Genomic DNA, 143192 nt, shown 5'->3' with positions numbered 1-143192 from the left:
TGTTATAATTGCAATAATGGAACCATGAAGACACAGGAAGACCGAAAGCACCTACTTATATGCCCACGGTAATCTTGAAACCCTCATCTCTTCTTTTGATTTATAGATATATTGTGCCTAGTTATGTTTGTTGGCAGGAGAAATAAAAAGGGTATTTAGTGCTATAACGAGGAAACGCTCTGTTCCTAGCTGCACGTCTTGCCTGAGGAGGGAAGGGGGCACAGGGAAGAAGGGGCCGTACCAGAGCATCTCTAAGCACAGAGATGTTGCACAGAATGTTACCGAACAAAAGATCCTCTTCCCTGACTCCCTCGTCTCTCACTCGCTTTTGCATAGCTGAGTGCCTGGAAGGCATTTCTCATGCTTTTTCTCATGCTTTTTCTCATGCTTTTTTTCTCCCTCTTCTCTCCCCCCCCCACTCCCCAGTAGACTTCCCCCCCCAAGTTGAAGACTTTGCAAACACCAATCGGATACTCTCCATGCACACGAAAACACACACAAACCACCCGGTTCTCCACGATGGCGCTCCATTCTCTGTTCGCCCACAAAAACTTTCCTCCTCCACCACCACTGCCGCCCCCCTCTCCTGCCTGCGCTTTGCCTTTGAGAAAACAGACGGCAGTTTTGCAAAAGAAAAAACCAAACCCCCGAGCAAAAAGAAAGAGAGGTTGGGGGGGTTGAGCCTGAGGACATATGCACCCCAACAACTTCCCAGAGTTACTTTTCCTGGTCGGTTTCATTTTCTTCCTCGCAGCTTCGGCAGCGTCAGAAGAAGAAAAAATACAAAAGAAAGCTGCAGGGACGCCGGACGAGGGGCGGGGCCGAACCAAGCGAGATTTTGGCCTCAGCTTTTGAGGTGCCCTCGATTTGCCTGAGAGCAAAAAGCTGAGGCTGAGCAAGGTTTTGAGCTGGCTCTGGCTGCGTCGCTGATCGCGGGGGTGGGGCCAGTTCCGAGTGCGTCACCCACCCCTCCCAGGGGAAAGCTAGCTGAGCTGGCTGAGAGCCTGAGAGAGCAGCGGGCGGCCGATATAAAGCTAGCCACCGGTCGCACATTGGGCTCATGGATTGCAGCGCAGGCGGGCCACGGGCGCAGCGCCCCCCACCATTTCCCCGCCCCGGAGCCGCGGCAAAAGTGTAAAAGAGCCACATGCGGCTCCGGAGCCACGGGTTGCCGACCCCTGTTCTAGGTGCTTTAAATGTATGGGGTGCACTCAGCCTAAGCCTGGTGGCTTGCTGGAATGGGGAGTTAACCAGGGCTATTGACTGTCTGGCTCCGAAGCGCCCTCTCCGATTGCATGGAGCCTGGACAGCCCCATAGTTTTCCCCGGAGCTGAGGGCGATGAAACAGTCGCTTAGATGGCTAGAGCGCCGGTGGCAGAAAACTCATTCTGAATCAGACTGGACACAGGCTAGAGCTCAACTTCGAGCTTACCAAGTGGCAATGGCAATGGCGAAGAGGACCTTCTTCACCGTTTCTATTGCATCTGCAGAAAACAGCAGCAGGAGACTCTTCCAGGTGGTTTCTAGCAGAACCACCTTCGTCATTGGGACCTGGTAGGGACCCCAAGATCTCCTGCAATGCTTTTGCAAAGTTTTTTTGCAGATAAAGTCACTCAGATTCGGAAGGGGGTAGATTCCACTGTGGGAGCAGGGCCGGGGCGGGAGAGTGCTAGAGCTCTGTCTAGTCATGTTTCATGGGATCCATTTCAATCTGTTACCTCCGAGGATGTGGACAGGCTGCTTGGACGAGTGAAAGCGACCACCTGTCTCCTTGATCCTTGCCCATCCTGGCTAATAAAATCGAGCTGGGAAGTACTGGGCGATGGGCTCCGCGGGGTGGTGAATGCTTCCCTCTGCGAGGGAGTCTTCCCATGCCTGCTGAAAGAGGCGGTCATTAAACCGCTTCTTAGAAAAACATCTTTAGACCCAGCCAATATGGCCAACTATCGCCCAGTCTCAAATCTACCATTCTTGGGCAAGGTGATTGAGTGGGTGGTTGCTGAACAACTCCAGGCACGCCTTGGAGGATGCGGACCATTTGGATCCCTTCCAATCGGGATTCAGGCCTCATCATGGGACTGAAACTGCCTTGGTCGCGCTGGTCAATGATCTCTGGCGGGCTAGGGACAAAGGTGAGAGCTGTTTCCTAGTTCTGCTGGATCTCTCAGCGGCCTTTGACAGCATTGACCATAACATCCTTCTGGACCGACTAGAGGGGTTGGGAGCTGGGGGCACTGTTGTACAGTGGTTCCGCTCCTTCCTCCTGGGCCGTGTTCAGAAAGTGGTGGTGGGGGATGAGTGTTCAGACCCCTGGGCTCTCACTTGTGGGGTGCCTCAGGGTTCCGTCCTCTCCCCCATGCTTTTTAACATCTACATGCAGCCGTTGGGAGAGATCATCAGGGGGTTTGGGCTGGGTGTTTATCAGTATGCAGATGATACCCAGCTCTACCCCTCTTTCAAATCGGAACCAGTGAAGGCGGTGAAGGTCCTGTGTGAGTGCCTGGAGGCGGTTGGAGGATGGATGGCAGCTAACAGATTGAGGTTGAATCCTGACAAGACAGAAGTACTGTTTTGGGGGGACAGGGGCTGGGTGGGTGTGGGGAACTCCCTGGTCCTTAAAGGGGTAACAGAGCCCCTGAAGGACCAGGTGCACAGGCTGGGAGTCATTTTGGACTCACAGCTGTCCACGGAGGCGCAGGTTCATTCTGTGTCCAGGGCGGCTGTCTACCAGCTCCATCTGGTACGCAGGCTGAGACCCTACCTGCCCGCAGACTGTCTCACCAGAGTGGTACATGCTCTAGTTATCTCCCGCTTGGACTACTGCAATGCGTTCTACGTGGGGCTACCTTTGAAGGTGACCCGGAAACTACAATTAATCCAGAATGCGGCAGCTAGACTGGTGACTGGGAGTGGCCGCCGGAACCACATAACACCGGTCCTGGGAGATCTACATTGGCTCCCAGTACGTTTCCGAGCACAATTCAAAGTGTTGGTGCTGACCTTTAAAGCCCTAAACGGCCTCGGTCCTGTATACTGCAAGAAGCAAAGCTACAGGGAACCAGGCAGAGGGCCTTCTCGGTAGTGGCGCCCACCCTGTGGAACGCCCTCCCATCACAGGTCAAGGAATAAACAACTACCTGACATTCAGAAAATACATGAATGCAGCCCTGTTTAGGGAAGTTTTTAATCCGTGATATTTTAAATGTATTTTAAAAAGCCGCCCAGAGTGGCTGGGAAGACCCAGCCAGATGGACGGGGTACAAATAAAAAATTGTTGTTGTTGTTGTTGTTGTTGTTGTTGTTGTTGTTGTTGTTGTTCAGTCGTTCAGTCGTGTCCGATTCTTTTGTGACCCCATGGACCAGAGCACGCCAGGCACGCCTATCCTTCACTGCCTCTCACAGTTTGGCCAAACTAAGCCTAGACTCCACTTTATTTTGGTGGGGTGGGGTGGGGGTGGGGAAGATTCCCTCACTCCAGTTTCCTTCCAATATTAGAATGCATAGTTTTTTCCTTAATTTTAGAACAGTTCCCCCCAGTGATTGCTGCTGTGGATTTTGTGTTTCAGCATTAATCTTGCACTGACTACTCTGTAGACATGGCTGTTTGAACAAGCTGGGCTCTCTCCTTGCAAAGCAAATTGCAAAACATCTGGAAGTGAGCATGGCTAGCGTTGTTCCAGGGCTTAATTGCATTAAATAGGCCAGGGGTCTGCAACCTTTAAGACAAAAAGAGCCACTTAGACCCGTTTCTGAAGGGGAAAAAAAAACTGGGAGCCGCAAAACCATTGCGACATTTAAAACAAATATAACACTGCATTTTATTTTTAAAAATCCGATTTGAATTTTAAAAAATCCAATTTAAATAAAAAAAATCTGATTTTAAAAAAAATAAATCCATTTATTTATTTATTTATTTTAAAAAAAACCATTCGTTTTTATCCACCCTGGGGACCACTACCAGGTCACAGCCTGATCCAAGGTGGGTTGCAACAGCATACAAATATTTGATTTGGTTTTTGTTTTGTTTGGTTTTTTAAATGAGTCCTCAACTGCACACTTGTGTTAAATGTTTGTCCCATGTCTAATTGAAGACTGCTGGCTTTTACAATAATCTTAGTGTCTTTTACCCTTAATATTCCAGACCAGAGACTATGCTCACCTCTTCCAACCTCCTCTCTTGCTAAATAAAGCACAGAATTGCACCAGAGAAGCCTGTGATGTTTGTGCTGACTTGCATACAGGTGGCTGTAGTAGTTCATAGTGTTCAAACCTTTTTAGGGGAGTTCCCTGCCCCCTTAATGACAATGGCGATAGATTTTGCACATGAACACAGATCCAAGTCAGGACTCCTCTCTTCCACGCCAACAGGTGCTTTGTCAAGGCTCCCCTAACACACACTCAGGACAGAGGAAAAATTGCAACCTTTTGGGGCGGTCTGAGGCTGCGAGCGGAACCAGGAGCGAAGGAGGCAGTGGCAGGGAAACAGGCGCCGCTTCCTCGACCATTTTTAAAAAGAGGGCTTCCGCCCTCGCCCGCCACCTGCCACCCCTGGCCCAGCCCGCAGCTGCCTACCTCGTCGTCGCCTCGACGCAGCAGCCAGCAGCAGCTCCATACCACCAGCAGCAGCCTCACCTCCAGAGGGAAACTGCTGCTGTCTGCTGCTGCGCCTGCGCTGGCAGAAACGAGGCACGACACATGAGCAGAGCAGCAGAGCAGCAGCACCCTCAGCCTCCGGTGGGCGGCCGCTGCTGCTGGCCAGCTGGAGAAGTGGACGGGCGTATCTGCCCCGGAGCCGCGGCAAAGGTGTAAAAGAGCCGCATGCGGCTCCGGAGCTGCGGGTTGCTGACCCCTGAAATAGGCTGATATGCCAGAGAAATGTAATCTGCGCCCCCCCCCCCAGCTAAAATACTGTGCAACCTTCTCTTAGATTTACAGGGGTGTCAAACTCAAATTCATCGGGGGCCGCATCAGCAGTTTGGTCACCCTCAAAGAGCCGGTTTTATCTGTAGGACTATGTGTCAACTCTGTGCACTACTTCAATCATTTTAACTCGGGGTGAAAGGAGAGCACGGTGGCACTGGTGTAAATCATGGCCCTTCTGATAGGACTAGCATACACAAACCCATTAATTAGTAAACAAGCACCATGCCTACTGAATAGTCACCATGTGAGAAGACCCAGGCACAAAGCAATCTGTTACATGCAGGAGGGAAGCTGAAGGGCATTTTCATAAGTGATGCTATACAAGCCTTTTAAACCACTTCTGAAACCGAATGAGACACAAGCTTTAAATCGGATGTGTTTGTGGCTTTCCAAGGTGACACAGGTTTCACACTGCAAAAAATGGTCTCGGTTGAGTGTGAACCAGCAGAATTGGGGGTGCAAGGGAGCCCATGTGTGTGTGTGTGTCTTATTGGTTTGCTTTATTATGTATGTTGTGTTTTTTCATGTCGTGAACTATCCTGAGATCCAAGGGCAGCAAACAAATTTAACAAATAACAATAACAACCATAACAACCCCAAACTTTTTCCTCAGGGCAAACCCCGTCGATGCCCAGTAAACTCACTCCCCATGCAACATGCATAGCTGTCAACTTTTCCCTTTTTTAAAGGGAAATTCCCTTATTCCGAATAGGATTCCTCGCAAGAAAAGGGAAAAGTTGACAGCTATGAACATGTGCACCGTGCAGTGGTGTTGGGCGAGGGCAGGGCCGCGGTCTACCTCCCAAGGTTGTTCTGTTGAAGTTGAAGTAGCAGCAGCAAAAGAGCGCCATGGTGGGTGGACGAAAGAAAGAAGAGAGAGGAAAAAAAGAAAGAAGGAAGGAGAGGAGAGGAAAGGAAAGGAAGGAAGGCAGCTTCTTGGATCCATCCGGTCTTCAGCTCCATCTCCCCGGCCCTCACTCACCTCGTCGCCCCACTTGAGCACGTCCTTGTGCCTCTCGCCCACCGCCCGGTAGATGTGCAGGAACTGGAGGATGCCGTGTTTGCGCACGTGCGCCGCGTGGCGCTGTGTCTTCTCCCAGCTCAGCGGGGAGCCCTGCGACAGGAGCCCCATGGCCCCCCGAGGGAGCGGCACAAGGGCGCGCGGGGAAAGGGAGGAGAGCCGGCCGGCAACGCCAAGGAGAAAAGCTACCTCCAGGCAGTGGCAGTGGCGGCAGGAAAGAGGAGCAGGAAGGAGAAGGATCCTCCGCCGGTGGCGAAACAGGAGGAGATCGGCGCTGGCTGCTACTTCTCTCTTCCTCCCCGCCGCGGCGCCTCTTTCTCCGCGAGGCTCCCGGAAGGGGAAGCGCCTGTGCCGGCTGTGGACAGAACAAGAGAGGCCAGCTGCGCGGCTGTGTGTGTGTGTGTAGATGCAGGGAGGGGGTGGTGCTGGTGACCGTCCCGGCAGCAGTGGGGCACGTGATCAGGGGGAAGGGGAAGGAGGTTGCTCTGTGTGCGCGCGCCTGTGCGTGTGTGTGCGTGTGCGTGCAGTGAGCGCGCGCGCCCTCCCTCCCCGGTGCGGGTGGGCGGGCGCCGGGAGGGAGGGAGGTGCGCGCGGGCCACATGACGAGGTCTGGCGGGCCGGATTAGGCCCCCGGGCCTTGTGTTTGACACCCGTGTCTTAGAAAAAGCTCAACAAGTCGAAACGGAGTGAGACCCCCTGTCTTTCTGTGCTGTTTTCAGATATGTGGCCTTATTTGTTTGGTACATTAATAACTATTATTATGTATATGAAAGACCTTAAAATTCTTACAGCTGTTCCTTATGGGGGGCGCAGCTGAGGGGTCTCACAGGGAGGAGACCCCTCCCTGATGGCACGGCCTCGCCCCCTCCCCTCTTTTTCTACCCCCATTTTTCCGGAGGGAGAGAAGGGCGAGGGGGGAGCCTGTGGGGAGGGAGGGGGGAGAGGAAAGGAAACCCCCCCCCGCCCCTCTGTCACAGGCAGCCACGTGTCTCTTCCCACCCCCAGAGGGAGGACCTTGCAAGGCATACATGGGGGGGGCGGGGCGGGGGAGGACACCCCACTTGGCTTCCCTGGATCAGCCCCTCCCCCACTCTCCCGATCCTAAGAAGGAAGTTGGGGGGGGCAGAGCCTTCCTTGCTCCCCATCCTCTCCCCTCCCAACCGCCCTGTTCCTAGATTGGGGGGGAGGGAAAGCACGTCCTTCTCTCCCCACAAACTCAGATCACCCCCAGACATGATGCACCTCCCGCAGCCATCTGGACCCCCTTCTGGGGAGGGGGGAGGAAGGAGGGGGGCAATGTCCCCATGGAGCCCCAAGAGCAGGAAGCCAAAGGCAGCGCCGTCCCGTCCGATTCCCATCCCAACACAGGAAGTGGCAGCTCTGCGGACGTAGCTCTAGGGGCAAGCGCGTCCCAAAAGGAACCGGAAGTGACGCTGCCAAATGTGTCCCCCCCCCTCCCAGCCCTTTCTATTGCACGTAAGGAAAGCGGGATAATCTGGAGCCAGGGAGGCGGAGGACCAGAGAGGGCCAAGAGGTAAAGAGGGGGAGGGGAGGGCAAAGAGACCCCCGCCCCCCAAGAAAGCGCCCTCCCTCCCTCCCTCCCTGGTGCCCATCGAAAGGGGCCCGGATCCAGGTGGGAAGCGGGGCCCCAACACCGGCAGGGTTTGCCTTGCAAGGTCTCCTTGGCAGCAGCAGCAGCAGCAGCAGCACCAAACTCCCCTTTCTCTTTCCTGGGGGGCCGAGAGATGGAAAAGCCCATCGAAGGGGGGGCCTAGTGAGGACCCCCATCCCCAAGCAGGGCTGGGGGTTGAGCTGAGGCCCCCCATTCTCCCGGGTTCCCCCTGGCAGGTATCCCTGGGGTCGTGGGGCGCCTGGGTGGGTCCCTTTTGGCTGGGGAAATGGAGAGAGGGAGGGTTAAAGGAAGGGAGAGGAGCCTCGACTTTGTTGGCTGTCCCAGATTATCTGTATTCACTATGACTCATCTCCCTACTTTGGATTGTCCTGAATACCACCATTTGGTAGCCTAGCCAATAATAATAATAATAAATTTATTATGTATACCCCGCCCATCTGGCTCAGTTTCCCCAGCCACTCTGGGCGGCTTCCAACAAATGATTAAAAATACATTAAAACATCAGTCCTTGAAAACTTCCCTAAACAGAGCGGCCTTCAGATGTCTTCTAAATGTCAGATAGTTGTTTATTTCTTTGACATCTGATGGGAGTTGCATAAAAGTCCTCTTGGGATGCATTTTGGCTTGCGTGCTGATTGAACTGACTGTGATGATATATAATATTGTCATAAGGCTCAAAAAACCCCAATATCACCAAATAAGTCAAAAAATGACTTCACTTTAAAGAACTAGCAGCGCCTGATAGCCAGCGCAGAGCAAATCCAGCAGTCTCAGGACGCACAAATTGCCAGACTATCGACCATAAGAAAGTCTATACTCCTTTTAGCTCCCCCTTCTCCTATGGCAGGGGTCTGCAACCTTTAAGACCAAAAGAGCCACTTGGACCCGTTTCCGAAGGGAAAAAAAAAACTGGGAGCCGCAAAACCATTGCGACATTTAAAACAAATATAACACTGCATTTTATTTTTAAAAATCCAATTTAAATTTTAAAAAATCCGATTTAAATTTAAAAAACCCGATTTAAATAAAAAAATCCGATTTAAATAAAAAAATCCATTAAAAAAAAAACCATTCATTTTTATCCACCCTGGGGACCACTACCAGGTCACAGCCTGATCCAAGGTGGGTTGCAACAGCATACAAATATTTGATTTGTTGTTGTTGTTTTTTTTAAAAAAATGAGTCCTCAACTGCACACTTGTGTTAAATGTTTGTCCCATGTCTTATTGAAGACTGCTGGCTTTTACAATAATCTTAGTGTCTTTTACCCTTAATATTCCAGACCAGAGGTTATGTTCACCTCTTCCAACCTCCTCTCTTGCTAAATAAAGCACAGAATTGAACCAGAGAAGCCTGTGATGTTTGTGCTGACTTGCATACAGGTGCCTGTAGTAGTTCGTAGTGTTCAAACCTTTTTAGGGGAGTTCCCTGCCCCCTTAATGACAATGGCGATAGATTTTGCACATGAACACAGATCCAAGTTAGGACTCCTCTCTTCCACGCCAACAGGTGCTTTGTCAAGGCTCCCCTAACACACACTCAGGACAGAGGAAAAACTGCAAAACGTCCCGGCCTTGCTCCGGGGCGGAGAGAGACGCGCGCCCGTGAGAGCGCGGTCTGAGGCTGCGAGCGGAACCAGGAGCGAAGGAGGCAGCGGCAGGGAAACAGGTGCCGCTTCCTCGACCATTTTTAAAAAGAGGGCTTCCCCCCTCGCCCGCCACCCGCCACCCCTGGCCCAGCCCGCAGCTGCCTACCTCGCCGTCGCCTCGACGTAGCAGCCAGCAGCCTTCCGAGAGGAACCGCGGCCAGCCCTCCCCCGCGGTCCCACGACCCAGCCGAGGAGTCCTGGCCTCCAGTGTCCGTGCAGGGGCGCGTCTGAAGGCCCCCTTCCTGCCCCCATCCCGTCCCGCCTCCCAGCTGCCTCTGGATGCCGCGGGGTCCCACATACCCGCCGACCCCGGAGCTCCCCTGTCCGCCCCAAGGCCGCCTCCCACGCTAGGAAGACTCCCGGAGCTGGGCAGGGTTGGTCCCGCCAGGCAGGCTTGGGGGGCGGCCTCTCCCATGGGTGCCTGCTTCGGAGGCGGAGGCGGGGTCTTCAAAGTTCCCCCTCCCGCTCGCCCAGCTCCATCTCTTCCTGAAGGAGCGTGCGCGCCTCAGGCGCGCTCCCCGCCAGAGCCCTCGGCTGAGCTGCGCCACCTCTACTGCGTCCCCACCGCCTCTGAGCCCCGCTGCCCCGCTGTTCAAGGCCAGGTTATCCTGGGTACGCCCCTGAGCAGCGCCCTCAGCCTCCGGAGGGCGGGCCGCCGGCCAGCTGGAGGGCGGTCGCTGCCAGCTGGAGAAGTGGGCGGGCGTATCCGCCCCGGAGCCGCGGCAGCCGTGTAAAAGAGCCGCATGCGGCTCCGGAGCCGCAGGTTGCTGACCCCCGCTCCTATGGAATACAACTCTGTCAATTGCAAAACAAAGCCTTTATCCAATGAAAATTGGACATCATGCCAGTACCTGACCCCAGAAGAAATGGGTTCCTCAGCACCTCCTCCAACACCCAAATTGATAATGCACCAAGTTGAACTTCCGTTGCCAGTGCCCAGGAACTGCTCAGTCTTTGTGGACAATCTGGGAACCCTAGAAACTACTCATGGGGAAGACTGATGGACGGATCTAGCAGAAATATCGACACAGAGAGCAAGTGGGAAAGTCTGGAAATTTAAGAAGTCAGGTCGCTGCTCTTGGAATATCCAGGCGCAAAGGTCCTGTTAATGAGTGGTCTAAATGCAAGGCTAGGGCCAGATAACTCCAGTTTAGCAATAAAATACAGGCACAAAATTGGGTTTCAAAAGGAGTCCAGCCTAGAAGCTCATCAGCAACCAAGGCTGTCTAAGGACCAACACTCAACTTATGCCGGGGCTTACCTCTTTAAATTTTCACGGCAGCTAAGTTTATACATCTTAAATGGTTGCACTAGTGGTAATATTCCTGGAGAATATAGATATATGTCAGGGCCAAAAATCAGTACAATGGACTATATGTCGGTTGACAGCAAATTACTAGGAAAAACGGAGCAATTATTAGTGTTCCCATATGGACAAGGAGATCATTTCCCTTTACATCTGCAGCTGTCCTTTAAAAACAAAACAATTTTCCTTAAAACAGTTTACCCCGCCGAGATCACCGCTTTAGAGCTTCCTGGTTGTTGGGTTAAATTGGCTATCGCCCTAGACAGCAAATTGAAGGAGACTTTAGCCTCTGAAAAACTATGCACACTTATAAATGGACCCAGGAACAATTCCAACCCACAGGACCCAGTAGTCAAATATGAATGCCTACCCCAGTGTTTAAAACTCTACCTCTTTCACATCTCAGAGTAGAAGGTAAATAAACCGAGAACAGTAAATAAACCTTGGTTTGAACAAACCTGTTTTCAGGCCAAGACAGCCTTGCAAAACTCTTATAAAGCGGCCCTGACATCCGATAATTCTGCTAGGCAGCAAGCCTATTCCTCTGTGTGTGCCCTAAAAAAAGAATAACCCACCAAAAGAACGTCTATAGCAAGAAATGCTGGTCAGAATTAATCACTACAGCAAAAGCAAAAGACCAGACATTATTTGGAGACTGTTACTTCTGGCTCCCATAGGGGTCACATCCCCTTTGTCCTCATCTATTCCGCCTGACCGCTGGGTCTCCTGTTTTCAATCCATGTATGAGGACGTTGAACATCCCACTAAGGACCTTGAAACAGAGCAGCTGGCCAAGTGGCCGGCGGTCTCAGTAATCGAAGTGAAATCACATACAAACCAATTGAAAATGGCCCGGCCCTGATGGTATTCTCCCCGGAATGTTAAAAACTCAGTTGGATTGGTGGGCTTTTTTCCTAGCCACCCTTTTTACCCATATAGACGATACCGGCCGCAGCCCAAGGGACCGGTGAAACAGCTATAGTCGTGCTATTCTTTAAAAAGGGTAACAGAGGGGTTACATCAAAATACAGGCCAATCAGTTTATTAAGTGTGATTAGTAAGTATTATACAAAGCTCTTACTTGAAAAGCTCACCGAGTGGCTAGAAAATGAAGACATCCTGGCAGTAGAACAAGCAGGCTTTAGTTCTGGCAGGTCCATGACAGATCATTGTCTGACATTACAACACCCAATAGAAAAATAAAACTCGGGGGGGGGGAGGCCTCACTTTACGCCGCCTTTGTAGATCTTAAGGCAGCCTTCGACACGGTCCCCAGAACCAGACTTAAGGACAGACTTTGTGCCACCACTATCGACAGAAGGCTATTGTGTTTAATACAGGCAAACCACTCAAATACAGCCCTTAGAGTCAGGTGTAGGCATCTAGGGCATCTAACAGACCCCATTAAAATATATAAGGGAGTTCGGCAAGGGTGCTTTTTGGCCCCTTTACTGTTTACCGTATTTTTCGGTCCATAAGGCGCTCCGGACCACAAGACGCACCTGTTTATTAAAGGGGAAAAACCAGGGGAAAATATTTTCCTGGTTTTCCTCCTCTAAAAGGCAGGGAGGTGGTCGCTGGAGGGGGGGGCCCTTCTCCCTTCACAGCGGCTCATCCCCTCTTGCTTTAAAGGGACACGGGGACAAGGGGAGAATGCTCTGTTTCTTCCCTCTTCCCCATGTTCCTTTAAAGCAAGAGGGGATGAGCCTGCTTTTGGCATCGCCGTGTGGGGCTGTTTTCTCCACCACCCCGCGCCCTGCACCGATCCCCAAAGCCTGCTTTGGGGATCGGCGGGCAGTGCGTGGGGTGGTGGAGGAAATCCTCCATCAACCTCCCTGCCGCCCACCGATCCGAAAAGCAGGCATCGCAACTGCCTCCCCCCAGCTCCCACCGAATGTGGCGGGGGATGGGGGGAGGCAGCAGGAAGCGCAGAGGATGTTGCTGGATCATGCAAGCATATAAGATGGTTTTATTAAGATTTATGTGTTTCTTTTTTTGTATTTTTGTTTTATTGTTTGTATGTTTGTTTGTTTGGTTGATTATATGTTTTTTAGATATGTAATTGGTTAAAACTAATAAAAATTTATGTTAAAATAAATGAATAAATCATTTCCCAGTAATTTTTAATTATTTTATAGTTCCACCAAATATGGTAAAACGTTCCTTCTTTTTCTTTTCTCCCAAAGTTGTTGACCAGAATGGACTTTGGACATGCCTGATCTAGAGGTTGAAGGGGACGAAATGTGGCCCAAGGGGTTGAGGATTATTGTGCAGAGGATGAAGAACTTCATGATGAACTTAGGACATAGATGAATAGTGGGCAGGTTCATGGACATAGAGCAGCTCTCTTTCCTGTGAGAAACCACTTTTTATAAAAAGTAAATCACACAGTTCAACCGTATTCTAAGATAATGCTGCTTCCTTAACGCTGATTAAGGGTTATGAAAGTGTGATGATGCATTGCCATTATTTAACATTATTTCAATTGCCTTTCCTAAAAATTTGGAACATACGAAGGACAGGAGATAATGTACGAGATCAGAGCAGGTGATAATTACTGTGTGTAATACTCCTTTCTTCTCTTCCTAGAAAACAAATAGGATTTCCTTCCCCCTTCGCCCTCCGAAGCAGACAATGGAGAAGGCAGTCAGAATTCTGGTGGGCCATGTTCAATGGGAATATTGAAGAAACCATTTAAATACATGGAGTGTGGAAAGAGTTTCACTGACAGTGGAACACTTAAAATACATCAACGGACTCACTCAGGGGAAAAACCATTTAAATGCATGGAGTGTGGGAAGAGCTTCACTGGGAGTGGAACACTTAGAATACATAAACGGACTCACACAGGGGAAAAACCATTTAAATGCATGGAATGTGGAAAGAGCTTCAGTCAGAGTACACACCTTAGAAACCATCAAAGGACTCACACTGGGGAGAAACCATTTAAATGCATGGAGTGTGGGAAGAGCTTCAGTCACAGTGGAACCCTTAGAAACCATCAACGGACTCACTCAGGGGAAAAACCATTTAAATACATGGAGTGTGGAAAGAGCTTCACTGACAATGGAACACTTAGAATACATCAACGGACTCACTCAGGGGAAAAACCATTTAAATGCATGGAGTGTGGAAAGAGCTTCATTACTAGTGGAAACCTTAGAATTCATCAACGGACTCACACTGGGGAGAAACCATTTAAATGTATGCAATGTGGAAAGAGCTTCAGTCAGAGTGGGCACCTTAGAAACCATCAACGGACTCACACTGGGGAGAAACCATTTAAATGTATGGAATGTGGAAAGAGCTTCAGTCAGAGTGGACAAGTTAGAATTCATCAACGGACTCACACTGGGGAGAAACCATTTAAATGCATGGAATGTGGAAAGAGCTTCACTCATACCGGACAACTTAGAAACCATCAACGGACTCACACTGGGGAGAAACCTTTTAAATGCATGGAGTGTGGGAAGAGCTTCACTGGGAGTGGAACACTTAGAATACATCAACGGACTCACTCAGGGGAAAAACCATTTAAATGCATGGAGTGTGGGAAGAGCTTCACTGGGAGTGGAACACTTAGAATACATAAACGGACTCACACAGGGGAGAAACCATTTAAATGCATGGAGTGTGGGAAGAGCTTCACTGGGAGTGCAATGCTTAGAATACATAAACGGACTCACACAGGGGAGAAACCATTTAAATGCATGGAGTGTGGGAAGAGCTTCACTGGGAGTGGAACGCTTAGAATACATAAACGGACTCACTCAGGGGAAAAACCATTTAAATGCATGGAGTGTGGGAAGAGCTTCACTGGGAGTGGAACACTTAGAATACATAAACGGACTCACACAGGGGAGAAACCATTTAAATGCATGGAGTGTGGGAAGAGCTTCACTGGGAGTGGAACGCTTAGAATACATAAACGGACTCACACAGGGGAGAAACCATTTAAATGCATGGAGTGTGGGAAGAGCTTCACTGGCAGTGGAACACTTAGAATACATAAACGGACTCACACAGGGGAGAAACCATTTAAATGCATGGAGTGTGGGAAGAGCTTCACTGGGAGTGGAACGCTTAGAATACATAAACGGACTCACACAGGGGAGAAACCATTTAAATGCATGGAGTGTGGGAAGAGCTTCACTGGGAGTGGAACGCTTAGAATACATAAACGGACTCACTCAGGGGAAAAACCATTTAAATACATGGAGTGTGGAAAGAGCTTCACTGACAGTGGAACACGTAGAATACATCAACGGACTCACTCAGAGGAAAAACCATTTAAATGCATGGAGTGTGGAAAGAGCTTCATTACTAGTGGAAACCTTAGAATTCATCAACGGACTCACACTGGGGAGAAACCATTTAAATGTATGGAATGTGGAAAGAGCTTCAGTCAGAGTGGACAACTTAGAATTCATCAACGGACTCACACTGGGGAGCAACCATTTAAATGCATGGAATGTGGAAAGAGCTTCAGTCAGAGTGGAACACTAAGAACACATCAACGGATTCACACAGGGGAAAAACCATTTAAATACATGGAGTGTGGAAAGAGCTTCATTACTAGTGGAAACCTTAGAATTCATCAACGGACTCACACAGGGGAGAAACCATTTAAATGTATGGAATGTGGAAAGAGCTTCAGTCGGAGTGGACAATTTAGAATTCATCAACGGACTCACACTGGGGAGAAACCATTTAAATGCATGGAGTGTGGGAAGAGCTTCACTAATACTGGACATCTTAGAATTCATCAACGGATTCACACTGGGGAGAAACCATTTAAATGCATGGAATGTGGAAAGAGCTTCAGTCAGAGTGGAGAACTTAGAATTCATCAACGGACTCACACTGGGGAGAAACCATTTAAATGCATGGAGTGTGGGAAGAGCTTCACTAATACTGGACATCTTAGAATTCATCAAAGGACTCACACTGGGGAGAAACCATTTCAATGCATGGAGTGTGGAAATAGCTTCAGTCGGAGTGGGCACCTTAGAAACCATCAACGGACTCACACTGGGGAGAAACCATTTAAATGTATGGAATGTGGAAAGAGCTTCAGTCGGAGTGGAACCCTTAGGAACCATCAACGGAGTCACATGGGGGGGAAACCATTTGAATGTATCGAGTGTGGAAAGAGCTTCAGTCTGAGTGGACACCTTAGAAACCATCAACGGAGTCACACGGGGGAGAAACCATTTAAATGTATCGAGTGTGGAAAGAGCTTCAGTCGGAGTGACCACCTTAGAAACCATCAACGGACTCACACAGGGGAGAAACCATTTAAATGCATGGAGTGTGGAAAGAGCTTCACTGAGTGTGGAACACTAAGAAAACATCAACGGATTCACACAGGGGAGAAACCATTTCAATGCATGGAGTATGGGAAGAGCTTCACTGGGAGTGGAACACTAAGAACACATCAACGGATTCACACAGGGGAGAAACCATTTCAATGCATGGAGTGTGGGAAGAGCTTCATTACTAGTGGAAACCTTGGAATTCATCAAAGGACTCACACTGGGGAGAAACCATTTAAATGCATGGAATGTGGAAAGAGCTTCAGTCAGAGTGGAACACTAAGAAAACATCAACGGACTCACACCGGTGAGAAACCATTTAAATGCATGGAGTGTGGGAAGAGCTTCAGTCAGAGTGGAAGCCTTAGAAACCATCAACGGACTCACACAAGAGAGAAACCATTTGAATGCATGGAGTGTGGAAGGAGCTTCAGTACAAGTGGGGTTCTTACAAAACATCAACAAACTCATACGGGGAGAGAAACCATATAAGCGCTAGGGAAGTGGACAGAGTTTCATTTATAGTGGAAGTCTTACAAAACATCAAAAGACTCTGAAGGGTAGGAGCTGTAAGAGTGGAAACTCTACAAGCCCTCAATTATCGCGAGGAAGAGAAAAGGGTTAAATAGAAGGAGTGTGGAATCTGTTTTGGTTATTGTGAAACGCTTTTTAGAGTGTAGAACCTGTCTCTCTGAGTTGACACTTTCTTTCACATCGATAACAGGAAATCAATCTTAAATGCATGCAGCGTATGTGAGCCTTTGTTGTTTGTATGTAACATTGTCTAGACATGTATTTAAAGTAATGAATGTAACATTTCACAATAGTAAGCATAATATAATATTTAATGTACTGCTAGATAGGGTGGGGGAATGTGTGTGTATGGAGTGTTGCTGCTGAATGAGGATGGACTGAGAGTGAGCTGGTTTTGGTGTAGTAGTGTGGGGTTAGTGATTTCAGCAAGTGTTTTCAGCTCTCTCACATAGCAGGCAGGAGACAGCTTCTTCATGTAACAACTCTTTATTCAGGCAAACAAGACTCTGGAACTGAGGAGAGGGAAGCTACATTTATAGGGACAGAAGACTGGCTAGAAATGATACATTTTGGAGGGAACAATCTCAAGCAATCACAAAACTGCCTTTTGGTGGGAACCAATAAGACTGAGGATCCAAATGCAGTAACTTGAATGAACCAATAGTAGCTGTTCCTTCTGGAACAGGAAGGCAGTTACCTTCCCCTAATGTGAATACAGACAATAGTAATACAGACATGATAACCCTTGAATCAATACACAACATTTGGTGTTTGGTGGAGGGAGTTGGAAATGTTTGTATGTGGGAATGGAGAGTTGCACAAAGTGAAGCTGAGACTGGGGGTGTTGCTTTGGAAGCAGAGTTGGTTAGATTAATATTATAGGAACAGCAGCACAACTCCCACTGTTATAATTGCAATAATGGAACCATGAAGACACAGGAAGACCGAAAGCACCTACCGGTACTTATATGCCCACTGTAATCTTGAAACCCTCATCTCTTCTTTTGATTTATAGATATAGGAATAGGAATAATGTATTATTGGCCAAGTACATTTTCCAACATACTTGGAATTTGTTTCGGCTACATTGCAATGTAAACATACAGACACTGTTCCTCTCACAATACAAAGAAGGAAAGAAACCCCACCCATAATTTACCTCCCTTCAGCTATACAACTACAAATTTAACAATTTAATTGCACAAGGAAAAAAACTATTCTTGTTCCTGGCCGATTTTGTATATGAAGTCCTGTAGCGACGTCCAGAAGGAAGTAAATCAAGCAGCTGATGACCGGGATGTAAGGGATCTGCTACAATTCTCTCTGCTCTCTTCCTAACTCGGGTAGCATAAATTGTCTCAATTGAAGGCAAGCTTATATCAGTTACCCTTTCTGCAATTCTTACAGCTCGTTGGAGCCTTTTTCTTGTATATTGTGCCTAGTTATGTTTGCTGGCAGGAGAAATAAAAGGGGTATTTAGTGCCGTAACGAGGAAAGGCTCTGTTCCTAGCTGCACGTCTTGCCTGAGGAGGGAAGGGGGCACAGGGAAGAAGGGGCTGTACCAGAGCATCTCTAAGCAATGTCCTGGGATGGGGGCACAGTGACACAAGTGTGTGTAGAATGCTGTCCCTAAAAGGACACAGGGGAGAAACAGTATGGATGAGTATAATGTGGAAGGAGGTTCAGGCAGGTCCCCAACCGAGAGTGCTAAGGGTCAACTTCCTCCAAATCCACCAGCTGCCCCAAGGCAGGAGCCACCCCTGGGCCCTGAGGGTGGAAAGCCTCCCTCCACCTTTGCAACTGGACAGGCTCCTAGGGCAGTGATGGCGAACCTTTTAGAGACCGAGTACCCAAACTGCAACGCAAAACCCACTTACTTATCACAAAGTGCGAATACAGCAGTTTAAATTCTATATCTAATTTTTTCTGTGTGTTTCACTTTTCTTCTTTATGACTGCTGTTGTAATGAATAATCCTTAATAAAAGTTATTGCATTACATTCTTCATTAAATTATCTTTCCATTGATATGATATGTAATGTTATGGTATAACTTGTCACTGTTTTGAAAAAAAAAAAAGGTTCTGACCTCCTTTGCCTGGTCCTCGGACCCTAGTCCTTGAAAAAGAGCACTTTGCAGAATGCTGCTTTTATTACAAAACTAAAACTTCTCCAACCACAACCAACAGCTTTACATATCAAATGCAATCAGCTTTCTACCATCCATCCAACCAACCCAACCACCACAAACACCCAAACAGATCATCCTATATACCATATTTTTTGCTCCATAAGACACACCTGAACATAAGACGCACCTAGTTTTTAGAGGAGGAAAGGGGGAAAGCCCTGTTTTTTTGAGGATCAGCTGAAACTGGTGCAGCTTTTTTTGCAAAGGGAAAAGCCCTGCTTTTTTGAGGATTAGCTGAAAGTGGTGCAGCTTTTTTTGCAAAGAGGAAAAGCCCCGTTTTTATGGGGTCCAACTCACAGTTCTGCAGCTTCTGGTCCTACAGCGTTTTCTACAGTTTCCAGACAGATAATCTAATCAGCCAGTCACATGTCGCTGGGGAAACAAACAGCCTCCCTCTGCATTCAACAATGGAGGCCTGGGGAAGGGGGCAAGGCTGGAAAGGGAGCCTCATCTCTCTCCCGATCACTTGCTGAAGAGCTGTTCAGCGGCTTCCTTTCAACACCCCCTTCTCTCTTCCTAAAAAAGAGAGCATGATCTGCTTTTGGCCCCTAGGCAATTCAGCTCCAGGGACCATGCATTCGCTCCATAAGATGCACAGACGTTTCCCCTTACTTTTTAGGAGGAAAAAAGTGTGTTTTATGGAGTGAAAAAATACACAAGCATATCAGGAAAAGACCCTGATGTTGGGAAAGATGGAGGGCACAAGGAGAAGGGGCAACAGAGGATGAGATGGTTGGACGGTGTTCTTGAAGTGACTGGCATGAGTTTGGCCAAACTACGGGAGGCAGTGAAAGATATGCATGCCTGGCGTGCTCTGGTCCATGGGGTCACGAAGAGTCAGACACGACTGAACAACTGAACAACAACAACGTTTGGGTGAAAGGTGCCGACCGCTGCCAAGAGAGGGGAGGAAGAGGATGGAGAGGAGGGCGACTGAGAAGCGGGGTGACAGGGCAACAAGGGCAAAGGGGGAGGAGGAGGAGGAAGGGTGCCAGGAGTCCTGGCAGAGGGCAAAGGAGAGGCAGCAGCAAAGGCGAGGGCAAAAGAGGTGGAGAGGAGGAGGCTGGAAAAAGGGGAGGAAAAGGCGGGGAAAAGGGAAGTGTAATTCGGTATAACATGGAGGGATCAAGGAGGCCCAAACAAGCCCCCCCCCATTTTTTTAGTTGTTCATAGCTTTAACCTTAAGCTGCCTTGAGTCTCCGCCAGGGAATAGGGTGGGATATTAATAAACATAATATTCCTGTTTTTATTATAATAATTATACTTGAGGGAGGCTGGGTTATTGGTTTGTTTTGGTTCTTATTTTTATTATGCACGTTGCATTTTCATCGTGCATTTTTATGCCGCAAACCACCCTGAGATCCGAGAAAGGAAGGTGCTGTGCAATGTTTAGAGAATCCTAGAATTGTTTAATCATCTAGCCCAGTGTTTTTCAACCTTTTTTGGGCAAAGGCACACTTGTTTCATGAAAAAAATCACGAGGCACACCACCATTAGATAACAATAATAGTAGTAGTAGTAGTAATAATAAAAATGATAATTCTTCTCATGTCTGAATTGAGCATGTGAAGATGGCGCACCTTGCCCCGCCCCCACCAGGCTAATAATAATAAATAACAACTATAGTACTAGTCAGGACTCTCCCCCCAGCCACAGGAACTCAGTTCTGGCACCTCTCAGGTGGGCGCCTTCGCCATTATAAGAGAACGAGGGAAGTCGTCCGTGATGAGTTCCAGGCTCCAGCACCTCTTTTTCTAGAAAAATAGCATTGGTAGCAGCAGATGCCCCAATGCTAGGTAGGCAGCAGAGGTAGGAGGCGGTGTCGTAGCGGCGGCCGCCTCGCCCCGCACGGCCCACGGGGGTCAGCCAGTTGCTCCACTCGCGCAGTGCCCAGATGTTGGGCACGCAGCTCAGGTGTCGGCACAGCTGCAAGAAGCTGCCGGGCTGCCGCTGCAGCCGCCACTCAGCCAGTCCCGAGGACGGCGGGAGGCGCTCGGCTGGCAGCAGGCGGGCCGGGCCCGCGGTGGTAGCGGCGGCGGCGGCGGCATCAGCCACCGGGCTGGGCAGTACCAAGAGGACTCCGGCTTCTTCGAAGGCCTCGCGGATGGCGCAGAGGCGGAAGGCCACGTCTCCCGGCAGCGGCGAGCCCAGCTCCGGGCGCTCGGCGGCGAAGAGCGGCGCCCTCGGGCACTCGCCCCGCACCGAGCCCAGTCCGAAGCCCGGCCCGCCTGCCAGCAGCTGCAGCCAGTCGGACGAGAAGTCGGCCGCGTCCCCCACGCCGCCCGCGAAGACGTGAGCACTGGGCAGGAAGGCCCTCCGCGGGCTCCGCCGCAGGAGGAGCAGCTCATAGTCAAAGGCGCCCGCCGCCGCTGTGGGCCGAGGGGGAGACGCGCCCAGCCCACCTGCCGCTAGCAGCAGCGTCGCCACCTCCCGCCAGTGCCGCAACCGCCAGCCCATGTTTTCCCACGGAACACCAGGCAACATCTCGCGGCACACTAGTGTGCCGCGGAACAGTGGTTGAAAAACACTGACTTAAATGAACAACCTCTTGCCTACAGTAAAGGGCCCCCCTCAGCTCAGATCCCCACTGTATCGATTTGCCTCAACACTCTGGCAACTTTGTGGCACTCTGGGTTTTCACTATTTAACCCTTTTCTGTGTGACTCTAGGACACAAACTATCACCCCCCCTTTCCTCAGTTACAGGTGGGTAGCCATGTTGGTCTGCCATAGTCAAAACAAAACAAAAAAATTCTTTCCAGTAGCACCTTAGAGACCAACTAAGTTTGTTCTTGGTATGAGCTTTCGTGTGCATGCACACTTCTTCAGATGCACTGAAACGGAAGTTTTGCCCTTTCTTGAGTCCACACCTCTGTAAGATTGGATACCCTGCTGGACCAATAATGACGATTCCTCCTTGGCACAAAAAGAACTGAACTTTATTTTCTCGAGAACATAGTTGTTTTAAAGATTCATGCGTTCACAATCTTAGTTGCATTAATACAGAAACTCTTTCACTCTATAGTTTCAAGTTAAAACTAAACCTAACCTAAACCACCACTATCCTGGCCCCACACCCTTCTTCTTCCCTGTCTCCACACACACCCTCCCTCTTCTCAACTGCCAAAATGGCTGTTCCCTCCTTTTAAACCTGGGACCGCCCCGCCCCCAAAGGATGAACTGTCAGTCAAGATGAAGGTGGAGTAAACTCCTTCTGAGCTGGGAGGTAATAACTCCTCCACCCTAGGGCCAATCCGTCACACCTTCCTCTTAGCACGTTTCTCCCTTTTGTCCTGAGGTCAAGTGTCTTCAAAGCCCATGACACCTTTGGTCAAGGCTGTTCTCCAACTGGAGCATTCGCAGGCCAGTGTTTCCCAATTGTAAGCAGTATGGGAAACAGCCTTCCTAGAAAAGCTAACCAACAGACTGAAACGGACAGGGAGAGAAATAGAAGAGGATGCCTTCACTCCAGTATGGCTCCCCTTTATCACATACAAGACGACAACATGAACCCATCAACCGCATACGATTCATTATGGCTAACTTAACCCAATAAACCTCCCCTCTCACACACGCACAAAGAAATCCCACTGCAGCCAAGCAAAGGCAACCAACCACCCCCATGCCCACCCCCAACCTCTCTCACCCCCAAGGAAACATAACAAGTGAATAGAAAGAGAACCTACCCAAGTGACACCGTGTAACGGATCAGTCCTGAATCTGGGTATGGTCAGGTGCCCAGCGCATAAAGAGTTAACACCCACTCTAGGTGACTGGCAGCTCACTCGCAAGAGGCGGGGCTTTTCGACCTTTTAAAAGGGGAGAATGGCAGTTGGGCAGTTGGTCAGGGTTAGAGGGTTAGAGGGTGAGCGGGTTGGAGAGAGCTCGTGAGAGGTTAGGCTTTGGGAAGGGAAGGAAAGGTTTTTATCCTTGCTATGTTGTAACAAAGCTAACGTACATGAAAAGAAGAATTGTAACCGCATTAATCCTGAACATCCATGTTATTTAAGTTACAGGTGGGTAGCCGTGTTGGTCTGCAATAGTCAAAACAAAATCGAAAATTCTTTCTAGTAGCACCTTAGAGACCAACTGAGTTTGTTCCTGGTATGAGCTTTCGTGTGCATGCACACGAAAGCTCATACCAGGAACAAACTCAGTTGGTCTCTAAGGTGCTACTAGAAAGAATTTTCGATTTCATGTTATTTAAGTTACCTCAATAAACTTATTTGTGTTTCAACGTTCGTTGACTCTGGCAGTGCATCAGTGCCTAAAGAGGTGTGACATAAGGGGAGAGAACAAAGTTTTCCTATGAAAGGGGGAACGGGTGGTTTATTCTCCTGTCATACACAGGGCTGGGCAGTGAAGCCAAAGGTGCCACGCAGTTGCCAAAAGGGAAGGCAAGCTGCAGTAGTTTGGGAACCCGGGGCGGGAGATCCCAAGGTGGCAAGAGGTTTTTGAACGTGGAGCACTGAGGTACCCCGAAAACATCTCCCATATTAACACTTTAGGATTCATTTTAGTCGTCGGTGAAACCTAGGGAGAGAAACGGTCTGGGGAAGCGTTTAAAAGTGTGAGGGCCCTTAGAGAAATACAAGGGTTCCATCACACACCGACACAAAAATCCCACACATTCCCTAAGTAAATTCCTCTTCCCCCCCCTTTTCTTCCCAACCCTATATGCGTATAACGCCAATGTCTCACAACAAATGTAACTGATCGGTAGAAAGCACAACCTGAAGAAAGAGACAATGCACGTGCTTTTGTGAATGAGGAAAACCTTTAATAAAAAATATGTTAAAAACAACAAGAAGGAGGAGGTATGTTAGGCTGAGGGTGAGTGTCTGGCTGGCACCCAAGGTCACCCAGTGAGAGCTTTGCGGCTGAGTGAGGATTTGAACTCTGGTCTCCCAAGCCCTAGCCTGACACTCTTACTTCTGCACCACACGGGCTCTCTAAAAGTCAATTTATACTTTCTAATATGGTTTTTATGGGTTAGGGTGACTGTGCGTACAATGGCTGTGTAAACCACTCTGATTTTGTTTTAATAGTGGTACATAAATATTTAAATAAATAAATATTAAAATACTGATCAAATAAAGGCTGCAAAAAAAAACCAAAACCAACCCTAAGATAATTCTTCCCTCGCCTCAAAATGTAAAATAAAAGCAGCAGGTAGCTCAGTTGGTTAGAGCATGGTGCTGATAATGAATGCCAAGGTTGCAGGTTCGATCCCCATCTGATTATTATATTTATATATAAAACATTCCCACAAGTATCTGGTTGGCCGCTGTGGGAGCAGGAAGTTGAACTAGCCAGATCCAGCAGGTTCTTCTTCTCTTATATATATATATATATATATATATATATATATATATATATATATATATATGACAGTTGCATATTCCATTATTGCAGGGGGGTTGGACTAGATGGTCTTTGGGGTCCCTTCCAACTCTTTGATTCTATTATTATTATTATTATTATTATTACTACTACTACTACTACTACTACTATTTTTAAAAAAGAAAGCTCCATGTTTCAAATCGCCTGCCTGGGTAGGCATGCCCCTCAGAAAACTAGAGATATGCTTTTTACTTAATGAATTTGCATTTTTAATAACTAAATATTAATTAAAAAGCACTGATTAAACCAAACCTAAAACAGTAGAGCTCGCTGAACTGACTGGGAAACTAGGTGACCAGAGGGACGATGCAGTGGAAGAAGTTTGGAAGAAATTTAAACTGTATTAAAAAAATCTCTCTAAGGTGCTACTGGAAAGAATTTTCTATTTTGTTTCGACTATGGCAGACCAACACGGCTACCCACCTGCAACTGGAACTATGGAAGGCACCACATTGAGCCGCATGAAATGGAAGTCCATCAACCTCACCAAGAAACTGGCACAGGTACAGACAGACATATTCTTTCTAGTAATAACCCTCCCCACTCCCTCACTATATTTTAGGATCTGGTGACTTCTGTTTCAGTGTATCTGAAGAAGTGTGCATGCACACGAAAGCTCATACCAAGAACAAACTCAGTTGGTCACTAAGGTGCTACTGGAAAGAATTTTCTATTTTGTTTCGACTATGGCAGACCAACACGGCTACCCACCTGTAACTAAAAAAATTATTGTAAGATTAAAGATTAGAAGAAAGCTGAAAGATAAGTTAGGATGCAGATTTAGAAAATAGCTTTAAGATAAAGAATTGTTTGATTAGATAAGGATATTAGACAAGTATAGAGGATATGATTAATTAATAACGATGTTTATAACAATGTAAAGAAATTCATAGAATCATAGAATCATAGAGTTGGAAGAGACCACAAGGGCCATCCAGTCCAACCCCCTGCCAAGCAGGAAACACCATCAAAGCATTCCTGACAGATGGCTGTCAAGCCTCTGCTTAAAGACCTCCAAAGAAGGAGACTCCACCACACTCCTTGGTAGCAAATTCCACTGTCGAACAGCTCTCACTGTCAGGAAGTTCTTCCTAATGTTTAGGTGGAATCTTCTTTCTTGTAGTTTGAATCCATTGCTCCGTGTCCGCTTCTCTGGAGCAGAAAACAACCTTTCCCCCTCCTCTATATAACATCTTTTTATATATTTGAACATGGCTATCATATCACCCCTTAACCTTCTCTTCTCCAGGCTAAACATACCCAGCTCCCTAAGCCGTTCCTCATAAGGCATCGTTTCCAGGCCTTTGACCATTTTGGTTGCCCTCTTCTGGACACGTTCCAGCTTGTTAGTATCCTTCTTGAACTGTGGTGCCCAGAAGTGGACAAAGTATTCCAGGTGAGTCTGACCAGAGCGCAATACAGTGGTACTATTCCTTCCCTTGATCTAGATGCTATACTCCTATTGATGCAGCCCAGAATTGCATTGGCTTTTTTAGCTGCTGCATCACACTGTTGACTCATGTCAAGTTTGTGGTCTACCAAGACTCCTAGATCCTTTTCACATGTACTGCTCTCAAGCCAGGTGTCACCCATCCTGTATTTGTGCCTTTCATTTTTTTTGCCCAAGTGTAGTACTTTACATTTATCCCTGTTAAAATTCATCTTGTTTGCTTTGGCCCAGTTGTCTAATCTGTTAAGGTCATTTTGAAGTGTGATCCTGTCCTCAGGGGTATTAGCCACCCCTCCCAATTGGGTGTCATCTGCAAACTTGATCAGGATGCCCTCAAGCCCATCATCCAAATCATTGATGAAGATGTTGAAGAAGACTGGGCCCAAGACAGAACCCTGTGGCACCCCACTAGTCACTTCTCTCCAGGATGAAGAGGAACGCAGGAAGAGAGGACAGGAGGAAGTCAACCTACAAGGATAAGAAAAAATGATAGATATAATAAGATTTAAGTGTTTTTTGTTTTTGTTTATATTTTTGTTGTAGTTCACGTTGTGTGTGTATTGTTTTTTCTTTTGTTTTATTCGTTTGTTACCGTTGCATTTTGACAAAATCAATAAAAAAAATATTTGGGGGAAAAACCCTAAAACAGTAACCGACCTATTCCCCCCCCCCCCCGCCACCCTAAAAATATAGAATTCAATCGGTCCACATTTCAAGGCGGCAGAGGTAGGACCCTCTCCAAGCGGCCGCCTGAGGCCGCTGCCTCCCTCTGGCTGACAGCAGGGCCCGCCCGCTCGTCTGCCGGCTCCGGGGTCGAGGGGAGGTCTCCGGCCGGGCTCTCCTCCTCCTCCTCCTGCCGGGCGGGCCCAGCGCATCCGCCCGCCCCTCTCTCGCCCCTTCCCGGCCTGCTACTGCTCCTGGCGCTCCGCCTCCTTCTCGCTGCGCCGTTGCTCGGCTTCGGCCATGGCGGGGGAACAGCAGCGGCGGAGGCGGCGGCCCAGCTAAGCCGCCGGGCAAGCGATGCTCTCGCGGCCGGCGCGAAGGAGCCGCCCGGGTCCCTGACGCAGGTAAGGCCGGCTCCGGATCGCTGCGCTGCGCTGCCTGGCCGCTAGAGGGGGCTGGTGGGCAGGGGGGGGGCAGAAACGGGGCGCAAAGCGGGCGGGGGTCGCTAGGGCTGGCGGGGCTCTTTTGAAGCAGGTGGACCCCCCCCAAAAAAGCCTGTCTTGTCTTTAAGGGAAAGTGGGGCGGGGACATTTGGAGAGAGGGGGGGCTCTTGCTGTCGTGCATGCAGAGCTGTGGCAGCTGTACGGGGGTGGGGAGGCTGCTTGCTTGCAGAATAGCGGGGTTCGGGGAGGGGGGCTGCGCTGGGGAGGCATTGGCAAAGCAGGGGTGCGTTCCGGAGATGCCGAGACGCTCTGGGAGCCGGAGAGGGGAGGGGGGGCTTCACCGTGGAGGAAGCTGTTGTTGTGGGTTGGGGATGGTTGCAGGTGGGGGGCGGGCGGGGGGCTTTCCAGAGATGGGCATAGTCTGATGCAGTAGACAGAGAGGGAGGAACGCACTCCGGGTCATTCGCGTTCTCACGTCGTGAGCCGCCCTGCGATCTTCGGAGGAAGGGCGGTATACACGTTCCATAAATATTACTAGACATAAATGGGAGGTGGGGGCGGCTGTGCGTGTGTTTGGGGAGGGGGAAGTCGTTCCGAGGGGGAGGGGCTGGAGGCGGGGCTGGAGGCGGGGAGGGGCGGCCCCTCCGCGATGCAAATGCCGCGCGTGCTCTTCCCCCCCCCACCACCACCGACGACGACCCCCGAGAGCATCTGGGGTTGCTAACAAAAGCCGCTTTTGGGGGGCTTTGCTTGCAGGATTGTAGAAAGCGGCGGCGGCGAGAAGGAGGAAAAAGAGGGTGGCTAGCCATTCCGTGCCGTGCCGTGCCGTGCTGTTCCCTGGGCAGGTGAGTTGCTGTCTGTCTGTCTGTCTGTCTGGTGGGTGGCGTGGCTGGTCTTCCTTTGCAGCCCCCTCGGGCCAGGTCAGTTGGGGTCACCGCCACCATCCCTTGCGAGAAACTCTGGCCGGAGGGAGCCTCTCGCTCTCCCCGGGAATGGGGGGGCTCCTCCGGGGCTGGGAGCCTGTGCCGGCCGGGGCCACTTTCCGTAGCGGCGGACTCTCGCTTTCTCCAGCCTTCTTTCTGCATCCGCCCCCCCCTCCTCCCCCAAGGATGGCTTCCGAGCACCTGCCGCCGGCCGAAGCTGCCTCCCACTTTCCCTTTCACGCGCTCCCTCTCCCCCGCCTGCCTTTCACTCGCCTTGGACAATGGAGGAGGTGGGGGGGGGGGTCCTCGCCGGCTTCATTGTTTCTTGGCGAGCCAAAGGCTGCTCGCCCCTCGGCCTTGAAGGCAGAGAGGAGTCGGGGGAACGGCAGAAAAAGAAGCCGCGGCTGAGAGAGAGAGTAGCTGAGACCGGGAAATCCAGTCCCCTTGCAAAGCCTGCTTTAGTTTTGGGTCTGGTTTTTGCAGAAAAAAAGTTTAGTAGCGCCCGGCGTTTGTTTGCATGCGCAGGCTTAGAGAGGCAGCGCAGGATTCCTGAAAACTGGCGGATCCTGTTGCTGAGGAGGGGGTTTCAGACAGGCAGGAGAATCTGGGATGCTTCTCCCAAAAGCTCTCGCTTTAAGTAAGTTGGGAGGGAGCGTCATCTGTTGTCTGGCAGTTCAGAAAGATGCACGGGGGGACGGACGGACGGGGGGGACTTGAAGTCCTCCCAGGTTTAGAAGTGGTCAGGGAAGGCACTTGCTTCCAAGAGCTGAGGTGAGGAGGGACAGCACCAAAGGTCCCGGCTATTAAGGTCTGCCGCCTTTTGCCTGGTGGTCCCCCCAGAGTTTGAGCTACTGCGATTTATTTTAGTTTTAACTGCCTGGAGCTGGAGCTGCCAAGAGGAGTTGCAGAAATGTGTATTGGTGTGAATTTGTTTTTGTTTTTTTCCTTTCTGGCACCCCGCCTTCCTTCACAAACTAAATTTTTAAAAGGTTGCAACTTGAAGCAGATGTAATTGCAGCTTCCTAATTAGATGGTCAGTGTTTTGCCCATCTCTTCTGTGCTGATAGGCTGCCGAACAAAAGATTTTTCAGAAAGTACACGGTGGCGAGCTCGCCAATTACGTAATTGCTATCCCTGGACAAAAGTGGAGCTTGCGGAACAGGCAGGCTTGCTGTTTAGTATGAACGCCCCCCCCCCCCCGGCTGCTCCCTCTCCCCCCCCCATCAAGCTTGATGCTCACCTTCACAATTCAGGGACAGGGAGCCTTTATGGGGCCTTCAAGCAGGAGATTCGGCGAGTTATTGCCCCATGTTTTTAATTTTCTTTCTCTTTTTGCAAAATAAAAACCGATGGGCACGTTCTCCCCTCCCCCCCGCTTCCTTATTAGCGGGAGGGCTTGTTGTTGAAAGACCCCCTGTTACAATGCATGTGCTGGAGTGCCTTAAATATTCAAGACACTCACTTGTGTTTGGAGGCTGTTACCATAAATTTCTGTCGCCCGCCATGCAACTTTATCCTTGGCTAATCTTCGGAGGAGCCCAGCCTGCTTCACAAATTCCCTTTGCCGACGTGAAAGGGGTTTTAGGCTGGGATCCTAAACCTCGCTTGCCCATTGAATTCAGCAGTGTTTAACTGGAATCTCCCCCTTGGAACTGGGGGAGGAGAGCAGTTGCCGGCTGCAAGACTGACTTCCTCAGTCCCCCTTGAAGAGAGAGGGGCTGGAGTGGGCTGCAGAGCAATGGGCTGTTGTCACGGGTGCCTCTTCCTTTTGTTTCCCGGTCTCCCATCAAGGGGCCTCCTCTGCCCCTCTGTCTGCTCCACACTGCATTCAATTTATGAGACAAGAGGCTCGGCACACGGACCATTAAATTGACACCTCCTGGAAAATGATGGGAGGCAAAGTCAAGATCGCCACCTCTTAGTCTTTATTTGTTTATGGCTCCGGAGCTTATGCTCTAAAGAGCCGCTCGGTGCACAGAAATTTAGCCTCTGGGACTGACCCCTTACCATACAAGTTGCCCCTTGTGAGGTTAAAAGGGAGGAGAGCTTACGGGTACCACTCTGGGCTCCTTAGAGCAGGGCTTCCCAAACTTGAGTCTCCAGCTGTCTTTGGACTACAGCTCCCATCAGTCCTGACCCCTGGTCCTGCTAGCTAGGGATGATGGGATTTGTAGTCCGACAACAGCTGGAGGTCCAAGTTTGGGAAGCGCTGCCTCAGAGGAAAAGTGGGATCTGGTTGTAATAGAACAGGTTTCCAAAAAGAACCAAGGAGCATCTTCAGTGCTGCTAAGTTCAAATCTGAGCACCAATGGAAGGAAGTTTAAATGTCCTGCCTGTGGGACAAACAAGGTCTGCTATGATTCCTACTTTGAAATGTTGTGCTTGGTTGCTATTGTTGATTTTGGGGGGGGGAGGGTGACCCAGAGTTGTGGAGCTTTTCTGGGGGATCGATTAGGAGCACCCTTGAGATCCCGCAATCTACTTGGAACACCCCCACGATCTTCCGGTAGATTGTGATCTACCTGTTGGACATGCCTGGCCTACACTAACTGGCAGCATGTCTCCAAGGTTTTGGACAGAGGATATTCCCCCTCCCCAGCCATTCCTACCTAGAGATGCTGGGAGTTCGTTCTCTCTCCCCCTCCCCCCCAGCTGTTTCCTCCCATGTGAGTAGGAAGGATGTAAGGTTATCAGCTGACCAGAATAATCATAATAAAAAACCTTGGCCTAACTAGCCCCTGTGATTTTAACAGCAGCTTGATCTGTCAAAACTGTTAGCTTTTCACAGCCCAGGAGAGGCAATCAGGATCTGCAGATTTAGCCGCTGCTTGAGGGACAGGTGTGGCAGTTCATAGAAGGGTGGCAGCTTTTGCAAGTCAGGTGAGGGTGGGCGGTGGGAGGTGTTTGGTTTCCTGAACTGAGTCCTATGCCAAAAGAAGCAAGGGGACCTCCTCCTAGGGAGCTGCCTTATTCCAAGTGAGACCATGGCTCCATCTGGCTCAATACTGCCTACACTGACTGGCAGAGGCTCTCCAGGGTATCAGGCAGGGGGTCTTCTTAGACCTTCTTGGAGATGCCAGGTAGATCAAACCTGAGGAGAAGAAGAAGAAGAAGAAGAAGAAGAAGAAGAGGAGGAGGAGGAGGAGTTTGGATTTGATATCCTGCTTTTCACTACCTGAAGGAGTCTCAAAGCGGCTAACAATCTCCTTTCCCTTCCTCCCCCACAACAAACACTCTGTGAGGTGAGTGGGGCTGAGAGACTTCAGAGAAGTGTGACTAGCCCAAGGTCACCCAGCAGCTGCATGTGGAGGGACGGGGATGCGAACCCGGTTCACCGGATTATGAGTTCTACCGCTCTTAACCACTATACCACACTGGCTCTTCTTCAGGCAAAGGACATGCTCTAACCACTGAGCGATGTCCTAGTAGGGCATATGAAATTTATTTATAGGCTGCTGTGCCATAAAATATATGAGCAGTTTACGGCATTAAAACATAAAAACCGTAAAGAAATTTTTAAAATTCAGTTAACAATTGTGGAAAGGTTTGTTCTCCCAATGGCCTGCATAGGCCTAGTGGAATGGAAATGTTTTCAGCAGAAGTTTAGACATTAGCCCACTGTCTAGTGGCAGAGTGCTATGGGCCAACACAGAGCCTATGAACCTCTAAAGCTGCCGTGGGGGCTCTGATCTGCCTCCTCACTTGAAGGCAGTGATGCTTCTGAATACCAGTTGCTGGAAGCCACAGGAAGAGAGGGTTGCTCTTGTGGTTGGATCCTGCTTCCTGGTTTCCTACAGGCATCTGGTTGGCCAGTGTGAGAACAGGATGCTGGACTAGATGGGCCACTGGCCTGATCCTGAAGGCTCTTCTTAGGTTCTTATAGGCAGACCATAAGGGGTCCATATAGCTAAGTGTTACCTACCCTGACTGGCAGCAGCTCTTCAAGGTTTCAGATGGGGACATTCCCAGCCGTACCTGGAGAAGCCAGGGATCGAACCCAGGAGTTTCTAAATGTCAAACAGATGCTCTGCTACTGAGCTGACTGCTGCTGTTAATTCTGTGTGACATTTGCATGTGTATCTTGGAAGGTTGGCAGAGCCTTGTCTGAATGAATGACTTCAGAGTAGACCTATTTGCAAGCCAGCCCTGGAAGTGATTTGGGGTTCCCCCCCCTCCCTGTCACCATCAGCACAAAAGGCTGCAACCTTGAGACCTGCTTCCTGAGAGTTCTGCTTCCCCCGCTCTGATGTGGTGACACCCGACTGCTCAATTAAGAGGTTGTTAATTGCCTGACTACTTGACGATTAATCAATCCCTAACACCTGCAGCCTGGGAAGTAATTGAGAGCGGTGGGAAATATGAGGCTGTCTCCCTCCGTCGTCTTCACTCTGGGCTCCAGTTCCTTTGAAGAGCTGTTCCCTTCCAGAGTCATCATTCAGTCCCAGCATGGCCTGGGCACCCCATAGAAAGAGTCTTCATTAAATAACGTTTAAATTTGTAGTCTGGGGATGTGGGCTTTGGGAAAGCCAAGCCGCTGTGAAGTGCTGGAAGGACGGAACGGATTTATTCCAAGTTCAGCGAAGGTGGGGTGACTTCCTCGTGGGACCGAACCGCCTCTGATCTTCGGGGTGGCTTGCGTGGAAGCATCCCTTTGTGATAATCCCCCTGCATGCGAAGAGCTAGCAAGTCAGGGAAGGACCTGGTGTTCTAGCTTTCCGCATGCAGGGAGATATTTTGGCGTGGGAGGTTCACAAGCTGGAATGTGTGCAGAGGAGGGCAGCCCAGATGATCACAGGCAGTGCCGGATTTACGTATAAGCTAAACAAGCTATAGCTTAGGGCCCCACTCTCTTGCCCCCCCCATATACATATTCTTAATTGTATTTCAGTTCAACAATTACTTTGATAAAATACATATTTTGTGATGTGCAAATGGATTTAAATACCTATTAGCTCTATAAATTACCATATAGCATGTATTCAACACAAAAAAACAGCGACAATTTGTTGTTGGCAAAGGATAGCTGGACATCTAAAGGGCTTAGGGCCTCATCAAACCTAATGTTCTAGATCTAGAGGATGAAAGGGGAAGAGCCATAACTCAGTGGTCCAGCCTTTGCTGGGTATAAAGAAGGTCAGTCCAATATTGCATCTTCATGTAGGGAATATCTCCTGGAGAGCTGCTGCCAGTCAGTGTTGGCAATACTGAGCTTGAGGGACTGCAGTGGTTCAGTGCTGCAAAAGGCAGCTTCCTGTGTTCCTATAAAAGCAGCACCAGGAGCCTGGATAGCTCAGCTGGTTGGAGCGTGGTGCTGATAATGCCAAGGTTATAGGTTTGATCCCTGCGTATTCCTGCATTGCAGGGGGTTGGGCTAGATGACCCTCGGGACCCCTTCCAACACTTCAGTTCTATGGTTCTGTGAACTGGGGCCTGGAAACAAGCAGGTGAAACTGGTTAGGACACTGGTTCCCAAAGTGGATGGTACCTTCCCTGGGGAGGGGGCGGTGGGATTACCTAGAGAGGCGCTAAGAGGCCAGGGGGCAGCTGGGGGCGAGCCCTTCTGAGCACCTTGATCACTTATTTACGACTGACCAGACTAGAAATGCTTTCCTTGCTTTGTGTTTAACATTTTACCGCTCTTATCACTATTTCCTTTGATCATGTAAGTTTGTATTTACGATTGCGAGCCGTCGCAAAATAGCCACTTATGGGTAATAGCTGCTGTTGCTGGATCAAGCTCAACATCAGTTTTGTTGAATTAATTAAACTACATAGTCTCAATTGGATTTTGAATAAATGTGCGGTTAATGGTTTTCCATTTTATTGTGCTTATTGTCTTCCATAGTGGAATGTGCAAACCACTAGTCTGAATCACGCTTTTTATAGGTTAGACTCCCCATATCATCTAGGAAGTGGGGTGCCATTTTCCGTCTGAGTAAAATGCAGGAGATCGGGTGGCTGTCGTGTTCCAGAAGCTAGTCCTCATTAATAATAATAATAATAATAATAATAATAATAATAATAATTTGTTACTTATACCCCGCCCATCTGGCTGGGTCTCCCCAGCCACTCTGGGCAGCTTCCAACAGGAGATTAAAAATACATTAAAACACCAGTCATTAAAAAAAAACTTCCCTAAACATTGAGCTGTTTTTTCCTTGCTTCACCTGAATGTATGCCCACCCAACCACCCCTGAGCTCAGTTCCATGTATGGGATGAACTGGGCTCTTGCCCAGGAAAGTGTCTAATGCCAGTGCTGTTGTGTACCCTTGAAACTCTCTGATAGTCCCTTGAACAAAAGCCAGCATGTAGGCCTGAGCTCTCTGTCCCTCTCCTCCTCCTCCTCCCCTTCCCACCCCCTGCGATAACCATGTTTTGTTTGCAAGCTTCCTCTCTAAAGGATTGATTTGTGATGAGCTAATGCCATTATTCTTAGAAGGCCTCATTAAGCTCACCTGTACGAGGAGCTGGAGATCTTCCTGTTTTGAGTCCGAGGACAAAAGGTGCAAGAGTCCTAGAACTGTAAGAGTTGGAAGGGACCCCGAGAGGGTCATCCAGTCCAACCCCCTGCAACGCATAGGGTCCCTCGTCCAATTTGAAACCAGGCCAGACCCTGCTTAGCTTTGCAAATGTGCTAGCAGTTCTATTGCTGCAAGACGACATGTCCGTTGGAAGCTGCCTTATTCTGAGTCAGATCATTTACAATCTAAAAACTCGCCTAACACGATACCCTAACAGATCGTGTAGGCCTTGGAATATTAATTGTCATTTCCGTTGGACTCTATAGCCTAATAATAAATAATAATAAATTTTTATTTGTACCCCGGCCAGGGCAGCGCTAACATCATAAAATTAACGCAGTATACAAATAACATAACATCATAAAAACAGGCAATCAATTAATTAAAATACATCTTAAAATTAGTTCGGAGCAAATTAAAATCTGGACAGATGGCAGTCCACGGGTAAAATTGAGAGTGGTTAATATTCTCCAGGGCCAAATGTTACCACTAGTCTTATAAAAGGACCTGTGAGTGGGCTAGGAGGTCTCTTCAATGCTTGTTCTTACACAGAAGGAAAAGAATCGGAGCTCATGCCTGCAGGTTCATCACTCCCCCCCCCACCTCCGTGTTTCATGGTTAGCAGGTGGAGTCAGACAAGATCAGGAAGTTTAATTGGCGTATTTCAACTGGCAAACCAAGATTTGCAGCACATTTTGGTGTGTTTCACAACCAGTGTGTTTCATTACACTTCTGACACCTATTACGTCTTTCCCCTCTCAAGTTAAGACTGGAGACAAACTTCATTCTCACCTATCAAAACTATTCTCCCTGCCCCCATTCAGAGTTTATAAGAGAGGGAAGGAGCTTCCTGACCTGTCTTCTTGTGGGGGGGGGGGGTTTGGCCTAGAGTTGGAATCCTAGAATCCTAGAGTTGGAAGAGACTACAAGGGCCATCCAGTCCAACCCCCTGCCAAGCAGGAAACACCATCAAAGCATTCCTGACAGATTGCTGTCAAGCCTCCGCTTAAAGACCTCCAAAGAAGGAGACTCCACCACACTCCTTGGCAGCAAATTCCACTGTCCAACAGCTCTTACTGTCAGGAAGTTCTTCCTAATGTTTAGGTGGAATCTTCTTTCTTGTGGTTTAAATCCATTGCCCCGTGTCCGCTTCTCTGGAGCAGCAGAAAACAACCTTTCACCCTCCTCTATATGACATCCTTTTATATATTTGAACATGGCTATCATATCACCCCTTAACCTTCTCTTCTCCAGGCTAAACATACCCTGCTCCCTAAGCCGTTCCTCATAAGGCATCGTTTCCAGGCCTTGGACCATGAGGCTCTCCTTGGGCCACATGTCTCACCCATCTCTCTTCACGCGTTGGGTGTTTCGCCTGGCTCAGGTGTGTCCTTGAACTCTGCCTCATGATAGAGCTACAAGCTTGGTGGATCAGGGGAATGCTGTGGACATAGTGTATCTTGATTTCACTGGGGCTTTTGACAAAGTCCCCCTTGAAATTATTGCAAGGAAGCTGCTCAAATGTGGGTTGGACGAGGTAACTGTAAGGTGGATTTGTAGCTGGTTGACTGACCAAACCCAAAGAGTACCCATTAATGGTTCCTCGTCATCCTGGAAAAAAGCGACAAGTGGAGTGCCACAGGGTTCTGTCCTGGGCCCATTGTTGTTCAACGTCTTTATAAATGACAGATGAAGGAATTGAGGGGATGCTTGTCCAATTTGCTGATGACACCAAATTGGGAGAGGTAGCCAGTGCTGCAGAAGACAGAATAAGGATTCAAGATGACCTTAACAGATTGGAAAACTGGTCCCTTCCAACTCTCCAGTTCTATGAATATGTTTGCTCCCTTTTCTTAATGAAGCAAAGCGCCGCATCTCGTTCTTCCGTCTCCTAGAAACCTGGTGTTTCCCTAATACCTTTGCACCGGAGCGTGGGAGTGAGCAGCGGTCTTAAAATAGCCACCGGCCTTACGGTCAAGCGAGCAGATCTTGCAAGGCTTTCCTTGCAGAGCCATCTGTTCCAACTTAAAAGAGAGAGAGAGAGAGAGACCAACTTGGGGAGAATTAAAGTCACGACACGGACACCCAGGTTGTGCATGGATGGAGGGGGAGTGGCGCTGCGTTAGCGGGGTCTGGGAGGTCCTGACGAACTTCGCTCCCAGATATCCGTGACTCTCCTTTTGAAGATCCAGCAGCGCAGGCCAGCAGGGGCAAGCCTTGAAAGGGACCGGATCTGTGCAAGAGCACCTGGCGCAGATTTGGCCGAACTCGGCTGCTCCCCGCTCTGCCAGCTGTGGCCGAGGGCTGGTCACGCCTGGCCTATTATTGCATCTCTGGATGGGGAGCAATTGAGCAGACGGCAAAGCAGTCCAGGCATTCCAGCCGCGGTCTCAGCTGCCCGGCCATCTGGAGGGGAGATGAAAAAGCCCACATTGAAACGCAGCCCTTTGTTTTGGTGATTTCGAGCCCCCTCCCTTCCCCCCGGCCCTTTGACGTCTCTTCCTCAACCTCCTCCAAATCTCCTAGGTGCGTTTTTTCAAAAGCTATGTCGAAACGTGGTTTATATTATTGTTGTAATTACTACTACTACTACTACTAATGCAATTCCAGGCTGCGTCAACAGAAGTCTCGTGTCCAGCTCAAGGGAGGCTGCGGACTCCCCTTCCTTGGAGGTTTTTAAGATGCTTGGAAGGCCATCTGTCATTGATGCTTGAGCTGAGATTCCTGCATTGCAGGGGGTTGGACTGAATGACCCACAAGGGTCACTTCCAACTCTACAATTCTATGATTTGATAGTACTTCTCTATGTTGCCTTGGTCCGACCACACCTGCAGTCGTGTGTCCAGTTTTGGGTGTCACAGTTTAGGAAGGATATTGTCAAGTTGTAAGGTGTGCAGAAGGGACAAGGGTGGCGCTGTGGGTTAAACCACAGAGCCTAGGGCTTGCCAATCAGAAGGTCGGCGGTTCGAATCCCCGCGATGGGGTGAGCTCCTGTTGCTCGGTCCCTGCTCCTGCCAACCTAGCAGTTCGAAAGCACATCAAAGTGCAAGTAGATAAATAGGTACCGCTCCGGCGGGAAGGTAAACGGCCTTTCCGTGCGCTGCTCTGGTTTGCCAGAAGCAGCTTAATCATGCTGGCCACGTAACCCGGAAGCTGTACGCCGGCTCCCTCGGCCAGTAAAGTGAGATGAGTGCTGCAACGCCAGAGTCGTTCACGACTGGACCTAACGGTCAGGGGTCCCTTTACCTTTACTTTAAGGTGTGCAGAGGAGGGAGACCAAGATGATCAAGGGTAGGGAAACCAAGCCTTATGAGGAATGGTTGAAGGAGCTTGGGTATGTTTACCCTGGGAAAGAGGAGACTGAGAGGAGATATGATAGCCATCTTCCAATATCTCAAGGGTTGCCCCATGGAAGAGGGTGCAAGTTTGTTTTCTCCTGCTCCAGAGGTTAGGACCCAAACCAACAGATTCAATTGACAAGAAAGGACATTAGGAAGAGCTTTCTGGGGCAAGGGCTGTGCAACAGTGGGACAGACTCTTTAGGAAGGTGGTAGCCTCTCCTTCACTGGAGGTTTTCGAACAAAGGTTGGATGGCCTTCTGTCAGGGTTTCTTTAGCTGCGATTCCTGCATTGTAGGGGGTTGGAGTAGATGACCTTTGGGTCCCCTTCCAACAATACCATTCTATGATTTCTTTCCTGATATCACTGTCTCTCTCCCCCCCCCCCAAAATCATCCTTAAATACAACTAGGGATGTCTTTCTCAAAACTAGCAAAGCTATATCAAACCATAGTTTAGGATTCCAGCTTACAAATTGGTTAGGACATTATACTAAGCTTGAGTGAAGCTTTCTGATCTTGTCCAAATTCACACAGAAGGAAGTGGCTAATAAAGTGAGGAACCTGCATTTAGTCAGAGGTCTACATACTCTGTTAAATCTTTTAAACTGTAAATCACCGGGGGGGGGGGACATTTGGGTGAGAATGACTCGTAAATAACCTTATAAGACAAATTCACCATTCCAGGGTTTGCTGGATAAATTGGTGGGACTTGGGATGAGGCCTTAAGCTGCAGAAGACCATCCTTTGTTGCTCAGGCAAAGCTGGATGACCTGAGTCCTAGTATTTATTCCATTACTTGAAATCCAGAAGTTTCCTGTTAGTGTTAAGGGTCTTGTTGTTGTTGTTTAGTCGTGTCTGACTCTTCGTGACCCCATGGACCAGAGCACGCCAGGCACTCCTGTCTTCCACTGCCTCCCGCAGTTTGGTCAGACTCATGTTGGTAGCTTCGAGAACACTGTCCAACCATCTCGTCCTCTGTCGTCCCCTTCTCCTTGTGCCCTCCATCTTTCCCAACGTCAGGGACTTTTCCAGGGAGACAGTGGGAGCTGTCCGACAGTGGAATTTGCTGCCAAGGAGTGTGGTGGAGTCTCCTTCTTTGGAGGTCTTGAAGCGGAGGCTTGACAGCCATCTGTCAGGAATGCTTTGATGGTGTTTCCTGCTTGGCAGGGGGTTGGACTGGATGGCCCTTGTGGTCTCTTCCAACTCTAGGATTCTATGATTCTATGATTCTCTTCTCATGAGGTGGCCAAAGCACTGGAGCCTCAGCTTCAGGACCTGTCCTTCCAGTGAGCACTCGGGGCTGGTTTCCTTCAGAATGGATGGGTTTGATCTTCTTGCAGTCCATGGGACTCTCAAGAGTCTCTTCCAGCACCAGAATTCAAAAGCATCAATTTTTTGGCAATCAGCCTTCTTTGTGGTCCAGCTCTCACTTCCATACATTACTACTGGGAAAACCATAGCTTTAACTATACGGACCTTTGTCAGCAAGGTGATGTCTCTGCTTTTTAAGATGCTGTCTAGGTTTGTCATTGCTTTCCTCCCAAGAAGCAGGTGTCTTTTAGTTTCATGACTGCTGTCACCATCTGCAGTGATCATGGAACCCAAGAAAGTGAAATCTCTCACTGCCTCCATTTCTTCCCCTTCTATTTGCCAGGAGGTGATGGGACCAGTGGACATGATCTTAGTTTATTTGATGTTGAGCTTCAGACCATATTTTGCGCTCTCCTTTTTCACCCTCATTAAAAGGTTCTTTAATTCCTCCTCACTTTCTGCCATCAAGGTTGTGTCATCAGCATATCTGAGGTTGTTCATATTTCTTCCGGCATCTTACATCATTGCATCTCCAGGGGTGGTTGAGAATGATTCATGTCCGACTTCCTGGAGAGCCGCTGCCAGTCTGTGTAAACTGAGCTAAGTAGACCTTTGGCCTGACTCTGTACAAGGCAGATTCCTGCATCCCTAATGTGAACGATGCAAAAACCGCAAGATAGGTCCCTGCCCCAGAGGCGCTTACAGTCTGAGTTTTGATGCAGCAAGGGAGAGGGGAGGAAGATGGGGGTGAAGGTATATAGGACAACAATAGTTCATAGAATCATAGAACCGTAGAGCTGGAAGGGGCCCCCAAGGGTCATAGAGTCCAGCCCATTGCAGTGCAGGAATTGCCATTTGTTTGCACATCCTTCAGGGTTAGTTTTTGCAAGGAATGTGGCTTGAGGATTGTGCCAAAGGCTTTGTGGGAAATGGGAAGGGGTACTTGAGGAGAGGTTTGAAGAAAAGCAGGGAGGGGGCATCACCTAGGTTACTGGGGGGCAATGGAGACCCCCTGCCTGCAAGCAGCTATAGTGTGGCACCTAGTTCAAAAATACAGTGGGCACTATGTTCCAATGAAGGCTTTTCATGGCTCTAGTCCTGGTTGAGTAACAGACCAGTACCAGACAGGCAGTGGGGATCATATCCCTTTGCACTCCTGCGTTGCTTAGAAAAAATTAACTTTGACAAATGCACCTCCTTTTTTCCCCTTTTTCTTTCCAAAAATGTTGATCCTGAGCCGGTTTTCCTCCCACGCTCCCTCCTCACTGGTGAAAGTCCTTCTATCTCGTTTTACCTGTTTGTGGATAACCAGAGATTATCTGGGATTTAAAAGGGATAAAGCAAAATAGCATGTTTGGAGGAAGAAGCCGGCAGCAGCGTGGGGGCAGGAATACCCATCGTCCCCTCCCTGTGGTATGATTTGTCCATGGTGTTCTTCTGCAAAGTTATTGCATGTGCCCAGTGCAAAGGAGGCTTTCCCTACCTCCCAGGGTTGTTGTGGGGTTCAGATGAAGAGGGGCAATGCCATGCAGGACACCCTGAGCTCCTTGGAGGAGAAGGGTGGGCTATAAATGCAAAATAAAAAAAAATTGAATTGAAATAAAAAAAAATTGGGGAAAATTTACAATAAAATGTTGATAAACCTTCATGACAATATTATGAAAACAGCACCCTAAACTGATAAACTGACATTATGATTTTTTTTGGGGGGGGAGGCAGGGGCGCCAACTTGAATAAAATATGGGTGGCAGGTAAGCCCCACCCTGCATAATCGATCGCAAGACACGGCACACGCAAACCATTTGAATGGCAATGCCCGTCATCTTAGGGGAGCCCCCGGCCCCCTCAAATATTTGATGGGGGGGCTGAAAGGACTGCCAGGATTCGTCCTACACACAAGTAGGACCTTGGCAGAGACACATGCTTGATTGGCATGTTCCCTGCCTTCTGGGCAATCGTTCGGGAGCTTCATAAGCATTCCTCAGCCTGAACATCATAGCGACTGATGCCAAGAAACATCAGCACATGTAAGGATCCGCAGAGTGTGCACAGTTGCGTAACAGACCTCAGCAACTCGGCATGTAGGCCAATCTACTTTATTTACCAGTACATATAAACATACACGGAGCTCTGAAACATAGCTCCCTCTCTCTCTGTCATCAGCGAGCAAAGAGAAAGAACAAAGGACAACAGTCCCACTTCAGGGAACACAGTAAGACAAACATCCTGTCTACATCACATCCCATTCCTGTGGAATCAAAACACACACCCAGTCATGTGATAGACAACAAACCCATGACTGCACACGGGGAATGAATCTCCAACAAGGACTTCAGCCCCTAGGAGTTGGCTCCTACGGTGGAGTGGAATGAGAAAGAGAGAGAATCTGAATCTGAAATGGACCGATGCTCCCCTCTTTACTCCAGAGGTTGCTGGACCTCATCCTCCATCTTCCTGGAGCATTGGTCCTCCTGGCTGGGGCTGCTGGGAGGTGGAATCCAGCATCCTTTGCAGGACCACGGGCATCCCAAGTAGAGATGTGGCCCAGCATCTTCCTTCCATCTGTGGCCACGCAGATGCCCAGAAGCAGAATGCAAAGGTGGCCACACGGAGGGCGCCTCTGCCCTCCTTTCTCTCCTGAGCCTGCTCTGCATCTGATGAGCTCGGGCTTCTCTCTCTCTCTCTCTCTCTCTCTGGGGTGGCAGCAGCCTGGGAGAGCAAGAGTAGCAGCCGCCTTCCTGTGGGTCTGGAGAAAGCCAAGGCAGACAGGCAAGCAAGTCGGTTGCAGGGGCTGCTTCAGCCGCCGCCGCCACTACTCTTCAACCTCCCGGGTGCTTTTCCTCGTCTTCTGAGTGGTACCTTGAAGCCCCCTCCCAGGTGAGATCAGACAGTCTCCCCCTCCTATTAAGAGGGCTATTCATGGCTACCAGCCAGGATGGGTAGAATCTCCCTCTACAGTTGGAGGCAGCGATGCTTTTGAATCCCAGTTGCTGGGAACCGCAGGAGGGGAAGAGAGGTCTTGTGTTCAAATCCTGCTTCTGGGTTTCCCATCTAGTTGGTGAGCATGAGAACTGGATGGTGGACTGGATGGGCTATTGGCCTGATCCGCTGAAGACCTGTTTTTATTTCTGCATGCATTTCAAGGCTTGCTCCCCCCTACCCCCCAATCTTATGGTTAATTTTGGCCAGTTTTTCTCTCTATTGTATCCTTTCCCCCTTGTTGTGCACTGCTTAGAGGCCAAGGGGTTAAGTGGTACATAAACTGTTGCAATCAGTAAAAGGTATAACCTGCATTTTTCCATTCTGGAACCCGAAGCAGCAGTCATGTCCACTCCAGGAGGAGGAGGTCTCCCTTCCAGGCAGATGCAGACCAGCCTTTGGAGCATACCCTGATTATACCAGCGATAAGGCAGCCACCAAGGACTTGCCATCCTGTTGAGATCCGAGGAATGTCTTGATGCAAGTAGCTGCTGGTAGTTAGGAGGGGGCTGTTCCTGCTTTTGTCGGAGCTGGTCAGGTGGAGAAAGTTCCCTGCTGCTACTCTCAAGTTCTTGCAAATGTAGAATGGTTATTAGGTGGCAGGGTGGATTTGATTTAAATCATGATTTAAATCACTAGTCAGTAAGGCTGAGGGTGGATTTTTTTTTATTTAAATTGGATTTTTAAAAATTTAAATCCACCCTGAGCCTTACTGACTAGTGATTTAAATCATGATTCAGTTTGATTTAAATTGATGATTCAGTTTGATTTAAATCAAATCCACCCTGTTAGGTGGTACCTGTTACAGGTAGGTAGCCGTGTTGGTCTGCCGTAGTCAAAACAAAATAAAAATAAAATAAAAATCCTTCCAGTAGCACACGAAAGCTCATACCAAGAACAAACTTTGTTGGTCTCTAAGGTGCTACTGGAAGGTGGTATCTGCGAGAGTGCCATGGGCGTACCCAGGAGGGGCAGGGGGCAGCTGCCCCCCCTAGAAGCAAAAAAATAATAATTAAATGGTTATCGGCAGCCTAAAAGGAAAAAAAAGCTCTTCTCCTGAAAAAAAGCTCACCGGCTGGTCTTTCTCCCCCTCCCAAAATCTCAATAACAATTGAGCTCTTGCCCTCTTGCCAGGCACAGTTGGCCACTCTGTGTGTGTGTGTGTGTGTGTGTGTGTGTGTTGCGTTGGCTGTTTCCTCCTCCCTCATGCCGACAAAGAGCTGGCGTGCCTATCAGAGACCGGATCCTAGCCTGCACCCTGCTTGGTCAAATGGGGATGCAGGCTGAGACTTGGGCAGTGTCAGGGGGCGAATCCGAGGGCTGACCATGGTCTTAGCCTGGGTTCTCATCCTTCCTCGTCTGCCTGCTTTTTGTATCCACGCTACATCATGCTGGCAAGAGAGGAAGAGTTTCTGAATTTGCCAGGATTCATTGTTGCAAGAGAGCTTGGGAAACTGAGTTCCCTTGCATGGTGAGTAGTTCCTTTGCAAGGACTGAGGATCCTGGGAAACTGAGTTTTTCAGCCATTTGGGGCTTTCTGTTTGGGGGGGAAAGTTTTTCTGTTTTTTGAAGCTGTTTTTGTTTTTGAACCTGAACGACCATAGCTTGCCCCCCCCCCCTAGTTTTGATCCTGTGTACGCCCCTGGAGAGTGCCACTTCTTCAGATAGTGGGTAACTTTTGGAAGCAGCCCTGTGAGCATGTTCCTATTAATTGTTCAAAGCACCTGTGCCTCACCCTTTAGCCCCAAAGGACTCCTAGGGTGCGGCTTGCAGAAGTCAGCAGTAAGACAGCCCCTGCCCTCATATTTGCAGTCGAAGAAGACATGACACACAAGGCAAAAGAGGTGGGAGGGAGAAGGAAGAAAAAGCACACTCGGCTACCAGTGACCATTCTCATAGCAAAGATACATAGTTCCATGCGTGCAGATTTGGGCTGTCTAGAATAGCTACCCACCCACCCATCAGAAGAATCTGCACCTCTATCAGATCTGAGTGGGTGGCAATCTCTGCACCAGGGAGACAGGGCTGTTCCTGCCATACATTCCCCCCCCCCCCCGACAACTGACTTAAGAAAATGTGGAAATATATAGGGTAACAGAGCCTGGAACAGCTGGGCCCTTGATATGTTCTTAGATTATCAGCGTCTTTCAGCTTTTGAGAAAACCATGCTTCTGATCCAGTAAGAAGATAGGACCCTGGTGCTGGGGGGAAAGTTACTCTCTGGTAATCCGTCCTGCCACAATTTCTGCAGAACTGAAACGCTCATGGGAATAGCTAAAGTTCTGGTGCAAATGCCAGTTGTGAGGTTTGGCTTCTCTGTCTCGTCTCTTTAAAAAGCGTCTTTCTAAAACTGCCCGGAGCTTGTTTGCTTCTGCAAGTCAGGTTGTTTTTCTCCTTCCTAATACCGTTTGACAAAGCATTACCTCAAGCTCCCAGGGATTTGGTGGGGCTCTGGGGAGCGGTTCCCTCGCACCTCGCCTGGGCCATTTGTCTGCAGTGAAACTAATTTGAGCTGCTCCTTGATGAATGGATGCGGTGTAAGCAAAGGGACTGTTTACGCTGAGGCACGAGAGGCTGGCTTGCATCTGTTCCCCAGTGGCCCCTGCGTGCGTTTGCTGAGCAAGATCACAGGAGCATGTATGCGCTGCTCTAAGAACATGCGAAGAGCTCCGCTGGATGCAGCCTGGGGCTGATCCAGTCTAGCAGCCTCTTCTCTCAACCAGATGCCCAAGGGGAAGCCTGAAAGCGGGACCTGAGCACAAGAGCAACTTTCTCTTCAAACCAGTTTTGGATACTGTGTCAATATATCGCCCCGCTGCAGTCTTCCTTCCAACTCTGCAGTTGTTGTTGTTGTTGTTGTTGTTGTTGTTGTTGTTGTTGAGTCATTCATTCCTGTCCGACTCTTCGTGACCCCATGGACCAGAGCACACCAGGCACGCCTATCCTTCACTGCCTCTTGCAGTTTGGCCAAACTCATGTTAGTAGCTTCGAGAACACTGTCCCACCATCTCATCCTCTGCCGTCCCCTTCTCCTTGTGCCCTCCATCTTTCCCAACATCAGGGTCTTTTCCAGGGAGTCTTCTCTTCTCATGAGGTGGCCAAAGTACTGGAGCCTCAACTTCAGGATCTGTCCTTCTAGTGAGCACTCAGGGCTGATTTCTTTAAGAATGGATAGGTTTGATCTTTTTGCAGTCCATGGGACTCTCAAGAGTCTCCTCCAGCACCATAATTCAAAAGCATCAATTCTTCAGCGATCAGCCTTCTTGATGGTCCAGCTCTCTGGTCCAACTCTGCAGTTATATGATGCATTTGCTGTGTGTCTTGGAACCCTGAGAAGTTTACAGTAATGACCGTTCCCCACATCAAATGGGGTGCACATTTTGCGTGGTCGTGCGCAGCCCCCTTAGATCCCAGAGCAGCACCTGGCAGTTCGGACTGGCACCACCTTCCCTGGCAAGATACCTTTGGTCTGTGCCTACCCCAGTCAGCCGCCAATCCCGCCTGGGGAGGTGTTGCCAGGGGGATTGGCCAGGTAGGAGGAGGGACCACACAGTACACAACAGAGGGTGTAGCTTACCTGAGAAGCAGCAGTCGGTTTACAGTAAAACAAGTTCCTAACTCTCATGATTGCAGACATTTTAAAAAAAGCATTTGGGAATAAAATTAAAAGGCTGTGGTGCTGATGAGATGGAGTTTCTATGCTCTGTAAGACTGGCTTTGCTTTCTAGCCAGTTTGAACACTTCCATCAGCTTTGCATCCTTTGTTGAATATGGGGAGACTGAGCCTGGGATGGAAAGCAAAACCTGGGCCTTTGAGGATCCCATCATCATTATTCCAACAGGTAGTTTAGAGAAATGCTCAAAGGAGGTGAACAGAGGAAGGGGAGGGAGAGTGCACAGAAAGAAAGCTGGAAGCGAGGGAGAGATAAGAGATTTCTTACTGGGCTGTGTGCTATCTGCTGTCCTGGAGCTTACGTTTGATCTGGAAGCTGCTGGGGGGCATTATTTCTTCATAGAGACATTTCAGGTTTTGTTGTCGGCAATTAAGGTTATTATTTTTCTGGAGCTGAACTGCACAGTGGAGGGGTCCCTTTGCCAGAGGAGGCCAGCCTTTCTGCAATTCAGATAAGCCTGGCAATAGATGGAGGCAGAGTCGGTGCCTGGCAATTAAAGCTGGACCTGCTGTTATACAGGTGAAACTCAAAAAATTAGAATATCGTGGAAAAAACCATTTATGTAAGCAATTGTTTTCATTAGCTACTGGAGTTTAATAAGAGATAGACTCATGACATGCAAAGCGAGATATGTCAAGCCTTTGCTTGTGATAATTGTGATGATTATGGCGCACAGCTGATGAAAACCCCAAAGTTGAAATTGTTAATTTGGGGTTCTCATCAGCTGTACACCATAATGGTCACAATTATAACAAATAAAGGCTTGACATCTCTCGCTTTGCATGTCATGAGTCTATCTCACATATTAGTTTCACCTTTTAAGTTGAATTACTGAAAGAAATGAACCTTTCCACAATATTCTAATTTTTCGAGTTTCACCTGTAGAATCCTGGAGTTAGAAGGGCTAAATGTATATCTGCTAAAACTGCCTCTGGAGGCTATGAGATGGTTCAGATATAATGTGGGTCTGGGGTTTGCAAGGACAATTTCTGGGATCGGAAACCACAGTTTGCAAACCTGTTGTTTGGTGGTGTCTCATCCGAGCTAGCAAACTACGATCACTGTCGAGGATGGTTTGCTGGAATTCCTGGGCAAAGTGGGGAGGAGGAAACCCCAGAAACCGCAGTCTGCTTCTGCACCTGGAGCACAAATGATGGCTGGGTGTACAAACTGCAGTTAGGGCAAGCCATGGTTTGGTGTTACGTCTCAACAAAACTATGGTTGCGAGAGAGAGAAGTGCATTGTCTTCAACATCTCTGGAGTCCTTGCAAGAGCAACTAACTATTTGTGGTGTTCTTCTCTCTCTCCCCCACCCCCACCCTTCGACAGTTGAGCGCAGTGGGCTATGGGATGGATGAAGCTGAGCAGGACCAGTCTGAAGCCCGCCTCAAAGAGCTCTTTGACAGCTTTGACGTCACCGGCAATGGCTCCCTGGGGCACGAGGAGCTGACGGAGCTCTGCCACGTCCTGCAGCTGGAAACAGTGGCCCCGGGGGCACTGCAGCAGACGCTTCTGCAGGGCGATCTCCTGAGCCGGGTAAGAGTGACGGATGGTTTAGGTGCTGAGAGAACCTGCTGGGGGAAAGGGAACCGTGGGGAGATCAGAAGAAAAGGGTAGGGGAAGGGTGGAATGGTGGGAGCAGGCCAGAGAGGACCACAGGAAGCTGAGGGAGAAGAATCCACATGGGAGTAGAGACAGACAGTTGGCTGAGCTATGTCTGATGGCCCAGAGGACCAGAAAATCCTAGAATTATAGAGTTAGAAGGGACCTGGGGGTCATCTAGCGCAGGGGTCAGCAAACTTTTTCAGCAGGGGGCCAGTCCACTGTCCCTCAGACCTTGTGGGGGGCCGGACTATATTTTGAAAAAAAATATGAAGGAATTCTTTTGCCCCACAAATAACCCAGAGATGCGTATTAAATAAAAGGACACATTCTACTCATGTAAAAACACGCTGATTCCCAGACCATCCACAGGCCGGATTTAGAAGGCGATTGGGCCGGATCTGGCCCCCAGGCCTTAGTTTGCCTACCCATGATCTAGCGCAACCCCACTGCAATGCAGAAATCTCAACTAGATCATCCATGACAGATGGCCATCCAACCTCTGCTTAAAAACCTCCCAAGGACTTTCTGAGGCAGTCTGAAGGTTGAACAGCTCTTGCAGTCAGAAAGTTCTTCCTGATGTTTAGTCGGAATCTCCTTTCTTGTAACTTGAAGCCATGGGTTCAGGTCGTTCTCTCCAGAGCAGGAGAAAACAAGCTTGCTCCATCTTTCACATGACAGTCCTTCATATATTTCAAGATGGACCAAAGCTTCCGGGTCATGTGGCCAGCATGACTAAGCCGCTTCTGGCGAACCAGAGCAGCACATGGAAACCCCGTTTACCTTCCTGCTGGAGTGGTACCTATTTATCTACTTGCACTTGACGTGCTTTCGAACTGCTAGGTGGGCAGGAGCTGGGACCGAACAACGGGAGCTCACCCTGTTGCGGAGATTTGAACCTCCGACCTTCCGATCGGCAAGCCCTAGGGTCAGTGGTTTAACCCACAGCGCCACCCGTGTCCCTATATATATATTTACTTTTAAATGATTCTCTTTTATATGTTTTTAGCTCTTTGTATTTTATCCGCTGTGGGTTAAACCACAGAGTCTAGGGCTTGCTGATCAGAAGGTCGGCGGTTCGAATCCCTGCCACGGGGTGAGCTCCTGTTGCTCGGTCCCAGCTCCTGCCCACCTAGCAGTTCGAAAGCATGTCAAAGTGCAAGTAGATAAATAGGGACCGCTCCAGCGGGAAGGTAAACGGTGTTTCCGTGCGCTGCTCTGGTTCGCCAGAAGTGGCTTTGTCATGCTGGCCACATCACCCGGAAGCTGTCTGCAGACAAACACCGGCTCCCTTGGCCTATAGAGCGAGATGAGCGCCGCAACCCCAGAGTCGGACACGACTGGACCTGATGGTCAGGGGTCCCTTTACCTTTACCTTTATTTTATCCGCTTACCTTTAATTTGCGTAAGCTGCCTTGAGTCCTGTTCTGGGGAAAAGGTGGGCAATTAATTAATTAATTAATTAATAATCCCTTACACGGACACTTCATCCTTCATAACGATGGCCACTTTTGCTGTCATTAGAAGGAAACCATCTTAAAACCAGTTCAAATCATGGCCCATGGAACTTCCATCGTTATTTGCCCCTCAATATCCCGCGCAAGGTAACTTCTACCTAATACTACAACTGCAAAAAAATGCTCACACAATTGCAAAGCGCTACAACGGGAAGCGTATTATTCCCCCCTCTTGCAATGAATGCAGTACCCCCAACTTCCCTCAGAACCCCCCTTTTCCATCTCTTCCCTTGGAATTCCTTTGAAGGTGGCCTCTGCATCCCGACACTGTGTGAAGCTCTCCAGGAAGGGAGGTGGGAGGGGGGGTGAGCAGAAATGAGCTTTATACTGCTTGAAGTGGAGAAAGCCTTTCTCCCCCCCCCCCCCCGCCACCCAAGGACAGGGAGGGAAGTGTTAGAAGCTGGCTCCCTTTCCCGAGAGAGGAAGATTCCCACATCTTGAAGGACGTGCGAACTTCCATGGTGCGGAGAGGGGTGGGATGGGGGGGGACACACCTGGTGGAAAATAATGAGCGGCTTGAAACGGGACGCTTTATTGTGCTAATAAGAATACTCACTTGCAGAAAACCTTACTGCTCAAATTGGGTACCCGAGTCTTCTCTGCGCAGCATCAAACGGAGCCACCGACCAGAAGTTCAATTAGCCTCTGACTGCGGTGGGGAGAACAAGGCAAACTCGATATGCATAAGTTGTCCCATTCTGGCTGTGGCTCCTTTTGATTTGCATGTACTGCTGTTCTTTGACTTCTCCAATTATGGCTCCTGGGCTTGATGTTTTCCCAGCACCTCCATGTGACTGTAGCTTACCTGCATATACGGGGTGAAAAAAAGTACCTTGATGGGCCTTTCCTTCCATCTCTCTTATGCCCCCTTGCCAGACAGCTCCACGGCTCTATAGGGAAGGACCTTAGTTGGGTTGGGAGAGCAGGTGTTTTGCATGCAGAAGGCCCCTGGTTCAAATATTGAGTTGGCATAGGAGATTTTCTCAGCTAAACATCACGATATTGTTATACTGTAGCATGATGTCTGAAATGAGGATGTAACTATGAAGAGGCAAACGGGTTAATGCCCTGGTAACTGTTACTACTTAGAGGTCTAAAACTTATACATTTTACATAGCTTTAACACATTGTTACAACTACAAAATAAAAAATAAAAAAAATCCTTCCAGTAGCATCTTAGAGACCAACTAAGTTTGTTCACGAAAGCTCATACCAAGAACAAACTTAGTTGGTCTCTAAGGTGCTACTGGAAGGAATTTTTTTATTTTTTATTTTGTTTTGACTATGGCAGACCAACATGGCTACCTACCTGTAATTGTTACAACTGTTATTTTATAGTACAGTGTTACCTCCGGTTCCGAACGGGGTCCATTCCAGAGGCCCGGCCGCATCCCCAAAACTTTGTAACCGGGGGTGCCATTCTGCACACGCGTGTGGCGCGATTGAGTGTTTCTGCGCACGCATGCAGCGCGGTTTTGCGCATGCATGCGTGCCGAAACCTGGAAGCATACACTTCTGTGTTTGCCACGTTCGCAACCCGAAGTTTACGTTTCCAGAAGGATACGTAAGCAGAGGTATGACTGTACAGAGCAACTGGGGCAGCAAGAATCATGAGAAATGATGACCAGCTCCACAGTTTCTCCCATATCGCAATTTTTACATAACACACACACACACACACACACACACACACACACACTGTGATTCACAATATATTGCCCTGGCAAATATGAAATGTTATCACAGTGTGTGGACTTCAAACCGATTTTGGATTTTGGATTGATACATTGCCTGGCTCTAGATCCTCATTATATTTACTCAGAGGTTGGTCTGCTGAATTCAGTGGGGCTTACTCCCAAGTAGGGGCTCAGCTACACTTCTGCTTATTCATCCTCTTTCCCCCTGGGAAACCCACTTTTTTCTGCTGAATTGGAGCAAATGTCAATCGGGTTTTCTGCGTTTTGGTGCTTGCTCCGATTCGGCAGTAAAAAGCAGGTTTCCCCAAGGATAGAGTTGGGACAAAGTGAAAACCTCTTGGCCCCATGCATTCTAGGCACAGGACAGGGAAGCCCTAAGTGGGTTTAGGATCGCAGCCTCTGTTGGGAGTAGATTGGGCACCCTTGAATTTCCATTTTCCTGCTTTACAACCTAAACATTGCCTTCTGCGTTATCAATTTTTAAAAACCACGAGGCTTGCAGAGTAGAGTTCTCTGTAGGTTCAGAAGCTGAGCGCGACATCAAAAGCACTTTGAAAAGAACATTAAAAATGTAACGTGACGAGGAGGGTTTCAGGTTTCTTCACGCTCATCTTGGTTTTCCCTACCACACAGCACCTGAAATCCTAATCCAGCGAGTGTGGTCTGCAGTTGACCGTCCTGCCGGGCCAAATCTGGCAGGCAGATAGTTGTTTACTCACTGGACACAGCAGACTGTTGTCTGGCCAGTGTCAGCTGACCTGTTGGTCACGTGACCTCCTTTGGTTGGAGCTTAGACCACTAGAAGGGACTCTAGTCCATGGGTAGGCAAACTAAGGCCTGGGTGCCAGATTCAGCCCAATCGCCTTCTAAATCCGTCCCGCGGACAGTCCGGGAATCAGCGTGTTTTTACGTGAGTAGAATGTGCCCTTTTATTTAAAATGCACCTCTGGGTTATTTGTGGAGCATAGGAATTTGTTCATTCCCCCTCCCCCCAAAAATATAGTCTAGCCTCCCCACAAGGTCTGAGGGACAGTGGACCAGCCCCTTGCTGAAAATGTTTGCTGACCCCTGTCTAGTCTGTAGCCTACCATTCTCCAGTAAATCTGTTTTATAACTCTAGTTTTCTTTGCCCCATTACTACGTGGCATTGCCCAAGCTGCATAGATTTCCCCCAGATTGGTTGCTGGATATTGGAGGAACCACTGGCATTGCAAAGAAGTTTGATCCCTGGCCTCTGCCAGTTTGAGAAATGGGAAGGTGCATTCAAATATGGAAGGAGCCTTAGGACCTCTTTGCAAATTACATTTTCCCCTGTGTGGTTGCTATTATCAAGAGGAAAGATGTAATACCCTATGTGGAAAATGGTTCAAGTTTAGGAATATTGTTGTTGTTTAGTCGTTTAGTCATGCATTGTTCTTTATTATGGTCAAAGACCAGCTCTTTAAAAGGAGGTAAAGTAAAAATAAAAATAAATACAACGGATCCCTTTGACGAAACATTTTCCGGGGATGTTACATATATAAAACTCTTTGAACAAGATTTAAAAGAAAATTATTAATTGCATTACAATGTTAAGGATTTAAAATAGTGGCTGCAGAAGGCTGAGCCCGGCTCGCTTGAGATTCCATTGAGGAGAAACTTAGATGGGCTGAGAAGAAGGTCTATATCTGCAAATTTGGACACAAAATCTGGCAACCGCCCTGGTAATCATCGGGTCTTTACCTAACAAGAGCAGGTTGTATAACTGCTTTTCTGGGATTTAGTCATGTCTGACTCTTTGTGACCCCATGGACCAGAGCATGCCAGGCACTCCTGTCTTCCACTGCCTTCCGCAGTTTGGCCAGACTCATCTTGGTAGCTTCGAGAACACTGTCCAACCATCTCATCCTCTGCCGTCCCCTTCTCCTTGTGCCCTCCATCTTTCCCAACATCAGGGTCTTTTCCAGGGAGTCTTCTCTTCTCATGAGGTGGCCAAAGTCTTGGAGCCTCAGCTTCAGGATCTGCCCTTCCAGTGAGCACTCAGGCCTGATTTCTTTAAGGATGGATAGGTTTGATCTTCTTGCAGTCCATGGGACTCTCAAAAGTCTCCTCCAGCACCATAATTCAAAATATGCTGTATTAGGAATATTATAAGCTGCCTTATACTAGAGTCAAACCACTAATCCACCCAGCTCAGTATGGCCTGCACTAACCGCAAGCGACTCTCCAAGGGTTCAGGCAGAAGATATTCCCAGCCTTCTCTACATGCACCAGGGTTGACCCTGGGAACTTCCGCCTGCAAAGCAGGTGCTTTACTTTTGAACTTCAGTCTTTCCCCTGTCTGGAAGGACTTAAGAATCTAGCTTTCCAAAGAAACGTTTGGCGAGTCTTGCTTCAGATTGACCACAAATGAGGGCGCTTTCATGCAGTACAGCCAAGCTGGTGGGCCAGTCATGTACATCCAAGTTGTGCCACTGAAGACAAACACGGAATCTTTTGCATTTCTAAGCAGTGGATCCCAACAGCACATGTTTCCCCCTGGGGAGTAGCAATGCTTTGGCTCCATCGTTCATCCGACCTTGCCTTGCTGAATTGTGGCATTCATTCATTCCCTCCCTCTCTCTCTTTCCCTTTCCGAACTTGATTTAAACTCGCTGCTCCTAATCTCCCTTTTCAGCGCCGGTCACGGTAAAATTGCTTCGTGCGACGCAAACCCCGGCCATCTGTTCTGGCTGCAGCTGCTGTTCCAAGACTGTAGTTAAAACCCTAAAGCAGAAACTGCCACTTTCTCCTCCTCCTCCTCCCCATCGCCGCCTCCGAAACGAGGAACCTCCTGCGTCCTCTTTCCTTTCTCTTTGTCAACACAACTTGTACAACTTCGGTCCGGTTGCACAATCGACAGTGACTTGGCAAAAGTGGGGGCGCTTATGGGGCGGTGGCGGGGGGGGGGGGGGGGAAATGAATCAACCTGCCTTCAAGGCTTCCGAGAGGAGGTTCCTGCGCTGCAGCCGGCTTTGAGGACAACGAGCGTTTTGTTGAATACAAACAATATGCCCAGATCTGAGCATTTCTTGCTGATTGGCAGGGTGTAATGCTATCAAGATCTTAAGGTTCCCCTCGATGAATACTGGGGGAGTGATGTGCACGGTGCTTGTTTGCTTCCTGCCGTCGGTGGTCGATTAAATCAATCTCTTCTTGTTGATTAAAATGCTCCAGCAGACGAAAGGGGATCAGACCTCAATAGCAGAGCTCATAATTTGCATCTAGAAGGCCCCATGTTCAATCATTTTTCATCTTCAGTTGTTGTTTTTTTTAAAAAGGATTTTGGGGTAGCTGAGTTGGAAAGTTGCTGCCAGTCAGAGTGGGCATTCTAGGCTTGATGGGGTAGAGGTCAGACTCTGCAATAAGACAGCTTTGTATGGCTCATATGACATCCCAAGCCTATAGGTGATGAAAGGGCAGTCGTGACCCAGGGCTCTCTGGATGTTGTTGAATTTCAATGGAAAATGGCTAGGAATGATGGGAGTTTGTCTAGCAATGTGTTGAAGTGCTGCAGTCTGTTGGTATTCTGTATTTTTGATTAAAGGGGGAAATACTAGATATGGTAAAAATAAAAGGAGAATTCCCTGGGTACCTAGATCCAGGTTTGGGGCAAGTATGCTTTGATGAGAAAGCCCCAGCAGAGGTTTGAAATCACAAAATATACAGCTAAGTAAAGCATGGAAATATAGGCTGTTAGACCTTTAAAACAACGCCTTCTAAGCCGCTTCCAAAGTTACGCTCCTCCCCTAGGCCACACGTTCGGTAAGTTAAAAATGGTTTACTTACAAACTCTTCAAAGGTCAAATTCATGTGCTTTTCCAGTCAGCAGCAACAAAAGACAGGCAGGACAACTTAGTTTCAAAAATAGAGTTTCTAAATCATTTGTAAAGGTAAACGGACCCTTGATCGTTAGGTCCAGTCGCGAACGACTCTGGGGTTGCGGCACTCATCTCACTTTACTGGCCGAGGGAGCTGGCATAAAGCTTCCGGGTCATGTGGCCAGCATGACTAAGCCGGTTCTGGCGAACCAGAGCAGTGCACGGAAACGCCGTTTACCTTCCCACCAGAGCGGTCCCTATTTATCTACTTGCACTTTACATGCTTTCGAACTGCTAGGTTGGCAGGAGCTGGGACCGAGCAACGGGAGCTCACCCCGTCGCGGGGATTCGAGCTGCCGACCTTCTGATCGGCAAGCCCAAGGCTCAGTGGTTTAGACCACAGCGCCACCTGCGTCCCTATTATTTGTAGAGAAGCACAAAGATGGCTTGTTAGCCACACGGCCTAAGCTCTGAACATTCAGCCTGGGCATTCTTAAAGGTCAAGTTCACATGGCAGAAGAGGAAAAGGAAAAGAATTTGGTAACCCTTCCTCCCAAGGTGAGGGAGAGTAACTAGCCAAGCCTGGCAGGACATCTTACTCTATGGTCTTAACCCCTTCATGCTGTAATTTGAGTTAAGCATAATGGTTATATGAGGCTAGATATATCCCACACAGGCTTCCCCCTCACCCGGCAATGCACTAGCCAAACCCCTGACCCAGATTCATGTGTTGCATTTTGAGAGGCTGTGATGCTAACTTTTTGTGGTCCTCTGTACTGCTTTGGTCTGTTATGCCTTGTTGTCATTTGATGGATGCATGTATGAATTAGCCCTTAAGAATAAGTAAGAGAGCCTAATAACCCAACTAAAATAGCCTCATGTCATAACAGGCCTGTTTGTTTCTGCGGCATCAGATTAGTTGGATGTGTGCAAGTTGCCAGGATTGGGCTAGCCACAATTTCCATGGGTCTATTTTTCCTTTACTGCCAATCTATTGGCATGTTAGCTGCAATTCCTGCTTTTCGGGGGGGGGGGGGTTGGACTAGATGACCCTTGGGGTCCCTTCCAACTCTACCATTCTTTGATTGTTGTTGTTGTTGTTGTTCAGTCGTTCAGTCGTGTCCGACTCTACGTGACCCCATGGACCAGAGCACGCCAGGCTCTTTGATTCTATGATCTTCCAAATATAAGAAGCAAGTCTGCTTACAGAGGGAGGGGGCCTCTCCCCAGTTAGCCCCAAAACTGATCTGTGCCCCTGTGATAAAAAATGAAGTAATAGTAATATAGCGCTGGCCTACTCTGCAGGTTTGTTGTGATGGGTTTATAAGATAACCTGTGAATTGCTATAGATCCCCGGAAGCACTTTATGGTTGGAGTTCTCAGTCTGCATTTTTAAGTCAAAATGGTCCAAGGCCTGGAAACGATGCCTTATGAGGAACGGCTTAGAGCTGGGTATGTTTAGCCTGGAGAAGAGAAGGTTAAGGGGGGATATGATAGCCATGTTCAAATATATCAAAGGATGTTATATAGAGGAGGGAGAAAGGTTGTTTTCTGCTGCTCCAGAGAAGTGGACACGGGGCAATGGATTCAAACTACAAGAAAGAGGATTCCACCTAAACATTAGGAAGAACTTCCTGACAGTAAGAGCTGTTTGACAGTGGAATTTGCTGCCAAGGAGTGTGGTGGAGTCTCCTTCTTTGGAGGTCTTTAAGCGGAGGCTTGACAGCCATCTGTCAGGAATGCTTTGATGGTGTTTCCTGCTTGGCAGGGGGTTGGACTGGATGGCCCTTGGGGTCTCTTCCAACTCTAGGATTCTAGGATTCTAAGTATTTGGTGTTTTATTAGCTGTGACAGTTGGTTTCATTGCTGATTGGATTTCTGAAATACTGTCTGCGCTTTGAGTGGGCCTTTTTTGATTAAATGGCACGTAAATCGCGGAGCAGCTAAACCTGATTTCCTCCGTCAAACGTTGGCGGGTGTGCCGCCGTGATATATTTCGAAGAGTCAGCGCATTGTGGGGGGATGGGGGGGATGGATGGCCCCATGATAATTGCAATGCGCAGGAGCCCGGCTCATCTCTTGCTCCCTCCTCTGCCAGTCGCACTCCTTTAGCTTAAATGTCAAGGCGTTGTTGTTTTTTTAATCAGGAAAAAATTTCCTCCTCGCTGCAAACTGCCCTTTTTGTGGAGAGCGGGGAGCGCTTTGCAATATTTGTAGGATGAATGGCAGCAATTAATGTGCAAATGAGACCCTCTGTATAAAGTTTCCTGGCTGAGCAGGTTTCCCGAGGCTGCTTTTAATTACTCCTTGTGATAACGGCAGTGAGGTCTCTATTGCTAGATGGCAACAGCCTGATACAGAAAAAAACAACAATGATGGGCTCTGGGGTGGGGTGGGGAGCAAGAGCGAGCGAGCAAAGAAATGCTTAAGTACTTTGGGGGTTTACCCCCCTGTGTAGGTGGGAAGAATACTAACAGAGGCGACGAGGTCACTTGTAGCACCTTAAAAAAAAAAGAATAAGAATCCAATGTCTTTGTTCAGACCAGGTTTCTCCATGGTTTTAAGTTTGGTGTTTAGTTGCAATTCAGCCACTTCTCTTTCCAGTCTATTTCTGAAATTTCTTTGTATTAAGACAGATACTTTGAGATCTTGTATAGAATGTCCTGGGAGATTGAAGTGTTCTCCTACTGGTTTCTCTGTCTTGTGATTCCTGACATCAGATTTATGTCCATTTATCCTTTGGCATAGGGTTTGGCCTGTTTGTCCAATATAGAGAGCTGAAGGGCACTGTTGGCATTTGATTGCATACACAATGTTGGAAGATGAGCAATTAAATAGTCCTGAGATGGTATGTTTGATGTTGTTGGGACCAGTAATGGTGTTGTCCGGGTTTATGTGGCAGCACAGTTGGCATCTGAGTTTATTGCAAAAATATTACTGCATAAGAGCTTTCACAAAGTAGAACCCACTTACATCAGTTGAGTGCTGCTTGGAGTCCCCCCTCCCCCCTTGAGTTAATAGACTTTTCCCAGAGAATCTCTATATTTTAATAGTCTCTCAAACCTTTCAATTAAATCACTGGGTGCCTGTATAGCTACTGTATATAACTGTGGGTACCTCCAAATGGGATTTGATTGTGGGATCAGGGTTCTTCATGCATATGGGCTTTTCACAGCAGTCACACGACCGTTGTTAGCTTCAAGATGCCAGCCTGTATCATAGAACTGTAGAGTTGGAAGGGACCCCCAGGGGTCATCTAGTCCAACCCCCTGCAGTGCAGGAATCTCAACTAAAGCACCCATGACAGATGGACATCCAGCCTCTGCTTAAAAACTGACAATGAAGGAGAGTCCCACCCTGCCTAATTTAAGGAGAGTCCCACCCTGGCTCCCAGTGGAGTACAGGGTCAGGTTTAAGGTGCTGGTTTTGACCTTTAAAGCCCTATGCGGCTTAGGACCCTCGTACCTAAGGGACCGCCTCTCCTGGTACGTCCCGTGTAGGACCTTAAGGTCCTCAAATAATAACCTTTTGGAGGTCCCGAGCAACAGAGATGCTAGGTTGGCCTCAACTAGGGCCAGGGCCTTCTCAGTATTGGCCCCAACTTGGTGGAACAGTCTATCACAAGAGACCAGGGCCCTGCGGGATTTGGCATCTTTCCGCAGGGCCTGCAAGACGGAGCTGTTCCACCTGGCCTTTGGGTTGGCTTCTGTTTGATATTTATGCTTCATTCTTTTATTGGTGGGCTATTTGAAAATGAGACTGCAGTTTTAATTTTGATTTTTAAATTTGTATTTTAATCTGTATTTTAAATTGATTGTTTTTATGTTTTTGCTGTGATTTTAATTAGTGTTAGCCGCCCTGAGCCCGGTTTTTGGCTGGGAAAGGGCAGGGTATAAATAAAAAAAATATTATTATTATTATTATTATCCAGATTTATTCTTCCTGAGGAAATTTTTCATAAGTTTTTTAAAAAAATGTTGCCATCAACCCATTTGTCATAATGGCCTGCTTTGCATCATTAAGCTCCCATCTTGAAGACCTATTGTACATCTTAAATGGTTTGGGGAAACACTTAGGAACGGATACGTTTAATCGGTTTGTCACTTCACGATATCTTATATCAGCAAGGAGATTTCTTCCTACCAGAATGACTGCAAAGACATAAATATAATTAATAATAATAATAATAATAATAATAATAATAATAATAATAATAATAATTTATTCTTTATTCCCCACCCATCTGGCTGGGTTTCCCCAGCCACTCTGGGCGGCTCCCAGCAGAATATTAAAAAGATGATAAAACATTAAAAACATCAAACATTCCCTAAACAGGACTGCCTACATAAAACGTGTACAGCTTTCTACAGGACTAAATCACTTCCAGCAGCCAGGCTGAGCTTTCTGAATAATTCCTGATTTCTAGGCGTCTCCAAAATCTACTCTAGGGGCTAATTTAATGTGACACTATTAGCAGACCTCTCCATCTCTATGAATTTTGTTTGACGCCATGGACAGACCTCACCCCCCTCCATCCCATAAACTTGTCCAGTCCCCTTTTAAAGCTGCCCAAGACCGTGACCTCCAGTGCTGCAAATTCCATAAATTAACTCTGCATTGTGTGAATAAGGGCTCCCTTTTGTCTGCCCTGAATCTGCTGTTAATCAATTTCATTTAGCCTCTCTATCTAGTATATGGAGCATAACAGAGCAAGTCTAGAATTCAGCTTCATTTTTAACAAGTTACAATGGAAGTGGAGCAAGATCTAATTATTTCAGGATGGAAAGGGAGAAGTATGAATGGATGATTAGTAATTTATTTCAAGTATTTTTATTGCACTCTTTAGCAAAAAAAAAAAGGGGGGGGAGGCTTCCAGAATGCCTTACAGATATCAGTAATAAGACACTAGCTGCCATTGGGCTAATCATTTAAAAGACATGGTACCAAAGGAAAAGGTTTTAGGAGGGAGAAGGAAAACACAGGCACTTGCTCTTCATCTTGCAACCACCAGAAGGACTGGAAACGGTTCCAGGAGGGGAAGAGCCAAAGGTTGCTAGTTTCTCCTATATGAAATAAATATAGTTGTACCTTGGTACTCGGACGTTTTGGCTCACGAACGATGCAAACCTGAAAGTGAGTGTTCCGGTTTGCGAATGTTCTTTGGAACCCGAATGTTTTGGAAGTCAAACGGACTTCCGGAACGGATTCCATTCGATTTCCAAGGTATGACTATATAGTAAATGAACAGAGTAGTTCAGTCTTCTCCATGTCTGGAGTACCTGGATCAACCCTGGACTTTATGAAGTGCAGGGGAAGAAAAGGGTCTGTTACCCAAGGAAGAGCGTGCCTTAAGTGGCCAGATGGACCCACAGGCATCTTGTACTGGGTGCTAGACTTCTCAGTCATGGTGGAGGCATCTTCTAACTGACATCTTTGGCAACCCTGTTGTTTAGAAACAAAGTGGTGAATTTGAACATAAAACGAGCCTGCTGGGTTTGGCCGGTGGCCCATCTCATCCAGCATCTTGCCCTCACAGTGGCCAACCATGTTGTTGTTGTTGTTTAGTCGTTTAGTCGTGTCCGACTCTTCGTGACCCCATGGACCAGAGCACGCCAGGCACTCCTGTCTTCCACTGCCTCCCGCAGCTTGCTCAGACTCATGTTGGTAGCTTCGAGAACGCTGTCCAACCATCTCATCCTCTGTCGTCCCCTTCTCCTTGTGCCCTCCATCTTTCCCAACATCAGGGTCTTTTCCAGGGAGTCTTCTCTTCTCATGAGGTGGCCAAAGTCTTGGAACCTCAACTTCAGGATCTGTCCTTCCAGTGAGCACTCAGGGCTGATTTCCTTCAGAATGGATAGGCTTGATCTCCTTGCAGTCCATGGGACTCTCAAGAGTCTCCTCCAGCACCATAATTCAAAATCATCATTTCTTCGGCGATCAGCCTTCTTTATGGTCCAGCTCACACTTCCATACATCACTACTGGGAAAACCATAGCTTTAACTATACGGCCAACCATAGAAACATATTAATAAATTTGTAAAGTTGGAATAGACCACCAGGGTCATCAGATCTTTTGCCCAACGTGGGGCTCGAACCCACAACCCTGAGATCAAGAGTCTCATTCTCTCTTGACAAAGCCATCTCTTGGTCTGCTATGAGCAGCTCATAAGCTGAGTGCAACTCCCCCCACCTGCAATTCCCAGGAGTCCGCTGGATCAGGCCAGTGTCTCTTCCAGCTGTACAATCCTATGATTCTATAATTGCAATGGGTGTTTCGATGTTGCTCATGGAGAGATGTTTGCTTGCTAGAGCACCAGTCTCCATAGCGCCCCGGGGCCCAACAGGGCAGCAAAGCTTTCAGCTGCCGCTATGCTAAAGCTGGCAAAGTGATTCATTCATTCGGAATAAACTTGAAGCTTGCCTGGACAGAGATTTTCATAACTCGTTGAAGAAGAAGAAGTGGAGCTCTGGGAGGGGTGGGGAGGAAAGTGATTGGGAAAAAGCACATTAAAAATGTAACCTGAGCAAGAGGTTTTCAGGTTGCTTCAAACCTGTCTTGCCCCCCCCTCCAGAACCTGAAATTCTAAGCTGGACAGTTTGGTTTGCAAAATAATAAAAATGGTCAGTGATGATTTATTGGGCAAAAGATGTAGGGCGTAATATTATGTTGAATGACTGGGAGAGATTGTGGGTAAAAGGTATGAAATTTACTGCTTGCAGTGTATTGAAAGAGCCTTATGAGGAATGGCTTAGGGAGCTGGGTATGTTTAGCCTGGAGAAGAGAAGGTTAAGGGGGGATATGATAGCCATGTTCAAATATATAAAAGGATGTCATATAGAGGAGGGAGAAAGGTTGTTTTCTGCTGCTCCAGAGAAGCGGACACGGGGCAATGGATTCAAACTACAAGAAAGAAGATTCCACCTAAACATTAGGAAGAACTTCCTGACAGTGAGAGCTGTTCGACAGTGGAATTTGCTGCCAAGGAGTGTGGTGGAGTCTCCTTCTTTGGATGGCCCTTGTGGTCTCTTCCAACTCTATGATTCTATGATGTATAGATGGTATTTAACACCTGTGAAATTGGCAAAAATGCATCATGTATCTGATAACAAGTGTTGGAAATGTAAGGAAAAAGAAGGTACTTTTTACCACATGTGGTGGACTTGCCCCAAGATCAAAACAAAATAAAAAATATAAAAAATTCCCTCCAGTAGCACCAGCTAAGTTTGTTCTTGGTGTGAGCTTTTGCGTGCATGCACACTTCTTCAGATACCACAAGATAAAAAACTTCTGGGGGAAAATGTATAACGAACTGAAAAAGGTGTTTAAAAATACCTTTATTAAAAAGCCAGAAGCCTTTTTGCTTGGAATTGTAGGACACGAGATCCCAAAGAAAGTCTATATATTCTTTTTGTACGCCACAACAGCAGCTAGGCTATTAACAGCCAAATTCTGGAAAATGCAAGAGATGCCTACGATAAATGACCGGCAGATAAAGATGCTGGAATATATGGAACTTGCCGAGATGACTGGAAGGATCCACGACCAGAAAGAGGAGAGGGTGGAAGAAGACTGGAATAAATTTAGAGAGTAGTTGAAGAAGTATTGAAATATATTATGTATCCTTATGAAAGTACAGATAGGTTTTCGGTAATATATATGATTTAATTTTTGGTCAGAATTAATTGATTTTCTTTTTATTAAAATTTAAGATTTGAGAAGAGGAACCTGCTGTAAGAGATAATTGGACAATGTAGCTCAGAGAGGGGGACTGAGGGAAGTCCCCACACAATGGAAAACAGCAATGTGATCGGTTGCGAAATTTTTATGTCTTGTTTGTATGTTGTGTTTTGTTTGTTGTTGTTTTTTAAAAAATGCAATAAATATTTTTTAAAAAAACAAAAACAAAAACAAAAGAATAATAATGGTGTTAGTTAATGCAGGGGAGGGAGAGAAGGAGAAAAAATTAGAGGCATTGGGAACATGGGGTGCTGGAACTGTGAGAGCTAAACTACGGTGTCCAGAATTCTTTGAAGGAAAAAAAAATGTCCTTTAAAGGTTTAATGTGGAGGCAGCCTCACTTGTTTCAGCTGCAGGAGGCTATCATAGCTGCATCTCTGGAACAGAAGAAAACAATGTTTTTAGACAACTTAAAAATAAAAAATTCCTTCCAGTAGCACCTTAGAGACCAACTATGAGCTTTCATGTGCATGTATCTGAAGAAGTGTGCACACGGAAGCTCATACCAAGAACAAACTTAGTTGGTCTCTAAGGTGCTACTGGAAGGAATTTATTTTATTTTTTTATTTTGTTTTGACTATGGCAGACCAACACGGCTACCTACCTGTATTTAGACAACTTAGTCAGTCTGCATTGTGCCGTGCAGAGTACAAGAGGGCAGGTGCCTGCCCCAATGAGCTTACAATTCAAAATTTGACACAGATGAAACAGTGGAAGAAGGGGAGGCCGATGCAACCAGGGGAGCAAGGTCTAGCCGTGGTTTAGTTGCATATCCGTTTAAAGCAGCATCGTACCACTTTGAACAGTCGGGACTTCTCCTAAAGAACCCTGGGAACTGTAGTTTGTTACAGGAGCTGAGGGTTGCTAGGAGAGCCCTATTCTAGCCTGGTGCCTTAGCAGTGGACATCCTTTGGCTGCCTCAGGGTGGTGGAGCTGGAGGTCACAGAAGTATTGGGATATAAGCATGGGGAGGTAATTGGGGGAAAGGCCACGGGGTGCTTTGAAGGGCAGGCCAAGGCGCTTTTTGCTAGATCTGGGTGCATATTGCACTGCAGAGGTTTGTCCAAACTGAGTTTGCTGAGAACATTGTGGTTTTTTTTCTGTCCTTTTTTTTTTTAAGGTCCACTTTGACCAGTTTAAAGAAGCCCTCATCCTCATCTTATCCAGGACATTAACGAATGAAGAGTCCTTCCAAGAACCAGGTAAGCCAGATCACGGATGGGCTTGGATTCTGGCAACAGTCAGGGAGGTGACTTGGGGGGAAAGTGACAGAGCTGGGGTCCATTTCTGAAGGTGTTCCAGAGCTTCTCGGTTTGCACTGCTTTGCTCTGAGCTCAGGGGTCTCGCATTAGGCAGCTTCCCACCACAGCGGCAGTGCAGCCGGGCAATGTTTAACCCTGGCCTTGACAACATGAGGAGATCCACCTTGAGCCGCAGCAAAGGTCCATCTAGTCCAGCACCCTGTTCTCACAGGGGCTCACCAGTTGCCCGAATGAGAAGCCTGCAAGCAGGATCTGAACATAACAGCCTCCTCTCCACTTCTGATCCTCAGAAACTGATATTTGGAGGCTTCCCAATTCAGACTCTGGAGACAATACACAGGTAGAGCAGTTGGAGGCTGTTGATAGCCTAATCTTCCATGAATTTGTCTAACTCCCTTTAACTCCTGAAAGTCCTACATTGGCTCCCAGTACATTTCCGGGCACAATTCAAAGTGTTAGTGCTGACCTTTCAAGCATAGCTGCCAACTTTCCCCCTTTTTAAAGGGAAATTCCCTTATTCCAAATAGGATTCCTCGCAAGAAAAGGGAAAAGTTGACAGCTGTCACGGCACCTCTTGCCTTTGATGTTGCTGTGAGTAACGGCCGGCTTAAGCGTTGAGCTTAAAAAGCTGTTTATTAGGCATTGATAATTACAGAGTGATAAAACATGACTACTCTCCTAGCTAACAGATTTCCGGACTAGAATCTTCGCGCCTTTTCCAGCAGAGGAAGCCTCTAGTCGCCCTGAAATGACGTCTGAACTTACGCCTCCCCCTTTGTTCCCTCCCCTGTCTGCTACTGACAGCGTGAGGGCTTTCTCTTTCTTCCTGCGATGTCTGCTGATGGGGGCTGGGGGATGAGGAAGTATCTGTACTTATTATCGGTAATTGCTCTCGATATTTACACTCCTCCCCCTGACTGGCTGAATCCCAATTCTCTCTCTCTGCCCTTTCATCTATGCTCTCCCCCCTCTCTTCCCGAGCAATGCTTTGATCCCTGACAACAGCTATGCTTTCAAGCCCTAAATGGCCTTGGTCCAGTATACCTGAAGTAGCATCTCCACCCCCATCATTCAGCCTGGACACTGAGGTCCAGCGCCAAGGGCCTTCTGGCAGTTCCCTCACTGTGTGAAGTGAGGTTACAGGGAACCAGGCAGGGAACCATTCCATAGTGGCGCCCACCCTATGGAATGCCCTCCCATCAGATGTCAAAGAAATAAACAACTATCTGACTTTTAGAAGACATCTGAAGGCAGCCCTGTTTAGGGAAGCTTTTAACATTTGATTAATCATTGTGTTTATTGTATTTTAATATTCTGCTGGAAGCCGCCCAGAGTGGCTGGGGAAACCCAGCCAAATGGGCAGGATATAAATAATAAATTATTATTATTATTATTATTATTATTATTATTATTATTATTATTATTATTATTAAATCTAAAGCTTTTTAAAAAACAACAACCTCAAGTTGGTGGCCATCACTGCAACCATGGCCCACTTTCCAGTCAAATGATTGATCAGGTAGGGTGTGATTTGCATCCCTATTATTTATTTATTTAGGGTATTTTGGGGAGTCCATAAAAATGTGCTTGTGAGGATGGGTCAGGCATCCAAACTGTGGGTTAGCCACCCCTGCTTAGAACCATAATTGGAAGAGGCCTTGAAAAAGGGCTGCCCAGTCTCACCCACTGTTAACTGCAGGATCTGCCCTGCAGGGCAACTACAGCATCCCTGACAGGTAGGCCACCCAGGCACAAGTCAGATACCTCCAGCGGAGGAGGGCCCACCACTTCTCATGGCAGTCAGTTCCACTGTCGCACAGTTCAGCGAGTGCTACTGAAGTCGTCGGGGCTTACTTGTGAGCAGACGTGAATGAGATTGTACTGTGTAAAGATACCCGCTTGCCAGTGTGGTGTAGTGGTTAAGAGTGGTAGACTCATAATCTGGTGAACCGGGTTCGCGTCTCCGCTCCTCCACATGCATCTGGTGGGTGACCTTGGGCTACTCACACTTCTCTGAAGTCTCTCAGCCCCACTCACCTCACAGAGTGTTTGTTGTGGGGGAGGAAGGGAAAGGAGAATGTGAGCCGCTTTGAGACTCCTCCAGGTAGTGATAAAGCCGGATATCAAATCCAAACTCTTCTTCTTCTTCTTCTTCTTCTTCTTCTTCTTCTTCTTCTTCTTCTTCTTCTTCCCTTTCTTTGAGAGCCAGATGAACCAGCCTGCTTGGCTGTTTGAGGCTCCTGAGCAGAGTTTCCTAAACTTGGGTTCCCAGCTGATTTTGGACTACAACTTCCATCATTCCTAGCTGGAAAGACCTGTGGTCAGGGATGATGGGAGTTATAGTCTGAAAACAGCTGGGGGTCCGAAAAACGGCTGGGAAACACTGCTCTTGAGTTATTTTTGCAGCATAACAAAGAGCACATGCTGAGCCAGGCTCTCGATCCCTCTAGTTGAGCGTTACCTACACTGGCAGGCAGCAGCTCTCCAGCGTTTCTGACCAAGCCCTGCCTGGATATGCTGCCAGGGATTGAACATTTCTGCATACAAAGCAGGTGATCTACCTATGGAGCCCTGCCCTTCCTCTAAGCAGCGTACCTGGGAGAGTGTTGCTACTAAAACAGCTACCCAGGTGTACCAACCCTGGCCACGGTTCACAATGACAGGAATGTGCACAGAGGATTTTCTTCTGCCCAGTTCCCAGGGCTACAGGCGCATGTCTGTGCTTGCAAAGCAAACATTTTTAAAAACTGACTTGGTTTAGTCACGCAAAACAAATACCGTGCTTCACTGCAGGGTAACTGAAGGAGACATCGCCGGCGAGAGCCACTGAAGCACAAAATACGGAGCTACTCCAGCTTCTGTTTCTCTTCTGTTTTCCATCTAACTTGCCGATGCATTTAGGAAAAAAAGTGTTTGAACTTCTGCAACTTTTAGTGAAGAGATGCAGAGATGGGCAGCCTGTTTGGCAAGGCTTGGGGGGGGGGTGATACCAAACTCTCGGTGGTGGGTGATTTGTCTACCTATTGAGGTGCTGGTTTGAGCAGGAAGAACAATGATAGGGAGTCTCTGGCCCACGGTCCTAATTTGCATCTCGAGGTTGTTTTCTTCAAGGTGCACCTTCTTGCCCTTCTGTTGGTGTCCCTAGATGATGTGAGCTGTGGGGCAGGTAAAGGTGTGGAACACACCTTAATGGCCGCACCTGTATAGACCCAAGTCCTTTCCCTGAGTGGTTCGATTTCAGGGGGTGCAGATTAAGTAAAAGACTTCAGCCAGCTCCATGGTGATTGACAGTTGGCCGATGTGCCTCTGGGTACCAGTCACCGGGAACCATGTGCAAGAGAGGGCTTCTTAAGGACATCTTGGGGAAAATGGGATGCCAGCCTAGAGACATGTTCTAGGCCTTTTAAACTGTGAATGTGGCAAATGATTATCATCATTTTCCTGTGCTTTTTTCTCGTTGACAGTGTGATTTTATTTAATGATATAAGGCTGCAGTCCTAACCCCATGGCGCTGTGGTCTAAACCACTGAGCCTAGGGCCTGCTGATTGGAAGGTCGGTGGTTCAAATCCCCGCGACGGGGTGAGCTCCCGTTCTTCAGTCCCAGCTCCTGCCCAGCTAGCAGTTCGAAAGCACATCAAGTGCAAGTAGAGTACTTGTTTCAGCTGCAGGAGGCTATCATAGCTGCATCTCTGGAACAGAAGAAAACAATGTTTTCAGACAACTTAAAAATAAAAAAATCCTTCCAGTAGCACCTTAGAGACCAACTATGAGCTTTCGTGTGCATGTATCTGAAGAAGTGTGCATGCACACGAAAGCTCATACCAAGAACAAACCTAGTTGGTCTCTAAGGTGCTACTGGAAGGAATTTTTTAATTTTTTATTTTGCTTGGTCTCCCAGGTCCTAGTCCAGCACTTGAACCAATACACCACACTAATATTTGTATAATAAAACAAGTAATAACTGAAGCAAAGGCTTTGGTTCCATAACCAGCCTCCAGGACTTCTGTTACTGAATTTTCCTTGCCTTTCTCTGCCTAGATATCCCAGGCCCTTTGCAAAAAGAGTCTGCAAGGCAGCGCTTTGAATGGGGCTTCCCGGTCAATTGGTTTTCAGGTCTTGCAGCGCCCCTTTCAAAGTGCTGTCCTGTAGAGCACTTTGCGTAATGATTTGCAGGCCCCACCAGTCAGCTGACCAGCAGGTGCCTGCAAAAAAAAAACCCTTTTGGGTGAGCCATGAGCCATGTCTTTACCTTTCCTGCACCAGACATCGTATCTGACATCAGGTGTCAGGTAGGTCGGCATGGCTTGGCCCAAATGGCCTCGTGGGCCAACTAGGGAGGCCTGCAGGTCAGAAGTTCCCCATTCTGGTTTTAAGGATTTTAAGGATAACATGCTATGTTAAAAAGAAGAGAATGAAACACAAACTCGCCCCTTTGGGTCTTTTGACATTACAATTGTGCCGTTTATTTAAAAATAAAGGGGGAAAAAACATGAAGCTGCCTTCGCACCCTAAGGTGGGTGTGCATTTCAGAAGCGCAAACACTCCCGGGCTTCAGAAATCGAGCCACTTTCAGGTTTTATTACAATCCGCCGGTCTACGGGTTTTGTTAAATAAATAATCAGAAATCAAGAGCGTCTCTATTCCACAGACACACACCGCCGCTCAAATCTGAGTTGTGTGTATATGTGCAAAGAAAGTCAATATGAGGTTTCTTTCCACCACCCCTTGTAGAGAAGCCTTGCATCTGATGTCGATACATAACAAAGCATAGCCCCTGGCAATGGCTGGTTGTGGGGGGCGAGCAGTCAGGCGGGCGAGGGGAGGGGGGCAGGTTACAGCTCACAGCTCTCCGCCTACTGAAGACTGATTCCCTTCATTGTTTTTGTGTTTTTTTGATATTTTTATTATAGATTTTGCAAACACAACAAAAAGTCAAACGCAAATACAAACTTAAATAAAGTTATATACAATAATTATTTTGATTATATGCGTCATATTGGGAAAATATGATTCCCTTCATTGAAGGGAGTCAGCCGCAACATCTGCGGGATCCACAACAGCCCAGGGCCTCTGATATCCAGAGTGCTCCCCCCATTTTTTAATGGCTGCAGACTTTGGCTTGAGCCATAAAAATTCATGCATAGCCAACGGCATTGAGGTTGCCTTCAATGGGCCTATTCCTTCCAGACTTGCTCAGGAAGCTGAAGAGGCAAGAGGTTCTTGTGTGTGTAGAAAATGATCTTCTTTTATTTATTTATTTATTAATTTATTAATTTATTTATTTATTTAGCTGTTCGGTTCCAATTACGCATTGCTTTCCGTAAAATATCTCGGAGCGTTCTCGCATCAAAAAGCAACAGCGAGCGCCATTCCAGACGTCAACAAAACCAAAACCGCGATTTTGAAATCCACCGCGGATACAGAGCGGGGAGATAGTCGTTTGTATTTATTGTTATGTTTCCAAGGTTTCGTGCCTGTCCTTCATCGACGGACTGCAGCAGTTAAAATCGAGGAAAAGGATTCCAAACAAAAGCAGCGCAGTAGAGATCAAACAAAACAGGAGATGTGGCCCACCACAAAAACTCCTTAATAAGGTGTGGGGATTGTGGATTTAAGCCAGGATCTATCCACATCTTGTGCCCCTCTTTGTGCCCCGACTGGGCCAGGCTAGAAGACTGGAACACCTTCAGCTGAATCCGCATAACTGGACTCACAACGGTGTGTCATGAGCACCTGCACTAACTCCAGAGGTCTAATAAATGCCGTGGCTACGTTAACTTGAAACAGTTCTTCTTTATTTCTACAAGCTACAATATATACAGATTATACAGCCTGTGTGGCTAAGTTCCTTCCACACACTTGATCTACAGCAGAGATAGAATAGACTAGCTAGACAAGACAAGACTGACAAGTTAAATAGGGAGATCAAAGACTCAGTTCCCTCCCCCTTCACTGGCAGCTGGAGATTTCAGGGATTGAACCTGGAAACTTCTGTATAATAATAATAATAATAATAATTTATTTAGTTCTGGGCACCATAGTTCAAGAAGGATACTGACAAGCTGGAAAGTGTCCAGAGGAGGGCAACCAAAATGGTCCAAGGCCTGGAAGCGATGCCTTATGAGGAACAGCTTAGGGAGCTGGGTATGTTTAGCCTGGAGAAGAGAAGGTGAAGGGGTGATATGATAGCCATGTTCAAATATATAAAAGGATGTCATATAGAGGAGGGAGAAAGGTTGTTTTCTGCTGCTCCAGAGAAGCGGACACGGGGCAATGGATTCAAACTACAAGAAAGAAGATTCCACCTAAACATTAGGAAGAACTTCCTGACAGTGAGAGCTGTTCGGCAGTGGAATTTGCTGCCCAGGAGTGTGGTGGAGTCTCCTTCTTTGGAGGTCTTGAAGCGGAGGCTTGACAGCCATCTGTCAGGAATGCTTTGATGGTGTTTCCTGCTTGGCAGGAGGTTGGACTGGATGGCCCTTGGGATCTCTTCCAACTCTAGGATTCTAGGATTCTATCTGGTTGGCCACTGGGAGAGCAGGATGCTGGACTAGATGGGCCATTTGGTCTGACCCAGCGCAATATTTCTCCTTTTGCAGTTGACCTCTTCAGATTGTAGAGGGGGCTCCTGTGAGTCAGTGCTCTTCTGTGGGGAGCGACAGAGAAGGAATCCAGTGTGTCAGGATGAATATAAGGCTAGCAGGATTTTTCTCCCTGTTTTCTAGATTTATCTGGAAAGGTGCATGCATGTGTGGGCTTTATGGAAGAGCATTCAGTCACCTGGCTTACTAGTCATACATGTGGCTTGCTAGCAGTACATGGCTGAAGGGATCTAGGGGTCTTAGTGGATCACAAGCTTGACAGGAGTCCACAGTGTGACACTGCAGCAAAAAAAGCTAACACCATTCTAGGCTGCATCAACAGAAGTCTAGGGTCCACATCAAGGGAAGTAATAGTCCCAATCTATTCTGCCTTTGTCAGACCACACTTGGAATATTGTGTCCAGACCTGGGTACCACAGTTTAGGAAGGGTGTTTAGAAGCTGGAAGGTGTGCAGAGGAGGGTGACCAAGATGATCATGGGTCTGGAAACCCAGCCTTATGAGGAACAGTTGACAGAGTTGGGGGTGTTAAAGGCTGGAAAAGAGGAGACCAAGAGGAGATAAGATAACCATCTTAAAATATCTAAAGGCTGTCACATGGAAGATGGCACAGGCTTGTTTTCTCCTGCTCTGGAGGGCAGGACTCGAACCCGTGGCTTCAAATGACGAGAAAGGAGATTCCGACTAAACATTTGAAAAAACTTTCTGACAGTAAGAGGTTCTTTCTCAGTGGAACAGACTCCCACGAGAGGTGGTGGACTCTCCTTCCCTGGAGGTTTCTAAGCAGAGGTTGGATGGTTATCTGTCATGGATGCTTTAGCTGAGATTTCTGCATTTCAGGGGGTTGAACTATGGGACCCTTGGGGGTCCCTTCCAACTCCACAGTTCTACGATTCAATGTGGACCCCCACTTGTAATCTGAATAGGTGCAGGCAAACTCATTCCTTCAGTATCTTTAAAGTTGGTGTCATAAGGGGATTCTGGCATGACTTAACAGGACTTATTTTGTTGCTTTAGCTGAAGAAAACCTGGGCTAGGTCTCGCAAGGAGGTCTGTTGTCACAATGCCCTGGCAATCCCCCCCCCCCGATCTCTCCTGGCACAGCAAACACACACACACACACACACACACACCATGGTGGGTTAGCTTCTCTCTGCTTTGGAGAAATCCAATTGCGCTTTGCTGTAATGAAATAACTCCCCACCCCCACCCCAATTTTTCAAGGCAAAACAAGAAAATGAACGGGCCATAGAGAATCTACCAGAGCTAACATGGCAGAGAGAGTCTGTAGGCTAGCAATTGCCAACAGCCCAGCTTTAATGGTGATGATAAGGTTTGCTTTTGTTCTTCTGCGTCTTATTTAATCAGCCTGTCTCGTTTCTGATTTTCCCTATCTGTGCACTTCATCATATGGCTTTCATGTCCAGGCTCCAGCTGCAGGAAATCTTGTTAAAATTGCCTTGTTCAAACACCCGCACGCACGCCTGCGTTCCCCAGGGTTTGCAATATGCATGGATGGGGTGCAAGTCCAGGGAAGTCGAGGGGGGGAGAGAGAGAGAGAGAGAGAGGATATCAAAGGGTTCCTGGTCCTGTGTATTTTATAATTCATTGCATAGCTAAGCTGCCGAATACATTTGCACTAACAAGCTCTGAGAGGGAATTTGTATAAAAAGGGATAGCCAAGGCGACACTGGAGGGGCTCTCAGCCTGGGCTTCCAAAGGATTTCTCGGAGTATTCTAATATGTGCCTCGTCTTTCTGTCTCCTCATCTCATGCTGTTGAATCCTTGCAATTTTACGACCGGTTTAATTTTTTGCCCTTTTGCTCTTTGGAGAGGCCCGCAGAATAAAACCATTCTTAAAAACATCGGATTTCCACAAAAAGCCTAGCGGGGAGAAAAGTAGGTTGCAGCCACAACAGCATGAAGGGCCAATAACAGGGTCCAAGGCCTGGCTGAATAAAAACGCCTTCGCCTGATGCAAAAAAAAAAGATGTTGGCTCTGGGGAGAGTGTCAAATTTCTCCTGAGGTTTCTTGCAAAGTGAGGCCAACCATACGCTGGTGCAGAAAAGTAGCTTGGTTGCTCCAAGTGCTTGTTTGGTAAACAGGAAATCCTGGGTTCAGATCCCGGTGGTGTCTGTTGGTTGGGCTGTAGCTCGTTTTGGAAGCACCTGCTTTGCGTTGCAGAAGTTGCACCGTTCAGTTCCTGGCATCTTCAGGTACGACTGGGAATGTCTGCTGCCTGCAGCCCTGGAGAGTAACTGCCAGTCAGTGCCTGCAATACTGAACTAAGTGGACCCAATGGCTTGACACAGTATAAGGAAGTTTCTTCTGTTCCTAGAAAACTCTTGCATCCCTCCCAGGGCGGGGGGCCTCTCTTGTTTCTTTCCGAAGCACACATTACCTAACTTTTAAAGCCCTAAACGGCCTCGGTCCTGTATACCTGAAGGAGCGTCTCCACCCCCATCGTTCAGCCCGGACACTGAGCTCCAGCTCCGAGGGCCTTCTAGCGATTCCCTTGCTGCGAGAACTGAGGTTACAGGGAACCAGGCAGAGGGCCTTCTCGGTGGTGGCACCTGCCCTGTGGAACGCCCTCCAACCAGATGTCAAAGAGAAAAACAACTACCAGACTTTTAGAAGACATCTGAAGGCAGCCCTGTTTAGGGACGTTTTTAGTATCTAACGCTGTATTAACATTCGTTTGGGAGCCACCCAGAGTGGCTGGGGAAGCTCAGCCAGATGGGCGGGGTACAAATAAATTATTATTATTATTATTATTATTATTATTATTATTATTATTATTATTATTATTACATCTCCGTCTCTTGCTTGCAGATTCTTCCCCAGAAGCCCAACCCAAATACATCAAAGGCGGGAAGCGCTATGGGAGGCGATCTCTGCCAGAGTTTCAGAAATCCGTGGAGGACTTTGCAGAGGTGACAGTGATCGAGCCTCTGAATGAGGAAGCCCAGACATCTTGCATCTCCAACAATGACTGCGAGGAGGTAAAAGATTTCAATAGCAACCTTGGTGGATAAAGAGAGTCGAGATGGGAGCTCAGATTGAAAGAGGGAGTGTGTGTGTGTGTGTGTGTGTGTGTGTGTGGATTGGTCCCTGTCCCTGTGTGCATTTAAGGTAGTTTATAGTCTCCAATTGTTGTGTCAAGTTTATCACCCTGTTGACAGAACGATATTTAAACCCCCTGGAGGCCTACCTCTTTATGTGGCGGTTTGCTTGTTTCTGACACGATTGGTCTTGAGCAAAAGCATATAGAAGAGGGGATATCATATAATTGTAGCGTTGGAAGGGACCCCAAGGGCCATCTAATCCAACCCCCTGTAATGCAGGGAGGACTGAGAATTACTCCCGACAAGCATGTGTGAAACCAGTTGCTTTTGTTTTTATTATTTATTCATATACCGCCCTATACCTGGAGGTCTCAGGGCGGTTCACAAAAAAGATCACAATATATAAAATCAAAATAAAAACAATAACCCAGTAATGTACGCCCCCCCAAAAGATATCTCGTTCCCCTGATATCTCGTTCCCCTTTCCCACCGCTGTGTGGTCCCAAGTCCTTTGCCTTGTTGCCATCTTCCAGTCTCCCATGACAGAATTTGCGTCGCTCAACAGTTTTGAATCTTGTATGCAGAGGCCTCTTTTTTAAACAAAGGGCAGAAAGGTCTGTTCTTGTTGCCCCCCCCCCAGCCACCCATCTTCTCTTCCTTAAAGAGCAACAAAGCTGGGCCTTCCCCATCATATTACAGTTACCGTATTTTTCACTCCATAGGGTGCACCGGACCATAGGGCGCACCTCGATTTTAGAGGAGGAAACAAGAAAAAAATATTTTTCTGGTTTTCCTCCTCTAAAAGCCCTGTTTTTTTTGAGGATCAGCTAAAAGTTTTGCAGCTTTTTTTGCAAAGGGGGGAAAGCAAAGCTCCTTTTGCAAAGGGGGAAAAGCAAAGAGGAAAAGCCCCATTTTTATGGGGTTCAACTCACATTTCTGCAGCTTCTAAAGGAAAGGGAGCCTTTTCTATAGTTTCCAGACAGATAATCTAATCAGCCAGTCACATGTTGCTAGGGAAACAAACAACCTCCCTCTGCAGCACATTCAACAATGGAGGGCGGGACCGAAAGGGAGCCGGGACTCTTATCTCTCTCCCGATCTCTTGCTGATCAGCTGCTGAGCGGGGTCCTTTCAACACCCCCTTTTCTCTTTGTAAAATAAAAAGCACGATCCTCTTTTGGCCCCTGGGCAATTCAGCTCCAGGGACCACCATTCGCTCCATAAGACACACAGATATTTCCCCTTACTTTTCAGGAGGGAAAAAGTGCATCTTGTGGAGCGAAAAATATAGTAGTTTTTCTTCCTAATGCCCAAGTGAAATGCCTGTGGTCATGACAAGTGGCAGGAACACAAGAAAGGCCTGCTGGATCAGGCCGATGGCCCATCTGGTCCAGCCTCCTGTTCTCACAGTGGCCGGCCAGATGCCTGCGGCAAACTTGCAAGCAGGATCCGAGCATAAGAGCAACTCTCTCCTCCTGTGGTTTCCAGGGATTCAGATTCTGACCGTGCAGGCAGAGCAATAGCCATCATGATGTTGGGTAGTTGCATTTTGGTTCGCCTCTTGTCTTAGGAAGTTAAAATTTGTGGGAATGTTAAGTGGGTGGCGCTGTGGGTTAAACCACAGAGCCTAGGGCTTGCCGATCGGAAGGTCGGCGGTTCGAATCCCCGCAATGACAGGGTGAGCTCCCATTGTTCGGTCCCTGCTCCTGCCAACCTAGTAGTTCGAAAGCACATCAAAGTGCAAGTAGATAAATAGGTACTGCTCTGGCGAGAAGGTAAACGGCGTTTCCATGCGCTGCTCTGGTTTGCCAGAAGTGGCTTAGTCATGCTGGCCACATGACCTGGAAGCTGTACGCCGGCTCCCTCGGCCTATAGAGCGAGATGAGCGCCGCAACCCCAGAGTCGGACACGACTGGACCTAATGGTCAGGGGTACCTTTACCTTTACCTAAGGATAATAGGAGAGGATATATTGACTAAATATTATCCTTCCTTCACTCACACTAGTGAGTCATGCAGCAGAGCAGATTCCCCTCAATAAAGCAGGAAGCTAGTTTGCAGATTCATTTGAATCTCTTAAGTTAAGAAATTCAGTCTGGCTTGATTAGACTGGATTATTCCTGGTGTCCCCCTTGATCCCTCTTAAAAGAATAAAGACACAAGAGTCTTTCCCTAAAAGTAACAAGAAGTTTCAGTTCACAGTATGATCCCTGAAGGCAGGCTTCAGCTTGTAGCTATAGAACATAGTGTGAGTTTATCCCATCTGGGGATTGAGCCCATGTGCTGCTGGCTGAGAGCCAGCAGACAGCAAAATATATTAAGAGAACAGCATCAATAAAACAAAATGGCTGCAGGAGAGCAGTATGGCACCAAGAGAGAGAAACATGAATATCTCCCCCCTCTGTAAAACTGCTGTGTGTGCCACAAAGGAGAGGGTGGGCTTAATAGGTCCAGAAGCTAACATGCGCATTCTGAGATGAGCCGCAGAGCTACTGTTGGGAGCGCAGAAACGGCTTGAGGATGCGAGAAAGCAGAGAGACTTTCTCCAGTCTTTGGAGACTTCAGCAGGTGACTCTTCATCATAGGTGTCAATCTCTGGGGCCAGGGGGAACCTTTGCAAACCAGAGGAACTGTTGTGGATGCCACATGTGAGCTGCAGCCACCCCCTCCACAGATCCAACCCTAACCCTACCCCAACAAAAAATCTACCCCCACTATGTGAGTAGAGTTGGCAAAAAAAACAACAGCTTTCTCTTGGCTAAAGTAGCTCATGTGTTTGTTTACCGAGATGGCAGGACAAGAAAAGTGTTGCGATTGGAGGGTGTTCCGAACAGATTGACACATTTAGACCATGCTGGCTCGGGCTGAGAGTCCCAGCTTCTGAATCAGTGAAAGGTGGTAATTGAGTTGTGGATGGGACACGGCCTTGGTGCCTGATAAGAATGTGTCATTTTGATGATGATGAGGAGGAGGAGGAGATTTCTTCCAGCTCCCTCAGGATGGCCTGATAAGTGCCGGTGCACGAGATCAATAGCTGGAAATAAATGTTGTGTGAGATCATTGGCCTGAATAGCTTTGCATTCGCACATGCGTGTAACTGCTTGATGTGGCAGGCACCAGGGGATTTGCTTGCAGGTGTGAGCAAGCCTTGAGGATTCTCTGACCTTGAGTTGGCACCTCTTAGTTTCAGTGGACTAATTTCATTGGACTGTGAATGCCTCGACAAAAAAGGGCATTGAAGAAACAATGCAATCCCTTTTAAAACCGGTGCATCTGAAAAGAAAGGTCTGTTAGCATCATTGCTAAGGAAATCAGCCCTGAGTGCTCACTGGAAGGACAGATCCTGAAGCTGAGGCTCCAAGACTTTGGCCACCTCATGAGAAGAGAAGACTCCCTGGAAAAGACCCTGATGTTGGGAAAGATGGAGGGCACAAGGAGAAGGGGATGACAGAGGATGAGATGGTTGGACAGTGTTCTCGAAGCTACTAACATGAGTCTGACCAAACTGCGGGAGGCAGTGGAAGATAGGTGTGCCTGGCATGCTCTGGTCCATGGGGTCACGAAGAGTCGGACATGACTAAACGACTAAACAGCAATAGCATCATTGCTGCACCCAAGGCATTTTTCCTCTCTTTTATGGACTTCAATTTCTATACCACCTAATTACAATCATCTCTAAGTGGTATAGTTTAGACTTAGGTCAGAGGTGTCCAAACTTTTTTTCCAAGAGGGCCCAGATTTGATGAAGTGAACATGTGTGTTGACCTTTTTTTAGGATGAAGTTGTTCAGCTTTTTTTAGGATGGAAGTTGTTGAGGTTTTTTTTAGGATTTTAAGGGACGCGGGTGGCGCTGTGGGTTAAACCACAGAGCCTAGGGCTTGCTGATCAGAAGGTCGGCAGTTTGAATCCCCTCGACGGGGTGAGCTCCCATTGCTGAATCCCTGCTCCTGCCCACCTAGCAGTTCGAAAGCACGTCAAAGTGCAAGTAGATAAATAGGTACCACTCCAGTGGGAAGGTAAACGGTGTTTCCGTGTGCTGCTCTGGTTTGCCAGAAGCGGCTTAGTCATGCTGGCCACATGACCTGGAAGCTGTACGCCGGCTCCCTCGGCCAATAAAGCGAGATGAACGCCGCAACGCCAGAGTCGTCTTTGACTGGACCTAATGGTCAGGGGTCCCTTTACCTTTGCCTTCTACCCCAGGAAATAAACTGCCACAGGGGCTGGATTAAACCAACCAGTTGGCAGGATTAGGCCCCCGAAACGGACTTTGGACACGCCTGATTTAGGTGGTGGCTTCTGTCTCTCTCTCCCTGATCTACTGATATCTATCATCTATCTATCTCAACTCACCAAAGTCCAGTACTGAGCACAGTTGGGTTGTAAGATCCCCATATCTGGAGTAGTCTTTGGGCCTTCAGATGAGAGATAAGTTGTGGCCAAGTGGTCTTTGAGTCTTTCCAACACTGGGCGGTATTCATTGCACTCTTTCTGCTTCCATGAAGATTTGTGCTTGCCCTGTGCAGATCTCCCCCTGCATGCACCCTGCACCCTCCTCGAATCTGATCTGGAAGATTTGGGGAACCCACAGAACAGATTTAGGGGTCGCGTGGGGAGAGGAGAAGGGGAGAAAGTTCTACTGCGCAAGTGTGAATCCTTGCATCGATGGCGCAAGTTATTTAGCACTATGCAGCCCACTGACGCTCCATCTGCGTCCCTCCAGTTTGGCATATTCCTTTCCCTCCGAAGCTGATCTTGTGTAAGCGGCCTTTACCAACCAGCGGGGTCTCTGAACAAGCCCTTGTAAAACTGGGTGAACAAGCCGGTTCTTACAGCTGTGCCCTCGATAATGGATTTTCTTCCCAACACGGAGAGACTAATCCATCTCCCCGGCAGGCCCCCGTGGACTGCGCTGACCTTGGAATTAATGGTGAGACGCCTCCCAGAGGGAGGCTCAGGCCGGGAGCCCCACGCTCTGAATTTTATTCCTCTCTCTGTTAGTTGTAAAAATGGGTGTAAAAAGGTTAGTCAATTAACAAGGCCAGTCAATTAAGGGAATTGGTCGGCGGCCACGTTCCCCCTCCAACCCAAGCAAGCTGGTGCCAGGCGATTGCCCCTTTCGCCCGGTGAGGATTTATTAAGCGCCTAATGAGATCTCATCAATACATCGTCGGAGGGACCCTCTGTTTCTTCCTCCCCAAATTTCATTTGGCAATTTTTAGACAAAGCAGCTGAAAATGTGCTGACCCCCCTTCTGTGAGTGATGGAGGATTGGGAGAGATAAGCGCCCTTTGGAAGAGAGAGTCAGAACGTGCTCAATTTATTTTACCCCTTTTAACAAAGTTACCCCTTACAACACTATTTGGAATCCTTCCCCGAAATTTTAAGAAAATATCTTCTGGAGGATTCTTCAAGACTAGTATCATATGATGTGGCTAAATTCTGCACTTTAGCTATTGAGAAACATAAATCTCTTTTATTGAATAACACATTGCTTGGCAGGGGGTTGGACTGGATGGCCCTTGTGTGGTCTCTTCCAACTCTATAATTCTATGAAAGTTCCTTTGTGTAATTGTTTTATCTCTTACAGGTAGGTAGCCGTGTTGGTCTGCCATAGTCAAAACAAAACAAAATAAAAAATTCCTTCCAGTAGCACCTTAGAGACCAACTAAGTTAGTTTTTGGTATGAGCTTTCGTGTGCATGCACACTTCTTCAGATACTTTTTTAAATTTTTTATTTTATTTTGCTTTATCTCTGGTGATGTTATTGCCGATTTTTCTCTGTTTGCCTTCCAATGTCTTCTAAAAGTTGTATAGTTATTCATCTCCTTGTCATCTGATGGGAGGGCATTCCATGGGGTTCTAATAATCAATCTATTTAGCAATATGCAGGCGGGTTCTGTCTCCAGAATTTGGGTGGGCAAGTCCTTGGGGAGAGATGTCATTGAGCAGGAAAGGGCCGTATCTCGGTGTTGGAGCAGCTGCTCTGCATGTAGAAGGGCCCATGACCACCCTCAGCATCCTCAGGTAGGACGGGGAGGGATACCTGCCTGAAATCCTGGAGAACTTCTGCCAGTTGGTGTAGACTGTAGTGAGCTAGATGGACCTATGATCTGACTTGGTGTAAGGCAACGTTAGGGTTTCAAATAGTGAAAATCTGGATTTTCTGCAAAATCTCCCCAAAAATTGAAGTTTTAGAGCTTTTTTTTTAAGGAATTCACCAAAAAATCATATGGGTTGCCATATGGCCAGGTTTCCCCAGACATTTTTACCGATTTTTGAAAACTCTGCCCGGACGCTATTTCCGATGGACGAGTCTCAGATATGTCCGGGAAATTCTGGACCTATGGCAGCCCTAGGCAACATCTGTATTAAGGGGCATCATGGATAGGCCAATGGTGATGTGGCTCCTTCCCAAACAAATGTCACCCTTACCCAACTGGTGTGCAGAAGGAACCACATCACCGGCCTGCCTGTATAGATTCTTCATACCCATAATGCCGTGGCCGTGCTACCAGGGCTGGCTCAATATATTTTGCTGCCTGAGGCAGAATCAGGAATGGCAAGAAATCCCACAAGAACATCTCCTTGTCCCTGAAAGTAAACATGGAACGGAAACAAATAAGTGTCTGTTCATGACACCAGAAATCTTAGTCTAATGGTAGGGCCGGCTCTGCCATGAAAGCAGATCCGACATTACTATGGGAGTTAAGGTTAACCCTAGCTGGAGTAAGTTGGCCTGAGGAGGCTGCCTGGAAAGGGTGCAAGTTGTGGAGCTCCTCTAAGGTGGGTGTAGGGGAACCTCAGACCATGGCCCAGCTACAGCCAGGAACTGGATTTCATTTGTCCTTCTGGGGGGGCCCCCGAAGAAGAAGAAGAAGAAGAAGAAGAAGAAGAAGAAGAAGAAGAAGAGGAAGAGGAGGAGGAGGAGGAGGAGTTTGGATTTGATACCCCGCTTTATCACTACCCGAAGGAGTCTCCAAGCGGCTCACATTCTCCTTTCCCTCCCTCCCCCACAACAAACACTCTTTGAGGTGAGTGGGGCTGAGAGACTTCAGAGAAGTGTGACTAGACCAAGGTCACCCAGCAGCTGCATGTGGAGGAGCGGGGATGCGAACCCGGTTCACCAGATTACGAGTCTACCGCTCTTAACCACTACACCACACTGCCTCTCTGGCACACTGATAGAAGGTGCACATGGAGGAAGCTCAGCAGAGAAAAAATGCCTTGTTGGGATGAGAAATGAGAAGGTGCCCCATGATATTCTTGTAAAGAAGCTGGTAAAATGCGGGCTAGACAATGCAACCATTCAGTGGATTTGTAACTGGCTGCATGTGGAGGAGCGGGGATGCGAACCCGGTTCACCAGATTACGAGTCTACCGCTCTTAACCACTACACCACACTGGCTCTCCCCGAACACTGTAGTTGTGTGGGGAACAGCCAAGAAGAAAAAAGACCTTGGCACTGGACAGTTGTGGTGTCGGAACCGGGGATGAAAAGCCGGCTGGCTTGGCCCCAGCCGGAGCATCTCCCCTCTCAGCCTTGCCGCTGCGGAGATCCATCAGTCATCCTCCTCCGACGTGCATCTGCGACTCAAGCTGCTGTGCATGCAAGAGCACACATTACTCAGCAGAGTAAACACACAACAGATCAGGCTTGAGGCGTGGATACTGTACAGTGGTACCTCTGGTTGCGAACGGGATCCGTTCTGGAGGCCCGTTCGCAACATGAAAAGAGCGCAACCTGTAGCGCCGTATCTGCGTATGTGCGTGGCGCAACTCGGCGCTTCTGCGCATGCACAAAGCATGATTTAGCGCTTCTGCACATGCGCCGAAACCCGGAAATAACCCATTCCGGTACTTCCGGGTTCGGCGCGTTCGTAACCCGTAGTGAACGCAACCAGAGGTATGACTGTACTAAACTACACATTTATTCTACATAAATCAGGACAAAGAAGAACATGGCCTCTGTCCTTGTAGTTCTTCTCGGAGAGAGAGAAAACCAAAAGCAATACAGAGCGGATGTTCCGCTCAAGAGACTCCACCAAAGCAGAAAGGAAGTTTCTCAGCAGAGAGGTAGAGTTGTATTCCTTGCAAATTGTATGCAGTTTTGGGGAAGCAATTGGATGCTGAAGCTTGGAGTCTAACATTGATGTTCGCCAGTTAGTAGCTTCTGTGAATGACTCCTTGGAAGTCCTTTGTGAACGCGATGCTCTTTTGGATATCCACCAGCTGTGAAAAGTGACTTCGTTCACAGGATGTTTCCAAGCAGACAAGTCCAAAATGCCTTGGGGAATGGATTAATTAAGGAGGCGGGTTTTCCTTTCAGTTGGGACCTCTCCACTTGCCCATAGTAGTATTGTTCAATTTCTTTCTCAGCATTTTACTGCAGTTACTTGGGTGCCCTAGGAACGATTTAACCGTTAGGTATACTCACATTGGGAACATCCCAATATTTCCCCTGTTTTGGGGGTCTCCATGCTGGCTTTAACTGCAAAAAGAGAGCAGACCCCACAACCTCTCATGCCAGGGCAAAATGGAACAGCCTCTGATTTTGGATTTTGGAGCCCGCTCTTTTCTGTTCCCTCTTGACATTATTAGCAGCTGTTCTGAACGGCCGTGCACTTTTTCCTTCTCCCAAGATGCAGGATTATTTTCTGGGCTCTGTGCATGCTTGGCTTAGAAAAATAAATTGAGATTCCTTGCCAAGAAAACAACATTCTGCAGTGAATGGAAACAATACTCATTAAGCAAATATTTGCGTATGTTTGCTTACTTCTGATATTGACTCTGGATCAATTCCTGATCATTTCCGTTCCCCTGGCATAGAGAAAGATGCTGTCTCTGAATGGGAAGGTTAGCTATGTTCCGCCTCCTCTATCGGATGTATTGTGCCTCAAAATATCAGTTGCTGAGAAGTGTGTGCTGTGTTCGAATCCTGCTTGCAGGTGACCCACAGGCATCTGGTAGGCCATTGTGAGAACGGGATGCTGGACTAGATGGATCACTGGCCTGATCCAGCAGTCTCTTCTTACATTGAAGGTTTTCTTTGAGGATGTTAAGTTGTCATTATGGGATGGGTGTGGCAGCCAGGGTGTGACTTGCTAGGCACCAGTGGCAACTAAGGGGTGTTCACACGTTCCCTTCGAGTGTGTAATCCAAGTACACAATAGTTGAGCTGTACACTTGTACACTTATTCACATGTAATGTTCCTTCCCCCCCCCCCATACCGTCGTATCTTGGTTTTCGAACAGCTTAGTTCTCGAACGTTTTGGCTCCCAAACGCTGCAAACCTGGAAGTGAGTGTTCCGGTTTGCAAACGTTCTTTGGAACCTGAATGTCTGATGGGGCTTCCGCGGCTTCTGATTGGCTGCAGGAGCTTCCTGCAGCCAATCAGAAGCCGCGCTTTGGTTTCCAAACGTTTTGGAAGTCGAACAGACTTCCGGAATGGATTCCGTTCGACTTCCAAGGTACAACTGTATAATTTTTATTGAATTTCCAAATTTTTACAAATTAACTTCAAATTAAATAGTTACATTGTTTCACACAGTGATTTCCCATCTCCACAGTGTTTGTATTCAAACTATTTTCTACTGAAGAATTGTGCATGTACATGAAGAAGTCAGGTGCATGCACACGGAAGCTTATACCCAGAACAAACTTAGTTGGCCTCTAAGGTGCTAGTGGACAATTTTCTTATTTTTTTATTTATTTCGACTACGTCAGACCAACACAGCTACCTACCTGAATCTATTTTCTACTGCGTTATATATTGAATTCTTGTCTATAACCAGTATCCCTCTAATACAATTACTTTATCATTTTTCTTCTGCTGTTCCTATATCGAATCCTGCCCGTGATTTCATTTGGTTTGCAGTGCTTTTCCAAATAGTTCATAAAGGCCTCCATTCCTCTATTAAAAGTTCAAAGTTTGGATCTCTTAATATTGCTGCTGTTCGCATATAATATTCAACGAGCTTCATACCTATTGTACACAATACTGAGCTGAACACAGCTTGTACCTGGGTCCAGTGTAATGTGTGAATAAACCCATAGGCCTGCTCCAAGAAGGGGGGATTGTCTGATTATCTCACAGACTTTTATCCTGATGACTCCATCCTCACCATTACATCTATCCTGTGCCATTTACAGCCTCCAGGAAGGGGGGGGGGTGTCTCAGGCAAATCATTTTCTGGACCTGGGTACCACACTCTTCTGTTGTTTGTGGCAGCCATGCAAGGATGGTGGTCCTGGGGGGAATGTCCCCTCCATATGGCACGGAAATGTTACTCTGCTTTCGAAACAGCCTCCAGTCTTAAGAGGGTGTGTTGCATGCCACCTTCTGGACAGGCCAGGCTACGCAGCCGATAAAAAGGCAGGAGCTGGATGCAAAGTCAATGTAGCCCAGTGTTCTGACTCCAACAGTGGTCAGCATCCAGGCATGATACAAGAGCTGCTGCTCTTTACCGCCAGCATCCAGCGGTGCGTGGCCTCTAATTCTGGAGGGTTGACGTGACTGATGCGTGTAGATGGAACGTATAATAAGCTACCGGGCCTGGCTAAACGTGGAGGTAATGAATTCTGTACATATTCTTATACTGCCTGAAAACCAACCAGCATGCAGTTCCAGAGATAGGCTTCAGCAGTCAGGGAGAGGGAGGTGGAACCAGGCTGAGAACTTGAAAGCAAGCCATGAACATTTTGCAACTCCAGCCTGCCAAGCTCCTGGTTTTTTCTGGGGGTTGCAAAATGCGGAGCCTTGAATGTTGATCCAGTTTAGCCAAATAAAGTCCTCTTCCCCCCACAAAAGTAGGACACTGTGATCCAAAAAGGCCAATGTGCATCAGTGAAGATTCACTGAGTATTGTTTTTATTAAAAAGGGACCCCTGACCACTAGGTCCAGTCGTGTCCGACTCTGGGGTTGTGGCGCTCATCTCGCGTTACTGGCCAAGGAAGCCGGCGTACAGCTTCCGGGTCATGTGGCCAGCATGACAAAGCCGCTTCTGGTGAGCCAGAGCAGCGCACGGAAACGCCGTTTACCTTCCCGCCGGAGCAGTACCTATTTATCTACTTGCACTTTGATGTGCTTTCGAACTGCTAGGTGGGCAGGAGCAGGGACTGAGCAACGGGAGCTCACCCTGTCACAGGGATTCGAACCACCGACCTTTTGATCAGCAAGCCCTAGGCTCTGTGGTTTAACCCACAGCGCCACCCGCTGTGGGTTATTATTTTTGTTATTATTTAATGTTAAATACTGTTTATAAACTTATTCATATATATTTTTTATAGCTAAAGTGGTGTGCAACGTAGAATATATGAAACCTAATGAAGACAATAAATCAATATAATTTTGCACACGTAAGAAAACAATATTTTAGTGTGGCAACACCCACATTTTGGAGCTCCTTACCTACTGACTTGGGGGACGTGGGTGGTGCTGTGGGTTAAGCCACAGAGCCTAGGGCTTGCTGATCAGAAGGTCGGCGGTTCGAATCCCCGCGACGGGGTGAGCTCCCGTTGCTCGGTCCCAGCTCCTGCCCACCTAGCAGTTTGAAAGCACATCAAAAGTGCAAGTAGATAAATAGGTACCGCTCCAGCGGGAAGATAAATGGCGTTTCCGTGCGCTGCTCTGGCTCGCCAGAAGCGGCTTTGGCATGCTGGCCACATGACCCAGAAGCTGTACACCAGCTCCCTCGGCCAGTAACGCGAGATGAGTGCCACAACCCCAGAGTCGGACACGACTGGACCTAGTGGTCAGGGGTCCCTTTACCTAATGACTTAACGATACTCTTTTTGCTGCCTGATTGAAACTGATTGTTGTTGTTGCAAGCATTCCACACCTATAGAATTCTGGCATCTCTTTCAATCCCTTTTGCTCACTACTGATTTCAGCTTTTTGGAATATTTTTAAATACTTGCTCTCAGCTCTCTCTCGCTGATCATTTTAACGTCGGCAGGTTTCTTTGCAATCCACTTAGAGGTTTTATTGCAAGCAAGCAGCATATAAGCGTTGCGATGGGAAAAGAAGGAAACAAAAGCCAATTTGCACCATCCAGCAAGAGTAAAGGGGAACAGCCGAGCGCACGTGCCTCCAGGCCTGCAACTCGAACTGATAACCGGGCTCTTGATTTATCCCGGGAGGGTGCCCCCCCCCAAAAAACCGTGTGTGTTTGTGCTGCAAGACAAAGCCAGTTGGGGGTGAGCTTCCCAGCTCCACCCCGGCTGCGTTTAATTGACAATATATATTCCTGGAGAGAGGGAAAGGTCCGTCTTATGGCAGCAGATGGCCGGGTGGGAGCTGGGAGGGCGAGGAGATTTCTCTGGGCGAGAATGCCGAGCTGCAGATGCTTCCACGGGTCTTGAGTCTGGTCATTGTGCAACTTGGGGGCCATCTGTTCTTCAAGGCAGCGAGGGATGGGCTGGACGTCTATCGAAAAAAATGCACTCCTGGAATCCCGGGCGGCTGAGCTTGTAATGCACGTGACCCTCATCCAGCTGCAGAACAACGGCCATCTGGGCCAGGATACCTGGAGTGACAACAGAGCCCCTGGAAGTACCCCCTTTTGTCTCCCGGCCGCCGGCTTGCCTTCTGGGGCACCATTTTGGGGGGTGGCTTGACCCCTCACCTCATTTGCCTCCTCTTCACAATGGGCTCTTGTCTTGAGCTTGGGCTATGGTAATGAGGAAGCGTGTGTGTGTGTGTAGAGGAGGTTGGTGTCTGGATACAATGGGGGGCCCTGAATCTGAGCAGGCTTAGAGGTGAAGCAACTGGGATCGCCATTGGAAGAGCTTTGATGGCCAGCTCTGTTCCTGACAATTGGCCGTCAGAATTAAACCAAAGTTGGCAGGTGCTCACAGGATCTTCCTGCAAGTTGGCACGGATTTTGGGGGTGGTTTTGCGGCTTTCTTTGAGAATGCCCTTTTTGTGGCGGAGAAACGTTGTGCAAAAAGGCCTCACAGGTTTTTGTTGTTGTTTTTTGTATTTCTCCCCTGCTCTCCCCCAGGTCCCCCCCCTCCAATTCTCCTTAAAACTTTTGTGGCTGTTTGTAAAGTGTTTATTATTATTATTAATATTAATATTATTAGTCTCCGTTGTGCTCCCTTTCCCTAAACCTTCAACAGTTGCATCCTCCTAAGGTTAGAGGACAAAGAATCTGATCTGGGGAGGGAATTCTAAGAAACTGGGCTACACCCCACAGGGTTTATTTGGAAATATACTATAGCATTTGTAATAAAAGTGATACACACACACTCACACACACTGTGATCATACATTTATAGGTTACAGGTAGGTAGCCGTGTTGGTTTGCCGTAGTCAGAACAAAATTAAAAAATTCCTTCCAGTAGCACCTTAAAGACCAGCTAAGTTTGTTATTGGTATGAGCTTTCGTGTGCATGCACACGAAAACTTATAGCAATAACAAACTTAGCTGGTCTCTAAGGTGCTACTGGAAGGATTTTTTTTATTCTGTTTCATACATTTATATGCACACTCTAATTATTCAAAACAAAATAAAAAATAAAAAAATTCTTTCCAGTAGCACCTTAGAGACCAACTAAGTTTGTTCTTGGTATGAGCTTTCGTGTGCATGCACACTTCTTCAGATACACAAAAGCTCATACCAAGAACAAACTTAGTTGGTCTCTAAGGTGCTACTGGAAATAATTTTTTATTTTATTTTGTTTTGACTATGGCAGACCAACACGGCTACCCACCTGTAACTCTAATTATTCCGAAATTGAATAATTGAATTGAATATTCAGAAATTGTTGCTTGCCAAACCATTTTTAATGGTTTGCTGAGTGGCAGAGCATCCAAGGCCGTTTTTACCTGGGGGTGCAATGGGTGCGAGGCACCCAGGCGCCGAATTCTGGGGGGCGCCAAATGTATACCTACTCCATACCGGTCCCTCTCGATTAGCGGCAGTGAAAAGCAATGGAGCAAAAGGCACACACACACACCCCCGGTCGCTATTTGTTTCTCCGTAGTGTCAAATATCCCTGACAAGTCTGGAAACAAAAGCGGTTTTTTGTTGTTACAGGTGAGCAATTTCCCCCCCCCCAAAAAAAAGCTCAATAAAAGTTAATTTGGGGGTGGCCAAACTAAATTTGGCAGCACTGGGTGGATCTTTGCACCCCGGTGGCACATATGCTAAAGACAGCCCTGAGAGCAACTATTTTCCATGCAAAACGTCCCTGCCTCAATCCCCATCACCTCCAAGAAGGACCAGGAGAGATTCCTTGTCTGAAGCCCCTGAGCTGCTGCCAGTCAGTGTAGGCAACACTGAGCCAGGCAGACTCAGTGGTCTGGCTCTGTGTATGGCAGCTTCCTAAGTTCCTTGTTGTGCATTGCTACTATTGCAAATCCATATAAACCATACACACATATATTTCAGAGCAGCGCCTTAGAAGCAACTGCTGTAGGCAGGGGCGTAGCAAGGTAAATTGGTACCCGGGGCAAAAAAATTTTTTGTCATATTTTCTTACAAAGGAATAATAACAAGTAATAATTTTTTAAAAAAACTTTTATTTATATCCTGCCCTCCCCGGCCGAAGTCGGGCTCAGGGTGGCTAACATCAGATACATAACATTGGTATAAAATCAAACAATAATTAAATTACCTCCTAAAAACATCTAAGAATCAAATTAAAGTCTAATTAGATGGCTTTCCACAGGGTTAGGGTTGGGAACAGTAAGTGCTCCACTGAACTGAAATTTCAGCCTTCGCGACATAGGAAAACAGCCAAGTAAACAGCTATTTTGGTGGAGGAGGGTTAAGATATTAACTGATATGCATGAAATTTCATATATAGCTATATAATCCCTAGTATAGTAAGATCAGACCTTCGGAGCAGGCATCCCCCCCAAAAAAAAATTTCAATTAAAAAAAAATAAAAAAAAAATTCAAAAAAAATTGTTCCTTGATAATTTTTCACCCCCTCCATTATGGAACACGGGGCGCGCCCCTTGTTATGCCCCTGGCTGTAGGAGAAAACCAGCTGGATCATCTGCTCTTTTAACTTCTAAAGGTAAAGGGTAAAGGGACAGTGTTTCAACAGTGTTCTTCCAGAACTTTTTAATCTATTTATTCCTGGCATGGAACCTGGGCCCTGACACAGAGCAAACCTACCAAGTTCCATTGCTATTAAATCAGGAGGGCATTGCCAGGAGGAAGCTCAGCCTCCCCTCATCTGGCCAGGAAGTAAAATGTAAAAAACGACATCTGACGCCCGACACACTGAATGCACAGAGGGTTTTGTGACTCTCCAAGGTCACAGCTTTGAGCGCAGAAACTGGGGGATGATTTGGCCAACTCAGTTCACAAAGAATCCTAGTAATAATTGTTCTAAAGCAGCCTAAAGATTTGCTAAACGTTGTGTCGATCAGCCTGCTCTACTTTAGAGGCAGCGGAATTAAGGAATTAGGGAGAACTGGTTTCTCGTTTCCCTCAAATAACCTGTGATGAAAAAAAAAGGCTGGAAATGCAGAAAGGAAGGGTGCGGCCAACCCTCTCTGGCACCAGACAAAAAGGAAAGAGGGACGTTTGCTTTGCGTTTCGTGAACAAGGTGAAACTGGGAGTAAAAATGAGCACAACCCCATCATCACACACTGAGAGAGAAGCTTGCATATGGCATTGTCCATTGTGGTTCAAAGCAAACAAACCCTTTAATATGGGGTTGCCCAGGGTGGTATCTGGGGCCCCATAGCATCCTTGAGTCAACATAGATACATTTTTCTCCCTGGAAAAGCTGTACGCCGGCTCCCTCGGCCAGTAACGCGAGATGAGCTCCGCAACCCCAGAGTCGGACACGACTGGACCTAACGGTCAGGGGTCCCTTTACCTTTAGCTTTTATGGTCTGGTAACCTCAAGGTTGTTGTTGTTGTTGTTGTTGTTGTTGTTGTTGTTTAGTTGTTCAGTCGTGTCCAACTCTTCGTGACCCCATGGACCAGAGCACGCCAGGCACCCCTATCCTGCACTGCCTCTCGCAGTTTGGCCAAACTCATGCCAGTCGCTTCGAGAACACTGTCCAACCATCTCATCCTCTGTCGTCCCCTTCTCCTTGTGCCCTCCATCTTCCCCAAAATCAGGGTCTTTTCCAGGGAGTCTTCTCTTCTCATGAGGTTGCGTTCTATGTAGGGCTGCCTACATACGATTCGGAAACTTCAGCTGGTGCAGAATTCAGCTCACTGGAGCAAGATGGTTTGAGCATATTACACCGATCATGATCCGACTGCACTGGCTACCAATGAGTTTCCGGGCCCAATTCAAACCTACCCAGTCCCTGAGACAATCTGTTGAGGCCCTTCTGCTTTGTGTCCCTCCTCCTCGAGACGCCCGGAGGGTGGCAACACAAGAACGGGGCCTTCTCTGCAGTGGCCCCCCGTCTGTGGAATGCTCTCCCCAGGGAAGTTCGCCTGGCGCCTTCATTATACACCTTCAGGCGCCAAGCAAAAACGTTCCTTTTTAACCAGGCCTTTGGTTGATCTGATTTACATCCTAAACCCTTTTAGAATGTGGCTTGGTGGGGGGGGGGGGGGGGGTTTATTGGGTTATTGCTTTTGTTTTGATTTTATATGTTGTGGTCTTTTTGTGAACTGCCCTGAAACCTCCGGATATAGGGTGGTTAATAAGTTGAATGAATGAATGAATGAATGAATAAAATTAAGCAACTTCCGGTTCTCCTTTGTTTGCTGTTCCGAATCCTTTACCTGCAGTGATCTCAGCCCAATGCCTTTCTACTTTCCGACTTGGGGTCTCTCTCTCTCTCACACACACACACACCCCACTTCCCAATCTTTCAGATTATGGAGCAGGATCATGCAGAAGGAGTTCTGAAAAGTAGAGTGACCTAATCCAGTTTCCATGGCTACTCCAGTAGATTAATGGCATTTTTAGCCGTAATCTGAAGGAGCAGCATTATATTTCCGTGACGCCAGAGCTTTTGCCGAACGCTCGGCGGCTCTGCTTTCAAACGCACCAGTCACATGAATGCAATTTTTATTTTTAAAATGAGTATCTTTTAAACGGTGGAACGTTGACGGCCAATTCCGCCCTTCTGGAAGTTTGAACCTTGGTTGGTTGTTGTTGTTTTTTGGAGTGAATTGTTTCATGAGCAGCTGAGGGGGTGGATCTCCCAGTGGAGGAAAGGGGATGTGGTATCATTTCAAAAACGCGCATGAACTGCTTTGATGCATGTTTTAAAAATAAACCGGCCATTATCATCGCCTGGCGCTTGGAGAGATGGGAGGGGCCGCCGCTGCCCGATTCCTACAGTAGCTAAAAGTGTTCTGCGTGGAAAGACAGATGTTTAGCCGGAGGAGAGAGAAGCAAGCTGGTGTGTCCTTGGAATGACACCTATTCTGGCTTCCTAGATATAGGCAAGGGGTTTCTCCTCATCATCATCCCCCTGCCCTGGGAGCTGCTCATCCCTGGGTAAATCCATGTGACTGTGCAGGGAGGTTTGGAGGCCTCTCCCTCTGCCCATTTTCTAGACGAATCACAGAATCGTAGAGCTGGAAAGGGATCCCAAGGGTCATCTAGTCCAACCCCCTGCCTCCGCAGCTGAGAAGAGGCTCCAAGTTGCTGCAAACAGCGTGTGATCCTGCGGGGAGCGGGGCATGTTTCAAACACTTTGAACTCTGTGATTTCAAAATAAAAATAATTCCTTCCAGTATAATGAGGTAAGAATCCAATGTCTCTCTTCCGACCAGGTGAATAGAGACATTGGATTCTTATCTCATTATACATGACAAAGCTATCTTTAAACAAAATAGAAAATTCTTTCCAGTAGCACCTTAGAGACCAACTGAGTTTGTTCTTGGTATGAGCTTTCGTGTGCATGCACACTTCTTCAGATACACATGCACACGAAAGCTCATACCAAGAACAAACTCAGTTGGTCTCTAAGGTGCTACTGGAAAGAATTTTCTATTTTGTTTCGACTATGGCAGACCAGCACGGCTACCCACCTGTAACTAAAGCTATCTTTAGCCATCTCGCCCCTTGCTTTTTCCTGTAAGACCAATTGCAGTCATTAACAGTCGTCAACAGGTTTTCCACACCTATCAGCCAATCCCCCATTCCCACCACCCTTCTGAGTAATACCCCTCCCCACCCTCAAACTATATATAAGGGTCTGGTGACTTCTGTTTCAGTGTATCTGAAGAAGTGTGCATGCACACAAAAGCTCATCCCAAGAACAAACTTAGTTGGTCTCTAAGGTGCTACTGGAAGGAATATTTTTTTATTTTGTTTTGACTACGGCAGACCAACACGGCTACCTACCTGTAACTAGTTCTGTGATTTCAGTCATTGTTTCAACTCCCCCTGCAAGGTAGACCACTTCTTTTGTCCCTGTCAGTCGTACGGGATGGCAGAGATGGGAAGCTGGTCGTCCTGCTGCATTAGTGTAACAAGAAATGGGGGACCCCTTATTCATTGCTATAAATGGCCTCAAGAGCAGGGGGGGCAACTGACACTGGAGAATGGGTGTTCGGGGTGGTTAGGCATAATCCTTCCCCTGCCAGGACCACAAAAAAGGGTAGTCGCTCCCAGCGTTGGGGTAGAATTTTTTTGTGGTCTGGAGCCGTCAAATACTTGGAGGCAGTCACCTAAGCACATAATACCTGTCTGCAGGGCCGGATTTAGGTTTGATGAGGCCACAGAGCCTAGGGCTTGCCGATCAGAAGGTCGGCGGTTCGAATCCCTGCGACAGGATGAGCTCCCGTTGTTCGGTCCCTGATCCTGCCCACCTAGCAGTTTGAAAGCACGTCAAAGTGCAAGTAGATAAATAGGTACCGCTCTGGCGGGAAGGTAAACAGCGTTTCCGTGCGCTGCTCTGGTTCGCCAGAAGCGGCTTAGTCATGCTGGCCACATGACCCGGAAGCTGTCTGTGGAAAAATGCCGGCTCCCTCGGCCAGTAAAGCGAGATGAGCGCGCAACCCCAGAGTCGTCTGCGACTGGACCTAATGGTCAGGGGTACCTTTACCTTTAAGCTACTGAAGTTAATGGGGCCCTTTATATGTCCAGCTGTCCTTTGTCAACAACAAATTGTGGCTGCTTTTTGTGTGTTGAATATATGCTATATGGTAATGTATTTGTATTACTTTCTATGGGAAAACGCACCTTGGTTTTGGAACGCTTTGGTTTTGGAACGGACTTCCGGTACGGATTAAGTTTGAGAACCAAGGTACCACTGTAGATAGAAATGAGCAAACCAGTGATATTTGAGGGAATGAGCAAACCAGTGATATTTGTAAAACATCTTCTGCAATAAATCTGCTAGTCCCTATGGTGCCAAAATCAGATTCTTGGTTGGTTTTGCTGCTCCGGGCTAACAATGGCGTTTCCCCGTCCTTCAGACTGTCCACACCTGCATTTGGAGGAGGAAACTGATTTCTGTTTGTTTCTCTCTCTCTCTCTCTCTCTCTCTCTCTCTCTCTCTCTCTCCCTCTTAGCACTGGAGATCTCAAGACAGCGAGGAGTATGAGGCCGAAGGTAAGAGAGGAGGGTGGCAGCCCCTCTGCGGATCCTGTCCTAATTCGTGGAGTTAGGGAGAAGGTGTTTCCCTCCTCCTAAGTTGATAGATACAAATAAATGTTTTAAGTATAATGGACTCTAGGGAGGGCAGCTATAGAGTGAGAAATGAATGCTTTTTTTTCTAGTGTTCTTGCGTTTTCAAATCAGAGCTGCAAAACGGGCAGCTAGCACACTCTGCCTTGAAAACTGGCCGTTTGCAAATGTGGGATTTCGGATCAGAATGCCATTGTTTCTGCTGGGCTTGCCATTTAAATTTAGTTCCAGCATTCCCACAGGGATAGGAACCTCTTGCCAACCCAGAAGTTGCCTTGCCTTCAAATTGTATTTATTCATTCATATGCTTTTACTTTCTCCTCCACCTTGTTTCTGCCCCCCCCAAAAAAATCACACACACACACACTGCATCATGTTTTATTTCCCAACATGCTCTTATATAACGCTTGCTATATAAATTATTATGGAGAGGTCCGATCTGTCCCAAGACATTAGCGGCCTTGAGCGGCTTCACCACGTGGTCTCCAGAATTTATTTTGCAAACTCGCAAGGGATGCTGGAGTGCATAGCTCAGAATCATGCTCCAGTGCACAGTTCAGCCCCAGGTTCCTCTCTCTGAACAAGGGAGGGTGGAGAGAAATATATTAGAATCAATTCAGTTGTTACTAGACAAACAGATATTTTCTTTTCTTCCTTCCTTTCATATCAAGGTAGTGATGTTAATCTCTTTGGGGAGGGGTGGAATCCACACTAGAACTATAAAACTGTGCAGGCTGCGAGTGAGCTTTCACGTTCTCCATAACTCTCCGAAAAGAGAGAAGAAAAATAATGCATGTTTTTGGGAGAGGACACGACAGAGCTTCAGTCTGCACTTCATTATAGTCTCAGGTTGATGGCAGAAGTACTTTGCAAACTAATTAAATCAGTGCGACCTTCTCCAACCTGGTCCAGATGTTTTGGGCTACAAATCCCTGCTGACTGCGGCTGATAGGAATTGTAGTCTAGAACATCTGGAGAGCAGCAGATTTGCAAAACTGAGTTAGAGCAGACCTGGAGAAAATGACCTCCATTTCCATAGAGGCCTACTGAGGCAAAAAAAAGCAGCAGCCACGCTTCTGAAGATATAAAAGCCAGTACTTATTTGGATTGGTCTCCGATGCTAGTCAGAACATGCACATCCTGCCCATGGGATGCCCTCCCCAAAGATGTTCTACGGGTACCAACGATGCTTTCATTTAGGTCCTGACAAAACATGCTTTTCTTCGTGCGGCAACATGGATTTCAGTAGATCAAGCAGTTATGAATCTCCCTCGTGGATTTGCCTTCTGCCTTGTGTGACTACTGCTCTCGGTTTCTTTTTCAAGAAAAGCTTATTCTTCTTTGTTGTTGTTCAGTCGTTCAGTCGGGTCCGACTCTTCATGACCCCATGGACCAGAGCATGCCAGGCACCCCATCCTCCACTGCCTCCCACAGTTTGGTCAGACTCAGGCTAGTCGCTTCGAGAACATTGTCCAACCATCTCATCCTCTGTCGTCCCCTTCTCCTTGTGCCCTCCATCTTTCCCAACATCAGGGTCTTTTCCAGGGAGTCTTCTCTTCTCATGAGGTGGCCAAAGTACTGGAGCCTCAACTTCAGGATCTGTCCTTCCAGTGAGCTCTCAGGGCTGATTACTTTAAGGATGGATAAGTTTGATCTTTTTGCAGTCCATGGGACTCTTAAGAGTCTCCTCCAGCACCAGAATTCAAAAGCATCAATTCTCTGGCAATCAGTCTTCTTTATGGTCCAGCTCTCACTTCCATACATGGGGAAACCATAGCTTTAACTATACGGACCTTTGTCGGCAAGGTGATGTCTCTGCTTTTTAAGATGCTGTCTAGGTTTGTCATTGCTTTTCTCCTAAGAAGCAGGCGTCTTCTAATTTCATGACTGCTGTCACCATCTGCAGTGATCATGGAGCCCAAGAAAGTGAAATCTCTCTCACTGCCTCCATTTCTTCCCCTTCTATTTGCCAGGAGGTGATGGGACCAGTGGCCATGATCTTAGTTTTTTTGATGTTGAGCTTCAGACCATATTTTGCACTCTCCTCTTTCACCTTCATTAAAAGGTTATTTAATTCCTCCTCACTTTCTGCCATCAAGGTAGTATCATCAGCATATCTGAGGTTGTTGATATTTTTTCCGGCAATCTTAATTCCGGTTTGGGATTCATCCAGACCAGCCTTTCGCATGATGAATTCTGCATATAAGTTAAATAAGCAGGATATTCTTCTTTACCCCCCCCCCCACTTTAAGGTCAGTTGAGATTCTGGAATCCCGACGACCTGAATGCCTCCTCAAACATCTCCCCCACTCAAGACTGGATAGAGGAGAAGCTTCACGAGGCCTGCGTGAGCCTAGGCATCTCCAGAGACGGGCATCTTAGCAGGAAGAAGCTGGTCTCCATTTGCAAGCAGTACGGCTTGCAGAACGTTGACATGCAGGTACCCGTTCTGAGCACTTTCCCCTTCTTCTCGACAGTGGGGGGGCTTCATGCTCCGTCACCGGAGGGGGCAGAGAGCAGGCGGGGGCAGAGCTGGCTCCCCCCCCCGCACACTCCTCTTCCTCCGCCAGTGCTTCTCCATTCATGCTAGCTGCCATGGCTGCAGATCTAGTGGTTCTCCCACCCCCCCCCCACCCCACTTTATTTTGCTCTATCCAAAGGTGTATTTTGATCCTTCCTAGGTGGTAGAGGACGTCTTCCGCAACCTCGAGCACGACGGCACAATGAGCATCGAGGACTTTTTCTACGGCTTCTTCAAAATCGGGAAGCCTCCCCCACCTTCGGCTTCGACCCCCTACAGGCAACTGAAGCGCCATCTCTCCATGCAGGTGAGACACCCCAAATGCGCTCCCCACCCGCACCCCATCTCAGTTGTCTAAAATCAGCTGGAATTGATTGTGTTTCTATGCTGCTTTCATTCAAATGAATCCCAAAGCACCATACTAACAGTAATCACCTATAATAAAGTGCAAGTGTCTCTGCGTCCAGTCCCTGTGTCCGTGGGATTGCGCTACTGCGCATGTGCCCCACGGACAGCTGTTGGGACTTGGAGCGCAGAGACGCTCTGCGCGTGTTCCCGATGTTGCTAGGGCAACAGCTTGACCACATATGTTCTAGCGCCCGTTAATTTAACGGGGTTAATGTACTAGTTAGCAATAACATAACAGAACATTATGGGACGTGGGTGGCGCTTTGGGTTAAACCACAGAGCCTAGGGCTTGCTGATCAGAAGATTGGCGGTTCGTTGCTTGGTCCCTGCTCCTGCCCACTTAGCAGTTCGAAAGCATGTCAAAGTGCAAGTAGATAAATAGGTACCGCTCCAGCAGGAAGGTAAACGGCGTTTCCATGCGCTGCTCTGGTTCGCCAGAAGCGACTTAGTCATGCTGGCCACATGACATGGAAGCTGTCTGTGGCCAAACGCCGGCTCCCTTGGCCAGTAACGCGAGATGAGCGCTGCAACCCCAGAGTTGTCCACGACTGGACCTAATGGTCAGGGGTCCCTTTACCTTTACCTAACATAACATTACAAGTGCAGCACAAACCATATAAAATAATTAACAGTCTCCACCAGGGCTAGTCACCATCCATAATCTCTGTGACATTCTCTAATCTTTTAAAGCCATCTAGGCTAGCGGCCGTCACTTCCTGTTGTAGAAGCGAATATCATTTTAATGTGTTGGAAGTTGCCCAGAATGGCTGGGGCAACCAAAGTCCGCTGGGCAGCATATAAATAACAAGTTGCTGTTGTTGGTGTTGTTTAATAGTGAGCTGGGTAAAGAAATACTGTACTTGCTTTTGTCTCTTGCTTTTGTCTGGTGTAGTGGTTAAGAGCAGTAGACTTGTAATCTGGTGAACCGGGTTCGCGTCTCCGCTCCTCCGCATGCAGCTGCTGGGTGACCTTGGGCTAGTCACACTTCTCTGAAGTCTCTCAGCCCCACTCACCTCACAGAGTGTTTGTTGTGCAGGAGGAAGGGAAAGGAGAATGTGAGCCGCTTTGAGACTCCTTCGGGTAGTGAAAAGTGGGATATCAATCCAAACTCTTCTTCTTCTTCTCTCCTGAATCTCCCAACATTCATTTGGTGTCGCTGAGTTCTAGTGTCATGAGAGAGGCAGGAAAACTACCACACTGAGCATAATTGTTTGGGTTTTTAAAAACAAAAACAAAACATCCAAGTGATTTTCAGGAAATATTAAAGTTACACCTCTGCTACGTCTCCTGGACGTAGCCTGGAGAAGAGAAGGTTAAGGGGTGATATAATAGCCATGTTCAAATATAGAAAAGGATGTCATCTAGAGGAGGAAGAAAGGTTGTTTTCTGCTGCTCCAGAGAAGCGGACACGGGGCAATGGATTCAAACTACAAGAAAGAAGATTCCACCTAAACATTAGGAAGAACTTCCTGACAGTAAGAGCTGTTGGACAGTGGAATTTGCTGCCAAGGAGTGTGGTGGAGTCTCCTTCTTTGGAGGTCTTTTAGCAAAGGCTTGACAGCCATCTGTCAGGAATGCTTTGATGGTGTTTCCTGCTTGGCAGGGGGTTGGACTGGATGGCCCTTGTGGTCTCTTCCAACTATGATTCTATGAATTCCTTTCATTGAGAAATCTAGCATGTTAGGAAGCAGGATTCCAGACCAGTCTTCTGCCTGACATGCTAGTTTTCTATGTGGAGTGGAATTGGGGGGGGGGTGGAATTTCAGCAGAAGCAATTATTGCAGGTGGGTGGACTAGATGACTCTTGAGATCCCTTCCAGCTCTACATTCCTATGGTTCTCTTTGTTCCTCTCCCATTCTCAGTCCTTTGATGAATGCGGGAGGCGGACCACCACGCCTTCGGCAATGACAAGCACCATCGGGTTCCGTGTTTTCTCCAGCCTGGATGACGGAATGGGCTATGCTGAGGTAGAGCAGATCCTTGATGCCTGGCACGAAGAAGGAATCGAGAACAGCCATGAGATCCTGAAGGTAAGCCCTACTACTGCCAATCGGCCACCGCGGCACGTCCAAAATGGTAAATTCAGTGCGGCAACGGCTGGTTTGGTGTTTCCGCATTTTATTTTAGACCACTATATGACACCAAAGCTAACTGGGTGGAAACCTGAAAACTAATTAGCCAAAAAGAAGACGCAGCTTTTTAATTGATGGGGAATTCTTTCCTCTTGCTGTCTGGCAGGCCTTGGACTTCAACCTGGATGGAAGAATTAACCTGACGGAGTTGACTCTCGCCCTGGAAAATGAGCTTCTCATAACAAAGAACGGGATATACCAGGCTGTGCTGGCCAGCTTCAAAACAGAGATCCGACATTTAATGTAAGTTTGTAATTTTTGAATAAGAAATATGTTTTTTTTTAATGTTTCTGGACTGTTACTCACCCAAATTTTCAGATAGAATCATAGAATCAAAGAATTGTAGAGTTGGAAGGGACCTTCTGGTCAATGCAAGAATATTTTTGCCCAATGTGGGGCTCAAACCCACAACCCTGCGATTAAGAGTCTCACGCTCTACCAACCAAGCTACCCAGCAAAGTTGTCCTGTTCATTCAAGGCTTTCCCCCTTGTGCAATGGAACCTATCCTTCCTCTCTTCCTGTCTGTGTCTCCCAAATCTGTCTGGGGGTTCCCCCAAGTCTCCAGAGCAGAATTGGGGTGGGGGCATATGGGGAGAGGACAAGCAGGGGAATGTCTGCTGCAGAAGTCAGATCCCATATGCAAATGGCACGACTTATTTATTAATAATAATGATGATGATGATGATGATGATGATGATAATAATAATAATGTTATTCTTTTTCCATATAGAAAGTTACATTTGTTACTCAACAACCGTATTCCAATTCAACAAAACTAATGACTTCTCAAGTCGCCCAACGTCAAAATTTATAACTCAAATTACATACAAATTCGGTCCCGCCTTTTCTAATTTCATCCTCTCTAACATGTTTCTTAATATATTCTGCAATTTTCTTACACTTCCAACCCCACTGTGGTCTTTGCAGATGGGAAATAACTTTTTGTGTAGACTAGAAAGGGCTTCCACTCTACTTTAAAAGATTCCAAATTTGTATCTCTTATCAGTGCCGTCAGTTTTGCCATCTCTGCTTATTCCAAGAATTTCACAGCCCAGTGCGTAAGTGACCAGAGGGAAACTCTTAAAAAGCAAGCGCCTTTGCTCTAGACTGCCTGCGCAAAGGTCTTTAAAAGTTTGCAGAAGCTGCAGTTCCCAGAAGCCTTGGCAAACTACATTCCCCAGGTTCCCTTGGGGGAAGCCAGGTGTTCTCATTGTATTGTGGCTGGGGCACAAATAATAAAGTTGTTGTTGTTGTTGTTATACGTCTGTGACCCTTGTGAGATTGTGAAAGAGGCGAGGCTTGAACCCGGAGTTTCCTGATCCACAGCTCAGTCTCTTCTTCTTCTTCTTCTTCTTTGGCGATCCCTTGTAGCCGAGTAAGATTGTCTTCCGTAAACACAGTTTTAACAAGGAGTCTGTAAGTGACTGTGGAGGCCAATTCTGGAGCCACGTCTCCTTCCACAGTGGGGACATTGATCACGGTGAGGGTCTGCCAAGCATGCCTTCCTCTTAGCACGTTTCTCCCTTGCATCCTGAGTTCAAGTCTCTTCAAAGCCCATGACACTTCAAAGCCAGTGTGGTGTAGTGGTTAAGAGCGGTGGACTCGTTATCTGGGGAACCAGGTTCGCTTCCCTGCTCCTCCACATGCAGCTGCTGGGTGACCTTGGGCTAGTCACACTTCTCTCAGCCCCACTCACCTAACAGAGTGTTTGTTGTGGGGGAGGAAGGAAAAGGAGAATGTTAGCCGCTTTGAGACTCCTTCGGGTAGTGATAAAGCGGGATATCAAATCCAAACTCTTCATCTATCTATCATCTATCTATCTATCTATCTATTTATCTATCTATCTATCTATGAGAGCCAGTGTGGTGTAGTGGTTAAGAGCGGTAGACTCGTAATCTGGGGAACCGGGTTCGCGTCTCCGCTCCTCCACATGCAGCTGCTGGGTGACCTTGGGCTAGTCACACTTCTCTGAAGTTTCTCAGCCCCACTCACCCCACAGAGTGTTTGTTGTGGGGGAGGAAGGGAAAGGAGAATGTGAGCCGCTTTGAGACTCCTTCGGGTAGTGATAAAGCGGGATATCAAATCCAAACTCTTCTTCTTCTTCTTTGGTCAAGGCTGTTCTCCAACTGGAGCGCTCGCAGGCCAGTGTTTCCCACTTGTTGGTGTTTATACTACATTGTTTTTAGACTTGTCTTGAGACACAGTCTTTGCCACTAACACAGGCCTGGCTGGTGTCAGGCAGGCAAGGATCCCAGTCTGATAATGCAGAACTTCTTTCCCTTTGCTAGGGAGCAAGCGGACCAAGAAGCCCGAGAGAAGGAGAAGCTCCGTTTGGACATGGAGAAGGCGGAGAAATGGAAACTGTTCATGACCTCCGAGGTGGATGAGCGGCACTCTGCCATCGAGCGCCAAAATGAATACAACCTGAGGTAGCGTGCCACTTTCACGGGATTTCCCTTCTCCATTCACAACATCTCAGTCACTTAAGGGTCCCTAAGACCTACTGGGAACATAGAAGCAGAAAATGGCCAGCTGGAGGGCTATAGATCAGGGGTCCCCAAACTAAGGCCCGGGGGCTGGCTGGTGCCCAATCGCCTTCTAAATGCGGCCCCCGGACAGTCCGGGAATCAGCGTGTTTTTACATGAGTAGAATGTGTCCTTTTATTTAAAATGCATCTCTGGGTTCTTTGTGGGGCATAGGAATTTGTTCATATTTTTTTTTTCAAAATATAGTCTGGCCCCCCACAAGGTCTGAGGGACAGTGGACCGCCCCTCCCCCTGCTGAAAAGGTTTTCTGACCCCTGCCATAGATGATGGGCAGCTTCATTGAGCTGGTCCCATTCCTGATCTGCTTTTTGCACATGCTCAGAATATCTGTGGGAGAGGGTGGGAACTCGGTGTGTTTAGCCTGAAGAAGAGGAGACCAAGATGTGACACGAGAGCCATCTTCAAATACCTAAAGCGCTGTCACATGGGAGGTGTGGAGCAATCTTGATTCCCGCTGCTCCCGAGGGCAGGAACCAAACCAATGGAGTCGAATGACAAGGAAGGAGATTCCAGCTAAATTTCAGGAACCAGGCTGCTGGTCCGTCCCTGGTGAGCTGAGGACTTGATCCTGAGCAACCTCTCTTGATCTGTGTGTGCAGCAAGCTGGAAGAGGAGTACAAGGAGAGGGTGGCAGCGCTCAAGAGCGAGCTGCAGAGGGAGCGGGAGCAGATCCAGCAGCAGGCCAGCAAGCAGCAGGCCGACCTGGAGCAAGAGATGGCGAAGCTGAGGACCGAGGAGAGCGACTTGCGGGACTGCCTGGCTCTGACACTGAAGGTGAGCAGGCAGTGGCGGAGCTTCATGCTCCGGCACCGGGGGGCGGAGAGCAGGCGGGGGCGTGGCGCGTGTGCGTCCTGGGGGCGTGGTGCCCAGCACGGGTGGGGGTGTCAGGAAACAGCCTACTCACAAGTAGGACCCTGGCAGAGACACATGCCCGACTGGCATGTTCCCTCCTTCCTGGACAATCGTTCGGGAGCTTCTTCAGCCCAAACATCACTGTGACTGATGTGGAAAGACATCAGCACACTTACTGGATCCGCAGAGGTTTGCGCAGCTAGTGTGACAGACCACAGCAACTCAGCATGTTGGCTAACCTGCTTTATTACCTATATACACAGTCGGAGCACTTCAACATGGCTCCCTCTCTCTCTCTAGCATCAGGCAGCAAAGAGAAAGGACAAAGGATAAAAGTCCCACTGCAGGGAACACAGTAAGACAAACATCCTGTCTTCCATCACTTCCCACTTCCCACTCTGTGGAATGAAAACACATACCCAGTCATGTGGTAGATAATAAACCCATGACTGCACACGAGGAATGAATCTCCCAAGGGGGGGGGGCAGCCACAATGGCACCCCACCAGGATCGTGGTGCCAGGGGCGGTGCGCTCCCCCAGCCCCCTCTTCCTCCGCCAGTGTGAGCGGGGAGGGCATCAGAGGAGAGGCTTCGCAGGAGCCACAGTGCCTGGCGAACCCACATTCCTCACTCTCCATAAAGCCAGTGGGTCCTGTATTCCAAGGGCTTTTTTTTTCAACTGGTACTCGCCAAAACTCTCTCTCTCTCTCGAAAAATAGCACTGACTATGCTGCTCATGTGCTTTTTTGCATCTGCATTTATAACCAAGATGCTGCAAACCTACTCCCAAGACGCTAGTTAAAAGTAGGTTACCAGAGTTAAAGGAGAGTTCAGGAGGTAGTTGGGTGGTAGAGCATCTGCCATTGTAGGATCACAAGGGAGGCGTTCATGGTGAGTTCCAGCACCCCTTTTTTTTCTAGAAAAACAGCACTGATAGAAAGATAGCATTAGGCTCAGACGGGGCTCGTCCACCTGGGAAGGGAGCCCATCTAGGAGAAGGAAAACTCTGATCCTAAACCTCTGCTGCCTTGTGGGGCATCTTTGGGAGCTGAAAAAGTTAAGGAGTAAACCTCACATAAATCTGGGTTGGAGTTTATTTATTTATTGAATTTATATACCACCTGTAAGGTGTTTCAGTGGTTGCCCATAAGAAATCAGCCAAACTCAGAACTTCTAAACACTAAGTTCTCTATTGTGCAGATATTTACAGTGGAGCTAAAATAAAGACGTCCAGCTCATCCCTCTGCAGAGTCCGGGAATGTCCGTTTCCGGTTCTTTGTCCAGCATAAAAGGCGCGGGATCCTAAACCCCCGCCTCCCCCTTCTACGCCCTTCCTCTCTCACCAAACGGGGCGACGGAAAGGGTTCCTCTGGCCCTCTTCCCACTTGGTGCTGAGGCTCTCCATCCCTGCCACAGCCCCTGCTCCGACTTCCTGCCTCCATCTCCCCCTCCCCACTGGAAGAGCGATCGCTTCCTCTACTCGAAGAGGACGACAAACTGCTCAGAGGGGATGGGGGTTCCCTGTACTGCAGACGCCCTGGGATCACTTCCCGCTGCGGTGGGGGGGGGGCTTCCTGACACCACCCTATACTCAGAGGTCTCAGGGTGGTTCACGAGAAAGACCACATAAAGTTGGTAAAAAATACTTCTAATCACTGGGCATCCAGAAGCAGTGCTGGAGCAAGGAATGCTCCTAAGCTCCAAAACTACAAAGCTGACCTGACCCCATTTCAGAGACACAAATCACCCACACATTTGATAAGCACATGATACATTCACCCACAAAACAAAGCAATTGACTCTTAAGGACACCTTGTTCTAATCTATTCAAGAACACCCTGTTCTCTTTATCACATCTCAATGGTAAGCTGCTGCAAAAATGGGATCAACTGGCATTGTACAATGAAGGACAAAATTCAGAAGGTGGTGGCTATAATTCTGCTGTTAGATTTCAGAAGCTGATAATGAATCTATTCCAATTTAAAGGACAAATAAAAATTGACAGCCCAACACCCTTCAATGGCAAGCTCTAAAAATAGCAGTGATCATGAAAATAAATCAGAGAGCAGATTGAAAATGACAAGTAGCGGCTGAAGGCAATATTGTTTTATGGGTGATTTTTCTACTTTAACATTTAACTGATTCCTAGAGTATTGGCCAGCATATAAGCCTTACTAACAGTGAAATGAATGAAGCAAGTATCCAACAAAGAAGCTATGCTTGTTTGATTTGTAATTGAGAGTGCTTGCTTATTTCTCAAGTCACAATTCAAAAAGTAGCGACAGTAGACTTTTAGCTGATGCACACAAAATCGGTTGGGATGGAGCCTTGTACGTCTCCTTGTGGCAGCTCCCGCAGCCAAGCTGGGGCCAAACATCTTGCTCTGCTTTCTTTTGGACCACATCAGGTCAAGATGGAGGTCTTGTCATCTGGGCAGCCCAGGCTGGCACCCCGGGGAGGTCACTTTGTAAGAATTTATTATTATTTTTTACAATAAAACAAAAATACATAATACATAATACAAAATGCAAAAACAATACAAAACAACAAAAACTACAAAACTACAAAAAATACAAAAATCTTAACAAACAAACAAACACTTATTCAACTATTCTTATCTTGAAACAAAATAAAAAATTCTTTCCAGTAGCACCTTAGAGACCAACTGAGTTTGTTCTTGGTATGAGCTTTCGTGTGCATGCACACTTCTTCAGATACACTGAAACAGAAGTCACCAGACCCTTAAATATAGTGGGGGAGTGGGGAGGGGTATTACTCAGAAGGGTGGTGGGAATGGGGGCTGATAGGTGTAGAAAACCTGTTGGCTAAAGATAGCTTTGTTATGTATAATGAGATAAGAATCCAATGTCTTTGTTCAGACCAGGCTTCTCCATAGTTTTAAGTTTGGTGATTAGTTGCAATTCAGCCACTTCTCTTTCCAGTCTATTTCTGAAATTTCTTTGTATTAAGACAGCTACTTTGAGATCTTTTATAGAATGTCCTGGGAGAATAAAGTGTTCTCCTACTGGTTTCTCTGTCTTGTGATTCCTGATATCAGATTTATGTCCATTTATCCTTTGGCGTAGGGTTTGGCCTGTTTGTCCAAGGCTTTGGCCTGTTTGTCCAATATTCTTATCTCATTCCTAACATTATTTTGGGACCTCCTCACGTCCTCTCTTCTGCATTCATTTCTAATCTTCTTTAGTAACTTTATAACATTATAAAATCCTCCTTCTCATCTAATCTGAATCTTTATAAACAATAATCATCATTTATCTATAATCTTAATCCTAATAAAAATAAACATAACACATTTCTAACTACTTCTTATATGCTATCTTAATCTAACTTCTGGCATTACTGTAGCCTTATATATCCTCTGATTTTAATTTCAAATGTCTATCTTTTCACGTCATTTCAAATAGTCTTTAAATTTCTTCCAATCCTCCTGCACCGTTTCTTCCCTCTGGTCTCGGAGTTCCGCGGTCAGTTCTGCGAGTTCCATGTATTCAATCAACTTCATCTGCCAATCTTCCGCTGTTGGTAGTTCTTCAGTTTTCCAGTTTTTAGCTATTAAAATCCTAGCAGCTGTTGTGGCATACATAAAGAATGTTCTATCTTTGTTGCAGATTTCATAGTTGGTCATGCCCAACAGGAAGGCCCCTGGTTTCTTACTGAATGTAAGAAACCGGGGAGGTCACTTTGGTGCTGCTCACCCAGCGGTTTAGCTTCACCCCCGGAGGCACAATCCATTGTCTCGCGGGACAGACGGATGCCAATCGTATTTGTTGCATTTATATCCCACCTTTTACCTCTACAAGGAGCTCACGCGGTTCTCTCACCCTCCGCATTTTAATCCCCCAAAGAGCCTCGCAAGGTAGGTTAGGTTGAGAGGCAGCTGCTTGCCCCCAAGCTCCCCCAGTGAGCTCTCCTTGATTGATTGATTGATTGATTGATTGATTGATTGATAAACTGCTTACTACCAAAATAGCTTTCTAAGTAGTTTACAGGAATATAAACCAGTTTCGCCCCCCAAAAAATTGAACTATAAATGCCGATAATTAAAACCCGCAATAAAATAATCCCATTTTAAAGGGGCACGGTCATTGAATCAGGCGCTTCTGGTTGGTTGCCTTCATCACATATCTAGAAAACCTGCCCTGTTCTGTTTGTTGTTGTTCAGTCATTCAGTCGTATCCGACTCTTTGTGACCCCATGGACCAGAGCACGCCAGGCACGCCTATCCATCACTGCCTCTCGCAGTTTGGCCAAACTCATGTTAGTAGCTTCGAGGACTCTGTCCAACCATCTCGTCCTCTGTCATCCCCTTCTCCTTGTGCCCTCCATCTTTCCCAACATCAGGGTCTTTTCCAGGGAGTCTTCTCTTCTCATGAGGTGGCCAAAGTCTTGGAGCCTCAGCTTCAGGATCTGCCCTTCCAGTGAGCACTCGGGGCTGATTTCTTTAAGGATGGATAAGTTTGATCTCCTTGCAGGCCCTGTTCTGTTTACCGTTTTGCAATACGGCTCCCGACCTCTTTATTTCCTTTGGCTTTTCCTTAGGAGAACAGCCGCTTGGAGAGCGAACTCCAGGAAACCGGAGACAAGCTATTGAAATGCGAGGGCACCATCAGCAAACTGCAGAAGAACTGGGAGAATGTCCTAGCGGAGAAGGTAGGCTGGGCCTTGCCGACCCAACGGGGCGGTGGCCCAAAAAGGTTTGGGGACCACTGCTATGAAGGAACAGGGTGGTGATGAAATGTTCTTTGGCTCTAGTATGGAGATCTCGATCCTGGCAGCGCAGAGTTCTTTCTCCAGGAGGAGCGGCTGATGCAGATGAAGAATACCTATGAACGGCAGTGCAGGGTAAGTGCAGGAGTTCTGGCCCAGGGGGGTACATAAGTGTTGGGTTTTATTTGAGTGATCGAAGTTGCACCTGAGCTGGTCTGATGTCAGTTGTTGTTCAGTCGTTCAGTCGTGTCCGACTCTTCGTGACCCCATGGACCAGAGCACACCAGGCACTCCTGTCTTCTACTGCCTCCCGCAGTTTGGCCAAACTCATGTTAGTAGCTTCGAGAACACTGTCCAACCATCTCATCCTCTGTCGTCCCCTTCTCCTTGTGCCCTCCATCTTTCCCAACATCAGGGTCTTTTCCAGGGAGTCTTCTCTTCTCGTGAGGTGGCCAAAGTACTGGAGCCTCAACTTCAGGATCTGCCCTTCCAGTGAGCACTCAGGGCTGATTTCTTTGAGAATGGATAGGTTTGATCTTCTTGCAGTCCATGGGACTCTCAAGAGTCTCCTCCAGCACCATAATTCAAATGTCAGTACTGTCTGTTTAAGAAACAGAAGAAACAGGTGCCGGTGTTTTGTTCTTAACTGCCCAAAGCATGGGCCTTACTCTGTGTATATAAGGCTCTGTTGGGGAGCAGTTTCTTGTTGGGAGTTTTGAGAGGTGTGGGGAGTGTTGGAGGTTGGAAGTGTGGGAGTGTGAGTTCTTTGATAAAGCGTATTTGGAATTAGTTTAAAAAGAGTCTCTGAGAGAACGCTAGCAGCTAACAGTATCTCTGTTTGTGTTTGTGGGGAGAGGAGGAAGGGGCTCGGTTTAACTGCCCTTGGGGGCCCATTCCGTAGTTGTTCGCAGGTGTTCTATAGACATCCTTAATACTGAATGGCGTGTAAATGCCAGGGATACTTTTTTTTTTTTTAGTGTATCTGAAGAAGTGTGCATGCACACGAAAGCTCATACCAAGAACAAACTCAGTTGGTCTCTAAGGTGCTACTGGAAGGAATTTTTTATTTTGTTTTGAGCTAACAGGAAGTTCTAACTTCGTTTGCTTAAAATTAAAGTCTAGATTAGAAAAGCCTTTTTCTTTCACTCCTGGTGGCCTGCTTCAGCCAAGTCAGTTTCTGTTGCGTTTTTTCTTCTTTTGACTCTGCAGGAAGCGTACTTTTATGGGCCACTGTTAACTGGGGTTCCAGTTACAGGTGGGTAGCCGTGTTGGTCTGCCATAGTCGAAACAAAATAGAAAATTCTTTCCAGTAGCACCTTAGAGAGCTACTGAGTTTGTTCTTGGTATGAGCTTTCGTGTGCATGCACACTTCTTCAGATCAAACAGGGGTGTGAGTTTTTCTTTTGCACCTTCGTTCAGGACCCAGTTATTTCTCTATCAATAAGTGCTAAGAGATTGCCATTGAAGCCCTGCGTTTGTGTGGTCTGAGTTTGGCTATAGCGCCACAACATCTGTTTGTGTCCGTTCTGCTGTGCCCAGGAACTCCAAGACCAAATCGACGAGCTTCAGTCTCAGCTGGAAGAGTACCAGGGTCAAGGCAGAGTTGCCCGGTCACCTCTGAAAGCGTCTCTCTACGAGGAGCTGGACGACGGCGGGGCAGAGGGCGCTCAAGGTAAAACGGTGATCAGCTCCGGCGTGTGTTTGTGGGGAGAGGAGGAGGGGGCTTGGTTTAACTGCCCTTGGGGGCCCATTCCGTAGATCAGGGGTCCCCAAACTAAGGCCCGGGGGCCGGATGCGGCCCAATCGCCTTCTCAATCCGGCCCACGGACAGTCCGGGAATCAGCGTGTTTTTACACAAGTAGAATGTGTCCTTTTATTTAAAATGCATCTCTGGGTTCTTTGTGGGGCCTGCCTGGTGTTTTTACATGAGTAGAATGTGTGCTTTTATTTAAAGTGCATCTCTGGGTTCTTTGTGGGGCCTGCCTGGTGTTTTTACAGGGGTAGAATGTGTGCTTTTATTTAAAGTGCATCTCTGGGTTATTTGTGGGGCCTGCCTGGTGTTTTTACATGAGTAGAATGTGTGCTTTTATTTAAAATGCATCTCTGGGATATTTGTGGGGCCTGCCTGGTGTTTTTACAGGAGTAGAATGTGTCCTTTTATTTAAAATGCATCTCTGGGTTATTTGTGGGGCCTGCCTGGTGTTTTTACAGGAGTAGAATGTGTCCTTTTATTTAAAATGCATCTCTGGGTTATTTGTGGGGCCTGCCTGGTGTTTTTACAGGAGTAGAATGTGTCCTTTTATTTAAAATGCATCTCTGGGTTATTTGTGGGGCCTGCCTGGTGTTTTTACATGAGTAGAATGTGTCCTTTTATTTAAAATGCATCTCTGGGTTATTTGTGGGGCCTGCCTGGTGTTTTTACATGAGTAGAATGTGTCCTTTTATTTAAAATGCATCTCTGGGTTATTTGTGGGGCACAGGAATTTGTTCATTTTTTTTCCAAAATATAGTCCAGCCCCCCCCCCACAAGGTCTGAGGGATAGAGGACCGGCCCCCTGTTGAAAAAGTTTGCTGACCCCTGCCGTAGATGTTCGCAGGTGTTCTACAGACATCCTGAATACTGAATGGCGTGTAAATGCTAGAGATACTCATGGGCAAAATAGAAGCCCTGCTAGAAGGGAGAGTAATAAAGGTTAGCTTGGGTTGAGAGGATGTGTTGCCCGACCAGAAGCAAGAGAAGAGCTTCCCCATGGGAGCCACGATGTGGCGAAGGGTCGCAGATCAGTTTCAGAGCATTGGTTTTGAATGCAGGTCCCAGGTTCAATCCCAGGCATCTCCAGATGGGGCTGGGGGAAAAAATGGAAAGCTGCTGAAAGTTAACTAGCGGCCTGTCCCCTTTAAAGGCAAACGTTTCTCTTGCTCATTTTCATTTTAGCGCCTGATTCTGAAGACTGCAACCCACTAAATATGAGCATAGAAGCCGAAATGGCTATCGAGCAATTGAAAGATCAACACCAACAGGACCTCTGCAGCTTGCAGGAGGAGCTTCAGAACAGGGTAAGCTGGCCTCTTCTCCCCCCCCCCCCGCCGCCCCCCATTTGAAGAGCATTTCACTTCCTTTCCTATTGTTATATTATAACCTAACACATTAAATTTCTCGTCCTGAATAGGTAGCAATTTCATCTTACAAGTTTTCAGATAACCCTGCTAATGATGTTAATTGTTTACAGTTGTCGTTCAAATATAACATAACGTTTTTCCTGTCTTTTTGGAACACATCTCGCTGGTTCCAGATTCTTCCCATCAGTTTCGCCAGAAGACCATCATTTTCACCTGCCACTCTTCTTTTATTGATAGCTCCTGTTGCTTCCATCTTTGGGCTAACAAAATTCTTGCCGCAGTAGTTGCATATAAGAACAATTTTGTCTTGTCTCGATAACTCTTTACCTACTATACCCAGTAAAAAAGCTTCTGGTTTTTTTAAAAAATAAAAGTGTTTTTAAACATTTTCTTTAACTCATTATATATCATTTCCCAGAAAGCTTTTCTAAAATTGATTTTCAACAACACATACACCGACGTACATACGAAAAGCAAACGAACACTGATACACTTACATAACCAAAATGTCTTGATTAAATATAAGTTAAGATATTTGCAAATAATAATTTCCTAGCCGTTCCTTTCGTAACAGAAAGGGGGCTAGTTATGTATTAATATATTTATATCAGACTTCCTAATCTCATCTCTCCATTAAACCAATTCAAATAAGTTTAAACCATAGAAAAAGAAAAAAATATGACACACACCTTGACAACTCTAATGCGTTATTTCATTCATATAATTTCACATATCACTTTACCACCATATTAAATCAGATTCGGACAAGGGTTATTCCAACGCAAGGACCGTGTTGATGTTACACCGCTTTTTTAAACAATACAGAAAACCATTCCATTCCTCAATAAATCTATTCCTCGGTTTATCTTTAAGTTTTTTCTGAAAGGTAAGCCTACTCAATATATTCTAAGATTTCCCAGAAAGCTTTTACCTCTTTGCATGTCCACCGCATATGGTAAAAAGTACCCTCCTTTTCTTTACATTTCCAACATTCGTGTTCTGATTATGCTCTTTTCTCTTTCTTTCTCCCTCTTTCTCCCTTCCTCCAGCTGTGCCATTATCAGAAGCAGCTGGAGGAGAGCAAGACTCGCTGGGCCGAAGAGCAAGAGATCCTCCAGCAGCATCACGCCCAGGAAAGGCAAGCCTTGCAAGAGCAGGTGGACCGGCTGCAAGCCCAGGTGTCTGAGCTCGAGGGAGAGCTGGAGAGGCTCAGGCGAGAGTGGCAGGAGGCCGACTCCCAGCAGAAGGTGGAGACTGGCAGCCTGCAGGCGTCCTTGGAGGAGAAGGCCAGCCTGGTGGACCAGCTGAAGCTCCAGCACCAGGAGGAGCTGCAGGCCAGGCTGCAGGAGGCCTGCGAGGGTTTCGGCCGGGAGCGGGAAGAGCTGCTCCACGCCAGGGTCCGGCTGGAAGAGAAATTGAGAGCCATGGCGCAGGCCGTCCGGGAAGAGAAAGCAGAGATGGAGGGCGGTTTCCATGAGCAGCTGCGGAGGCTGGAGGAGAAGCACGTCCTGGAGAAGGAGGCGCTGCGGCAAGAGCTGGCGGGGAAGTATCGGGAGGAGCTCAAGGAGGAAAGGTGAGGGGGCTGCGTTCTGCAGCAGCTGCCTGCCCCCCGAGGCTGGCCCAGGGGAGCAAGCTAACACAGGAACATGAGAAGAGCCTGCTGGATCAGGCCAGTGGCCCATCTTGTCCAACATCCCGTGACCAACCAGAAGCCAGCAAGCATGACCCAAGAACAGGAACAGCTCCCCCTTACCGTGGTTTTGAGCAACTGGGATTCAGAAGCATGGCAGAGCACAGCCGTCCTGACCAGTAAGCTATCGATAGCCCTCTCCTCTGTGAATTTGTCCAATTTTTTTTCTAAAGCCATCTAGATCAGTGGCCCATCTCTGCCTCCTGTGGCAGAGAGTTCCATAGTTTAACTCTGCACTGTTTGAAAGAGTTAAGTTGAACTATGGAACTCAAGGCTGAAGGCCACCAACCTCTTAGATGGCTTTAGGAGAGGGCTAGAGAAATTCATTGACGACAAGGCCATGTTGGCTCTGCTCTGCCTCCACAGTTGGAGGCAGCAATGCTTCTGAATTCCAGTTGCTGGAAACCACAGGAGGGGAGCGTGTTCAAATGCTGCTTGTGCATTTCCCACAAGCTTCTAGTTGGCCGCTGTGAGAACAGGATGCTGGACTAGATGGGTTGCTTGCATGGCCCAGCAGGTTTTTCTTGCAATCTTAAGTTAAATTGCCTCCAATATATTGGACTAAGCTGTAAACAAGTCCGGAATCTTGTTAAATTCTTGGTCTTCAGTTGCTGTGGGGTGGATTTAAGAGGAGGTGGGAGGAACAGTGTTCGAAAGGAGAGACCATTAAAAATGAAGATCCAAGACAAATAAACTGCATTTGGACCTTGGTTGGGACTCCATCTTGGCCTGTGGTCTTCAAAGGCTGAGGCCTAGGGCAGTCAGTGTTCTGCCGCCGCCTGTCCGTTGCTTGGCAGAGGCTTCAGTAATGTGTTGTGTTGACCACATCCAGGGCAAAAATGGAAAATGACTTTAACGGAAGAGTTTCTCGGATGGAGGAGCAGTTTGCCGTGGACCGACAGGCGCTTGTGAGCAAGTACGGGGAGGCCCTGAAAGGCCTCGAGGAGCGCTACCAGCAGGAGTTGCGTGAGGCCTCTGAGGAGAAATCCCAGTGGGAGTTTGAGAAGGATGAAATGGCCCAGGAAGACGCCGAGGCCCAGGAGAGGTGGGGGGAGATGCTGGCAAAGGAGAAAGAGGCTTCGTCGGCCCTCACAGAAGAGAAGGAGCTTCTGGAGAAGCGTTTCGAGGAGTGTGTGAGCTCTCTGGTCCTGGAGAAGGAGCAGCTGCAGAAGCAGCTGGAGGATGTGACGAAAAGGGAGCGCGAGCTCCACCAGGGACTCCAGAGAAGGCAAGAGGTCCACAAGCAGGAGCTCCAGAAGAGAGGAGACAAAGGAGAAATGTCCGGAGTTGAGGAAGATCAGGAGATGCTTCTCCGGAAGCTCGGGAGGCAGGAGGCTGAATTCAAGCAGGAGAAAGGCAAGCTGACTTCGAGGCTCGCCACCGTGGAACGCCTGAAACAGGAGGCGCTCAGCAGAGCGGCTGAAGAGAAGGAGGAGTTGAGGGCCAAAATCTTCACTCTTGAAGGCAACGTTGAAGAGCTCCAGCAAGAGCTGTCCAAACTGCAAAGAAATTTCAACAGAGATGCAGACATGCAGAGGGGCGATTTCCCAGCGAAGCCCCGGGAGCCAAAAGAACTGATGGACTTTCTTTCGGACCAGAAAAAGGACCAAGAACCCTCAGCAGAAGGTGGCGCAGCAACTGTCACCGCAGAGAGGAAGCTGCTGAGAAGCCCAGCTCGCTCTCCTAGTTTTATCGCCCTGGTTCCAGAATCGTTGGGGGACTCGCGGTTGCTGAACGTAAGGGACCAAGGTGGCGCTCAAGTAAAAACGGACAGCGGCATCGGAGAGTCGGGCAGCCTGGCGATGGAAATTGAAGAGACGATACTGGAAGGACCCATGGAGACGACTCTTGTCTTGGAGAAGGCCTATGAGGAGATCTGGGTGGAGAACGATACCCTCAAGCGGCAGCAGCGGCAGCTTCGAGAGCGAATCAGCCTCCTGGAGGCCGAATGCGACCAGGCCACCCTGGACCGTCAAGACATGGCTTCCCAGGTTGAGAAGGAGCTGGAGGAGATCCTCAAGACCATCCCCCAGCCTGACGCCTTGCCCTGCGGAAGCGAGGAGCGCAAGGAAAGCCTCTGTCGGGGACAAGCCGGTGTTGCTGCAAAACCGCATCCGGATTGCATCAGAGGGGGCAAAAGGCCCTCGGACGGAGGCCCGGAAGCTGAAGTCCATGCCACGGAGATGGCAGACCACAGAGGGGCAACTGGGTCTGAGAAGGGAGAGCTGGGGAACCGGGCACTGGAGCTCTCGGGTGCAGCCGCCAAGAGAGACGCGAGCTCCAGGGCGCAGAGCAAACGTTTGCCGGCGCCAGAAGAACTTGAGCTGCAGAACCAGGTGGGCAAGTTGCTGGAGCAGAATGCCGGGCTGGAAGACCACCTGCCCCAGCTTCTGCGTCTGCAGAGCAGGCTGGAAGAGAGCGGCCGAGAGAGTCTCGCGGTGACGCAGGAGAAGGCGCGGCTGCAGCAGAGGCTGGCGGAGCTGGAAGAGGCCCACGGCCAGATGTCCGCGGAGAACGCCGAGCTGCTCAGCGCCAACCTGGTCCTGCAGAGCCGGCTGGGCAAGATGGAAGCCTTTGTGGCGACCCTGAAGACCCCGAAATCGGGGCGGCGCCACGGCTGGGGCGAGAACGGAGCCCGGGACGCGGAGACGGACGCGAGGGGGCTCCTTGAGCTGAACAGGAAGCTCAAGGAAAAGGTGGCGGCGCTGCTGAAGCAGAAGGGGAGCCACGCTCAGGAGAGGGAGGACTTGAACGCAGCGCTCTGGGGCTTGCAGAGCACCTGCAGCGAGCAGCGGCGGGAGCTGGAGCTCATGAGGTAACCGGGGGTCTCTCCCCGCCCCCTGCTTTCTGAAACTAACCACCTCTCGCCTCCCTGATTCACCGCCTCCTTGCTGCTTCCACTGACTTCTCTCGGCTTCTTGTATTAACCAGTAGATTAACTTTGGCTTAGAAGACCATGTGCGCCTCCTGGGATTCTACCAGAAAGCAATCGCTTCTAATACAGCTTTGAAAAGTGCCTGCATGTGTGTTTTGATGCATATCTCAAGTGGTACAGCCCAGGGTGTGGTTTGCTTCTTTCGCCCACCAAAGGCTGCTCAAATTTTCCTGATGTCGATAATCTGAGTCCCAATTAGCCAGATGCTTCTATGTTGTGCCTTTCTTAACACCGTACCTCTTTCCTCTCCTCTTCTTTTGGCTCATTGTCTCTCTTTAACGTGCCTTAACTGCAGTCGGTGGAAGAATAGCATTTGTCTTACTTTTATCTGAAGACGTGCGCATGCACGCGAAAGCTCATACCAAGAACAAAGTTAGTTGGTCTCTAAGGTGCTAAGGGACGCGGGTGGCGCTGTGGGTTAAACCACAGAGCCTAGGGCTTGCCGATCAGAAGGTCAGCGGTTCGAATCCCCACGACGGGGTGAGCTCCCGTTGCTCAGTCCCTGCTCCTGCCAACGTAGCAGTTCAAAAGCACGTCAAAGTGCAAGTAGATAAATAGGGACCGCTCTGGTGGGAAGGTAAACGGCGTTTCCGTGCGCTGCTCTGGTTCGCCAGAAGCGGCTTTGCCATGCTGGCCACATGACCCGGAAGCTGTCTGCGGACAAACACCGGCTCCCTTGGGCCTATAGAGTGAGATGAGCGCCGCAGCCCCAGAGTCGTCCACGACTGGACCTGATGGTCAGGGGGGTCCCTTTACCTTTACCTTTGAGGTGCTACTAGAAGGAATTTATTTTTTATTTTGTTTTATCCAATGAGATCTCACACATCTAAATGCCAGTTACACTTAACAGATGAGTGAATGTTTCGCTGAAGGCTAGATCAGTGTGTGTGTCGTCGTCCCCCACCCAACCCCGGGAAAGCCTGAGCTTGTTGAGGTTTCCTCAGAAGGAACTGAAAAGTCCACAATGGCATACAGGCCTTGTTGCAAAGATGTCCTGACCACCATTGCTGATCTTCTCCTGCAATCTGCAGCCGCAGGAGCAAAGACTCTTAGTCCAGATAAGACGCAGGAGACTTGTCAGTTCAAGGTCCACATGCCCAGCAGGGGGGAACAAAGGCAAAAGGGGGGGGCATGGCTGTGAGTCTTAGCCTTGCACCAGGGCTGCATTCTAGCCATGCAACAGTCCTAGAATTGTAAAATTGGAGCGTTGCAAGGGACCTTGAAGAACATCTAGTCCTGTGTTTCCCAAACTTGGGTCCCCATCAGTTTGGGACTACAGTTCCCATCATCCCTGACCACTGGTCTTGCTAGCTATGGGATGCTGGGAGTTGTATTCCCAGAAAGGCTGGAGACCCAACTTTGGGGGACCCTGATCTAGTCCAATGCCCTGCAATGCAGGAATACGCAGCTGTCCCATACGGGGATCGAACCTGCAACCTTGGCATTATCGGCACCATGCTCTATCCAACTGAGCTAGTCAGAGGTTTCTATATATTAAACATTAAAAGCTAAATTATATTAAACATTAAAAGCTAAATTATATTAAACATTAAAAGCTAAATTATATTAAACATTAAAAGCTTCCCTAAACAGAGACACTTAATCGACCTGGCCTGGTATCCCCCGCGACTGGAATGTGTTTCCTACAATGCTCCCCAAAACCTGCGTCAGTATGCAAATTTTCTGTGGAAGGTACTCAGCTTCCTTGCTTCAGGCGAGTCAGTCTGTGAAGAATTTCCCCAATGCAGTTAGGAAAATGCTGGGATTATGCCATAAGCGATGCACACGCCAGCAGCACACAAATCCAGTCTCTCTCTTTTGGCACCACAGGTGTGAGATGGATCGTCTCAGAGAGGAAAACGCTGTTTTGCGGAACGAAATTGCCTTTCTGAACGAGGAAGGCAGCATTTGCGACCTGCGCTTGAGGGAGCTTAACGGGTCTCGAGAAGAACTCTGGTAAGTCTCTCCAAACCGGAAGCGAGGGACCAGCAGCAAGGGAGGCCCCCGGCTTAATTTTGTGGGGGGTGGCGGGGTAAATGGGAGGTGGCAGGCGGCGAGAAGAGGGTGGTCCTGTGGTTTTGGCTCTGGCCCCGCCTCCTGCTTGTTCTGGCTCCGCCCACCGCTCACAACCGGCCCCAAAGGGAGGAGAAAACTGACCAGAAAGTGGAAGAATGGACTCTGAACAGGTCGCTATTTTTGGTCTTGTCCAATAAATGCCATAGCGTTGATGGTCTGAGCAACCAGGATTCAGTTTAGCTGTTAAGAGATGCTCCTGCCGTTTTCACTATTATTCATGCTCCCACCCAAGGTGCCTGTGCGCTCATGCTCCCTTGCGCACACACGCATGCTTATTTGAGGCAAACGAAGATGATGTTGCATATTAAGGAGTAACATTTCTGTTCACTCTGCGTACCTCAGGCAGCAAATGGAGTCTGTGCAGAAAGAGAAAGCTGCGGCGCAAAAAATGGCCGAGAACCTGAAAAAGCAGGTAAGCTCTTAGCTGAGTCTTCATTTTGTATCAAGATCTCAAAGTAGTTGTCCTATTACAAAAGAATTTCAGAAATAGACTGGAAAGAGAAGTTACTGAATTACAACTTACTACCAAACTTAAAAGGGACGTGGGTGGTGCTGTGGTCTAAACCACTGCCAATCAGAAGGTCGGTGGTTCGAATCCCCGCAATGGGGTGAGCTCCCATTGTTCAGTCCCTGCTCCTGTCAACCTAGCAGTTTGAAAGCATGTCAAAGTGCAAGTATATAAATAGGTACCGCTCTGGTGGGAAGGTTTTCGTGTGCTGCTCTGGTTCGCCAGAAGCGGCTTAGTCATGCTGGCCACATGACCCAGAAGCTGTGCACTGGCTCCCTTGGCCTATAGAGCAAGATGAGCGCTGCAACCCCAGAGTCATCCGCGATTGGACCTAACGGTCAAGGGTCCCTTTATCTTTATCTTTACCTTTACCAAACTTAAAACCATGGAGAGACCTGGTCTGAATAGAGACATTGGATTCTTCTCTGATTATAAATGATAAAGCTATTTTTAGCCATCTCACCCCTTGCTTTTTCCTGTAAGACCAATTGCAGTTGTTAACAGTCATCAACAGGTTTTCCACACCTATCAGCCAATCCCGCATTCCCACCAGCCTTCTGAGTCATAATCCTCCCCACCCTCTCACTATATATAAGGGTCTGGTGACTTCTGTTTCAGTGTATCTGAAGAAGTGTGCATGCACACGAAAGCTCATACCAGTAACAAACTTAGTTGGTCTCTAAGGTGCTACTGGAAGGATTATTTTTATTTTGTATCTTTGTGAGGAGACACTATAAACCAGTGGGGCCCAGAGAGGGTTGTGCTACCCCCTGGGGGGTGGCAAAAGGAGCACTGGAGGTCTCAATGACTATCAGACTGTTGCTAGGTCAGGTTTAGCGAGTTTGTTGAATCAAACTCAATACAGGTGCCCCCCACATTTATGCATGTTCAATATGTGTGTCACTGCGCTGATCCTGGAAGTGACCCAAAAGCATCACAAAAAGGGGCAGAATGAGGTGCTTGCAGGCTTTTTTCAGTGGAGTTTCAAATATATGTGACGACGACGACAACAACAACAATTTATTATTTATACCCCACCCACCTGGCTGGGTTTCTCCAGCCACTCTGGGCGGCTTCCAGCAAAATATTAAAATACAGTAATTCATCAAATATTAAAAGCTTCCCTATACAGGGCTGCCTTCAGATGTCTTCTAAAGGTTATATAATTACTCATCTCCTTGACATCTGATGGGAGGCCATTCCACAGGGTGGGCACCACCACCAAGAAGGCCCTCTGCCTGGTTCCCTGTAACCTCACATCTCGCAGTGAGGGAACCACCAGAAGGCCCTCAGTGTCCGGGCAGAACGATGGAGGTGGAGTTCTCCTTCTGGAGAACGTGTCCAGAAGAGGGCAACCAAAATGGTCAAAGGCCTGGAAACAATGCCTTATGAGGAACTGCTTAGGGAGCAGGGTATGTTTAGCCTGGAGAAGAGAAGGTTAAGGGGTGATATGATAGCCATGTTCAAATATATAAAAGGATGTCATATAGAGGAGGGAGAAAGGTTGTTTTCTGCTGCTCCAGAGAAGCGGACACGGGGCAATGGATTCAAACTACAAGAAAGAAGATTCCACCTAAACATTAGGAAGAACTTCCTGACAGTAAGAGCTGTTGGACGGTGGGATTTGCTACCAAGGAGTGTGGTGGAGTCTCCTTCTTTGGAGGTCTTTAAGCGGAGGCTTGACAGCCATCTGTCAGGAATGCTTTGATGGTGTTTCCTGCTTGGCAGGGGGTTGGACTGGATGGCCCTTGTGGTCTCTTCCAACTCTTTGATTCTATGATTCAGGTATACTGGGTGCCGTGGAAGACAGCCCCTATGTAAATTGGGAGTTGCCTGTAGTTTTAATTGGATTTTGAATAAATGTGCAAGAACAAACTTACCGTAGTTGGTCTCTAAGGTGCTACTGGACGGAATTTTTTATTTTATTTTGTTTTGACTATAGCAGACCAACACGGCTACCTACCTGTAACACTACAATTAATTGTTACTGGTTTGGATTTGATTGAGTATTTTCCTTAGTGGGTAACGCAAACAGCTGTTGTGTGTAATGGTTTTTTATGCAGTAGGGTTTCCTTGCCTTTGATTTCTTTCCTGGGCTCTTGTTTTCTGATCAGGCCTCTGAACTGAAAGCCCGCAATCAGCAGCTGGAGTTTGAGAATGCAGAGCTTGACCGACAGACGTCTCCCCACCAGGTGGATGCGCAAGATCTTAACCAACGGCTGCGGAAAGTCCTTTGTCAGAAGGAGGCGGGGAAGGGAGTGCCGGAGGAGAGGGAAGGCTCCTGGCTCCGGGAGGAACTGGAAAACTGCAAAATCCAGGTATTTCGGTGGTTTATAACGAGGACCTGCCAGAGAGAACAACAAAGCAACTTTCAGAGCTATTGCTTGTGAAGCACTCATTTGTAAATTTTATTATCCTGTTCCTACACACTACCAGTGTGGTGTAGTGGTTAAGAGCAGTGGACTCGTAATCTGGGGAACCGGGTTCGCGTCTCCGCTCCTCCACATGCAGCTGCTGGGTGACCTTGGGCTAGTCACACTTCTCTGAAGTCTCTCAGCCCCACTCACCTCACAGAGTGTTTGTTGTGGGGGAGGAAGGGAAAGGAGAATGTGAGCCGCTTTGAGACTCCTTCGGGTAGTGAAAAGCGGGATATCAAATCCAAACTCTTCTTCCAAACTCTTCCAGTCCTCGACGCTGGAGATGGAGCTGTCTCGGCTCAGGGCTCAGGCCCTTGCTCTGGAGCAGGAGAACTACTTCCTCAAGGAAGAGCTGGAAAAGGAAAAGCAGGTAAGCCTTCCCAAGGCTGGGGGGGGGGGGCAGCGGCAATTGGGGGCGAGGGATGTCACGAGAAGCCACACGAGCAGTTTGTTACCCAGGTAGGAATATTGAATAAAAGCCAAGACCGAGAAATATAAAGCAAAGTGTCCAACAGGAACCCTAGTTTTTTTTTCTGTTGTACAGTGGGACAGTGACCAAAGATCAAGTCTGAGTGTACCTAATTTGCACTTTTTGAAGCAGACAGACCGAAACACATCCATCTTTCAAAATTTGCACTTTTCCAAATTTTGCAGTGCTGCCGAGTAATGTGTACAAAAATGGATATTCCAGGGTGATGCGGGCATAAGATCGCATATACGAGTGAACGCTATGGCAAGTTCTTAAAGAAATGGGAGTGCCTGATCACCTCAAGAAGCTACAGTTAGAACTGGATATGGAATAACTGATTGGTTCAAAATTAGGAAAGGAGTACGACAAGGCTGTATATTGTCCCCCTGCTTATTTAACTTATATGCAGAATTCATCATGCGAAAGGCTGGGCTGGATGAATCCCAAACCGGAATTAAGATTGCCGAAAAAAATATCAACAACCTCAGATATGCTGATGATACAACCTTGATGGCAGAAAGTGAGGAGGAATTGAAGAACCTTTTAATGAGGGTGAAAGAGGAAAGCGCAAAATATGGTCTGAAGCTCAACATCAAAAAAAACTAAGATCATGGCCACTGGTCCCATCACCTCCTGGCAAATAGAAGGGGAAGAAATGGAGGCAGTGAGAGATTTCACTTTCTTGGGTTCCATGATCACTGCAGATGGTGACAGCAGTCACGAAATTAGAAGACGCCTGCTTCTTGGGAGAAAAGCAATGACAAACCTAGACAGCATCTTAAAAAGCAAAGACATCACCTTGCCGACAAAGGTCCGTATAGTTAAAGCTATGGTTTTTCCAGTAGTAATGTACGGAAGTGAGAGCTGGACCATAAAGAAGGCTGATCGCCGAAGAATTGATGCTTTTGAATTATGGTGCTGGAGGAGACTCTTGAGAGTCCCATGGACTGCAAGAAGATCAAACCTATCCATTCTCAAGGAAATCGGCCCTGAGTGCTCACTAGAAGGACAGATCCTGAAGTTGAGGCTCCAGTACTTTGGCCACCTCATGAGAAGAGAAGACTCCTTGGAAAAGACCCTGATGTTGGGAAAGATTGAGGGCACAAGGAGAAAGGGACGACAGAGGACAAGATGGTTGGACAGTGTTCTCAAAGCTACTAACATGAGTTTGGCCAAACTGCGGGAGGCAGTGAAGGATAGGCGTGCCTGGCGTGCTCTGGTCCATGGGGTCACGAAGAGTCGGACACGACTGAACGACTGAACAACAAAAACGAGTGAACGCAACGTGCAAAAAATGTGTTGTGATTAGGGGAAATTGTCTTGCCAAAATGTGTGTATTTGGAAATTCACACTAAAATGTTGTTGGGTTTTCATGAGATTTCTTTTTAACGCAATCTGATGCTGAATTGTGGAGGACTAAATTTGAAGCTTGGAAAAATGAGAAACAGAGAGACACCAAAACTGACATATTTGCCTGGCTCTGAGGGCAATACTATAAATCTAACTGACGCAAATCAACCAAGGGGTGCCCATGAGTGTACGAACCACCCCTGTGCGTTAGGAATATTTACAAGTATTTTAAAAAATGTATAGATTCCCTTGCTGACCATCCTCGTGGTCTGCCATGGCAGCACAGCCTGGGGAGGGCACAGAGGAGAACCAGGTGTCCCCAGGTTGAAACATATCTGCCTTCCACAGATTCCCAGGTGCCCGGACCTCTCTGACCTCCAGAATGAGATTTCCGGCGTAATTGTGGAAAACGAGAAGCTTTTGAAAGAGAAGGAAGCCCTCCGCGAAGAGCTGAACAGATGTGCGCAGAAGGTGAGAGTTTACAGCAATACTACATCAAGAGGCAGTGTCGTGTAGTGGTTAGAGTGCTGGGTTGGGGCCTGGAAGACCAGGGTTCAAATCCCCACAAATCTCTCTGGGTGTGACCTCAGACCAGCTGCTCACTCTCAGCCTAACCTACCCGACAGGGTCGTTGCAGCGGAAACTCTGGAAGGCTTCTGCCAGTCAGTGTAGAGATGACTAGGTGGGCCAGTGGCCCGGCTCAGCGCAAGGCAGCTCTTTATGCTTCCTATGTGCTCTCTTCACATTGCAGGTAGCCAAAGTGGCCTTCCTGGAGGATCTCGTCGCTTCCCTGAAGCAGGAGAAGTCGTCTCTGGAGCACCAGAATCAGAGTCTGAAAACTCAGAAGGCAGCGTCGCAAGACAAGGTGTGTGTTTTGTGGTGTTGGCTTCTCGCCTCTGAAGTCTCTGCAGAGTGTTCCTGCCGGCCTACACAACAACAAGAACACTTCAAAATGGCTGAGCTAGAATTTACCAGCAAATTTGATTCTGTCCAGTTGGGACTTAATAGGAGTTGTGGGTGTCAGGGACCCTACCACGAACCCCCACCTCTCAATTACTAAAATCGTGTCCACAAGGGTACAGGGGTGAAACTATTTAAAAGAGGATTAGAGAAATTCACGGAGGAGAAGTCTGTCTGGCTGTTGACCTAACATTTAGAAAATGTCTGAAGACAGCCCTGTTTAGGGAAGTTTTTAATCTGTGATATTTTAATGTATTTTAATATTGGTTGGAAGCTGCCCAGAGTGGCTGGGGAGACCCAGCCAGATGGGCGGGGTACAAATAAATTATTATTATTATTATTATTATTATTATTATTATTATTATTATTATTATTTTCCAGAAGAGGCATCTGGTTGGCCATTGTGAGAACCCACAAGCAGGATTTGCTGTCTCTAGCTGCAGAGAGAGAGAGAGAGAGCATAGTCCTCGTGGCTAGTAGGCAGGCATTGATATAGCCCTCTCCTCCTCCTCCTCCTCCTCCATGAATTTGTCCAATCCTCTTTTAAAGCCATCCGAGTTGGTGGCCATTGCTGCCTCCTGTGGCAGGGAGTTCCACAGTTTTAACTGTGCAGTGCATGAAGAAGACTTGTCCCTGGCTATAAGAATGAGGCGGTGCGGAACCCGGGCCCTGCCAGCCCATCTCTCCCTAGCCGTGTGCCGCAGGTGCTGTGACCTTGTGCTGTATGTGCTCTTTGCCATCAGAATCGGGCCCTCGAAGCAGCCGTGCATTCGGTGGGGCTGCAGAACCAGCAGAAGCAGCTGTGCTGGGACGAACTGGGTCTCCTGGCCAAGCAGGACCAGCAGCTCTTGAGGCAGGACAACGAGCGGCTCCAGCAAGAGCTCCAGAACGCCAACTCAGATCTCGCTCATTCCAGAGAGAAGGTAAACGGGGAATTCCTTCCAGTTGTGCATGTCATGCCCGTCTGTCCTCGTATTTAGCTTGTAAATATCAAATCACAAGAAATATGCTCACAAGAAATATGCAAAATAACTAAGCAAGTGTTAGAAGTCATCCCAGAACTGGCCCTACTGAACATCTTCCAAGATAACAGTGCCCACTCACACTACAAAGAGCTCATTGAAGGGATGCAGGTGGCACTGTGGTCTAAACCACTGAGCCTCTTGGGCTTGCCGATCAGAAGGTCGGCGGTTCGAATCCCTGCGATGGGGTGAGCTCCCGTTGCTCTGTCCCAGCTCCTGCCAACCTAGCAGTTTGAAAGCACACCAGTGCAAGTAGATAAATAGGTACCACTGTGGCAGGAAGGTAAACGGCGTTTCAGTGCGCTCTGGCACTCATCAGTGGAATTTGCTGCCAAGGAGTGTGGTGGAGTCTCCAACTTTAGAGGTCTTTAAGCGGAGGCTTGACAGCCATCTGTCAGGAATGCTTTGATGGTGTTTCCTACTTGGCAGGGGGTTGGACTGGATGGCCCTTGGGGTCTCTTCCAACTCTAGGATTCCTCCGTGCGCCAGTAGCTGTTTAGTCATGCTGGCCACATGACCCGGAAAGCAAAGCTGTCTGGAGCAACGCCGGCTCTCTCGGCCTGAAAGCAAGATGAGCGCTGCAACCCCATAGTCGCCTTTGACTGGACTTAACCGTCCAGGGTTTCCTTTACTTTTTACCTTATAAAGAACTCATAACCCACCTAATCTCAGCAGTCAGAAACATCATAGCCAGACTGTGGAGAGACCTGTCAGGAGTAAGCATGGACCAATGGTATCAAATAGTATGGGAAACAGCCTTACTAGAAAAATTAACCCATAAACTGAAACTGACACGGGGACAAATAGAAGAAGACGCCTTCACTTCGTTATGGCTCCCCTTTATCACATACACAGCCCAACAAGACAACAATATGAACCTACCGACATCATACAAACTAATATGGCTAACCTAATTCAAAATAAGCTTGTTCTTGGTATGAGCTTTCGTGTGCATGCACACTTCTTCAGATTGTGCATGCACACGAAAGCTCATATCAAGAACAAACTTAGTTGGTCTCTAAGGTGCTACTGGAAGCATTTTTTTTATTTTTTTATTTTGTTTTGACTATGGCAGACCAACATGGCTACCTACCTGTAACTGATTCAAAAATAGTTCCAGTTACAGGTAGGTAGCCGTGTTGGTCTGCCATAGTCAAAACAAAATATGGTATGAGCTTTTGTGTGCATGCACACTTCTTCAGATACATATCTGAAGAAATGTGCATGCACACGAAAGCTCATACTAAGAACAAACTTGGTCGGTCTCTAAGGTGCTACTGGAAAGAATTTTTTAATTTATTTTGTTTTGATTCAAAAATACACACACACACACACACACACCAAATCTCACTACAGCCACCCAAAGACAACCAACCACATCCTGAGCCACCCCCAACCTCTCACCACCAGGAAACACAACAAGCAAATGGTAAGAGAACCCATACAAGTAACACTGACACAAAACCCCACACATACACTAAGTAGAAGACTAGAAACCCCACCCCACCCCACTCACCTTTCCCCCTCTCTCACCTTCTTTTCTTCCTAACCTAACATTGTATGTAACACTAATGTCTCGCAACAAATGAAACTGAATTGTAGAAAACGCAACTTGAAAAAAAGAGACAACGCACATGTTTTTGTACATTAAGAAATCAAACAGGCTGGACGCCAGACCCCACATAAGTAAACAGGGTGAGGGCTGCTGGAGGCTGGAGGTGTGTAGGCCCAGATAGGCTCTAGGTCTGGTACCAGATTGGAGACACAAAGCATAGAGAGAGACAAATAGAGTGTGTGTCTGTGTTACCTGACTCTCAAACTGCTGGACCACCTAGCAGGAAGGGTTTTATCAGGCCTTGGTGCTGCTGAGTTTGGGCTGCAGCTGGAGGAGGAGAGGACAGAGGGTGAAGAAAGAGCTGTGAATGGAGGGGGGCTCTCTTCCCATCCCTTGAACCCCCTGGGAAACTCAACAAACCTGCTGCACTTGGAACTGGGTGTGGAGAGAGCTTTGTTAACTACGAACCCCAAAATCTGGGATCCCCTTGAAACTGGTGCCAAATCTTTGCTGTCATTTTGCAGCTTTTTTGCAGCGAAAACCCCGCGATTCGGAATCACTGATACATCAGATTGGGGTTCTTAGTTAACCTCCCCCCGTTAGATGTATCAATTACTCTGTGGGGTGCTGCAAAACGCGGGGCTTTCACTGCAAAACAATTGCAAAACTTTGGCAACCAGTCTGGAGGTGATCCCAGATTTGGGGGTTCATAGTTAATGACGTTTGTGGAGATTGCAGCTGAATGGGACACAGCTGTGGGCTCCCACCATCCACTTCGAACTGCCCACAAAAAGCGTGAAATATCCTGTTTCCAGGATCTCTTCTCGTTGTGATACTTTTGTGGATGAGCTGAACCCTCTCAGCTCATCCACAAAAGTATCACAATAAAAAGAGATCCTGGAAACAGGATATTTCACGCTTTTTGGGACCCTGGATGAGAACCCGGAGGCTTGTGAAACGAGGAATACGAACTGATATTGAGTTACCTACATTAGTAACTGTGTCTTAATGTATCATGCTTATATGTAACTGTGTATTTTCGTAGTATTTTGTTTGAGTTGCCTCTTGTAGCTTCAGTTTCCTGTACACTGCCTGGAGATATTTTTTTATTTATTAAGTGGCATAGAAATTAAATAGTCAAATAGTCAAATCAGCTGAAACCCTTCTGTCTGTGGGCTCAGCTGGCAGACGGGGATGGCAGCCGAGAGGGAAATCTGTCCATATTGAGCCAGCTCTCAGATCTTGTGGGAAACTTTCTGGGGGGCCGCATGTCACAGGTGGACAGGGCCAGAGGCAAAACCTTGAGTGGAGCAACATGCTGGGGAAACCCGGTGCAAAAAGAGCCTTTAAGCTCTCCTTCCTTGCTTGCATTTGACTTGTGGAATTGCAACCAGTTGGCCTTCAACCTTGTACGGTTGAAATTGTCAAAACAAAATAAAAAATAAAAAATAAATTCCTTCCAGTAGCACCTTAGAGACCAGCTAAGTTTGTTCTTGGTATGAGCTTTAAGATGCTATTGTACTATGCGTGTGGACACTCCCCATAAAGTCAGCTCCTGAAGGTTGGCCAACAGGCCGGCCCACAATGCTTTCCTGGTGGGTTTGTGTGTGTCCCCCCAAACACACGCGCTCGCTTCTCCCAACATCGAGAGCCAGTATGGTGTAGTGGTTAAGAGCAGTAGACTTGTAATCTGGTGAACCGGGTTCACGTCTCCGCTCCTCCGCATGCAGCTGCTGGGTGACCTTGGGCTAGTCACACTTCTCTGAAGTCTCTCAGTCCCACTCACCTCACAGAGTGTTTGTTGTTGGGGAGGGAGGGAAAGGAGAATGTTAGCTGCTTTGAGACTCCTTCGGGTAGTGATAAAGCGGGATATCAAATCCAAACTCTTCTTCTTCTTCTTCCTTATAAACAAAAATGTGATTTGGCCTCTTCTCTTGTCAGATCCGTCAGCTGGAATCCACCATCCTGACCCAGAAGCACTTAAAACACCAAAGCCATTCGGGTATCGTGAACGCCATTGAGCAGGAGAAACTCAGCCTGAAGAGGGAGTGCGAGAGACTGCAGAAGGAGCTGGCCTCAGCCAACCGGAAGGTCAGTTCCAGGCAGTTCTAATTATTATTATTATTATTATTATTATTATTATTATTATTATTATTAATACCCTGCCCATCTGAGGAGCTTTCAGCATACAAAAAGTTCTGGGGTGGCAAATAAACCCTTACATTTTGCCCAAGGAACACTCAGTTAGTCTGGTCTTCAAATGCATTATCTTCTTGTTGTTTTCAAAATCTGTGCACACTAAAACAAGTTTTTACTTTGCTGCTTATGTGGACACAGGCCTGTGGCATTTGGGCCACCTTGGGTGACTTGAAAGAAAATAAGCACTCAAGCACACACACACACCCTTCAAAAACCTATGCATCTCTCTTCCAGTTTCCTGTAGTTTTCTGGGTTGGTCACCTGGGGCCGGTCCTTGCTCGCCACAGGCAACTACTTGCTGTTTACAGATTTGTAGGTAGATTCGCCTGGGATAAGGCCGTTGACCCGTGAAGTTAGGTAGCTGAATACCACCTGGATGTTCTGCAGTTCTTAGTAGATCTTTCGGAATGAATGGATGAAATTTAGTGATGTTCCTTCATTTCAAGGGGTCTACTCGAAAGAAGCATTTCTGAATACCCGCCCTGCATGGTCAAAGGCAGGATAACTCTGAATATCAGTTGCTCTATAGAAGTTGAGGGATAAGACTCTTGTCTTAACACTCTTCTTGTGAACTTCCTAGAGTTCAGCAAATTCATGGAGGATACGGCTGTCGATGGCTACTAGCCATTGTGACTATGCTCTGTCTCCACAGTTGGAGGCAGTAATAATAATAATAATAATAATAATAATAATAATAATAATAATAATAATAATAATAATAAATAATAATAAATAATAAATAATAAATAATAAATAATAAATAATAATTATTTATACCCCGCCCATCTGTCTGGGTCTCCCCAGCCACTCTGGGCGGCTTCCAACAAATATTAAAATACATTAAAATATCACAGATTAAAAACTCCCCTAAGCCGAGCTGCCTTCCGGTATTTTCTGAATGTCAGGTAGTTGTTTATCTCCTTGACCTCTGATGGGAGGGCATTCCACAGAGCAGGTGCCACTACCGAGAAGGCCCTCTGCCTGGTTCCCTGTAGCTTGTAGCAATGCTTCTGAATATCAGTTTCTGGAAACTAGAGGAGGAGAGAGGGCTCTTGTGCTTGGATCCAGCTTACTGGTTTCCCACAGGCGTCTGCTCAGCCCCTGGGAGAACAGGATGCTGGACTAGATGGGCCATTGGCCTGATCCAGCAGTCAAGCTCTTTTTTTGTGTGTGTGTTCTTATGTTCTCAGCCCCTGTCTCTGTTGCCATCTTTTGGGGCGGGACGTTCTTTGGCTTCGTATCTTACTTCACGTAAGGAATGCCTCAGCCCTCCCTCCATCAGATCCATGCACAGGATCCACAGTGGAGCAACCAGTTTGCTCCAAGAACCTCTCCGCGAGAGCACATGTTGGCTCTTATTGGGAGCTGTCTGCATGCAGGCGAAAATCCTCCTGCAGTATGAAAGAGGCAACACGTAGACCGATGAATAATGGGAAACAATTATAGCTTTATAATTTGCAGCATGGTAGTAATAGCTGTACAATCTGATTACAGGTAGGTAGCCGTGTTGGTCTGCCATAGTCAAAACAAAACAAAATAAAAAATTCCTTCCAGTAGCACCTTAGAGACCAAAAAAGTTTGTTCTTGGTATGAGCTTTCGTGTGTATCTGAAGAATATCTGAAGAAGTGTGCATGCACATGAAAGCTCATACCCAGAACAAACTTGGTTGGTCTCTAAGGTGCTACTGGAAGGAATTTTTTATTTTGTTTTGTTTTGTACAATCTGAGTAACTGAATACATCCGGTGAGACAGCGTTCCGGATAAATACACTGTTTCGACGTGGTCTTCTTCAGTTATATAGCTATAAAGACTAACAAAATATATATATGACTAATCGTATGAAGGACAGTGACCAGCATAAACAAGAGTCCAAATAGTCCAAAATAATTTTAAGAGAAATAAGAATTATCATACCTTAATGTACATACATCTTCTCTGGAGCAGTGGTTGTACCCGTATAGGAAATAAATAGCCTGATATACACAAACTCAACCACAGGTGGTTCTCTAGTAAATTATGGAGCAATGAGACAGTTAAAGCAACAGAACCTCACAAATAATCCTCACAATTAAACAAACATGATAGTAAGATCAAATAAAGCAATTCAGATCTAATTCCGAGTTCAACCCTCCTGGGTGAAGAGTCTTAAACAAGAAAATAAACCGTGATTCCTTTTGTCTTAGTCGTTTTACATAGTCCCATCTGGTATTGACATTCCTCCTATTGATCCACAGAACTGTGAAAAGCAAATCTGAATCTGAGTGATTATGAGATAAAAAAAAATGTTCGACCAAGGGTGCTTCCCAGCAGATTCAGATTTGCTTTTCACAGTTCTGTGGATCAATAGGAGGAATAATAAAATAATCCCGCTCTGTCCTCATCTTTCTTAAAACGAGCCTTAAATCCCCTGACAGATCAGCCAGATGAACTCCCTCGAGCACGAGCTGGAAGCCGTCAATCTAGAAAACGAAGGCCTACGGAAGAAGCAGGTCAAACGGGACGAACAGGTGATGGAGGTCTGTTTCAGTAGACGGTGCATTTCTGATGTTGCTCTGCAGGAAAGAAATGAACTTTGCTTGAGGATTTAGGCCAAGGGATTTATTTATTTGAGCTTGCAGATCTAAGGGGAACTCCACAACAGAATACATACCGGTACATCTAAAGAAGAAGCCTTTGGCTGAGTTTTCCAAAGTGGAATTAACACACCAGCTTCACATAGACAGAACCAGGGAGGACACATCTGTCAACAGCTACCAGGGATGATAAATATCTACATTTATGATTGTTGTAATAACCTGCAGTTTTATAAGAGTATATATTTAAAGTAGATGGATGAATAAATGAGCAAATTAAGTTAATTTGGATACGCAGAAGATATTCAAAACAAATTTAAGGAACCGCAGAAAGAGGGGAAAGGAAGTAAAGTTTTGAAAAGTTAAAATGATTGTAAAATTAGTGAAATGTATAAAAAAATTTTTTAAAGATAAATATCTACATGGGACTTTCGTGTAGAAAGGCAGTACAGTGGTACCTCGCAAGACGAATGCCTTGCACAACGAAAAACTCGCTAGACGAAAGGCATTCGCTAATGAAAGGGTGACTCGCAAGACGAATTTTTCTATGGTCATGCTTCGCAAGACGAAAATTTCAATGCATTCCTATGGGAATTAAATTCCTATGCATTCCTATGCATTCCTATGGTCGTGCTTCGCAAGACGAATTTTTCGCAATACAAAACAACTCGTAGAACGAATTAATTTCGTCTTGCGAGGCACCACTGTACAGTGGAACCTCAGTTTTTGAACTTAATCCATTCCGGAGGACCATTCGAAAAGTTCCATTCCAGAAAAGTTTGAAAACCGAGGATCAGTGGACTGACTGTGAAGTCAATGGGGAAAAAATGAAAAACGTGGCTCAGAAGACCATTCGGCCTAGGTTTTACTAGGTTGTCCTAGTAAAACACAAAAAAAATCAGACATTAAAAACCTCCCTGTACAGAGCTGCCTTCAGCTGTCTTCTAAAAGAAGCCAGATAGATGTTTATTTCCTTGACATCTGAGGGGAGGGCATTCCACAGGGAGGGCGCCACCACCGAGAAGGCCCTCTGCCTGCTTCTCTGTGGCTTCACTTCTCAAAGTGGGGGAACCGCCAGAATAGACTTCCATGTCTGGGCTGGGCAATGGGGCTGGTTGCCTTTATCTGGGGGGGGGGAGGTGGCACAACAAGGAAGACGCCGTGAATTTTAGAAGAAGCCGGATTCTGAGCACAGCGTTGCATGTGTAGAGAACAGCCATCGGGGCTGAGCGGCGTCAGGGAGGTCTAACTTTTGGTTGCTGTTGGTCTCGAGCTCCCACCGGCTCCATCGGCCACCGTGACCAGCTGTCGTGGGCGACGGGAGTTGTAGTTTAGCAGGGTTCCCCCACCCCCAATTCCTGGCCTGTATGCTATTCTGTTGTGGGCCGGGAGCCTGAAAACGATGGTCCATTTGCGTCTCTTCCCACACCTCAGCTCTTCTGATTTCTGCACAATATTCCTTGTCCTTTGGTTCGTCTTTTCCACCCCTGTGCAAGCTTCTCCCTTGGTTCTTTCTCACCTCGGATGCCCCATAACCTTCTCTCTCTCCCCTTTGTGCTTCCCCCCCCCCCTTCCTGGCTAACCTGTGCCCCCCCAGACCTCGGTGGCTGGAACTAGCAGAGAGGAGCGCAGTGCTCTGCCTGACGTAGCCTGCGAAGGTAGAAGAAATCGTTTCCCCCTGCCATAAGCCCACATGCATGGAGAGAGAGAGAGAGAGAGAGAGAGAGAGAGAGAATTAATGAGTGTGTGAGAGAGAAAGCTCTTCAGAGCCATGCCTTTTCCGCTCCTCTTTTTATTTCTTTAAAGAATTAATATGAAAGGCGACTGGCCTGCCTCTTGTGTGAAGGAGCCCCTCTCAGGGGCGTAGCAAGGTGGGGGCCTAGGGGGCGGGTCGCCCCATGTTCCATAATGGGGGGGGGTGTGTGTGTGACAAATTATCAAGGAACAATTACTGCCCTACTTGGGCGGTTCATAAAAAACTTTTTTTTTAATGCCTGCTCCAAAGGTCTTTTCTTACTATACTAGGGATTATATAGCTATATATGAAATTCCATGCATATCGGTTAATATCTTGACCCTCCTCCACCAAAATAGCTGTTCACTTGGCTGTTTTCCTATGTCGTGAAGGCTGAAATTTCAGTTCGGTGGAGCACTTACAGTTCCCAACCCTAACCCTGTGCAAAGCCATCTAATTAGACTTTAATTTGATTCTGAGATGTTTTTAGCAGGTAATTTAATTATTGTCTGATTTTATACCATTGTTATGTATCCGATGTTAGCCACCCTGAGCCCGACTTTGGCCGGGGAGGACGGGATATAAATAAAAGTTTTTTTATTATTATTACTTGCTATTATCCCTTTGTAAGAAAATATGAAATAACGTAAAACCATTTTTGCAGGGGGGGGAGAATCAATGGGGGGTGACAATAAATTTTCCGCACCGGGTACCACCTGACCTTTCTACGCCTCTGGGGGGAGGTGCCAAAAATCTTTTTGCCCCCGGGTACCAATTTACCTTGCTACGCCCCTGGCCCCTCTTCATTTTAATGGGCAAAAAGGGGAAATGGAAGGATCCTGGCTGCCATTGTTGATTCTTGTAGGCTCAGAAAGAAAAAGGTTAAGCCTTAGCTTTTAAGTTTGATCTTAAACTCGAAAGCAGTTTTGGGGGGAGGGTGGAATGAAGAGTGGCTCTGATAATCCATTTTCTGTTCTTTCATTCTTGGAAATGCCATTTGTGACAATTGCCGTTGCCCTTCCGCGGTCGTGTTTTTGCATGCCTTTCTCGGAATGAGCACGTTGACGTTTGCATGTCTGGATTTTCTGAGGTCTCTGGGAAATGCAGTTCCCGGGGGTTTCTGGCCTTCCACACAGAATGTCAGTGGATGTGTGCTTTCTAATGTTCCTGCGACCGAGAAATGCCGTGTGTTTTTAAGCGCAGCTTAATCGCGTCTTACGTGCAGGTTTGGTTCCAAGGGTTTTGCGTGGGCACAAAAGCCAAACCCTTAGAGCCACCCCTGTAGAAGGGAAAGCAAGAGAACCAGCCAGCAAGGTGAAATGCTTAAAAGGAGACCAGGTGCAAAAAGAGATAGGACTGAGAGACACACACACCTGGTCCAAAACCCTGCAGAGCTGCTGGACTAATCCAGATTTCCTCCCCCCCCCCAAAAAAAATTGATTTTATCGATTTTCCAATTTTTAACAAATCAACCACAAATTAAAGCAAATTTAATTTTAAAAATCAAAAATCTGGTTTCCCACACTCCGTTTTTGATATGTCCATAGTTTCCTCTTGTAGCTGCAATAGTTTCCCAGTTATTTCTAATTCACATTCCACTCCTTACAATTAGCCTTACATTGCAATAGTTTTTTTGTTTTGTTTTTAATTTATAATCCTTAACCATCAGCTATCCACTTGCCAGTTCCTGCATGCATGATATTTTAACATTTCCAGTATGTACAAGGGAGATTACTCAACAAATTATCAATTCACAATAAATCAATAATCACTATTTCTAAAGTATATTCTCCAGGCTTCCTTTTCTAGCCACAAGGCTGCGCTTTAAAACTTTGTGTCCGAACAGTTTGTTTGTTTTGTTTTTTTGCCCTGGTGCTTTCTCTGCAAAAACAAACAAACAAACAAACAAACAAAAACCACTCTTTCCTGCTGAATCAGAGCAAACAGCCATCTGTGGAATACTTGAATTGCTGTTTGTTCCGATTCAGCATTAGAAAGAAGGTTTTTTTCCAGGGAAAGCGGGGAGGAGAGCTTCAAAGAAGAGGCCTGTGACACTAAAGGCTTGGTTACTCATTGTTGTCAAACGAGTCTCCCACCCAGCGAGAGGAACAGCCAGTGACGCTCCTGCAGATGATCTTGGTGACCAAGCAGGGATATTGGGGTTCTGGGCGATCTTGTGAGGCATCCTTTAACCCCCTCCCTCCTGCCCCCTTTCCTCTCGCCAAGCAGCAGCTGCTTCACTCCAGCTCGATGCTTAGCCTGTCTCAGCATCCTCGCGACCTCCAGCAGCAAGGCTGCCCTGTGGTCCCCTGGGAAGAGTACCAGCAGCTCCAGCGCCAGTTCCTGCAGGAGGAGAGGAGGTGCCAGCGCCTGCAGGAGGAGCTCGAAAACCGGCCCTTGGAGACGAACATGCCCCAGGTATGTTCTCCATGCACACACTCTGTCTCTTTCCCCTTCATGGTCCTGGGGCGTAGAGAGCATCTTCACCTACAGTAGGCCCCTCTCCATTTCTCCTTTTCTCATCATGGCGACCCTTTTCTCTTGTTTATGCCAGTTGCAAACCCCACCCCGCCCCAGTCTCCCCTAAAATGCTCCGTAGATGCTATCCTTCTGTTTGTTGCACCAAAGCATGACTCCCCCCCCCCCGCATTACTGTGATCAGTGTTTTGTTTGTTTGTTCACTTGCAATATCTATAGCCGGCTCTTCGTTGCCAAAAAGGTGCAACCCGCAAGATTTGTATTTCTGCAGACTGGGGCAAAGCACTTCTTCACGCAGCGCATGGACTGTGGAACTCCCTCCCACAGGAGGCAATGGGGGCCACCCACTTGGATGGCTTTCAAAGAGGCCTCCACTTGTGGTGGGAGTGCCCCAAAATCCAATTATTCTGGACAACAACCATACGAGAAATATGCAAACTAACTAAGCAAGTTATAGAAGTTACCCCAGAACTGGCCCTACTAAACATCTTCCAAGACTAGAATGCCCACTTACACCACAAAGAACTCATAACCCACCTACTCTCCAGAAACATCATAACCAGACACTGGAGAGACCTGTCAGGAGCAAGCATGGACCAATGGTACAAAGTAGTATGCGAAATATCCTTACTAGAAAAATGAACCAATAAACTGAAACTGACACGGGGACAAATAGAAGAAGACTCCTTCACCCAGGTATGGCTCCCCTTTATCACACACACACACACACACACACACACACACACACACACCCCAACAAGACAATGAGAAAAATCCACCAACAGCATATAAATCAATATGGCTAACCTGACCCCAAACGCCCACCCACCCCACTCACACATGAAAACAAAGACCAGCCAACCACAAATGAACAGCCACACCCTGACCACTGATCCTGTTAGCTAGGGATGATGGGAATTGTAGTCCCAAACATCTGGAGGGCCGGAGTTTGCCTATGCCTGGACTAGATGACCCTCGTGGTCCCTTCGGTTGCCCCTCCCCTGATTTGCGGGGTCTCAACTAACGCATCCATGACAGCTGGCCACCCAGCCTTGTTCACCCATATCAACAAACAATGCTTTGTCCTGCTCTCCAAACCAGAATTGGAAGCCATGGTCTCCGTGGACTTCCAGCTCTGCTCTGCAGGCAGATTGTGACGTGCAAAAGCGAGACTTTGCTTGAGAAGGGACGTCGGGGGAGAGCTGGAGCCCACAGCAGGAGCGCAAAAGCCCAAAGCAGAGGCCCAGTGACCAAACTGGCCTAACGTGTGAATTGGGCATAAGATTGCTCGCCCTTTCTGCACAGCTGAGACTGATCTTTAACCGGATGTTGTTTGTGATTCCCCTGCATGTTAAGCTTGCAATTCCCTGGGAGCTGGGCTTGCTCTTCCGTAAATGTTGGGCTTGCTGTTCTTTCCTTATTGCACCCCAGCACTCACTGATGTGTCTGTCTTGCTGTGATGGCTTAAGTGGAGCTGTTTGTTTGCATTACTAACTGCGACTGTGCTGTTTTGCAAAGGGCTGTGTGTGAAGTGTGTCCTCCTGCCTTCTCTCCCTAGGCCTTGCTTCCGGAGCAGAGATCAGTTCACGCAGATACGTACAGACGGATCGGTCACCTCTGACTTCCCTTGGCTGCTAAATGCACCTCATTCCTTACTCACACAAACTGGCATAAGCTGAGAAACCCAGGGATCAAATTGCTTCCCCCCCCTTTTTTCAAAAAAAAAAAACCCAAGTTATTTTAATTTAAAACCTCTCCAGTATTATGTTTTCTTCCCCCTTATTTATTTATTTTTTCTCATAATCTATTTTTGTTTCTTTTTGTGCATGGGGGGGAAAAGAGAATCATACATTGTTGTCTATTTTTTTTTCTTAAATTTCTTATGAATCAATTTTTTTTAATTTATTTATGTTATTTAAAAATTGCTTATCCAGGGGAGTTTGGAAAGAGAAACGTTATTTTTTGCCCTCAAATTTTATGCTGTAACTATTTTTTGAACAAAAAGGTACAAATTTTTTATATATTGGATCTGAAGAAGAAAATTTGGGTTATTTATACAAAGTTTTGTACAAGATGTATCAATACTTTTTAAACGGGGAAAGAGCTACACTTTTTTATTTTAATTGGACAAATAAAATACACATTTTAAATGTGTGTGTGTGTTCTTCTCTTACTAAACCATGGGGGGGGGAGGTGTGGGGAACCTCCAGTCCAGGGGCTCAATCTGGCCCTCCAGGCCCTTGGAATTCTCCCCAGGCCACACCCACTCTCCTCAGGCCACACCCCTATTGTAGAAATGTGTGTTGCTCCGCCCACTTTTACCTCTTGCTCCGCCCACCACCGGCAGGTGGCCCCTGGAACATTGCTCAGAAGGGAATGTGGCCCCCGACTTGAAAGAGGTTCCTCACTCCCTGCCATAGGGCTTATTGTAACTATTAGGCTGATGTTTTAATTGGAAAGGCTGAGCCTGAAGCAACACAGTCAGATTTGACCAGGTTCAGGTAGGTAGCCGTGTTGGTCTGACGCATTCGAAATAAAAAATTAAAAAATAGTCCAGTAGCACCTGAGAGACCAACTGAGTTTGTTCTAGGCAGGGCCGTCTTAAGCATATCTGGCGCCGTGGTGCAAAGCTCCCTCCGATACTCCCCCCCCCCAATTTCCTGGAAGTTTTTTAGGGAGGACGACGCTGCCAGCGGGGCTGAAGGAGGCGGGCAGTGGCTGGAGGGTGGCTCCTCTGGCGGGGAAGAGGCAGAGGCTGGACGCGGCACCTCCCGGCTCAGCTGGCTGCTTCGTGCTGCAGTGGCCAGGGCAGACGGAGGCTCCGGGTGCGGAGGCGGAGGCAGGCGAGCTGTTGCCGGAAGGCGCTGCGTCCAGCCTCCGCCTCTTCCCTGGAGCCCTCCAGAACTTGGCGCCCCGGCGCCCCGCACCACTAGCCTCTGTGGGTAAGACGCCCCTGGTTCTTGGTATAAGCTTTCGTGTGCATGCACACTTCTTCAGATACACTGAAACAGAAATCACCAGGAAAAAGCAACGGATAGTATGCAGATGGCCAAAATATCTTTAGCATGTGTAGTGAGACAAGAAGAGAGTTCTGGATTTGATATCCTGCTTTATCACTACCTGAAGGAGTCTCAAAGCGGCTCACATTCTCCTTTCCCTTCCTCCCCCACAACAAACACTCTGTGAGGTGAGTGGGGCTGAGAGACTTCAGAGAAGTGTGACTAGCCCAAGGTCACCCAGCAGCTGCATGTGGAGGAGCGGGGACGCGAACCCAGTTCCCCAGATTCCGAGTCTACCACTCTTAACCACTACACAGATAGATAGATAGATAGATAGATAGATAGATAGATAGATAGATAGATACAGTGGTACCCCGCTAGACGAATGCTTCGCTAGACGAAAAACTCGCTAGACGAAAGCATTCGTCTAGCGGGAGGCTGCCCCGCTAGACGAAAAAGTCTATGGGGCTGCCTCGCAAGACGAAAAAATTTCGTCTTTTTTTTTTTTCGTTTTTGCGGAGCGCGGCTCCCATTGCCGCTCCGCAAGACGAAAACCCCGCTAGACGAAAATTTTCGCGGGACGAATTATTTTCGTCTAGCGGGGCACCACTGTAGATAGATAGAAGAGTTTGGATTTGATATCCTGCTTTATCACTACCCGAAGGAGTCTCAAAGCGGCTAACATTCTCCTTCCCCTTCCTCCCCCACAACAAACACACTGTGAGGTGAGTGGGGCTGAGAGACTTCAGAGAAGTGTGACTAGCCCAAGGTCACCCAGCAGCTGCATGTGGAGGAGCAGAGGCACAAACCCGGTTCACCTGATTGCGAGTCTACCACTCACTCTTAACCACTACACCACACTGGCTCTCAAGAATCCAATATCTCCCTTGCTTTTTCCTATAGGACTAATTGCAGCCATTAACAGTCAACAGGTTTACCATACCCATTGAGCCAATCACCCATCTCCTACGACCCTTCTGAGAAATACTCCATCCCACCCTCCCACCAGGGCCTGGTGACTTCTTTTTCAGTTACAGGTGGGTAGCCGTGCTGGTCTGCCATAGTCGAAACAGAATAGAAAATTCTTTCCAGTAGCACCTTAGAGACCAACTGAGTTTGTTCTTGGTATGAGCTTTCGTGTGCATGCACACTTCTTCAGATATTCTTCAGATACACACGAAAGCTCATACCAAGAACAAACTTAGTTGGTCTCTAAGGTGCTACTGGAAAGAATTTTCTATTGTTTCTTTTTCAGTGTATCTGAAGAAGTGTGCATGCACACGAAAGCTCAGTGTGGCGTAGTGGTTAAGAGCGGTAGACTCGTAATCTGGGGAACCGGGTTCAAATCCAAACTCCTCCTCCTCCTCCTCTTCATACCTAGAACAAACTTAGTTGGTCTCTAAGGTGCTACTGGACTATTTTTTAATCTTTAATTCAGATTTGACCAGGGAGAGAGAGAGAGCAAGATCTTGGTTACTTCATTGTTTGGTGCAGTAAACCGAGTGACAGAGCATTAAGCAGCGAGCCAGAATGCACTCGGTCGTGGCTCATCACTTTTCAAGCCAGAGATTGGAATGAGGCCCTGAAATAGTTCACCTGAAATCACAGAGATTGGGGAGAAAGGCCTTGGCGACATTGCAAATGCAACAACATCTGACTTCAGCGTAAAGTTATCGGGATGAATGCACAATAAGCAGGAACCGCCCGGAACTGCCCTCAGTGTAAAGGGATCCGCAGTGGGGCAAAACAGGCTTCCTAGACATAGATAGCAATGCTCACATGCAGAGTCAGATTTACGTATAAGCTAAACAAGCTCTAGGTTAGGGCCCCACTCTCTTGGGGGCCCCCAAAAAAATAATGGGGGGAAAGACTGGAGGTACGTTTCCAAAATATAAGATAACAAACAAATAAAATAAAACCTACATACAGCAACAGTGTTTGTGTTGTGTAGGCACCTATGATGTAAGTCATGGGCCCCGCCTGCTAGCCTGCTCCCTCAAATATCACTGGTTTGCTCATTTCTATCTACAGTGGTCCCTTGGTTCTCAAACTTAATCCGTTCCGGAAGTCCGTTCCAAAACCAAAGCGTTCCAAAACCAAGGCACGCTTTCCCAAAGAAAGTAATGCACAACAGATTAATCTGTTCCAGACTTTTAAAAACAACCCCTAAAACAGCAATTTAACATGAATTTTACTCTCTTAATTGTATTTCAGATGAACAATTACTTTGATAAGATACATATTTTGTTATGTGCAAATGGCTTTAGATACCTATTAGGTCCTTTGTTGGCCAACAAAGGAAGAATGGCAAGCTAAGCTTATGAAATACCGGGGAAGCCAAAGAGGGGGGAGGGGAGAAATATGGATATATAAAATATTTAAGATTTATGGAAAAAATATTGTTATAATTTGAATATTCATAGAATCCTAGAGTTGGAAGAGACCCCAAGGGCCATCCAGTCCAACCCTCTGCCAAGCAGGAAACACCATCAAAGCATTCCTGACAGATGGCTGTCAAGCCTCCGCTTAAAGACCTCCAAAGGAGGAGACTCCACCACACTCCTTGGCAGCAAATCCCACTGTCCAACAGCTCTTACTGTCAGGAAGTTCTTCCTAATGTTTAGGTGGAATCTTCTTTCTTGTAGTTTGAATCCATTGCCCAGTGTCCGCTTCTCTGGAGCAGCAGAAAACAACCTTTCTCCCTCCTCAATATGACATCCTTTTATATATTTGAACATGGCTATCATATCACCCCTTAACCTTCTCTTCTCCAGGCTAAACATACCCAGCTCCCTAAGCCATTCCTGATAAGGCATCGTTTCCAGGCCTATTCAATCAAAATTATAAAAATACGGTAAAAAATAGATACCTATTAGGTCCATAAATTACAATATAGCACATATTCAACACAAAAAACGGGGACAATTTGTTGTTGACGAAGGACAGCTGGACATACAAAGAGCTCTGTTACCTTCAGTAGCTTAGGGCCTCATCAAACCTAAATCCGGCCCTGCTCAGATGGACAGACTAAGTTCAGATATCCGTGACCTATGAGGAAACGGATCTTGGGGTCGTGGTGGGAGATAACTCAATGGAAACGTCAGCCCCACCTGCTTCAGCTGTGAAAGGCAAATCCCACACCAGGGATTGTAGAAGCATAGAAGTTGGGAGGGACCCTGTGGGTCATCTAGTCCAACCCCATGCAATGCAGGACTCTCAACCGAAGCAACTGCCTATATTGTAGCGCCTTCTTGCTGGAAGTGCTGTGGCTCAGTGGTAGAGCATCTGCTTTGCGTGCAGAAAGTCCCAGGTTCAATCCCTGGCAGGGTTGGGAGTGACTCCAATTTCTGGAACCCTGGAGAGTCGCTGCCGGTCAGTGTAGACAGTACTGAGCTCGATGGAGCAGTGCTCTGACTCTGTATAAAGCAGCTTCTTCTGTTCCTTATGGTGCAACCACACATGGAATACCGCATGCGGTTCTGGTCACCTCAAAAAGGACATTGTAGCTCTGGGGAAAGTACAGGAGAGAGCAACTGAAATCTTGGAATTGTAGAATTGGAAAGCTGACCCCCAAATGTCATCTAGTCCAGCCCCCGTGCAGTGCGGGAATCACAGCTAATGAACCCCTGACAAGCGGCCATCCAAACTCTGATTAGAAACCTCCCATGAAGGAGCATTGACGGTGGGCTGCAGCCTGCAGGAGATTCCCTTTGTGGAATGGTGAATACATTTTGGGGTTTTCAGTTTAGAAAGATGACAGCAGCATGATAGAGGTTTATAAAATTATGCATGGTGTAGAGAAAGCGGATAGAGATGTTTTTCTCCTCTCATAAGGCCAGGGATCATCCAGTAGGATTGATAGGCAGAAATACTTTTCACGCAGAGCAGTAAGCAAGTTACGGAATTTGCTGCCACTTCCTGAGATTATGTCCGCCAGCTCAGTTGGCTTCCAAAGGGGGACTGGGCCAATCCATGGGAGAAAGGCATTTCAACTGCTACGAACCACCACAGTTAAAAGGAGCTTTCATGTACAGGAGCAGCCTACCCTGAGATAATATTCTGGAGGGGCGAACCACAGGGGAGGGCTGTTTTTTGTTTCCCATAATCTTTTGGCTGGTCACGGCTGCAAACGAGATGCAGGACAACACAGGTCAGAGGTGGGGGGGGGGGGGAACCTGTGGCACTCTAGATGTTGTTGTACTACAACTCCCATCATCCAGCTACCAGGACCCTGCGCAGGCAGGCAGCATTGGGAACACTGGCTGCCCCAGCTGGGCATGTGCCAGTTGCTGGGGGCAGCTCCAATAAAGCACGCCTGCCCTGGGGGAGGGCTGACACCAATGGGAGTTGTCCCTTTTGGTGGTGGCACGCTGGGAGTGGAACGAGGGCATGGGCCAGCCCCCTTGGGATAAAATTATGGTTTTAACGGGACATGGACGTAGCCAGCGGGTGCAGTGGGGCAGCTGCCCCCCTAATCAAGTAAAAGAATGAAAATACTTAATTAAACGACCAGTTGTGTTGCAGAGAGCTCGGTTCTGCCTGTTCCCTCCCCCCCCCAAAAAAATCCTGGCTACACCCATGGAATGGGGTTTTAATTTGGGTGGGTGTTGTTTTTTGGGGGTATGTGTTTTAAATTGTTCTTTTCCTTCTTATTTGTTTTGTAACACAAGAAAATCTTTAATAGAAACTAATTTTTTAAAAGAGGGGAAAGGCCGGTTAATTGCTCTGCAGCCTAGCAGGACTGAGTCTTCATAAAGTGCTCTTACGTTCCCTTTTAGGGTGGACAGGAACATCTGCTCAAGACCATGGAAAAGCGCATGATGGATGTTGAACAGCAACTGAGGCTGGTGAAGAGGCTTCTCCAAGACAAAGTCAATCAGCTGAAAGAACAGGTGGGCCTTTGCCCTGGATCTGGAGCAGCTAACCTGTGGCTGAAGGACTCAAGTTCCCATCATCCCTGACCATTGGTCATGCTGGCTTCTGGGGCTGATGGGAGTTGGAGTCCGGCAAAAGGTTCCCGCTCCTGTTTCAGTCAACAAGCGATAGTTCCTCAACAGCTCAGGGAATGACCAATATGTGGGATCAATATCAGCCGCAAATAACCAGCATGCTTAGTTCTAGTAAATGCACGAAGGGGTTAAGACCACAGAGTAAGCAATCTTCCCAGGCTTTGCTAGGACACACCCACTCACCTTGGGAGAAAATTTTAGCAAAACCGTGTGAATTGTCTGGGCTGATTGCTCCAAGCCCAGACCATGTGGCTTTACCAAGTCATCTTTGTGTTTCCATACAAATACAGGTGAAACTCGAAAAATTAGAATATCGTGGAAAGGTTCCTTTCTTTCAGTAATTCAACATAAAAGGTGAAACTAATATATGAGATAGACTCGTGACATGCAAAGCGAGATATGTCAAGCCTTTATTTGTTATAATTGTGATGTTTATGGCGTACAGCTGGTGAGAACCCCAAATTAACAATTTCAACTTTGGGGTTTTCATTAGCTGTACGCCATAATCATCACAATTATAACAAGCAAAGGCTTGACATATCTCGCTTTGCATGTCACGAGTCTATCTCATATATTAAACTCCAGTAGCTAATGAAAACAATTGCTTACATAAATGGACTTTTCTATGATATTCTAATTTTTCGAGTTTCACCTGTAATTTAGAAACATTTATCAATTTTGAAACTAAGTTCTGCTGCCTGTGTTGTCTTGCTGCTGTATGGAAAAGCATATGAATCTGACCTTTGAAGAGTTTGTAAGTAAACTATTTGTAAAGTCTAACATATTATTTTTGCACACTTTACTTTGTTCACCTCTCATCAAGAGAGTATTTGTCCCAAACCTGGATCTAGAAATGTGAGGAATTCCCCTTTTCTTCTTTTTAGCCAATTACAACCAAACATTTAAAAAACACACAACACAACGGCGTTCCTGCAGATTATTTCGGGTTGAGTTGGGATGGGCTCCTGGGGTTGTGGGGTTAGGGTCAGGGTAGAGCTTGACAGAACACAGATCTTGCTCAGGTTCACCGAGCTGGCAAAAGTGTCCCCCCCTTTTTTTTTTTTTGCACCCTTGGGGAGCAAGCCCTCATTTGCTGCCTGTGTTTTCCAGCTTGCCAAGAACACGAAAGCCGACGAGATGGTGAAGGACCTCTTTGTGGAGAACGCACAGCTGCTGAAGGCCCTGGAGATGACTGAGCAGAGGCAGAAGACTGTGGAGAAGAAGAACTACTTGCTGGAAGAAAAAATCGCCAACCTCGGCAGGATTGTCAAGAACCTGACCTCGCCCACCTTGGGGTCCGCAGCTCAGCTGGGGTCTTAGCAAAGCCATATCCGCGTGTCTCTGCACAGCTCGCGACGCACTTTACTTAAAACTGCCTTTTCAATGCTGCCTTTTTAACGTTAGTGACAATGTCTGCCCTTTGGGTTGTTTGTTCTCCGCCCCAAAGAAACCCCTACTCTCTTCTCGGGTGCACATTATCCCCACATGCGTTTTGCCGCAATGTTGCTCTGCCAGCCCCAGAAGGTGGCCAGGCCAAGGCTTATCTTCTCATCAGGGTGTTCAGGAAAAGCCAGAGCTCTTAGAGCTTCTCGCTTCCTGATCTGATGGGACGGCGGAGGTGAGAAAACAGATGGGACACGACCAGGGCAGAGAGGACCAGCTGAGGACAAGGGAGATTTGAACCTCAGGCTCTTGGGGATTAAAAGGGGAGGTCTGTAGATGGATCTCTTCAGGGAATCCCAGGGCCAGGATCCAAATGTGGACCTCAGGGCACCCCATAGCCCACAAGCATCACTGCTCAAAGGGCCACGTTGCTCAGACAGGTGAGCCAAGCCAGGAGAACGTTCAATCGAGGGTGGGGAGCCACAGACCCAAGAACCAATTGCACCCCATCCTTGCCTCTCTAGATGCCCCTCCGGGTGGCCCCTAGGCCACATCCCCTCCCCACAAGCCACAGCCCCTCCCCAGCCCTGCTCCACACACCTCCTGAGGATCCTTGCCTGGCTGGAATGTGCCCATGTGGGCAGGATAATTCCTTCTGCATGTCTGCAAGGAAATAGGCAAGGCTGTGCATCCCTCTAGGGAAGAGATGTATCTCAGCAGTAGAGCATCTGCCGTGCAAGCAGAATGTCCCAGGTTCAACCCCCAGTCGGGCTGGGAGAGGCTCTGGAGAGCTGCTACCAGCTGGTATAGACCAGGGGTGGCCAACTCCCAAGAGACTGTGATCTACTTACAGAATTAAAAACTGGCAGTGACCTACCCCCCTTTTGGGGGGTTCAGGTCAAAGTTGTTGAGCTTCTTTGGGGAGGAGGAAAGCCCCATTTTTTTGGCATTCGGGTCAAAGTTGTTGTTTAGCTTTTTTTAGGGAGAAGGAGAGCCCTGTTTGGGGGGGCAGGGCAAAAAAAAATTGAGCTTTTTTTAGGGGAGCCAAAGTTGTTGAGCTTCTTTGGGGGAGCCAGTGATCTACCATAGACGTCCAGTGATATACCGGTAGATCACGATCTACCTGTTGGACTTGCCTGGTATAGAGTCGTTACTGAGCTGGATGGACCAATGGTCTGATTCAGTATAAGGCTGTTATGTGCCTGTGTGCATTTCAGAGCGAGAGAGAGAGAGGAAATATCTCTGGCTTTCATGTGCCTGGAATGTACATAATCGTAAGTGCTGCATCCAATGCTTTTTTGCCTCTGAGATGCCTCGCCCCCTGCCCAAATTGCCCTGCAACCTTTGG

General features: G+C 47.6%; 1 protein-coding gene and 1 non-coding gene across 6 annotated transcripts; both read left to right on the top strand.

The window, feature by feature from the left end:
* The first annotated feature begins 27310 nt into the window (after positions 1-27310).
* On the top strand, positions 27311-142585 carry NIN (ninein). 5 transcript variants are annotated; one of them, XM_033161352.1, is made up of 29 exons: positions 27311-27372; positions 46606-46812; positions 62791-62872; positions 72369-72538; positions 92061-92100; positions 94428-94615; positions 94857-95003; positions 96968-97135; positions 97344-97480; positions 99527-99667; positions 100385-100559; positions 105198-105308; positions 105411-105500; positions 106905-107037; positions 108301-108422; positions 109535-110058; positions 111008-112990; positions 114941-115066; positions 115529-115598; positions 117809-118012; positions 118380-118481; positions 120279-120401; positions 120682-120795; positions 121634-121813; positions 125409-125558; positions 128082-128183; positions 132202-132393; positions 140231-140344; positions 141572-142585. In XM_033161352.1, exons 2-29 carry the CDS (start codon positions 46627-46629, stop codon positions 141779-141781), a joined length of 6084 nt encoding a protein of 2027 aa, XP_033017243.1. In that variant the 5' UTR covers positions 27311-27372; positions 46606-46626; the 3' UTR covers positions 141782-142585. The 5 variants fall into 5 exon arrangements, with proteins under 5 accessions (XP_033017243.1, XP_033017571.1, XP_033017397.1 ...); XM_033161680.1 differs by lacking the exon at positions 111008-112990 and having other exon boundaries at positions 141572-142581; XM_033161506.1 differs by lacking the exon at positions 27311-27372 and having other exon boundaries at positions 46627-46812; positions 128082-128174; positions 132205-132393.
* TRNAA-UGC lies at positions 138712-138783 on the top strand. Its single transcript has one exon. It is a non-coding gene; the product is annotated as a tRNA-Ala (tRNA).
* Positions 142586-143192: the final 607 nt, after the last annotated feature.

Source organism: Lacerta agilis, chromosome 1 (genome assembly GCF_009819535.1).
Source record: "Lacerta agilis isolate rLacAgi1 chromosome 1, rLacAgi1.pri, whole genome shotgun sequence".
NCBI lineage: Eukaryota > Metazoa > Chordata > Lepidosauria > Squamata > Lacertidae > Lacerta > Lacerta agilis.
The sequence above is the reverse complement of the archived record's forward strand: the minus strand, read 5'-3'. Positions and strand labels throughout refer to the sequence as shown.

Coding starts and splice junctions, on each gene's coding strand:
- NIN (XM_033161352.1), top strand. CDS start 46,627: ATGGATGAAGCTGAGCAGGACCAGTCTGAAGCCCGCCTCAAAGAGCTC. Junction 95,004..96,967: donor AGCGCCATCTCTCCATGCAG/GTGAGACACCCC, acceptor TCCCATTCTCAG/TCCTTTGATGAATGCGGGAG. Junction 132,394..140,230: donor TGGAGACGAACATGCCCCAG/GTATGTTCTCCA, acceptor GTTCCCTTTTAG/GGTGGACAGGAACATCTGCT.